This window comes from Solea solea, chromosome 15, assembly GCF_958295425.1.
Source record: "Solea solea chromosome 15, fSolSol10.1, whole genome shotgun sequence".
Classification (NCBI taxonomy): domain Eukaryota; kingdom Metazoa; phylum Chordata; class Actinopteri; order Pleuronectiformes; family Soleidae; genus Solea; species Solea solea.
The window spans coordinates 6,336,538-6,480,716 of NC_081148.1; the positions used below are offsets into that span (position 1 = coordinate 6,336,538).

The window sequence follows — 144,179 nt, forward strand, 5'->3', positions numbered from 1 at the left end:
CAAAAGCACAGTTAACATACATTATGAACATTTTCATGAAATTTTAAGCATGTAATTGTAACTTATAATCAAGAGCAGTAAAAAAAACTGTGCAGGGACCGGGAAATGCAGGGACCAAATGTGACAAAAGTTGCACAAATAATATGGTTTGTTTATAAAGAACATAAGAAAATCTGAACTTTTAATCACCAAAACTCTCAAGTTGATTGTTGAACTGTTAACAGTGTACAGGATACAGAGAATTGGAGTCTTCTGGAATCCCCCAAATCTTTGCTGCTGCCCCCTGAAGATACTTTGTCACCAGACAATGTTGTAAATTGCTGTATACACTGAGCTGACCTCAGACACTCCATCAGTGTAAATTCCCCTATGCAAGAGCCATCACTTCTGACTACATTTAGTAACATTAACTAAACTGTACATATATCCATAATGCCACCTGACTTGGACTTTAACACTACCACACCATAAAAACATCAGAGCAGCCTATATTCCTTAGTTCTTGTTTAGAGCTGCTAGAAGTGAAAAGATAAAAAGCTAGCTTGGTTGACAGATGTGAAACCAAAACATCTTAACATCTATGACATGGCGAGATGGAGAAACAGAGATGGATGGAACACCTAAGTTAAGTTGGTGTTGAAGGACAAATGCAGCAGGCAGTGGCATCATTGGAGATGACGAATACAGAAGCTCATCGTTGCAGCGTATCAGTGTCTGTTTGTGTTACTGCATGTGATTCTGTCCAGGCTGCATGGAGCACACACAGCAATCTGCTTACGATACAATGACGTCTGATTGGTGTGTGAAATGTGTTGAAGTGAAAATGTGTGTGTGTCAGAGCTTTGTGTAAGTGCTGGTTAAAACTATTACAAGTGCATTTCCTAGGCCCGTAACTTTACTACAGAAGGTAACTTTTGGCTTTTATATTTTTAAATGATGGTAACAGACGAGTATTAAAAGTTGCAATGTCATGTGTGTGTAATGTAAGTTGACCATGAACTGACACATGCAGCTAACACATGTACACACACATGCATGACCCCTCACACAAGTATACACACACTCTCTAAACATTCAACATAATTAATGCTGAATGAGGCCAGATATCACTATTTATTTATCATTTCTCTTTATACCTCCTTTGCTTTCACTGTCCTCAAACCATCCCTGATCATTTTTTATTTAACTCACTCTATTATTTCACTTTACTGTATCCAAGTTACGTATTGATGTTGAAGACAAATTCCCAAGTGATCACTATTAAATCTTAAAATATGTTCCAAAAAGTGCTGTATGCAGTGCTAAAAGAGCAGGAGCAAAATTACCAATGCAGATTTATGCATCTCTAATGGTGGTCATTTCATTGGCGTCAGTACGCTTTGGCAAAAAATAAAACCAGCAGCTTAATCACTGTCACTGTTCAGCCCAAAAACTCAAACCTATAAACTGCATCTTTCTCATCTTTAAGAAGTGAAATTGAGGCCAAGGTCTACTTTTGTGAAATATGCTCCACTGGCTTGACTGTTCACGGATCTGGGATTGAATTTTGTACAGGTGAGAGTAAAGACCAGCTGTCAAAGTAAAATGTTCAATTGGATATTCAAGAAAACTGTGGACACCACTGGTATTAGACATGTATTTATTTCTTTTGATGCAACTTCATCATACCTGTACATCCCTGTCACTACATCGCTATATCTATGGTGGCCCTGAAAGGTCAGACTTTGTCACACTGTATAGGGGCTAGATGACTGCCAGACTATTTCCACAAACACACACACACACACACACACACAACGACACACGCATACACGCCCAGTGAAGCTATTTTCTGGAGTTGACACGTTGTCATTTGTTACAAAGACATCTCTTCTCCTCCCCCAGCCTGTCTGGACCATGGCCAGAGTTTGTTTTCTTGTGTGTGTGGTGACTAAATAGCAACAAGGTTCAGGGAAAAAGAAAATACAAGAACCAGGAAAGTTGAGGATGACTGGGGAAGCAGAGAGTCATACGTGGCTGATAAATTTGATAGATTGGTGGATGAGCAGTACCTGGATTGTCGCTGTAAACAGCTGTTGCTATTTTCAGCCAAAAGATGAAGAGATTAAAAGGGAGAGAACGAGGCAATGGTAAGATAGTATGAAAGGAGATGAAGTGAAGGATTTGGAAGAAAAGGCAAAGGACCAAGTGATGCATGGATAGAGAGTGTGGGATAGAGAAAGAGGGATGATAGAGCAGATGAATTAAATGAGGGAGGGATAGAAGAGAGGACTGTATGGCAGAAAGACACAGTCCATCATGCACCCTGTCTTGCTGTGAAAAGAGGAAGGACAAAGTTTAAGCAGGATTTATCACCTGTGTCTAGTCACTGGAATAAGGCTTGGGATATAGATCATTATGGAGGACACAAATAGACTTGCATGCACCTGAACTGGGGTCAGTCCACGTTCTTTATACTCAGTTCAGAACATCTGACCAATACGCCTGACCTGTGAGAATGGTGTGTGCATCATGGAGGAAAGTATCTAGATAAAGAATCAAATTGTGTCAATCATAACATTGTATGGTCTTTGTTTTTGGTGTCATTAAAACATGGCACTGTATTTAACTTTAAAGTAGTTTTAATTGGATTTTTTATGAGTTGTAGGAGTTTAATTTGCTGCTAGTTATCTTTATCAGAGATCTTGTTCTTATCAGGTTTTGTCCCTGATAACTAATTTGTAGCACATGTACACCACCAAACTGCTAATGGAACTCATCATTTATATAGCAGGAGTTTGGTTGAAGACCCTATCAGACCTTCTGCATTTTACTAATGTATTACAAGAAAAGGCAGCTGAACATTTAGCATGCTATACCATCACTAATGTCATTTTTTGTTGGGTATGGTAAAATACTACTCCTACTACTACATTATACATTTAGATGTTGTTGTTTTTTTTACTCAAGCTTTTCTAATTCACCTTTTGCGTGCTGCATGAATTAAGAATATACTGCTTTAAATAGTCTGACAGTGTATCACACACATCCAAATGTGTCAGACATCCACTCCGGGAAACCAGGTCCAGCTCAAATTCACTGCCTTAAAAGTGCAGGATTTTAGAAGTAGTCACTGTCCTCTATACTGTAAATATGCCCCCTATAAATTAACCACGGAATATTTCTCCTGTATTGTTGACATGAAGACTAAACAAGTCTGTGCAGCCCTGATATCCATGGAGAACTTGAAGTGCTGTGTCTCAAAGCTGCTTAGAGACACGTTTATGTTCCCATGAATTTATATTTTCTGCTTTGTAACATTTTAATCCTTGTCACATGGTACATAAAACTAACTCAGAGGACATGTATAAGCCATGAACACTGCAAAAGTAAAAAAAAAAGCTTTGTAATACAGTATGTGACTAGAAAACCACTTTCATGTAAAGCACAAGGAGTTTCATACTAGCATATAATAGCAACATGAGTCACTTCTTACTAAGATGTTTTACATATAACGTTTGTTATTTTAGCACCTCACACTGATACTGTGAAAGCAAACGCCATGATCGTGAAAATTGTTCATGCGTAAGTCAATGCTGTCAGAGATAACTACCCTGCAAAACCAGTCACTCACGATCTAATTGTTTTTGATCAGGTGCATTTTAATAGAGACGTCTGACTGACATCTCTCAGTGGATGTCTGACCATCACCTGAAAATCAATCTCGACAAGTTTATTCTGCGTTCTGGTACCTCCCACCTTACAAATTAAGCATTAGGTACACATCGCCTGGTTTGTTTCTTAAGATTCCACAAACATTATAAGAGATAATAGGTGGATTTTGCTTTATTTCCCGTCTGATCATATATGGTCTGTATTTATGTGAATTTTTAAATAAAAAAGTACGTGTCATGCACTCATTTTCAACAAAAGTATGAGGGACCTATAATGTACTTTAATGTATTTGTTGCAGCTACAATTCACTTCAAACCTTTGCATAAAACTGAATGAATGGAACTGAACGAAGAGTTAAACACTGTAGGCAACTCTGTTAGACTCACTTTTCCACAGGAAGAGACAGTGAGACCTGGTGCAATGGCACCGTGGCAGATCTCAGTTGGATGAGCCCCAGTGAATCAAAGAGTGAATGCCACTGACAATGGGTTCAGTATGTTAAGGAGTGCACATCAGACTTCATTATCATTACGATGATTTACAACAGATGGCTCTGGAGGAAGAGGAAAGAGGTGGGGTGAGATGGAGAGGAGTGAGAGATGTACAGGACAGTGAGAGAGGGAATATGGAAGTTAAACTGACCGAGAGAGAGAAAGAGAGAGAGGGAGAGAAAGAGAGAGAGAGGGAAAGGAAGGCAACTTAAGGAAGTGTGCATGAGAGACAGAGGGTGCTGAGACTGCAGAGTGTGTGTTGCTCTGTGGGCGGGTTTCTGATTGTAATGACTGCAGTGAGGTTACAGGTCTAATTCGTGGAAGGGCTACATAATCAGGCCACATTGCTGTACAAATACTTTACTGAGTCAGTAAGGTTAAAAAGTTATGTGTGTCTAACTTTAACTGAATTTATGTCTGGTTTTCATTATGTTTCATTTTACTTCGTTCTGTTTTGGTGATGGCCACATGCAGAAAGAAAGACAGCAACGTGGGTTGCGTTCGTAATGAGGTCTTTTTGCTTCACGATATTTGTTTTCTTATTCACAGCAACAGTTTGTTTTTTTCATAACAAAAACACATAGTATCAAACAAATAAATACAAATAATAATAACAAAATCCATTGATAATAATGTGTTGTAAAATGTGTTACTGCAAATTTGTTTTGGGTTAAACAAAAACTAAATTTTTTTAATAATGTGATCAACAAAGATTTTACTACCTGTAAGCCACCAGTTTCCTTCCAGTGCTTTGGCGTTCATCTCAACCTGCAAGTTATTTACAAGGATACCAAGAGACCATTAGCAGTGATGGCTGTTTTGGACTCATTATCTTGTTTTGCTGTTGATGTCCCCTTGAAGCAGCAAGACGAAAACAAAGCATGCAAACTAGATTTTCCTTGTATCTCACCACAACACTTTTCCAGTTCACAGGTTTCACAACAGTATGGACACCTTCTGAATTTGTTGCTGTCTGCAACTTCATGTTGAAAAATGGTAGTTTACCTAAGCAGCGATAGCCATCAAAAACTAATTAAAGTGCAGCAACTCCATAAACTGTGAAATAATTTGTTTTGATTGGAACATAAATACAACTGCTTTTGTGCGTTTGACTCAGTGTCCCACGGATATAAAGAAAAAAACACAGCAGGGTAGTCTTTTTAGCCCAGATATGTTACAGCCTCCTTTTAAGGAGGAAGCATGGCTCGCAGGAGACCGAACATAAGGGACGCCACAACGGTATCTCACCAAAAAAACTTAGGTTTTATTTAAACAAATGTTGTCATTTGAGACAAAAAATAGGAATGAAGGAGGTCCCGGCAGGTATACCTGGGTTCAAAAATCCTGGTTTACCTGGTAATTTTACTGTGAAGCATGAAGGAGACTCTGTATCACATGTAAACCCAGCCTTTCTCAAGTCTGTACTTCCTGTTACCGTCTCCCGCACCCGCTCTCTCGCTCTTCCCTTCTGACTCTGGTCTTGTAACCTTTCCAATCAGTCTGAGACTTTCTTCACACAGTCTTTTCTCTGAAATCACATATTTTCAGGGCAGACTGAGAGGAGAAAGTAATTCCTGCCAAATGAGAGGCACAGCTGCACATCCCTGGCCTGATTTCCCTCCTGCAAAGGTGAACTAAATTTTGACCGAGGTTATGACCGGTGACAGTAATCATACATCAGTTGGTGGATGTGAGCCATTTTCTGTGAGGCTTGAGCAGGGTCCTTAGGTCACTGGAGAGAGGTTTAATGAGTGCCAAATTATCCCTCTGCGCTTCTCCTGCCTCCAGGGAGGCAAAAAATCTGCCCTGTGTTAACTGTAATACACAAACAGCACAAAATCGGATGAACATACAGGAATGATAACTGTGTGGTCTGATTGTCCTCCCCCCTGCTCCCTGCCCTATGGGTGTAACCCTGGTGAATATTGCAGTGTCCCTGCTGTGTTGCCAGCTCCAGCTTTGATTGTGTTTTAATATGGTTCTGGTTAGGGAAGAACTCATGTCCGGGTGAGACAGGGCAGGTACACGAGGTGGTTTTCATTATGATGATATTAATTCAAGCAGGTTGAACAAAGTAAAGAGCCAGATTTGATATGGAATCTTTCATTCTAATGAGATATTAGATGTATAGCTGGCAATAATTAAAACAAAACTGCTAAAATTAAAATAAAACCAAAGTAACCAGGAAACTGGGAAGAGCTGACGCCAAGCCTGCAATTGTGCCCCGTCTTGACCAGTCTAGCCGCTCATCGGCCCCCAGGTCATTTAAGTTTAACGCGCCTGATTTAAGCACATGTTTTCATGCATTGCGTTGTTTTTTATTTATTTTTTTTATGTTCACATATTAATGAACACCAAGTCTATGGAACTCAACTCAATTTACTGTTACAACTTCTACTTTTTGTTTCCAGATGAAACTTTATGAATGAAAGTGTGACACAATGCAATACAAGGGCTTGCTGATGACGTAATATGATGTATGTGAGATGAAATAAATAAAACACTGCCCAGACTAGCTCAGCATTTACCATTGTGCATTTCCTATTTCATCATTTTGTGTTTCAGCAGATTCCAGTATAGCAGCACAATAACCCCATTTTCTCATAAAGCTATAAAATACTTCCTATGATTTCCATCTCAGTCACTGGGACTGTCATGAGCCCATTTGCATCCAAGTTTTACATTTTCTTTTCTCCTTTGAGTAATGTGTTTAGAAAACAAACGTGGCATGTCTTTGGTCATATTAATGCTGGCCATGGATGTTCCTGGAGGACTTCATGGAACTTGATGAAATATAACCAACCCTTTATACTTGTGCATAACTCTTCTGGGAATGTGCTTTATTTAAACATCAGACATGTAAAGTAACCTACATCAGTTATGTGGTTAGCTTTGTCATGTAGATATACAAATGTGTGAAATATTGCTTTAGATGTTGAGTTTAGTTGGATTAAAATGTCCCACAGCCTTTGTGGTACAAGAAATAAATCAGAAATGCAATTGAACAGATATTGGGTGTGAATGCCGATGACTTATATTGTTAATTGTTGAATTGTGAAGAATCTTTTTTCTTAGTTAAGTTTTTTTAAGTAATTCTACATTTATCTGATTAGCGAGACTTTGTGGGACATATCTACTCAGAAGGTGTGGTATTTAATACCAGTTGTAGCTAATTGCTGCACAGCATTGGGAAGCGTCTACAGGCTGTTAGCAAAGAGCTCACAGTTAGACAGGTAATTAGAATATCAGGCAACTTCACAAGAACAGTGTGAACAGGTGTTGTTGTGTCCTGTGCACAGATGTAAGCAATTACTGACATTTGGATATTAGATGTGCTCGATGAGATGTGCAGTGTTCATGCAGTGTAATTCACAGCATCCCATTTCAGGACAATGCAACAAAAGATGTTAGTGAGTGTTTGTTCCTTGAGGAAAATGTCAACATAAACACAGAACATATAATATAACATATAATAGCATACTGGACCCCTGCCTGGATGGCATGTTGAAAGATAAATTGGATTACCCTTATTGGTTGATTCAATTTTGACATGTGACCGCTTTGTAGGCTGGCCCGAACTGTACAAATGAAGCCATTTACCACAGCATGACTGTAATCCCAGTGAACTAGTTCTTCAGTAAAACTTCATTTAAACCCCATGACTCAACTACTGGCGCCAGGGTTAAACGTCCACTTGCCAGCATCTCTTGAGAAAGGGAAAATAGAGTTGTGTTTTTAAACTTCTTATTGTGGAGAAAAAACTTGCACCTTTTAAACAAACATTTTACTAAACATTTCAAACAATGTGTGTGTGTGCGCATGTGTAAAGGTGTGACCTGATAAACCTTGGTTATATTGATGTACACAAAATATATTGTGATATTGTTACTGAAATACTGCCATATCTCAACATAAACGTGTGTCTTTTCTTGTCTACAGTTTTCTGCCAGATACCTGGCAAATGCTTCTTCTGAGACAGCTGTCACATTTGCGCTGAGGGAGGTGGCAGTTGAAAACATTTGCACAACTTAAAGTTTAATTTTATTAATCCCCTTAGGGAAAGTATTCCTCTGCATTTTACCCATCCTAGAATTAGGAGCAGTGGGCTGCCACACTGAGTAGCGCCCGGGGAGCATTGGGAGTTGGGTACCTTGCTCAGGGGTACCCCAGCCCTTTTTGGCCAGGTGGGGATTTGAACCGGCAACCTTCCGGTTACAAGTCAAGTTCCCTTTCCAACTTACCACGTGGATCGGGTGCTGTGACTGTTTCCAAGGACAGTGAATGCATCGCCTGCGTTACCTGCATTGACTCTGGTTAGTTATTGTAGAAAAGTCAGCCAAACCGATGTAGAGTAGGATGGGTCATGCCTGTTAGTCAGACTGCTGCACTCCGTCCCTCGCTCTCTCTCACCCACACACCTCGCTGGCAATTGACTATGCATGGAGCGTCAGTTACACCTTCCACTAAAATATAAGCCAGACTTTTGGTCAGTTGTTGCTCGGGGGAAACTTGGACTCACCAAAACTTCTGTTATCAAGCAAAAGTGTTTACATTGCCTTGTAGGAGTTGTTTAGTAGTTAGCTCTGAGGGATTTAACATAGCCTAAAATAAAAAATAAAAAATAACCTTTGTGATAGATCAACCGCAACACTGCTGTATCCCTGTGTGCACAGCCTCCGGTAACTTCTGAAGAACATCAATAATAAAACATCTCTCCATCTTGGGCTTATCAGAAATGGTCGGACTGACTTATTAAAAACAACAAAGTGACTATGCATTTACTCAACTGTGCCTTGGCCATGTGTTTTGCAAGGTTGCAGACTGGATATCAAGTTGCAGGCTGCAGGAAATCAATTGGTGGGCCATATATACCTACAGGCTGGGAGTTTGAGACCTCCGCTTTATGCTACATCCCTTATTCTTTTGAGCTGATTAGGCACCGCCTGCTAGCACCAGCTCAAGTTTTACCTTAGGAGAGATAACAAGTCCAATTCCTGCTTTCCTACAGCCATTAAGTTGACTGCTTGGTCTGCTTAGTGATGAGTAGGGCTGTCACAGTGCTGCAAAGCTCACCGACAGGCTAGCATCACCCCCACATGTGAATTTACACATAGAGACAGTGAGTTAGCGCGAGAGTCGATAACAGAGGGTCAAAGCTTCGATTGATTGAACAAAACAAATGCATTGTCAGCCATTACAGAGTAGCAACATATGTAAGTAAGTACAGGCACTACACGCCATCAGTGAAACAGAAGCACGGTATGTTACCCGAGTACGTCATGATCAGCCACTCACGCCACTGCTTCTAAAGAGCCATGCCACATGTTCAGACACCCATGCAGTGGCCATTGTTTCTGTCTGAACTGGTCTGAATATGAGATGAGGTCACATCCTGTCAAGTTACATTTCTGCAGTTGTGTGTGGCAAGTGTATCACATATTCCTTCCAGTTCAGATTACCAGAACTGTTAGCATGGATTTACATCACTCGATGCTAAAGGCTAGCCACTAATATCTGGATTTTGTCTGCAATGGGAATGGATGCAGCATTCACTCACTGGTCAAATGACTCTGCAGTAGACACAGGTTGTGATTGGCTCAGGCTCTGATCGGCAGAACTGTCAACAGAACAAGCAGTTGAACATCGGTCGTCTGGGTGTATGTTTTTCTGAAGTAAAAGATTTTTAAGTGTAAACACGTTAAACTTTTCAGTGGTGTCATCATACTTTTTTCTGGCATGTGTTGCACTTATGCTCTGCTGGCAAATGGGAAAGAAGTAAATCAAATTGTAAAGCAGGTCTGTCCATGTAAATAACAATAACAACAAAAAAAAAAGGTATATGAGATAATGTGAGAGTCAATTCTCACAGACATCCAATAATCCACCATTAGGCAACCATAATGGATTACCTTTTTCAAAACTGTTACTGTTATAATCCTCCATAGACCTCACAGCTGAGTTTTAATTAAGATGTACGTATAAAACGCTGCTGTTCCATGTCTGAGAACCTTTTTTTTGTAGGTTAAGAAATTATCATAGTGGGCATGTCATATGCAGGCTGCTATATTTAGACTAAGATTAATCATCGTTACATAAGTAGAGCATTGCAATCATTGGCTAAAAAGCAAAAACCACTAATTCCACTTGAACTATTGCAAACAATTGCTTGACAGTAAAGAACTGCACAACAACCACACTCAGCAAATACACAGTGTATTTCCATCAAAACAGTGATATACAGTACACTCCATGTCAGCAATGGGTTAAAGAAGAGCCAATGACCAACTATAACAGATTAAGACACACATGCACTCAGTGCAGAGCTGAGTCCTGTGTGTTTAAGCTCCCCCACCACCAGTCACCAGCCACCCCCACCCCTACCAAAGCCATTCTGCCCCTGTGTGTCATATCGCCGTGTGTTTCTGATGTGAACAGACAGCCCGGTAGCAAACAGTGGCTCGACCTAAACATACCTGCTGTTGCTTCTGGCTATTTAAAATGACAGCAGAACCCAAAGAACAAAAGGTCTGCGTGCATGTGTGAGAGTGTGTGTCTGTGATTATGTCTGAAAGATGTGAATACAAATTTCAGTGTGAAATAAAAGCACAAGAAAAGGGAGTGCGAGAAAAACGTTTTTACATGTGTATGAGGATGTGAGGTCTGTGTGTGTGTGTGTGTGTGTGCATGCAAACGTGGGGACAGCTGTTTGGTTGAAACCATCTTGAGGCAATTTACATTCAACCAACTCTTTGTATTGCACATATCATTAAAGTATGTGTGTGTGTGTGTGTGAGTGTGTGTGTGTTTTTGAGGTCTTCAAAGCAGCTTGATTTTCCAGTTAATGACTGCTGTCTTCAAAGCAAAACTCACACAGAGACACAGAGACACAGAGTCTTACATGTCCCCATCTGTGTACCATCTCTTGTCCCTCCAAAAAGCACCACTCACATATCCGGTGAACTCTCCGACTGTACGCTTTTGTTTATATGTGCTGTGTGTGTGTGTGTGTGCGAGAGTGTGGATTCAGCAGCGTTCCAACATCTGAAGCTGTCTTGCTCTCACTGTAACTTTGTGTCTGTCTGCCACACACAACCACACTGTCCAGACTTTTACTAAACTACCTACTATAGCTTAATAAACTCCCCTCTGGAAAAGGTTATCAGAACAGAAGTATAGCAGATACAACTCAAAGCTCTTGATGAGGTTTTATTGCACACATACACACAATAAGCATTCACACACTAGTTCGCCTGACTGACACATGCAGCAAACACAAAAACCGTGAAAAACTATTTAATTCCTTCTTGTTTTTGAAATCCTAGCAATGCTAGTTAATGGTCACTCACGACAAGGCGAAACTAAAAAGTTAAACAACGGCACTTTGTGACAACCGTGCATGCTCCACACACACGGTCTGGAGATCATCATAATCAAAATAAACCTTAAAGTAAGACGAAAGATAATACAGTGAACATCATTACAGTAATCTGGTTTGATTGTAACATATATTAACTATAGAGATTACATGCATTTGGAATGAGGTAATATTTGTCACAGTAATTGTACACACCTATTGCCTTACAATACTCATTCCCACTCACCTGCATAGACAAAGTATCAAGAAAATAATCCTAATAATCAAGAACATAATCATAACATCTATCACTTATAATAACATATATAGAGAGCAATAGTTTCAGCTGCTGGGAAGTTCCACACACACACACACACACACTTATTAACATTCAATCATTTGGACAGCTTAAACAAAGTGCTATCCCTAACCTTAACATAACCATTTAATACCTGACCCTTAACTTAATCAAATCACAAATTGAATCTTAGCCTTAAATTTTACCAGTGCTCTCTCTCTCTCTCTCACACACACACACACACACACACACACTACAAGGAGAATGATTAATAATTTCAAGAGTGTGTGAGTTATGCATGTGTGTGAGATTACAGTGACTTTTCTTCCAAATTTTAATCTGTATAAAAACAGACAAGGAATATAACATATGAGCTTTAATGTATGGGGGCACAGAGTTGGGGGAGTGGAAAAGTTCTCTCTCTCCTGTTGTCATATGAATGATTAAATAACTGTCCTGGTTATGCGATGTGGCATATGATGCAGCATGTGTCCGACTAATTGTCCAAACTAATGTTGAAGCTTTAAGGCAGTCTTGAAATGCAATATTGAGCTCACGCGTCTCCCACTTTGGCAATATCAGTCTTCATATAATTAAAACAGAAGGTCACTGCATAGATCAGCTAGTCATAACATTGCATTATGCTCTTTTTTAGAACAAAATGAAGCAAACTGGATTTTTTTAATAAACACAAGGGCAACTATTTGATTGTGCAAGTCTTTGCATTTTGATAAAAATCTGTATATTTTTAAATAGATTCAGTCCATTTTCAAGCACTCACTTGATGCAGTTTCATCCCTGTTGGGAGGTGCTAAGATATTGCTAAGATATCCCACACTTAAGCCTTACCCTGGGTAAGGCATAAGTGTGGGAAATGATACTCCAGCTTCGCTGATCATCCTTGGCTGAGCACTTCAGTGTATTTGAGCTTCTCCTTCACAAAAGCCTCGTCTGCTGCATCTTCAGCAGAGTGAAGTTTAAGTAGATAAAACAGACTGCCAAATGTTGGACCAAATGCCAGGTCAGGTCTTGGGCCAGCACTGATGAGCTCTGGCAAGACACAAGATACTTGGCTGAGGTTAGAATGTATTTCTTAGCCTCGTATGACTGCTCTAACACATACCAAAATCCTTCCCTGGCTGTCTGTTTGATGTGTAAAGCAAGTCTGATGCAAAGTGTTTAGGACTGTGTAAGTAATCTATACTACTTTGAAAAATGAAGACATTGAACAAAACACTGAAAATGAATTACTTTAGAATGAATGTAAGTATGAGTAAGCAGGTCTGTCAATCTTACTGGGAGTGAAATGTGAGCAATAAGAGAGCTTATGGAGTCGAGTGCCCTGACTCCAGTTGTAAAAATCAAATATAATCATGTATTCATTTATGTTAAAATAGATCTCAATGGGATATACAAGCAATGCCTAGATCAGAAGATTGGAATCATTAACTCTGCATAATGAATCATTTTATCTCCTAACTCTCCTCACATGTGGTCAAGAGAATTCAAGCGTCTTCTAATTGAGGTTTAAGATAATTCTCACTTCATGTGGTGATCTCCAACTTTGTGTTGAATCTTCTTATCTCGTTTAAGGTGAGAAGTTAAGGAAGACCGGGTTTCTATCCTTGAACACACCAATCTTAGTCATTATACAGTTCGTTTGCTACTGGTCTCTGCTTTCATGCTCTCAGCCCCTCTGTTCTTCCCTCATTCCCTTCTCAGTCTGCAACACTTTGCATGCATAACAATGAGAGACCATGTTTATGCTCCCACTACAAACCCCTTTTTAAAATGTATTCATTTTTTTGTCCCCCTTTGCTTCTCATTCACCTAATCCCCACAGTGCATGAGTGGTGTTTCCCATTAATTTCCCGTCATAGTCTCATTTGCACTGCAAAATTGTTTCCTAAGTAGTTAAGTTTTTACAGCATCATAGACGTTGTTAAAGTGGCTGCACCCATTCTTCACTGTAGCACTTTGTGCAGATTTACTCAGTCCCACCTTCACACACACACACTAACAACAGACTGGCCATCAGAAGCAAAAGGAAAAATCCTGCCACATCAGTGGCCCAGTGGGCTTCCAAAGAAAAAAAAAGAAAAAAAAAATGATATATCCATATAGTTAGTTCCATGCTTGGTAGGCAGTCCACCCTCACATCCAACCCCCATTGCCTGTAGCTGTGGGCACAATGTGAATCTAATTCTGCCGGAAACACTGATGGGTATTACAATAAACCGAGAATAAAGAGCATGTTAACAGAGCAAAGGGGACAGGAAAAGAGTGTGTGCAAAACAGCATGATGGAGAGCGAAGATGTCCACATACAGAGAAGGAGATGTCGAGACCAGTGTCAAACCGAGCTCAGTCCTCCTCTCCTCTAGCTTGTTAATCTCACTGGATTTGACATTTGGAAACCTCCACCACTCTCTCTCTCTCTCTCCTCCTCTTCAGTCCTTATTTCCCCACACACCCCCACTCACTCCCAGTGCACTGAAGTGTGAAAACATAGTGCTACCATTGAATAGACGAAACTTCTCCTTGGCTCTAAATCCCCTCAGAAGCATGGTAAGACAACGATTTCTCAGTGGTAAGGCTCACCTTGAACAAATGACTCCAGCTCCAGTTTGAGGCTATAATACCACATGTAGGAGATTTTTTTTTTTAACAAGACCAGTGTTCACTTCCAGGCCATTGTCCCTAGGAATTACACTGTTACTGTGGACTCTGCATGTATGTCATTTGTGCTGCCAGGGACAAAGTCATGGTGTGGAGGTCAGGCTGGTGGAGGAGGATGCTTTACATCTGACTTTTATGCTGAAGATCAGAGTTATCATTCATCACAGGTGACAATTTCACTTAATTTGCTTTGAAATGTTCACTTATGCAGTAGTGTGTAGGGATGGACAAAGCAATAATCAAGGACAAAATGTGGTAAACCTCATGTCTTCTATAAAGACATCATTTGGAAATCATGCAAAGTTACTGTCTTTTTGTCCAAAAGAAAACCTTGATTTGCATCTCCAGTGTAGAATAGTAACAATAAGAGGGGATTTTGCACAAAAGAGAATGGAATGCTTAATTTGTCTAATGCAGACGGCTGAATCCTCACATTTGCTTCAAATGAATTTTGGTATACATTTGCACAGAATGGGGACGAGGGGTTTCTATGTCCAATTGGCTAAAATTCTAATTAGAGGGGTTCTTTTATTGTCACCATGAATCAAATACATTAGTAATACAAGAACAAAAAAAAATGTCAAAGTGTTTATTTTGGCAGCTGCTGATTGAAGACAAACACAATTGTGAAACACTCCTTTAAGATTTATGATACAATTTTGCTGGTTTGGCTTGGTTTCAGGATAATAAAACAGTCTGATATGTCTATGTGGAAGACAATATTGTTTTTTGTGCCAATACAAACACAATATTGGTATACAAAATTGAGAATGTGAACCTTGTGCAGAACTCTACCCACATGTAATGCATTTTCAAGATATACCACAAATCACTGATGCGGGAAAACGCATGAGGGGTTTGTATGTGAATAGAATTTAAAGAATCGCTGATCAGAATTCTGCTGTAGATTCAATCACCTCAAAGCTGTAATGTGTTTTGAGAAGTGACAGTCAAGCTGAATTGATTCCATACAATGTGTATGTGTGTGTGTGTGTGTGTGCGTGTGCGTGTGCGTGTGTATGTGCCTACATGTCTATAGTTGGCTGTGAGGACAATATTTAACTATTTTGTGAGGACATCTTGAACTTGTGTGGGCATGTTGGCTGATCCTCACAACTGGTTAAATTGTGGTTTAGGTCAAGAGTTAGGCATGTAGTAGTGATGGTGTGTGTCTGTGTGTGTGTGTGTGTGTGTGTGTGTGACACAGTGAGAGAGATGCCAGTTGTTTTCCATCCAGCTCAAGTTACTGGCCCTCACCCTGAGCTATCCATCAACCCCAGAGGAAGACTGATAAGCTAAAGTCAAAGGAGTAAAAGTGAGTGAGATACATAGTCCACCAATTCCTTGACATAGCAAATAAGTTAGCTTATTTTATTTGTATTAGAAGCTGGGCAGAAAGAGGTCAACAAGTAAATGTTTTTGTTAAACATGTGTGAACACATTCCCAGCCAGTCTGTGAATCTAAATCTTATACTTTACTAATCCCCTTAGGGAAATGATTTCTCTGCATTTGACCCATCCTAGAATTAGGAGCAGTGGGCTGCCACACTGAGTAGCACCCGGGGAGCAATGGGGGTTGGGTACCTTGCTCAGGGGTACCCCTGCCCTTTTGACCTGGTTAGGACTTGAACCTGTGACCCTCCAGTTAGAAACCAAGTTCCCTTTCCATTTGGCCACATGGCCCAAGCCATTGGAATTAGCAAAACTGTACTATATATAATGTGTCTTATATGACATTGGGGGTTTTGTTAATTTAAACAAATACAAACAAATGACAAACGACAAAAGCTCCTCACAAACTGATTTACACCAAAAACACACACTTGATTCAGTCCCTCTATCTGCTCTTCCTGTCAATCCCATTTAAAATGTTACCAGTGGTAACTGTAGGAGACAAGATACCAACACAACCAACCGTGATTAATGCTCAGAGGAAAACATGGCTCCATATTTCTACATCTTTCAGAAATCTACTCCCATTGAGCATGAAGAAAGCTGACACACCAAGCTACATTTTCAATGACATGATCTATAAAACCTATCATTTCATTTATTGTAAATTATTTTGGCTTCAAACTGAATCAGGGAAACACAGCTTTCTATGGACAGCAACAGTACGTGAAAACATCATGTGGCATACTTACTGGGTAAGGTTTTACTGACACCCTCTATTATTTTGAATGACTGGGCTTTTGACAAAGAAAACAGTGTCACAGTGTTGTCACTGGTGATGTGGCACAAAGCAGGTATAAGAACGTAAAGCAAGAATAATACTGTATTTACACTATCTCCTTCTAACGTGCATAAGCCTGAGAAAATAACCAGTCACTGATTCATTTTACCTTAGCAGCGCAATCAGGTATTTTCCTGTGGTCATATGCTATAGGGAAAAGGGTGAATGTTCATCACCTGCACTATCCACTGGCCTTAAAAAAGAAGATGAATTTTGAATTGGGGGGTAAAAAAGCATAATCAATTCCTAAAACCTCTATCGATTTCATATTAAACAAAGTATTATTGTTGTACACAAGAGGCCTCTAATGATTTTAAGCTCACCTGTCATGTGATCACTGGCCTAAAGCAGGCTCGTGTGCACAACTTCCCCATTTTATTTATATACATATTTATGTGCATGTGTGTGTCACAGAGAGAGAGAGAGAGAGAGAGAGAGAGAGAGAGAGAGAGAGAGAGGGCGGTGAGGTAGAGGACTTATGAGGATGTATATGACAGATTCATAACTCAACCAATTCCACAGTGGGTGGTTGTGTTACGATACTATGCTGCAAACATGACAAATTGCCAACTCACTGCTCACTAATTGTCCCTGGGGCCTGGAATACAAGTGCTTGTTGTGAGCTAATTGTCACCCAATGGGAATGCACCAATCCACTGAAGTGAGGGGTAATAATATTCACGTGGCTGAAATGCTGTTATTAAAAGAAAATCCATTACTGATCACCTGAAAACTGGAAATCCACCCAGGATCGTATGGACTCCTCAAAGCTATTCATGTGATGGTGTTGCTGTGGATGCAGTGAACTTCAAAACTTCCTTGGAGTTGAGGTCAGCTGAACAGTTTCATATAATTTGGACTCTCATTTGAGTCATCCAAAGTGCTAATCAACTGTTGCCCACTGGGAGCTGCCTTATTAGAAGAGGGAAACTTTGACTGGGATGACTTTGTGCAAACCAAAGCAGCCTGTCCCACTGTAACACTGGGTGCATGCATGTTAAACTGAATGTATTCCCTTTTTGTCAATATCACATGAACTTACTGATTGTAAATTGCATGTAAACTGACATAACGCAAATGTTTTCCTACACACAAATGCCATACATACAAAATATCTTCTATCATAAAGTGAAAATGTCAATTGAAACCATTTTATTTCTTCTCTTAAAGCACTTCCATTGATGCCTTAAAAAGTTGAGTTCACTGAATAACTAATTCAATAAATTCCTTTGCTCATTTCGCATTTCACAGCGTATCCAACGACAGACACACTGTCATATTCACATATCATTTTTTTTCTTCCCTGCACTGAATTATACATATTGAGACATATTGATCACATACAAGCAGATGCACAATTGCAAACATCTAGATACAACAGCAAACACTGTGTAACATTGATGACATTCACTTTTATTTTTCATTTTTTTTACTCTGTGTGCATCTGTCTTTTCCTCTCCCTCACACCATCTCCCTCCCACCATCATCTCTCTCTTCTGAGTGTAAATGTTGATTTTGGCCCCGAGATGTCTTACTGTTTGTATTCTTAATAAGGGTGCATGTCATGTGTCAGTGTGTGCAACTACAATTTGCGGGTGTCTTGCTGCTATTTGCTCTACATGTGAATCTCAGAGCATCGCTCTGATTCATCACCTCATTAATTATTCTTTTCTGTAGCCTCCCACAACAAACCCCTCTTGATAAAGCCGCAATCCTCTAATTAAAGAATAAAGAAAACCATGGGGTCTGTATGTGCATATGCAGAGTTAGGTTTTTGATACACACCATGTAGTTCCTCTTCACAAATGAAGAAGATGCACTGAATCTTCTCAGAACAGATCTATGCTACTTGCTACTGCTAAACAGAAAAAATCTGATTTGAGATAAACAGAATGTTTTTTATTCACAGCTGGTAATGAACTACTGTGTTGAAATCCTTCAGCCTCTCTTCTTTTCGTCTGTGCTTCACACTTCATGAAGGATGAAACCCATAAAGAGCCGTGCTGTGATCAAATATAACAAATAAATCATTCTATGGGAGAGAGCAATGTAAACAAAATTAATAAATACACAATACAATACAGGCAATTAGTAAATTATCTTTATTTCACAGCACGTAAGGTTGCAATGATTAGTCAACATTATTGACGACGACTATTATTAAAATTAATCGACGTGGTATTTTATTGTCGAATCGTGTCAACCTGTTTAAAACACTGCATCTGACAAACCACATTCAATAACTGCAATGCACTACAGCAAGTGCAGGGGGCAGTAGACCCATTTTCTCCCATTGTACACGCCAACTGTTTTCTAAACCAACGCAGGCGATATACATATTGTTTTTGTTATTATTTAAATGGTTTCTATTACAACGACTTACTGCATTGTTCTCGCAATTATTACATGGCTTAGAAACAAAGCATTGATTTTAAAAAGTGTTATAATTGATCATAATAATACCTTCTTGTTTTCTCATATAAAATGGTCAGTTTGAACTGTGAACATGTTAACGTCATTAGCAACATACTGTACACTCTACACTTCTCTAGGCTTATGGCCCTTTTCCACTATGGTCCCAGCTTGCCTCGCCTCGCCACGGCACAGCCCAGGTTGGTTTTCCACTACGAAAATAGTAGCCTACCTACTCAAAGTGGGCGGAGCCATCACTGCACGGCTGCATAATTAAAACTATATGTTCAGTATTGCCTCCATGACCGGAGCACAGACTCTGTCTGACACAGTCACTGGACTGAAATACAGTGTCAGGGTTTGTGATGCCGCTCGCCGGTCACGATCAGCAGTGCTGTCACTAAATACACCAGAATGACTCTCTGTTAAATATTTAGATTTTAGACTTTTCCCTGGTAATTGTTGGATATTGGATGTTGGAAACGCAACTTAACTGTGCTGTGCTGTGCCGAGGCGAGCCGGTGGAAACACGGCATTAGTGTATGTCCTAAGTGATTTTTTATTTATCCACATGGGACACGTCAGGTATGTACATATCATGCTGCAGAGAGGAGGTAAGTAATAGCGTAAGCAATGACAATGTTCGGCCCTTGAGTATTGATGAAGAGACTCTGTCAAGAGGGCAGACATCTGGAGGTGTAAAAGGAGAGAAATGTAGCAGCTCTGATGGGCATTAATGGAGAAGGGGAGGGGAATCAGAGTCTGTGTTTACTCACTCATTCTCATTATCACTTTCTAACACACAAACATAGGCAGGCATGCTCCACTCAATCAGTGAAGGATAAGATAATGACAGGAGATGGATGACGGGAGAGGAGTCCTGCTGAGAGATGTAACGCAAGAAAAACGTGTGTGTGTGTGTGTTTGTAACCTACTTGGGCAGCTCTCGGCAGGGGGTGCAGCAAAAGAAGAAAAGGTGGTGGTTTTCACACATTAGGCTGCAACATTGAACACATACACACAGGAAACACAGGCTCTCACATGTTAACCAAACTTGTGGGAAGACTGACAAAAAGAGAATGACTGTTAGGGTAAAAATTGAATGACTACAATATGAAACTTGGCTCCTCATCGTAAAGACATTAAAAATAAAGACACATTGGTATGTCTCCAAGCCCAAATTGGATTAAATCCTTAATGACTTTTGCTGTTTTTGTGAGGGATCAGAACTCTCTACAAAAACAAAGTGGTCCACCCCCCACAGAAAACCAAAACACACCTTTAACCCTTGAACTGACTGATTGAAAGCTCGGCACAAAACCTGTGGGGATGTGGCAGCTGAGAGGCAGCTCTTCTGGATCTTAAAACAGGCTCACCAGTATTGGCAAATGTTGCAAAGTTTGAATATAGCTGCTTGTTATTTATTGATGAAGGCAAAATGTCCACCATGAAGGAAAGAGTGTCGAGGTCTTAGCTTAAATCGCTGTATGATGGTGGGTTTCAAAACTACTGACTTGCACTTCTCTGGAGTGAGTTACATTGTCAGCTGAATCCCTGAAAAGTACATTTGCTTACCACAAACTCAACTATAGCACATTCTTAGTAAGCATAGCACTGGTCTGTTTGGACAGTAAGCTGCACTGAAGCCAAAAGTGCTGTTCTAACACTACATGCTAAATTACAAAAACCTGTAGCAAAGTAATGTTAATATTTTGAATAGCTTTACAGTGGATTTGATGTGACATACAATCAGTGTCTGCAACTGTTAGTCAGTCAAATTGAAAAAAAAAAAACTTATTTGCATATTACTAAATGCAGAAGAACCCCCAAATAATTGTTGAAATGATAAGTGAATTGTTGTGACATGTACAAATGACCACACCCATTATTTAAGTGTAGTTTGTAGCAGTTTCTGATTTGAATGAATAGTGATGGAAAATGGTAATAGCTCTGTGTGTGTGTGTGTGTGTGTGTGTGTGTGTGTGTGTGTGTGTGAAAGGGAGAGAGGTGGGATAAAACCCCAGGACAGAGATAGAGGGAAGGTGAAGAAAGATAACAGAAGGATGAAGTCACTATTCACAGAATACTGTTAAATCCAGTGTTCAATAGGTTGTCTCAAGCATATAATCCCTAATCCCTAAAATATAATTGGGACACACTTCCCGTGTGCGTAGGTTGTTGTTAGAAAGTCAACATTACTCAGGTACTTAGGTATGCGTATGAAATCACTTAAATGTCTGCTAGAAATCCTAATCTTATACTCATGGGTCAAACGGTGACATTTTGAATAATGAACAACAGTAGAGAGCAAAAAACAAATATACAGACACATCCAAAGTAGGATTTCCCCACAGTAGCCAGGTATACAGCTGTCTAAACACATTTAATTTAAAGAATACTTGCTGGCTCATTCCAGCATCTCAACAAAACATCATAAAACAAACAAAATGCAAGGTTTTTATTAATAAATGCAAAAAAAATGTCAAGTGTTTTGTCAGTTCTGTAAGAAACACGTCTGAACACACCACTTCAATTACACCACAGGAGAGCTCTGTAGTTATTAATCTGACATTTCTTGTAAAAGATCGAGTGTACGCCCCATTACGCAAGTGCTGTTCAAGGAAATCATTTCCACAGTATGGCTACCTTAATCGACTGTCTAGGATTTTGTTTTTTTTTGAAGAATCAATGCTCTGAAACCAGATTATGCCGAGGCTGGCTTGAAATTTGCCTTACAGTTTTCTAATTAGGCTCCAGTACAGGTTTTGGTTCTTTAGAAAAGTTTAATTAGAGTTAATGGGACCTGACAACATGTAAGGACACCTGCTGTTACTTTGGTAAGACAATCTAAATTGAACACAGCTTCATCAGTTTGAGTTTTAGAGGTTTCTTTTCCTACTGTAACAGAGGTAGAAGAAGGTAGTCTCATGGTAACAGTTTTTTTCTACTGCACAGCTTGGTAAGGTAAAGTTGTTAGCCTGGGATTCTCTTATATAGGGACAGTATACAGTATATTGCTGTTAAAGGCGACATAGAATGCTTGTATCACACATATGTTAGTTATGGAGGTCTACTTACATATATTAACTTGTTTTCATGGTTAAAAACCTCCCAGTCGCTGCAAACGAGCCGATCAAAATATCTCCTCACTGACGCTCTCGTCAGCCGCGCTGTTTCAGACCAAAACCAAACCCCCAGAATGTGGACTGTGTTGTGATTGGCCAGCCAACGAGAGCTTTCCTACTGTCCTGTGATTGGCCAGGTACCTGGAAGTGACGTAATAGATAGGCCAGCTCTCAGATACACAGCTCCCCCTCTGGCACGGTGGATGCTCTGCATCTCAGCAGCTACAACGAGAGTAGTTCTTCTTCTTCTGCGGTTGAATGTACGCAACCGGATGTGCCCGGACTAGTGCCCGCACCGGGAGGCGCTACGGTGGTGAGAGGAGTGGTGAGGATTTCTGATGACGACATCAAATTAAGGAAGTGCCGATCCGCTTTGCAGAGCCCAGGAAAACAATAAAACACTATTTTCTCAGCAGTGGCTGAACTGTTTGTTCTGAAACTTTAGGGTTTTATAAACGAGGTAATGACGCAGATACACACACAAACGCAGCGTTAATTGGAGCTTCCGGTCTATGTCACCTTCAAGTTCATAACAAGCCAGCATACTGCCCCCTACCTGCTCCTATTACCCAAGTTTTAAATTTTTATGGTATAAAAGAGTAGTCAACCCTGTTATTAAGCAGGACCACAACAGAAACCTTTATTTTAACCGATTGTCTTATAAACCAGTGGTTCTCAACATGGGGTCTGGGGACATGTGGCGATCCACAACCCTTGGGGGTCTGCTAAAATATTAAGTCTTCTGGATGTGTTCATGACTGAAGAGAGACTGAGCTGGGAAAAATGTGTGTCCATTTGTAGTGCATGGATTAAGTCTGTCCGCCTGAAGGTGACTGCTATACACTGTATGCTGCACTGGCAGGAGCTTGCATCCAAAAGCTTTGAACCAGATCTTCACTCAGTTTTGAACACAGCTGTGGCTGCATATATTTGTGAAGTCAAGGACACAGCAATGACATGTGTTGCAAGAAGACGGATGCTTGTAAGACGCAATGCTGCGTCACTCTTTAAGTCTGATGGCTCGCCGACATTCAAGTTTTGCAGCAGGTGCGTAAGCTACTCAGAGACACTGCAGAATTAGGGGCTGTACACACAAACATGAGTTTAGGTGAAGGCACTAAAGTTTATCGTATCAGCTTTCTATCCACATGTAAACTGTGCTTTGTTGCCTGCTGTCTGTCCTTTCTATTGAACTGAACTTCACTCCACTTCTTATACTGGTGGGCATGTTTCCATACAAGAGGGTCAAAGTCAAGTTTTTTTTGTTTTTTTTCCATAAACATTTTTTTCCCACTGTGCCTCCACCGCTGCAGACACAGATACAAAAAAACAGACTAATATTCATATTTAGGGTTCTGATTAAATGAGTCTAGAGTGTAGGAGTTTATCTAATGTCTCTCTCCCTCTCTCTCTCTCTGAATAAAGTATAGCAAACAAGTGATTGCTATTCAGCTCTGCTCCTGACTGCTAACTCATACACAAGGCTGCTCTCTGTTCCCTCTCCATGTCTCTTCATCTCTATAGAATTCTCTTTAATTCTCTATCGTTGCCCACTTGCCTTACTAAATCTCCCGATCTCTCCTCTTTTTGTCATTGTGATTTTGCATTTGTGTCCCTCTGTCATTGCATGTCTTTTCTTTTTCAGGATATGGTTAGGGCTGGATATCAGCACACAAATGAATGAACAGGTAAATAATATAGATGGATTGATGTTGTATATTTTTGTGATATTCCCTATTGTTTCTCTTTATCTCCAAATGCAACCTGATTCCTCTTCTCTGTCCCTGTGCAAGGGCCCCAGATTCCTTCACTCATACCGCTAACCCCCACCTTGCCAGCGTGCTGACAGCCCAAATTCAATTACTGAAGACTGCATGATAATCCTCGGCCTGTGACTGGTCACTGCAGCCCTAAATTAAGTGAGCACAGCAAGGGGGACAGTGGAGTAGAGAGCATTAATATGAAGTAATAGTGGGGTAAAATATGAAAAATGACAGAGGCCAAGAAAAGAAAGAAAGGGGAAACGGGAACCATAAGACAGGTTAATTGACTTAAATGAAACATGTGCCTCACTCATTTGATCCCCTTAAAGCCCCTGATATCCCTCAGACTCAGGCTAAAACAAACAACCTTGCCCTTAAAAGCCAAGTCAGTAATCCCTGTATAGCCACTCAAGCAGCCTCACCACACATAACCAAAACACTGGAATAAAGACAGAGACGTATCCATGTGTTTCCTTATTTAGAATGAATTGGTTGGATTATACATCAAATATTACAGGCTTGAACCAGTATATTTTCTTGTGAAAGCTACAGGAAGTTTATCTCTACATGCAGAGTTTACAGATATCATAGCAGAACTAACATGGAAGGAAAAGATTATTTTTTGTGTCTTGTAGAAAAAAAAAGAATGAAGAATGGCAAAGGATATTATTTGAGGTCACTCTATAAACAGACTGTGTTATCAGTATCCCGTAGGAGTTGATTGCCCTTTACAAGAAAACACTGACCTATCAGTTTTTTATCAACAATGCAAACTGTGAAAATGACACCTGGTATCTTTTCTGCCGAACTGTTTTCTCACCCAAGGTCCTATGGGATGTACATACAGCACATGTAGGCATGAGTGAATTGTGAGCTTGATGGCAATGTGATGTAAAGGTATCGCTGAGAGACACAAGTTAAAATGATTCAAGATTCTGATCTCTTGATAGAAACCTGCAAATTTAAAATCCAGCTTTACAAGAGGTCAAGTGAATTCACACCCTTTTCTCTGTCTGTTTTTATCCATTGCATTTTAATCCCAGCAGAACTGGACCCTGTGTAAAAATGTTTAAGCCCATTTGAATGTTGCCTTGTCATATTCATAATGAGTTAACTCAACTAACAGAGTTTAGGATATTCCGTTGGTGACTTCCCGTGGCATAACTATGATTTCCATTTGATCAGAGAAATAGAGAATAAGAAACAGGCCAAGTTGAAGTAGCAGAAAATGATTTAAAGTGCACATCTAAAGGCAACCCTTTGATTTCACTTCCAAAGGAAGCTCCTCTCCTCCTGGACCTGTAAGTAGCTTGATGCATATGCATGTTTAGTTCATGTTGACATGGCTGGCGATCATGATCACTTTGCATGTATTTTCTAAAGTAACTCTTGCACTTTTGAAGCTCAACAAATACCCTTTGTCACCAAATAATTAAGAGTTTTGTAATATTCACATGCCAGTCAGCTCCTGTGTGTGAAGGTTGAATCAGTTGGACAATGAAATTACTATTTTTCTCCTCACAAAAATGAACCAAAATATTACTTTGGTCTCAGATGATAAGCCTTTTTATTCAAATAAAGAATAACTAAACCAAGTTCTTAAAATGTGATAATAAACTAAATAATGTCAAGGGACAAATGCAAGTATAAGGACTATAAAAAATTTAACAAGTCAGGTCTGGCTGTACATTACGTTTAGCTAAGAGCCAAACTGAGGCTTAAATATGCTTAGTCAAGCCTGAATCATACAGTTGTCTGAGCCAGTGCGGTATACAGTGTTGCCATGTGCACCTGCAGTTAAGAGTATTAATACTTGATGGTTGAGCAGTGACATCCACGAGACGAGGAGGTTGAAAATATCCCTTCCATCCTTTTGTCTTCTCTCCATGTCTTTTATTCGAGAGCTCCAATAGTCTTTCTTTGTGTTTACTTTATTGATTTTTAGCTTCTGTTTCTGCTCTTTTTAACGGCTGCTTCCGTTTGTGTCTTTATATGTCTTAACGTCTGCACATGCAGGATATAATGGGAGTGTTTATGCATCCTGTGGGTGGCTGAGCTTGTGGTTGCATATACCCTACCCTCACTGTTTGGGGTTTGTGGGTCAGCATGTACAACCAAAGAATAGTCTTTCGATTCCAGACTCCTCAGAACTGCTGCCTCAGCTGAGTGTTTACAACACAAGTCCGCAGGCTCTTATTATGGCCACCACACACAACATCTCTGCCGTTCTCCCCATGGTGCACTCCTTCAGTTTCAGTGATCTTTGTGCTATGTATTCATGTAAATGTGTGCTTGCTCCAAGCCAAAGATCACTTCAGATGTCAGTAGCAAGATTACATTACATTACATTACGTCATTTAGCAGATACGTTTATCCAAAGTGACTTCAGATCATCTTGTGATCAACATATCATAATATAACATCAGCAGCCTGTGGTTTGAATTTGCGGGTGGTGGAATCATAAGAGAAAATCTACTTTCTGCTTAAATAGTTATCAGTATATGTTATTCCCTTTCCCTGTTATTGTATAAATGCAAATATTCTGACTAAATGTTATTTTACAAAGTTCAGCACGGCCATGGAATCCAACATAGGACTAATGGACACACACACACACACACACACACAAAACAACAATCATAATGGTGGTCTAAGACGCTCATTTAATATTCAAACTACCCCTTACCACACTGTAAAGACAACATTAAACCTGCATGAAGTTTTTTTTTTTCTTCTACATGCATGACCATGTAAGAACTCCTTACATGGTCATGCGTCCTTACTAAGGACATTGAAAATGTATGTTTATGAGCTGAAAATAAGCTCATAATTAAATCAGCAAAAGGTCAATTTACACAGAATGACATTTGTTGCTCCTTAGATCAGTCCACCACACCATGCATGTCATATATGTACACAGATAAATAAGTATTTAGAATATGGTGGAGCTTTCACTTGAGAAAAACAAACAAAAAAATGATCAAGCTAATGTATAAAGCCAGAATGTGCCAACTTTATAGGAAGGGGGGAAAACAGTTTCATGATGACACAGCTGTTCTCCAAAATGCCTGGGTTAAAATAAGTATGCATGTCAGAATAAAAAAAAAATATATATATTAAAGAAAAAAGCAAAAAACAAAGTTGCTTTGAAGATTTATTTGATTATTTTTATTTATCTATAGTTTCGCCAGAAGCCTGGGAGTGAAAGGTGCTGTGAGGTAATGTGTGTGAAATATACAAACTGTGTGCAAAATGAGCTGCAGTAGTTAAGTGTGGCTAAAAAAGCCCTCTAATTACATTTGACAACATGCCCTTTATCTTAATCCAATTATGTCATTGTGCATCCTAAGTAATAAAGATGTGCTAAATGCCATAATGAAAATGAAAAATGCGCATTATAATCTACTGTTCACCACTGCATGAAAAGCCCTGCTGTCCATCTTTCAAATGAGAACTATCAGGCCTTTTTTAAACCAACACCAAGCCACCATCATACAATCATTCACAGCCGAGTACAAATGAAGCTTTGTGCTAGTTGACAATTTGCTGCTTTTGAAAATATGCTTTAGTAAAGACATACACGGTGAATTTGTGGATGACAGTGAGACAGGTGCAGTGGTGATTCAAGGAGTAGAGGGTGTGAAAGTGGATGAGTTTAAATACCTGGTGTCAACAATCCAGATCAATGGAAGGTGCACAAGAGAGGTGAAGAAGAGAGTGCAGGCAATGTGGAGTGGGTGGAGATGAGTGTCAGGGGTGACGTGCGACAGAGGGATAGCAGTGAAAGGGAAGGTCTAAAGGAATGGTGGTAGTGAGACCTGCTACGATGTATGGCTTGGAGACAGTGGCACTGTCTAAAAGACAGGAGACGGGGCTGGAGGTAGCAGAGCTGAAGATGCCGAGAGTTTTGTTGGGAGGGACCAGGATGGACAGGATTAGAAATTAGCATATTTGAGGGACAGCTCAGGTTGAACGGTTTGGAGATAAAGTAAGAGAGGCAAGGTTGAGCTGGTTTGGTCACGTGCAGAGGGGGGGATGGTGATGATATTGAATAAAGGATGATGAAGATGGAGCTGCCGGGCAAAAGGAAAAGAGGAAGACCACAGAGAAAGGTCATGGATGTTATGTGGGAGGACCTGAGGACAGTTGGTGTATCAGAGGGATACACAAGGGACAGGGCACGATGGAAGTCAAAAGGAGAAGACATACAATAAAGTATGGACATGGGCTAATTCTATATTACATTTGCGTGTGGGATCACAAGAGCAGCATGAAAGTCACAACATTCTGATCTGCTCATTTGAGGAAAAATGTGAATTTCTCACAAAACTAGAAAATGTAAAGGTTGGCTTTATACTATCACATCAGTTTTACTTGAGAGCAGGTAGCAGTGAACCAGTGAAAAGTCATAACCACAGAGTACAATATTTTACATAGGGCTGTTCAACCAACTGACTCACAGAAAGAAGGGTCCCCCACAGCCGTTCCTACCTCACATCCTGCTCCTTGCCTCTCATTGGCTGCCCCTGACATTCTAAATATGCCCTGGGAGCAGTTAAACGCTGCTCCCAGCCAATGAGAATAGAGCAACTGTTGCATTCATTTACCCTTCTGTGTATGAGGCTGCTGCTGCTGCTGCTGCTCCTCGGTCTATATATTTCTGATGTGAAACAGCTTTCAATGTCACAGTAAACAGGGTGTAACGTCTCACTGTAATCTCACTTTGCAGAATTGCTTCTTTTTTTTATAAATCACTTCCAGAAACAGCTAAATCAGTTTAAATAAATGTACTGTAGCCTGATATTATTAAAGCACATCTGTGCAAGTAAAAATTGGCTTTATTACTGTTTGCTGGGTCCTATGAGAAGCTCTATGAAAGGTACCTTAACAGCACATAAACATATAAATGAATATTTTATTACTTTAGTATTTTATTACTTTAGTAAACCGATGTAAAGTGATAAGAAAAAGTAAGAGGGGAGATGGTTACTCTAGTTTCCAACGCCCTCCATCGGCAGCGACATCTCTCTCGCTCTCTCTCTCTCTCCCCCTCTCTCGCTCGCTCTCTCTCTCTCTCTCTAGTCGCTGCCGTTGCGCACACGTTCAGTTTCCCTCACTGCCCTCACACCATTTCCGAGGCTCTTGGAAGGAGGACGGATAAACTGCGTCGACGGTACCGGATTTGATAGGAGGGAGGAATGCTACGGTGATTTCCCTCTCTTCTCTCCCGACACCCACCCACCCAACACCTCCTCCTCCTCCTCCTCACCAGCATCACTCCTCTTCATCGCGTCAATCTCGGAGCCTAATCAAGACGCACGGCTGCTCAGTTTATCCTTTACCTTATCTTTTTATTCATTCTTGAGTCCCGCTTACTTGGTTTGGGTATATTTTTTTTGCCTCTGCGCTCCGGCGGATAAAAAAGGAAAAGAGAACATTTTGGAAGTGGAACCGACTTGGCTCTACTTAATTTCGTTACCCGGTCTTCTAAGCGCACACAAACAGAACCAAAGTGGGGTTTCAATCAGTGGACGTGTTGGACATTTGATCTAAGAAGCAAAAGTGAGCGTTGTCTACTGGCTTGTATGTATTGTGGAAATTTCCCTGGACAGACTGAGTCTCTCAATATCAAGGTAAGGACCGCTCGACTTTAACGACTGGTATTGTGCCATTGACACCACAACAAAGACTTGCACATCTCTTTTTGTTGTATTTTTTTTTCTTTATTTTTTGCCACCCGTGCGCCTCTTTCACGGAGCGTAAAACAGGCGAGAGAGGACTGAGTGGAGTGTTTCGGTTCCCGGGATGCTGGGGAGATTGTGGTTCCACACTGGATGAATGAATACATTGGATTGTCACACAGCCACTGTATCTACAAGAGATTAAACATCGCAATTAAAAAGTTCACTTGAAGAGGTTTGATGACGTTGTTTGTTCAAAAAAGGAGTATACTGGTACGGAAATCCCAGTGAGCCGTTGCGCATTGGCGATGGTAAAGAAATGTTTAGACTTGTGATGTTTGCTGTTAACAGAGCAGACTTTCTTCTGTCCTTGTGTGACGGTTGGATGTATGTGGTTTCCATATAACGTAGAATGGATTTTTCCACGTTTGAAGCGTAGCGCATATCTGTGTGTCTGGATTTTGGCAACGGTATGTGGCGTGCGCGACTGCAGCTGTGCGTTTCTGTGCGCGTCTGGCTGGTTTGTGTGTGTCTGGCCACGTATAGTAGCTTATCACGGTGCAGGCTCCGTTTCATTGTCTCGGTGCCTCCCGGCGGCTCTGCGTAACGACGACGCAGAACTTTTCTTTTGATCACCATCAGGTATGGAATTGATGTGCGCGCGTTTAATCCAGATAAATGCATAATTAATTAAACCATACATAAAAGCCAGAAATAAACGTTATTTGAAGTAGTCCCTGCGATATGTGCATTAAAGGGCTTTTTGTGCCGGACTGTAAATGTACCAAACAAAACCCCCGGTCAGTAAACAACTTGTACTTTACAGTGTGAATTGTCAAGCGCGACTTCTTTATTTCCCTTCCAACCTATTTTACAAAACCCTCATTATTGTGTGTCGTTTTCTCGTGTCTCACGTGGACTGCTCTCTGCAGCGTTCGTTGTCTCTTTGAGAAACTATAGATCCCTGAATGTGAATCCCTGAAGAGTCCATCCGGTTTAGTATTCCGTTCATTTGAATACTTCAACCAGAGCTGCGTCCTTGCCCTTTCCGAGTGCGCCAGTGCAGGTGAACCAGCATGAAAAATGCATACACTGCTCACCACTTGCCTCTGGGCTCATCCTCGCTCAATCTGTACTCAATTAGGTCCGTGCGTTTGGCTCATCGTCCCCGCAGAGCCACGTTAGTTATTTTTAATTGTTGCACGGGCATCTGCTGAAATGTACTGTAAATGTGTCCCCGGGTGTTGCTGCTGTAATATAAATAATTACGGATGGATGGAGTGCTGTGCCGCTGGTGAGTCGTTTTTGAGGAGAGATAATCTAAGTGAGACATTGGTCCATGATTTGGGTCGCTGCAATTCCGCTGCGTTTTCAGTGGGGAGAGAGAAGGGGGGGATGTAGAGGGAGAAAGACAGAGAGGTGATGACTGTAAGGCTGTACAGTCTTTGGTATTCATGGCACAGCTCAAGATTGCTGCACTCAAGCAGGCAATAATCTCTCTCCCTCTGCCTCGCGCGCGCTCTCTCTCTCGCTCTCCCCCTGTCTCCCACACTGTTGCGCAATGAAACGTCCTCCTCTTCACCACCAACTCCTCTTCCTCTCTCTCCCCTTCAGTATTTCATCTTCTTCCCCCTCTTTCTCCACACTCTCCTCCTCTTCTCTCTCATTCTCTTCATCCCAGCTCACACCATGCTCTCTGTACTCTTCAGTCTTGTGGGAGCCATTGAGAAAATAATTTGCTGTTGTTGTATTTTATTTGACAGCGGGTTATTGCCAGCCATGGCTTGGCTGCAGGTTTGCACTGCTGTTACTTGGTGTGACGTTTCACAAAGGACGGAGATCCTTATTGAGCTACTGGCTCCAGTTTATAAAAATGAAAAAAAAAGAAATTAAAGGCTTGTAACTTCTAGTTTTATATTATCACACGCAAAAAGCCATTCACACGTTTTTTGCAGTTTAGCAACAATGTTGTTGAGGCTCCCCTCCACATGTCCTTACTTATTTGGCAGTGAGTGCATCATTGTATATTTTCTGCCTCCCTGCAATTTGCCATTTGGTCTAAAATCTAGTCAAAATTGCAGAGAAGAAAAGTTGAATTCCCCCTTTTTTGGTTCTGAGAGTTTTTGTTGTGGTTCAGTAGCCACTTAAAAGACACACCAAATGTCCCTGTTTTTCCTAGTTCTGAATTTGTGCTTCTTGGTTTTATTATATGTCTGGGTTTGTCCTGAGAGCCTTGTAACTGTGGCTGCACAGAAAGGTTTTTCGTAAACAGCACCAGTGCTGCTTGATTTGTGCTTTTGAACATGCGCTTTATTCCCTAATTGGTCGTTTTGTATATCAGTCACATTCACTCATGAGGAGAGGACATGAGAGGAGAGAGAACTCGAGGGGAAGGAGGATGTGTTCTGCGGATAAGATGAGGTGTGGAGTAGAGAGACAACAGTGAAGGCTATCAGAGGAGCACGGCTGAGAGGAAAAGAGCATGACTCCTATCAGGATGGAGGAGGAGGTGTGGAAAGAAAGGAGGATGGCATGACTTTTATCAGGAGTTTATTTCGTCTCACTCTTTTATGAGAGTCACTGTTGTCTGAGTTGGAATGAGAACTGCAGCTGGAACCTGTCTGTCTTCACTTTGCTATCTCAGGAATCAACATAGCTCCCTTTTCAATTCCCGCAACTGTGCGATTTATGTCTGGGAAAGTAATTGTGTACTTAAAAGGCGGGACAGAAACATAGAATTCCCTTGCACCAGTACATCTTTGTGCTATTTAGGGTGAGCTGCAGACAGTAACCTGGCTTAGATGACAGATGAAAGCACGGTGGGTGAGGGATCCAATTTTTCACTGATGTTCAGCCAAGAAATTGCACACAAACTGACGCAGAAATGTTGTCAAATTTGCAAGATTCATCAAAGCCATTACAGGCCCTGGCAATGGAAATATCTCTCTTAATGGCTGTATCCCTTACAGTTTGTAAATATAAAATGACTTAATTCTGTGAACATTTACATAAGAGCAGACAGCAGCGAGAAATCTGTGTCCTTCAGCAGTGTTTGAAAAGACACAATTAGGCCAATGCTTGCCGCTGTATTTAAGTTCAGTTCCACACTCTTAATTAAAGTTGCATAATGTGTTATGTTTGTGGGGACATACACGTGAAATGCATAGAACACAGAGTCACCAGATCCCTTATAAACAGAGTCAAAGCTAAAATTTCAGTCTCATTTCAGTTGCAGGCCTCTCTTGATTCCCCTCTGTCCCTTTAGACTTTTAACATCGATTTACAATGCAGAAAAAACAAAGATATGTGACATTTTCATCCGTAAAGATGATTGGCCATGAGCCACTTTTAAAATGTGCATGATTTTTTTTTCCACATTCTTAAAATTTGCAGGCTTGCACTTGGAGATATCAACTACTGGAATGAGTTTAAAGCTGTGCAAATGCTGCTGACATAGCTCACCAGGGAGGCAGCTAGATAGAGGGATTAATTCATTACACTGTAATCATTATATTTATATTTAAATAGGCACCAGCTGCTTGCTCTTATGCGTTACTCTGTAGTTTATTTTAAAGTTTTCTAAAAAAAAAAAGGAAGAAAAGAGAGGCCGTCGTTGCAAATAGACTTAAAATGGAAGAAAGTGAAAAGAGAACGGATGAAAGGATCACTGGTCCTTTTCTGAGTGACGACAGAGGGAGCTGTTGGGCTTCGCTGCAGCAATGACTGCTCTCCTCTTTTTTCTTCTGTCTGCTCTTTCTAATTCTTCTCCCTTCTATCCTTTTACCTCTAACCCGTCTCTCTCTCTCTCTCTCATCCTCCGTTTCTCTCTCTGAAGGAGCCAGCCAAGAGTTAGAGAGGTAGTTAGGCTCCCCAGGGACATGGGATTCAATCTGCATACCCTAAACACACGCGCGCATATACATCCCTGCATCACCGCGACCAGTGTGACTGGCCTGTGCTACCGTCAGATTTGCATGACCTCCTAGGGAAAGAGAGAAAGAAACTGGGTAAGAGCAGTGAAGAGGGGAACTGACTTGCTTTCTTCGAGTCCCTGGGTCCAAGGGTGCAAACAAAAGATGAGTCAGAGAACTGGTTTAACTTTATCCTTCTTTCTTCCTGCACAGTTCTCATTCATCTTTTCATACTTGATTTTTTTTACCTTCTTCTTTTTCTTCTTCTTTGTCTCCCTTCAGAGACTGAACTGTGTGAAGTCAGGTAGATGTAGTGGTGAAGTGTTTCATAATTTCCTGTGGCAGTGTGATGGGATTATAACTCTAACCTCCGGTCTCAACCAGATTAATGACAGATCCAGTAATTAGTGTTTTTGACCTCTAATCCCTTCACTTGCCCTTTCAAGAGAAAAAGACAGTGGCTGATTTGTCTGCATGTAACGAGGGGTGAGGTGGATGGGGAAAACATTTCCTGGGTATTGCTGCATGAGAGGCGGTCTGAAACACACAGGTTGTTCACTGTTGTTGACAGTTAGCCTCAAGATAAAATGCTTTGACTTTAGTTTCCTTTGCCTTTAGGCTATGAGCCTGTATGTTTTTCCTTTTTTTTCCTGGTGCTCATGTGGTTTCAATTAGTCCTCAAGTGTTCAACATTCCTGTGACAAGAAAGTTATAGCACATGGACTGGAGACAGTACATTTCCAGCCAAGTTCAGCACATGAAAAACAAGGCTTTGACAGGAAAAAAATGCTGTCATCCCATCATTTAACTGACTGACATTTTTCAGTCTGCTAGGTTTGTGAAATTGTACATTTTTTCATATATTTTTACACCATTTAACAGCTAGAAGAAAAAGTATTAACAAGCCAAAGAAAAGATTGAGTCTGTTAGAAATATAAGCCATTTTATCAAAATTTCTATCAACATCCATCTCTCTGCTCTGTGACCTGTTAAGGTTATATGTGCGTGACCTTGACCACATAATAAGGTCAACATACGACCCTGATGCTGCCTGCAAAAAGGACATAGAAGATAAATAAATAAACAAATGGACCTGGAACTGGAAAATCATTTTAACTTTGGGGTAAAAAAAACAAACAAACCCAAAAGCCACAAAAAACAAACAAAAAATATGTCTCATGCTCTCATTATTTGATGAGCAAAGTCACCTTGAAGCTGTTTAAGTAGTGCAGGCTTAGTCTCAATAGATGCAATACCAGAAAACAACAAAGAACTAAATTTAGAGTAATTATGAAAAACATATGGCAGCACAGAAACATTCTAGCATCTATCAAATTTAAAACTTTTAAAAGTGAATTGCTGTTTTTTAACCTTTTCTCTCATACATGCAAGAGTGGAGCCCGTGTGGAACAGACCTATGTGGATTCATTGCCAGATGATGAGGCTGTGGTGTAATTCTGATCCTGGTGGAGTCTGGATCAATGTTAATTCAGGATTGAAGAGCGATTTCATCGATTTCAATACTGATGATCACAATACAGTGTTGACAGGGGCATTGATCGGATTAGAAGGATAATTGATTGACTCCAGATAGAGAGCGATATTGATCAGCGCGTCACGTCTTTGCATGTGCCTGAGAGCATTCTCTTCAGCAAACGCACGCTCAAATGTGAAAACAAACGTAACGCCAATGTGATTTTGCGAGGTCTGTGTGTGCGCCCACAAGCGTGTGACAGAGCATATCTGCGTAATCCAGTGTAATTTGTTTTCTGTGACAGTCGTTAGGTGCAGTCAGGTGGTTTGTGGTCTCATGATGCCAGTCACAGGAGAGAAAGAAAAGCAAGGTTGTTCTCTCACAGCCAATTTTAACTGCGTGACTTCGTTGGTAGATGGTATTCAGTGGGGAGGGACACTGGAAAACAGTGAGACGAGAGGAGGAGCAAGGAAGCCAAGGAGTAGAGATGAAGGTCAAAAATACATTTCATCTCACATGTGAAATTCAGTAACCCTTTTAACATTCTCCTCTGAGTTTGTTTTGAAAGAAATCCTCAAGAGTGTCATCAAGGAGGATTTTTGGCTTTGCTTTAACAGCAATTAATAATTCACAGTTGAAAAGACTTTGGGTCTGACAGATTTCGTATAAAATACAGAAGAGTCAGTGAGAGAGAAAGGAAGGCGAGTTGCCGCATCGTTCGGGTCAAGGAGAGATTTAATGAGTCATTTGCTTCTCATTATACAGGATAATAATTAACAGTGTGTTTGTGTGTGGGTGGGGGATGTGCAGCCATGAGTGAAGTGGTCAATCATATCTGTCTACCCTGCGTAGTCTTTCCCGTGCCACCCTCTCCTTTACCCTTTCCTCTGATATACATGAGGACAGCAAGCACATACTTGCATGTTTGATACACCATTTAATCGTGTATACAACCGTTTCTGGATTACATTAAAATAATAGAAATTAATGACGGAGAAGTTGAGAAAACACACAGTGAACATCAATCGTAAAATCTCTCTCTTTTTCTTGTCTTTCTTGTTACCTTCACCCTTGCTCCCTTTTCAATTCTCTCCATTAAAGCGTACTGCAATGTGCACAGACACACACATGCACACACATTTGTAGAAGCTGGTGTTGATTATCATAATTAAACTGGTTATGTTAATTGTTGTACATTCATTTTGCTGACAGAACACATTTCTAAAGGTGAACTCCATGGACACATAGCTATTGCCTCAAGGTACGATATGTGAATGTGTTAGTTCTTGTCTATATATATATATATATGTGTGTGTGTGTGTGGGGGGGGAGACACGGGGGCTGTCCAATCTGTTCCAAACTGGTGTGAACCATCTGCAAACAGGATTTACACGTGCTGATAAATCTAAACGTTGTTGTTGATAATGAAAGTTGAATATTGTCTCATGAATGCTTATCTGATTATCTGATTATGAGCGGGGGTTATATAGAGGACTCTGCAGGGGATTGACACATGGAGAACTGTCCTGGTCTCCAAACCTTGTATCTATCTGCGACATCCGTCTAACCAGCAATATTTCTCGTACATTGTTCCTTTGTTTAGCCACAGCTTAGGCTAATGAGAAAGTGAGAAATGAGATTGGATGGACAGAAATAGCTGCAAAAGGAACAGCCCCTAACATATAGCTGGAAGGCAGAAAGCACAACAAATTGTTATGATGTGTAGTGTCTGAATTCATGGCGAGAAGAGGGACTTTGGTGCCTATTTATTTATAACATTCTCTCAGGAAATAAGCGGCCTAATCTCCATGTCGCACATCTCAATTTTTTCGGGATTTTCCTGATTATTTATGACATGGTCCGTCGTATCCATACAATATATCCCCAATGTTAGGGAAACATTCTCTTCGACCTCCTAGTGTTTCCTAGTTCCTTCAACAGACTTTGCTGTGGCCTGTATTGTTTTCTCTCGTGCGTTCCATGGAGACAGAAGAGTTATGGCTCTAACATTTGAACTGCTTTACCAGTAAATTTGTTCTGTATGTGAATTATTTTGAGAAATGCCACAGAAATAGATTAGTGGCATCCTATCTTTAAAGCAAGACAATGATTGTGTGTCCACGGCACTGGCATATGCACGGAGTTATCACAGCCTTACTTGGAGAACTGTTATTTGCTTGTTGTGTGGTAGTGTGAGTGTTAAATCATCAAATTGGCACCCATGACTTAATCAATTTCGAAGCAAATGAAAGGCATAAGATACAGCCAAACAGAGATAGTGTTTTTGTCACCATAGAGTGGATTGGATCCAAACCATAAGGAGAATAAAGTTCAACCTACTGTGCAAATCAGTCAAATTTGGATAAATATGAGAAAAATTCTTCTTAACCACACATTAGTTTCAAAGTGTGAAAGTGTTAATGTATTTCCAGCACTACCAGTCTGCATGCTGGCAAGGCCAGGCAAGGCTTTGATCACACTGGGACTTAAGTACTAGTTACCATCCTCCCATGTCTCCTTCACTCCTCAAGTTTTCTATCTTTTCCCTTCTCTCCAAAGTCATCTCCTCTTTTTCCGCATTCCTCATTCCGTCCTCTTCAATATGTCTTTCCATCACCGCTACCCTCTGTATTTACCCAAATTGTGCAATAAATGAACTGAAACCAGTTCCACTGAAACTGCCAAACACATGGAGTAAACAAAGTTTTACTGATAAGTACTCTATTTATTTATTTATCTAGTATTTTCCGTACCACATATACCCACACACAGACCAATCTGTGAAATAATATAAGTGCTGTCAAAAAAGCTTGATGTGAGGGTATAGCGCCAGACGATGTCTTACTCATACACAGAAACGGAGAAAGTGAGCTGACTCTGACACGCACATAATTCATGCACAAAATGCTGTTTTCTTTTCTAAGACAGAACATTACTGCAAGCTTGACCTCTTTACCATAATAACATCTCCATTTACCTCCCTCTGTCGCTTTGTGTTTCTTTTTCTACGTGTATATGTGTTTATTTTTCCTCCTGTTAACGTTTCCTTTACCTCCCACACTTTGGTTTAGCTTCTATCATTTATTTTCACTGTCTGATTCTTTTTCCTATCTTCCCCCTTTCTTATTTGTATCTGCCCTTTTCCTCCTGTCTCTCTCTCCCCATGCGCCACTGTAACATGTGACACTTATACTGGTGTAATATGATTAAATATGACAGGTGCTTCTTTGTTGGTCAGTGTTTATTTCACTTTTCCCATGCTGCTGATTTGACTCAGACACATGTAGATCAGTGCTTGTATAAAATAAAATAAAATAGCGTGGGGAAAAACATCGTCATCTTTCCTCTGTAAGATTTAGTCTGTCCAAATCCACTTCTTCATCATTTGTGACCTCTTCTCAATCGTCTCTATTTCTCATTCTCTGTCTGGTTTTATCCCTTCTCTCTCTTTCTTTAGCGATCAGTTGCAGCTTTGACTGCACTGACCTTTAAAGTGAAAGGAGAAGAAATAAATGACAGATACTGTATATTGTAGCCTCCTCCAGGACAGTCTAATTGTTATTTCACTATACAGAAGGCCATAGCTAACCTATATGTAGAGGGAGTTGGAAGGAATGAAACAAAGCAGATCACCAACTACCCACTCATAGACACTTTTCCTCACAGTCATTGAAATATAATTACCCAGTGACAAAAAATAAAGAAAAACCTAATTATACATTTAAAATTGTGAATCTTAACAGCAGATATTAATAAAAGAGGATGTTTCTTTGTAGAAACTGATCTGACAGGCTTCAGTTACTTTTATTTCAACAAATATTAATTATAAAGATAATGTTACAGCGGTTATCATTACATATAGGCTGTATATCCTAGCACAAATATAGTGTTTATTGCAGTTAGTTTGAAATGTGCACTACATATAATCCTGTTTGAGCTATTTATAAATCCAGTGATGCAGCAGTTGCTTTGAGCCATTTTCATAAACTGCATGTGTTATTATTGGTAATGTGGAGTGACATCAAATTTGGCACATCTCTGTTGATTTGTATTGTGGTGATATGAAAGCAAATGCTATCAATATTGTTTATATTCCAGTGGCAAGGCTGAACAAACAAGGTTACAATGCACATGTGCACCCTCCAATGTGCCCATGCGTATGGGAGTCACCACAGATTGGTCTAAAGCTGACCATGCAAGGTCAGTGTGTAATATGTGTGTCTGTGTGCTCATGTGTATCACCAGAACAACATATACAAGTCCTTTCAGGCAGTATGTCTGCATGTACTCGTGTCCCCTAAAGGTTACATACACAAGGTTACCCTGTGCTGTATGTGGGCTGAAGCACACATCTTGCCTGTAGTGTTCTTATCTTTAAGAGAACCAGATGTTATGATAAACACAGGAAGGCCTTAATAATCCCTTCAAGTGCAAATGGTCTATACTTTAAAATAGTCCTTTGAAAGTTATAGACATTAGGCTAGGATTAGGTTCTGTGGTGAAGGAAACTATTCATTAGGGGATTGTGAAGTGACTCTTGCCTTTGGAAAGTCCTTATAGATATCCTGTACCACTGTAGCAAATGTGTGTGTGTGTGCAAGTGCTGTTTTGTATGTGTGAACAGGGAAAGGCATAAACAGGGGCAAATAGATTATCGCTTGTCTAGACATCAGTTTTGACCTTTTTATACATGAAAATAGTCCTTATGTTTTATTCACAGAGAATGCTAATATCCCATTCAACCCAGCAAGGCACCGATCATTAAGAAGCGTTTATGAAGCAAAGAGAGGTCTGTGTCACCGGGATTCACTCTGGAGATGAAAAGAGATACATCAAAGAACACACTCTGTGACATTTAGAGGAGAGGAACATCTCCGTACAATAAGCGGGGAGAAACAGATACATTTGCTTCAGCCACCTCACTAGTACAGTACAACAGTGGTACTTGTTGATGTTGACATTTAGCACCTGGCTCAGAAATAATAGCTGTGATTTTGGTTTGAATTATTATTTCCTTTAAGCAGTCTTCATTAAAAGGTGTGTTGGAGCTGCCAAGGTCACGACGAGAAACTTTTCAGAGAATTTCTTTCCAAGAATAAAATAGTGTGGGAAGTTTAAGAAGCAACATTGCGGGGTCTACCGAAGTTGCAGCTTGGCATAACAAAGAGCTCTCTGTGTCAACCTGGAGAGGGAAGGGAGGGAACTTGGTTTCAAAAACCATGTGTGGGGTAAGGGGGTTATTATCAAGTATCCAGCGCGTTCATGCATTGGTTTGGAAAACACAAATAGGGAGGGAGCTGAGAATGGGGGGAGAACGCACAGGGGATCAGTTTGCAGGGAGGGGGGATCTCTCGGTACAATGACTGTTGTGTCCTCCACTTTGTCACTGAGTGGAGTGTTTGTTGGGGTTTGTGGGTGAGGGGTTGGTGATGGCAATTTAGAGGGGTAATTAGGGTCATTACACATGCATGGTATGTGTAATGGTCCGCAACATTGCTGATCAATTCCTCCCTTTTACCTCCAGGGCAAGTCCCATGCGTCTCAGTTCACCATAACATTTTTACCTTTCCTGTGTTCTCTCAGAAGTAATTTGTGAGACAAGCATGTCGCTGTCAAGACCGTCCCTTAAAATGGTTTATATTTTCAAATCAAACCCCACAACCACAAACATCCCATACAGATCAATAGCATGTTAAAATGAAGCCCTGAAAGCATTTTTCACAACGTGTTGTATTGTATTTGGTTTATGAACAACAAGGTCAAAGGTCAGATCAATAGGAAATACAAGCATAGAGCATTTTTTTTGTTTTCCGTTTGTGTTTTAAATTACAATCAATAGTCTTTTTTATGTTCCATGTTTTTTTTGTTTTTTTATCTCCTAATTCTAATTCCTAATATTATATTCCATGTTAGGATATCCACAACTGAACAGATGTCACAAGAGAAGAACTCTGCATTAAATATTAATACAGTTATTAGCTATCCAAAGGCTTTTACTTCCAATGGAGTAAAATGTTTGACGACACTCAGACTGCTTTGGAATAAAATCCATGATTGCACTTAATCATTATGAATAAAACAGTTTCAGAGCTATAACATGAATAATGACTTTTTGGTGAACAGATCATGACCTTCCTTTGAGCTTGAATGTTCGGCCAGTAAGGTCTCTCTGGGCTAATGTCTATGTAAACGGTGTGTGTCAGTTACTGGATAAATGGGACAGGGGGTACTTCCCAGGCTGAAGGGTGGTCTTTAAAGGCTTAGTAGCATCCTCTAAGACCTTGTGTTCTGCCCCTTGCATCCTCAATAGAGCAAAGCTAATCTGGGTCTGCTTAAGGATGCTTCTTGCGACACTTGGTGACCCCTCTCCCTCCAGCTCTCTAAACCCTTCTACCTGTGATCTCCATCCAAATGTCAGACTGTTTGCCCCTGTGCTTTGGCCTCACCATCATTTTAAAACGTTGGTGCATAGGCAAATTGTCGCAAAAATCTTGCTTCTCCAATTAAGCTTGCGGCAATTACATTTACGTGGCTGTAAAGGTGTGTTTCCAATGATAATTCACTTCTCCCTCCACCTCACTATCTCTGCTTTCTACTACCCCTCACTGGCTCCTTAGGGTCAGGGTGTCAGCTGTTGGACAATGGGACAGCTGTATCCAGATCAGCCCAAGAGCTACGAGCCTCCTGAGGGTGGGATTAGGCCAATTAGTAGCTGCCAATCACCATGACATATTGTGGACAGCGCGATCAATACTTAAAGGGATGGGTGGGAGAGAAGGGGGTAAATAAATGGAGGATGGCAGTGAGGCACACGTTTGGCAGGGTGGAGAGATAAAAGGAAGGAGAAAGGAAGGAAAAGTCTAGTTGATGTAAAATTGACAGTGAAGAATTGAAGGGTGGTTAGGGAATTTAAATGGGCTAAGATCATATACAAACGGGATGAATGGGAACATATCCATGCAGTAGCTGATTTATTTTTCTATCTTGCAATGATGCACACATATTTAAAAAAAAAAGAAAAGACAAGCATCTGAGATGTTATGAGAGAATGTAACATATTGCTTCTCATAAAGTCATTAATAAAAATGGAACGGAGAAATATGGATATCAGAATAGAAATGGAAGCATTTATATTCTTTTCTGTCTTCCTTATGTTTCACATTTCTGTTTTTATGGGTTTATGTCGTAATCAAATGGAGTTTTCCCAGAGGGGGAGAAAAAAATAAGTTTGTCGCGGTTAGGGACATCAGAAGATCCCATCTCCTTCCGACAGCTGAGAGAGGGGGGAAAAAAGGCCTCAGAAGAGAATCAATAGGCCTCAGAGAATGAATGGCATGGAGGGAGGAGGAGGATGTGAGGGACTTTGGAGGGTCGGAAAGAAAGAAAAGATGCAAAACGAGGAGGAAATTAAAAAATGGGGTTATATAGGGGTGCAGATGGTAAAGAAAGATACGGCATCAGATTTGAACATGCAAGAAAAACAGCGTTTTGGAAAAGATGTGCATCAATGTGAAGTCGTTCAAGACAAGAACAGCCCCAAGAATGAAAACGAATCATAAGGAGGGGGAGACATGTGATAGAAAATGTAGTACGGAGACAACCCGTGGAACATCTGTCCAACCCATCTAACTTCAGACTACTTGGATATAACTAAGATTAAATACTGTATGACGTCAATAGCAAAATATGACTGTTCCTTTTAATATTTTGAGCATCTTGAACTGAAAGTGTATGTATATGGAAGAACACAAGTAAAGGGACAAAGGGAAGGGAAATGTGAAAAGAACGGAAAAGAAGATGCAGTATGAACATCTAAACAAATCAAGGATGGGGGAGTTAAGGGGATGATGCAATCGACACAAAGAGTATAAAACAAAAATTGAGCAAAATGGAACAGGATCAAGTAAGACGCAAAAAAAAGAGACGCTTTAAAAGCAGTAAAGATGAATAAGAGGATATGTGAGTGTAGCTGTAAGAGGAGGGAGAGGGAGGCTGTACAAAAGTTGACATGAATGAATAAAAGGCCAGATGAGTGAAGAAGAAAAAAAGAGGAAATGGGGCAAAATAGAAGAAATGGGAGACAGGGAATAAAGACGAGGAGGAGAGGATGTTGTATGAATGTGAAGCCTGGAACATCTGGTATGACTTTTGATTAGGTCCTTGGCCCTTTCAACTTGTATGTTTAAATGTGTGTATGTGTGTGGGAGAGAGAAAGAGAGAGAGAGAGAGAGAGACAGTGAGAGAGAGAGAGAGAGAGAGAGACTAATGCAGTGATGCAAAAAGACACACCAACCAGCGCTGCCACACTCACTTATAAACGCCTGAATGATACAGAAAGGATCGAAGATATGAGCAAGAGAGGGGTAGAAACAAAAAAAAGAGATGGATGAAGAGAGGAGATGCAAAAAAGGAGGAGGACAGATGGAGGGGAGGGGAGTGGTGGGGGGAGAGACTGTGAGCAAGAGATGGAGGGAAGGAGTCAAAGGAGAGATTTGTTTTTGATTGATTTACCTCATTCTCCAAGGCCACTGAGTCATGTAATAATCGGGAGGATTTTGATCTGCACTCTTTAGGAGGGGATGTCATTTCTTCAGTTTATTCATGTGACCGTGTGTAGGCTGCACACACGAGACACTTTTTGTCTTTTATTTTTAAATAGTAGTTAGTATGGCTGGGGCATTACTGGAAATGCTGTTAAACAATACTATACTCTTATCTTCCTTTTCGCATAACGTGCAGGAGAACATATTGCAGGATTTTGGTGTTTTGTTCATTTAGTACTGATTATTTATATTTTAACAAGTGAACCTTCCGTCTGTTTAACATTGTTTTTGCTTTTGTTTATGTTTAATTGTGTATCTTACCATTCATAGGACCTGGTATACACATTTTAGCGCTATTTTTGTTCAGATAATGGAAATTCGGAGCTTTGCAGTTCACAAAAATACTGTTTGTTATGCAGCCCCTCATTTGAGCCTGACTGAGTCTGGCGATGTTACCGCTGGGCTCTTTAAGGCTCTAAAAGCCCACTTACTTCTAATTTGCTATTTTCCAGAGTGCTTATAATTCATTGATTCTGAAAACAATCACAATTAAATAAAACAGTTAATTGGAAATGGCAACTTCTCAACTTTATTATTTTTTTACATATTCAAGACTCGGGCGAGAACGGGCAACAACAGAGACTTAAGCATAACAACTCTGTTTTAGGGTTAGGGCTCCAATCACAGTCAGTGTATAAAATTTATATTTCCCTGTTTGTAGTTATATGTTTAAAAATTGTGCCAAAAATGTCTGTAACATGTGCTTCCAGCAAAATGATAAGCTGCCGTCAGCTCATTTCTCATGTAGAAAAAAAGTGGAGGGACCTCCAGTAAGTGCAAGAATTATAGACAAGAATTATTTTTACATATATTTAACCTCATTATTTGAATCTTTGGCCGTATTTGATTTGAGCACCAAACACTGCACAGTCTCCTTAAGTATTTTTACTCTGATCCACAATTATATGTTCTCTCAAACTTCTAACACACACACTCTGTCGCTCCCTCCCTTTACTCTGTCCTATTTTGTCTCCCTTTTCCTCTTTAAAGTGTATTCTGTCTGGTCGTTTAGATCTTAACAAGCATATTTTCTGCCTGTGTTAACCCTTAAGGAGGCACTGAATAATTCATTTGGCTCCCACAAGTTTGGCTAATAGGTCAGTCACAAAGCCATAGATTTGTAAATGAGGGTAATCCACCTTTATTTGTGTGTGTGCGTGCGTTTGGATGGGTCAGGCTCGCTCGCCGTTTTTAAGACAAGGAGCATTTTGTACAACAGGAATTTTGTGTAGTGTGTGTATATGTGTGTTTTAGCTGTCAAGTGCTGAGTGCTGCCAGGATTTGTAGCTGCGCTGCCACAATGACCCTTTCATGCAAAGAACCATCTGATTGTGTGCATCGTCGCGCATTCATCTTTGTGTGCGTGCGTGAGTGTGTGTAAGTGATTTTGTAGGCCCATTTTCCGTGCAGCCAAATCTCTTTATCCGTCCAGGACAATACGAGATGGAAGCCTGAAGGCACAGACACAACCGGACGGACAACAGACACAGAGACAGACAGCCGAAAGATAAGCAGACAGACAGGCAGCTGTATAATTTAGGTCACTGGCACACATGTGTGCACACTTAGACTCACAACCTATCAATACAACCAAAGCATTTCTACCTGCCTTCCTATCTTGGTATCAACACAGGTGTCTTGTACTGTAAACACTCCAGTAAAAGGAGGATTCACTTTCAGCATTTCTATCTACTTGATGGGTTATACTCTTCTGCAAAACAAACTTGTGTCTACAGCATGTATGTGTGCACGTGTATATACGTAGTACATGCAACTTACACTCCTACAGCAATAGTAAAATATATAAAAAAAACCTCTTAATGAACAAATAAACATTCAGCAACATTCAGGAGAAAGATATGGGTGCCTGAGCCACGGGAGAGAAATGAGAGCAAAGCAGTGAAGTAGAAAAGCTTTTTAGCTGCAAGGTAAGAGAGCATATTAGGCCGAGTATAGGTGGGGAAATACAAGAGGGGGCCTGAAACACTTTATTAGCTCTTGATGAGGCAGCTTTTAGCCAACAAGGAAAAAAAAAGCAAATACAGGAAATAATGGATTGGAAAGGTTGTTTCCACCTCTGGGAAACTCCAAAGACAGATTAGACTATATTCACATAAAATTACGCACCAAAATAGTTCAGTAGAAGTCAGCACTTAGCAGAGCTCGCTATTCTCTGGATACAGATACAACTAAGGGGAATAGAGACACAGATGGAGACAAGATGAGGAAGGAAACAGGACTAGAAGGCAAAGAATAGAAATAAATGAGGAAAAGGAGAACAAGAAGTGGAAACTTGGTGCAGAAGGAACGCATGCATGTGCAAAAGAAAAGTCTTAAAACCTGGTCTGGCAGCAATCACACACTCACTATCCCCTCTCTCCGTCTCTCCCTCTCTCTCTCTGCAGATGTGTACATTGGCCTTCTCCGGCTCCTAATTTGATGCGTTTTCCATGGCTGGGGCCCCCTTCAGTGTGCATGAGCTTATGTGTGGTTTTGGCAAAAAGCAGTAAGTTTGAGTGTATTTCTGGCATTCTTTATTGGTGGTGCATGCTAAGCAAAGGCTGTATTTATTTCCCACCACTGTTCCTCGTATTTCACAGATTTTCTTGCTTTTTTTCCTTTCCTACTATTTTCCTTTCTACGCCCTTTCAATTTCATGCTCAGCTACTTTGCTTTCTGAATTATCAGTGTCTTACCTCTATTGAATCACTTTTAGACTCAGGATTCTGTGTGTGACACTTGTCAGTTTATGTCGCCAGCTATTTATCAAGCGTCTGCCTGTTAGGGCAGAAAACCAAATTTTATTCCATTTTATCTCCGTGCCAGTGCCGTGGTCAAAGTGTTGCTCTGCAGTAACAAACAAATAAACCATCTGACATTAAAGTACTTCAGGCTTTACTTAAAGACAGAAACTACAAATAGCTGCACAGATGCTACATCATTTCCATAGTTGCAGGTTCTCTGTGTGTCACACTGCACAACATCTGGAGTCCTAATCATGATGAGATGATGCGATGATGCAGGTGACTTGCAAGTGATTGACAGACTTGTGGTTAAAAAGAATAAAGCAAGAGGAGAAATGAGTAATCACGCACCGAACCAGGCTTACTTTTGCATTTCATGCCTACAGGTCGACCGGTGAACTTTAGATGTGATCTCTTTTTTCCCTTCTTGTTCTGATTATCTGATGTTGTATTGCTATATTGTCTTTGTCTCTTTGATGAACCAAGAATTGCAGCAGATTTCCTGGAACTGGGATCTGTTACATGTGTGTCTTTAAATATTTTACACTTCCATGACCATGAGATGACAACATTTGACATTTACATCATATGGACCTTCAACTGTCAAGCAGTCACATCCGTAAACCATGTCAGTGGACAGGTGGTGGAAGCCAATTCCCAAAAGAGAGCCACACAGACACAGAGAGAACATGTTAATTCCGCATAGACAGGTTTGAAAACAGAGCCTCTTGCTGAGAGGTGACAGCGCGAGCCGCCTCACTGTCTGTGCTGCAAACAAAAACATGTCTGTATGTACTCTCTCTGCTAACCGAGTTCTACTTACTGTATGAAGTTGTCCACATACAAAAGATGCTTTACGCGGTCTTCTCACTACCACTTAACTAACTGTGTATGCTAGTGTTTGTTTGTGTAGTGCTTGGTTTAGTTTTTTGGCAACAGAAAGTTCATTTAGTCAAAGTGACAGTGGGGTCTGGGTGGTCCAGGGGTGGGCAGGGCCATCGTTATGGGAACAGTTGGTAAAAAAAAAAAAAAAGTCTCACAATTACATATTAGTGGATGTCAGAGACAATAGTAAATCAGTGAAGTAATAAAGAGTTGTGTGGGAGAGAGAGGCTGTGTAATGTCACACATTTACATAACACTACAGTTGACTGCAGTAAAAGGGGACACATATTTTAATGGCGTGAGTGCCGGCCCGCAGGGAGACACAGTAGGAGGTTAGGAAATGCCACACACACACACACACACACACAGTAAGCAGTAGACAAACGAGCTGAGTGTGATGTAAATGGTTAGTCTTTTCACGGTGTTTTTTATGTCAGTTGCTTGTTCCTGTTGAATAGTCCTGTTGCAGCTCACCCTGCTTCCTCTGCCATTCAACCATTTTCAGAAGGCTGCTCCCTGATGTGTTAGGACGCACGCAAATGTGTGTCTTAATATACATGGTCTTTCGTGCCTATTTTAATTCTGTGTTATGTGCCTGTTTACCTAGTGTGTGGTTACACAAGAGGACTCATCCTGGTGTATCACAATACACACCGATGCTGATTTGAAAGGAGTTGCCCTGTTGGTTCCACTTAGTCTTTATTTTACAGACATGATACAGAAGTGCATGAGCCCTGCCCTGCTTCGCTTGAAGTCATTGACAAAAACTGCATGAAAGTAGATACCTCACTATATTTACTTTAAAGCTGAACACGGTGTTCTTTAATTTCTTATGCTGTGTCGGAGATTTGATCTCAATCAATGGAATCAACAAAACGGAGAACTGACAAAACATTGGCACTCTCCCACATTTACTGGTTTCCTATGAGCCATTTCATATAAACATAAAAATTAACATTTTATGTAGACATAGATAACAGAAGGGAGACAATAATGGGATTTTATATTGCATATGGATGTCATCAGACACACTTGTGCACACAGGTAATGATGCCTCTCCCTTTATCTTTGTGTGGAAGTGTCTGTGTCAGGAAAATGCATCAGCGTGGGGTGAGCGATGGGGCAAAAATATCATGTCATGTTTTTTCGACAAGAAAATCACTATCACGTTTATATATATATATATATATATATATATACACACACACGTGTGTGTATGAGCAGCAGAGGTGGAGATTTAAGTGACATTAAAGTGTGGCTGTCAATATATCATGACCTTGAAGAAGAGTGTGTTGTATCTGTACCACTGTTTCCCTTTTTCTCTGCCGCTTTCTAAGCATATGTCATACCATTTTTTTCATGAGATTTCATTATTTATTATCTCAAAAGAAAGGAATACATTAATATAACTGTGTAAACAAATATGCTAGATTAATTTTGTGGTGGATGTGGTGGATACGACGGTCTGTTCTTTTCTATACAATACAGTACACACAAACGAGAGAGAGCAGGCAGCAGCAGTGGTCAGAAGAGCTGGATACTGAAAACAGCTTGAGAGTGAGCAGTGAATCAGAGACACTAATCCACTTTTGTGATGGTCACAGAGCAGTGATGATAAAAAAAGGAATGTAATGTAAATATGGACATGAAGTGCAGCTTTTCCTCCTCTGAGAGATTCTGCTGTCTCACACACACACCCACAGTCTACCGCTCTCTGATACAGAGGCTCAGTCAGACCATCCTAATTTTTATTTTAAGATATCCATGACATCATGGAACAGAAACCGGTGTAGCAAAGTTGCAGATTCTGCTCAGACAGGAAAGGCCTGTTGTTAGCCCATGATTTCCAGTTGGAAAAAAAATCTTTGAAAGAAATCACAACTGTTTTTGTAATTTTTGCAAAGCTGAAGGAAAATCAAGCATTTTTGGCTGCAAACACTGGAGGGACTGATGAATGTAGTTTTGGTTGCCTGATCTTTTATATCAGGTACACACACAAAAACTGCAAAACATATCCTGATTGTAAAACATCTCAGGATCTCATTCACCGACGTCATCTGCTTTAGCAAGACTAAGACAAAGACCTTAAAGTCTTAATTTTAGTGTGTACCTTGAAAATGTCATACAGGGAACCCACTTTGAACTTCAGTTAGATTGGTTTGACCTCTGGTCATGTCTGTAATCGACCCCCAACACTTAACATCAATGGACTGTGGGGTGGGCTTCATTTTGAAAGGCTATAGATCCATACAAGCCATCAGGGATCCAAGAGACCACCGTTAACCCCCCAGTAACACCACCAGAGTGTCTCAGAGACTGATGCCTTTACAAATTATTCTGACTGTCGCCACACCAGCGTCACAACTTGGTAACACAAGCACAAAGAGCCTTTGGGATTTGGTTTAATGGCAGACTAAAAATAGGTGGTTTGCCTGAAAAGCTGGGCAAACAGGTGTTTACCATCCTAGTGCGTTATGTCCTGATTTCTGTTTCCTCGTCGCTGTGCTTATCTGCAGCCCAGGACACACCCAGCATTTCTGCTCTCTCTCCTCTTTATCTTCCTCTCCCGCTCCCTCCCTGCATCCCCTGAGGCTGTTTAGAGGGGATCTGTGACAGATTCTGCTGTGTATATGTGCGTGTAGCACTAGTAGCTCTAGTGGTAATGACACGCAGATGGGGTTATTCATCAGCGACTGAGTCTGTGCAAGAAAAGCAACCATCCCCGCTTTATCTCCATCAATTTATCTGTCTATCCAGATGATGTATCTGAATGATGATAGATAAAAGGAAATCCTCTTTACTTAACTCCTGAGCTCTTAATACTATGTTTTTGTCTTCTTTTGTCTTACATGACCTTCTGCAGTCACGGGTGTGCTGTCAGTTGCTGCCTATTTCACTGTCTGTGGCTTTACATGTTATTTAATGTTATTTATCTATGGAAATATTGTTTATGCTGTTTTCTCATTAAAGGTACTCTGGGTGAGACTTCTACCTGCACTGTGAAACTGTAAATTAATTAGTCCATTATGGTAAGACATTAAAACCAATTACAGCCTCATTTGGGAGTGTGAGCACGTTTAATCACATGTCGGTCAAACACACTCACAAACACTGCTAACTTTGCAAATAGGTCAAATATCTTTCCTAACCACCATTCAGAGCTCCATATATGCATCTCGCTTATCTTTCACACAAACACTAAGAAGACACACTTTGAGACACAGTCCTACACATATGAACAGTTTGGAACACACACACACATACACACGTGCTGCAGGGCTTCTACAGCTCCATTGTTTCCTGTCGGGGCTTTTTACTTCCATAGTTGACGCTTGTGGGTGTGTGTTTGTATGTGCATGTGTATTTGTAAGACACTACGATGAGTGGGGGTGCTTGACAAAGATTGCTTTATGTTTACAGACATCATAACAACCAACATTCAGTGAAAATCATTGATACTTGACCGGTGTTTGGACTCTGCTTGCCACAGCGTGATTGCAAAAAAAAAAACATTATAATATCGGTGGATGTGTGATATAACTCTATACACATGTACCTGCTCGTTTTTGAAGAAGCACAAACATTTCATAGAAGAAACTGAAAACAAAAAGGCTGTCAGTATCAGTAAAGGTCACACTACCCCTAATTTTACCACCGGTGTTGGATAGGTACTCTGTATTGGGCGATAACCAATGCCCAGTTATCTGTAACAAGATCAGGACTGGCAGACTGTAAGGACTTGGTCTGTCCTTACAAGTAAGCCAAATCAGATTAGCCACTTACAAGCAGGGCAGAATATAAAAAAAAAAGGGACACAGAAGGTAAATGGGTTTACTTTGTCCAGCCTGGGGCAGTGGAAATGTTCAAATATGAACACCCTGCTGCTGTCTATAGGTTTTACGGTGCAAAACAAGTAAGTCTCCTAATTGGAAGCAATACAACTGCAAACTGCAATTTGAATAATTCAATAGCAAATCAAAAGAAAGGAGATCATTTACTGAGTCAATGTGGGATTAAACACAGAAAAGTTAAAGAAAACAAGTAGACAATGAGACAGAAGAGGCAGAGAGAATGACAGTCAAAAAAAAGAATGTTGTTTGACTATTCTAGCAGCAGTTAGGTCTAATTGATTATGGTGACCCCTATTTTCTAACTGCAGTCTCTTCATTGATCCAGCTACTGCTGCTGCTGTGCACTTCTCTACAAGTGATTCTCCAAGTCATTACTGCCAAGAGGAGGATCGTTTTACCCTGTGGTTCAAAAATGACTTGTCTAAAAACTCAAGTCAACTCCTCAGTGATTCCTTGACACAGTGAAACAGGTCCATTTAAACAATAAGACCTGTGGATGGTCCTCATGTCCAGATTTAATGGCCAGAGTGTAAATTTCATCAAAAGGTATAATATATTTGAACTGGTATCTTGGATTTCTGCCCAATTGTACCCAATTCCAGACCACATTTAATTTGAAATCACAGATACAAAGGGAAGAAAGAGAAAGAAATCAACCTGGCTAAAGTCATTTTGGGTCATTTGAGAGACTTTCACATTAAGTAAGTAAGGAGAATTCCATTTTTCTCCTGCTTTACAATTTACAGATGTATAATACAGCAGTTTCACACCATCAACTACAACCTCACGTGTTCTCCCACTTAACCTTTGAAATCAATTTCATGTTAGATTACAGAGTGCATGTGTGTCCTCTAGTGGAGGTCACAACCTTTACCTGCTGACTCTGTCTCCTTTCCTAAATTAAAAGAGTGCATCACATTACATACAGTACACACAAGCAACTACTAACACACTGTGGACAGATACACACAGCCACACACAGCACATCGGATTACCTATATAAGCTATTGCAGCTAGCGCAAAGAAACTCAATAGGCTTTTAACATTCATTTGCCTGGACAGCAAGGCTGACAATAGCTCTACCAGAGAGAGGAAGAGTGTAGGGGGGAGAGCGAGAGGGAGATATCAAGGCTGACTTTACATTACAACCCTTGAATAGGACAGTGAAAAGATCAGGTTGAGAGAGATGTGGAGGGGGGCAGAAGAGACAGAGACGAGGCAAAGGATGGCTAAATATATAACAAGTTGGTTGAAAAACAGACCTGAGAAGGATAGTGGTGTTGGGGGTGTAGATCAATTGACCACATGCTCATGCAGCCAATAAAAGCAACAGCAAAGGGGTCTGATGAGGTAGATTTGTTAGCATGGTTAACTGTATTGCAACAGAGTACGTCAGGGGTGTCAAACATACGGCCCGGGGGCTAGAACCGGCCCGCCAGAGGGTCCAATCCGGCCCACAGGATGAATTTGTTAAAATTTCACACTAATCTAAACGTAATGTCAAATGCTCCAGATACCCGTGACTAAATGTTTGTGCCTTTATAGATCCATTGTGCTGTGTAAATAGTAAATTTAGGCATGATATTGTTGAAATTGCACTTATATTTCTCAAGAAATTTCATGTTTTGTAAAATTATCCTTCATTAAATGTAAAACAAAGGAGAAAAAACAAAGGAGTTCTTGTTGTTCATAGGTTATTATGCTATTATTTTACTATTTTTACTGGTCCGGCTCCCTTGAGATCAAATTGTGCTGTATGTGGCCCCTGAACAAAAATGAGTTTGACACCCCTGGAGTACGTTGTCTTTTTTGATTCTTGATTGCCCCACAGCCTCTTTTATCACTTTTTAGTCCATCCTCACCACCAACAAGACAGCTACCTTCCTTTAGTTTTTGTGAACTATTGCTGTTTTTTTTCAAATTAATGATAATAATATGTATCTTTGAAGACCCGGGAAAGTGAAATCAGGCCCCACATGCTTCACGTTGCACATCGTGACACTTTATGATGAAAAGATCTAGAGTCAAAATGAAAACACTGGCATTTGCGGCACCATGTTTGACAGCGGTTTCAGAACATGCCAAGTTCAATTTTATCTGGAGTTTACTGTGCGAGGGGAAAGAGACGGAGGCAGTTGGGAATAAGTGATGGTAAGGATGGAGAGAGGAAGACAGGGAAAGGTTGAGAAGAGACTGTGAGTAATCGAGGGAGATAAATGAACATCTATAAACGCCTCTCAACTCAGTTCTGCTGCAGGGAGGGGCTGAATAATAAAACAAACATCCTCCTCATAGTTAATGGGTCTATTTAATTCCTACTCCAGCTCCCGATTAGGATTGAACATAACTCTTAATGGTAGTGTGCATGTGTTTGTTTCCGTTTGTTTGTAGTTTTGAGTGCATGTGTATGCATATTGGCATGATTTGATGCCCTTATACATAGTATATATAATGCATACAGGAAATGTTGAAACAATCACAAACACATACTAAAGCACAGCGGATGACATGTGAGGGGAAAAAGGTTGTGTATGTTCAATATGAATAGAAAACACTTCAGGTCCATTACACTTTGTAAGAGATCAGAAGGTACGTCTGTGTTTGAAGAGCAGCTCATTACTTTTTAGCGATGGTTTATCATTCGTATAATCTTGTGAGGGTAATAGTGTCACACCGTTAGTGTGGCTTCTTTGTTCAGACTGCTACTTTAAACAGGAATGGAATCAAATCTGGCAGGAATCCATCACAGCCATACGTCTATTCATTTTTAGGTCTTTCGTGCACCATATTATAACTATTCGAAAATATGCACTGAAAGGAAATCTTATCATCAATGTGGGCCACTTTGATTCTCCCTGACAGGCTAACATTTTGAGGAATGGCATACAGGAAGTGCTCTTCTGAAGGACAAACAAAAGATGCTATTTAATCTTTCAAAACAAATCTTCTCTCTGTCATATGTGGTGGTAAAACAGTCTTAACAGTCTAAAACTGGGCTTAAGAGTCATAAGATCTTATACCTGGCCTTAAAATGAAAATCCATCATCAAAACAAAACTGTTTTGATGGTGGATAAAAAAAAAAGTAGCAACAAAATGACAAAGGGTACTAAAGGTACAAATTCCCTCTTTCACTGATAATAGCTAATACAGCTCACTGTTGCTCAGCTTAGCTTTCCATTACTCAAGCACATGGTGGATATTTCTGCTGATTTATCATTGCCACAGGCTTTCAACAGATATTGGAAAAAAATGGCTAAGACGCTGTGATCCTAAAAAAAACCCTACAGTAACTTTCAAGCTACTTATTAAGTTTGCATGTTTTTCACAGCACTAGCTTAGAACCGAATTCCATATAGTGCTTTGAAACAGCTCTCCCCTCTTTCTCTTCTTTCCACTCCTCTCCCCAGATGCCTTTTAGAGCTGTCATTGGAGAGTGACCTGTATTATCGATCTCTGACTCCCTCCCTCTCCCCAGCTCTGTCTCTTTCTCTATCTGAATGGAGATTTAGATAAGAGAGTCTGAGCTGCAAGAGAGCAGCCGCCGAATACCAAAGACCAGACCAAAAGCGAGAGGGGGAGAGGAGCAGGGAGTCAGAACCAGATTTACAGAGCCATTTGTACCTTGTTTCAGACTCTGGAGGTTCCTGCACCCAGAGAGGCTCCTGTTATTTATCAAACAGGTGCACTGGGCTCAAAGTGCAGTTGGGCTGTCCTCTGCAGCTCATCTTGTGTGAGCGTCACCTTTAACCTTTTAACATTTGACTGTGAGGGACTTTCATGCATGTAACCAGATGGCATGATGCATGAGTGCGATGGAGTGTTTGGTTGGACTCATGTAAAGGTATCCTCATCAGAACAGCAGCACTGTCAATTATTTGAAGGAGCTTCACAAGCTTTAATTGTGATTTTAACAATAAATGACATCATTCATCACTTATCTTCTACCACTTTATCCTCCACATGAGGGTCACGGGGGCACTGGTGCCAATCTCAGCTGACATAGGGTGAAAGGCGAGTCCATTACAGGGCCACATAGAGACAAAGCACCATTCACTCTAACACTCACACCTGTGGTCAATTTAGAGTGTCTAATTTGCCTAATCCCCCAAATCTGCATGTATTTGGACTGTTGGAGGAAACCAGAGAACCCACAGTAAACCCACACACACAGGGAGAACATGCAAACTCCATGCAGAAAGGCCCTTGCTCCGACCGGGTCCCTCACCCGAGTCCTCTCGCCGTAAAGGCAAGGTGACATCATTCATGTTTGTGTTAATTAATATAATACCATATGTTTGTGTTTTATTGTGGAATTACTTTAGATGTAGCTATTACTGGAAACTGGAAATATGTATATGGGAAAATACTGCTGAATCACAGTAATATCACTGCACTGAAGTTTCTGTAAAACATTAAACATACTAAAATGGCATAACTGAAAAGTCAAAGTAAACTGCTAGCAATTTATAACAGTTTAATGTAAAATACTGTATATATTTCAAACTACTGTGAAACTATAGTTTCTAGGACACAGATATAAATTGTAACTAATGACTCATGAACTCAAGATTTTATTCATCAAAGATTCAATGGAGCTTCATGGTTTAATAAACAACAAACAAATAACAAATTCATAAAATAAAGATAAAGTTATAGCCTGCAATTCACCCTCTTTTGTGTGTGCATGCACGTCAGATGTCTGACATTCCCATCTTCTAATTGTTATTCAGTGTGCATGTGTGTGCTAAAGAGAGTGAGAATTTCAATCTGTCATATTCTGAATAACACACACACACACTCACACACACACACTCACACATGAATGGTCCACCATTTAAAATGTCCCGAAGGTGATCGATGAGATGGTGATGGAAATGTCATTTGGTGCTAATGCATTTATCATGTCATGTCGAGCCTCACATTTCTTTTGTCTCTTTTTGGTTTTCAATATTTTCTGCTCTTTTAAAATGAGACCATTTGAATGCAGTGATTCATTAGATTTGCCAGTGGTTTTCCTCTGAGGAGGCAGACCGAGTGTGCAGGCATCCAGCACTCTGACTGGACTCATTAATTAGTGGGCAGGACAATGAAAGTCTGTGTTTAGATGAAGCGCTGTGATGGGCTGGGTAAATAAAGAGGCAAGCCCCGAGATCCCGAACCAGTGATCATCTCCATAACCACAGATCTGTTATACTTTCTCACATGAGGCTAGTTCATGGAAACAAAATTGAGGAAAGACACTAAACATCTGTGTTAAGTCAAAATCAAGATGGAATTTTGCTTCACTGTATAACTAGATGTTATTAAATATATGGAGTTTCTCTCCCACAGGGAAAGCTGGACATCTAGAGGAACAAATAATTTGACTGTAATTTGGGGTATAATGCTAAATACCTGAAGATGAGTGACTGTACAAGTCAAACCTACAAAATGATATATAAACTGAAAATGATATCATTGTAATAACACAATTGATAGAAAGGTATTTCTTCCTGTTTGTATCACACTTGTCTGTGTTCTGATCAATTTATATATCAAGACATTAGTAAGTCAGAGGTAAAGTGGGCTTGATTTTTCGTTTAATTCTCAGAAGAAGTTAAGGAGCAGATCACCTTTATGTGGAGATACATTTTTGAGGCAGCATTATGTGTTCATTTGTGCGTGACCTGCCGGCTGAACTGCTTTAAGTATGAGTAAAAGAGTGTGTCAAACAATAACAAACTATCTAAATGAAAATCATTGACAAGTGAGGCAAGACATAACTGAGTATGCGGATGCATACATAAGCAGCCCAACCATGCAGAACTGAATATGTAAAAAGCATATTTACTTCCTATCTTGCCCCCGCTCCCCCTTCCTTCTGTGTTTTTTTCATCTATCTCTTCCCTCGATCTTTATCCATCCTTCCCTTCATGGCCTGTCAGTTAAATGACTCTTGTTCATTTCTCTGTCTCTCTCAGTCAACTTATCACGTAGAATATATGTCTTCCCCAGCCACACCATCATTCTCTGGGTAAACACCCACATATGTGTGTGTGAAAGTAATGGAGAAGTTAGTCCATATCTGCATATTAATGAATGCATAGTCTTCAATTGCTGTTTGTCAATGGGCTTGTGTGCACATATCCAATTAGTGCATGTGTTTATTGACAATTAATTAAAGCTGAACCAACTGTTGTACAGCTGTTTGCCTAATGCCACACGTGAAAATGTGTGGCATTAGGATGTCGGGTGTTTTATCGTCCGTTTTCCCTTCATGCTAATCATGCTATTCTCCACCAACCTGTCACACACCAGGATGTGTATTATTGCATTTGAGTTTGTGCACAACATGATCAGTGAAAATCTTTCAAAATAAAACTCCAGTCCTTCCGCTCCCCTTGTTATTTATACTTCACCCTGACACCAAAGTAAGTTACCACAACCAATATACAGCAAGCTTTGCACTACATCCTCAAAAATAGCTTTCCCTCTCAATCCTACAGGAAGTTCAGTCTTTCGGTTCCTTAGAACAATGAATATTCTCAAGATTCAAATGACACGTTTGTGCAGATTAGAACCTGCAGGGACTAATAAAAAGCCCCTCAAATTAAAGTGAAAAAGACGCCTGTAGCTGTGGCGTTAGGGAGTTTTAAATGACCTCACTGATTTTTAAACATGGGCAACATTTTTTCTTAAATGAGGAACACTGCCTTCTTAGTGAATTTAGGAGAAAAATCCATGTGGGGAAAGAAAGCTGCACCATAACAACACTGAATTTGTTTGTCTAGTCTGTGGTAACTTGAAATTGCCCCATTGACTAAAGGTGTAATAACAAAGTGGCGTTGTTAGGATTTAATGAAACATTTACTGCCGTAATGGAAGAGAAGCACATTTTCAGATTTTGCTGACATCAAACAAAGCCAAAAATAAACTTAAAAAAGTACTTATAAAGTATGACATTGCACATCCATATTACTGTGTATTTCAAAGGTTTGTTCAGATACTTTTGTCACTTTTTAAAGGATGCTGCATAAGCATTTCCGTGTCTATAAAGAAAGAGAGTCACACTTTGAACTCGTCTGTCTCCATCTTGCCTTGGTTGTTCTGATCAAACTCTGCTATAAAGGCATACGGCATTAACGTGTCTGCCGGTGACCTTACACCCACACCTGCTGTTTACACATTCTGCAGATTTAGCAACATTACCACTTCAGTTTACTTCAACACACACACTAAAGCAGCTCTCCCTTTTAAGACTCACATTGACTCCCAATCTTTTGGACAGCCTAACAAAATACTTATTCTTAACCCTAACCATAACAATTTAAAGTCAAACTCTAACTTAAACCTATAACCACAATTGAAATGTTAGCCCTAAACTTAACCACTTAACCAAGCAGGTGAAGGATCAGTGTGCATCTGATCGACCAAAGGACGCAGAGTCATTAAGATAGTCATCACTGGTTTGACTCGACCTGTTTTATCTTTATATGCTGCCAAGGTGGAAAGAGTAAAAATAGAGACGTAAGAATTGACTGCACAGTTTCTTCACCAGTACAATCCTGAACTTCAATCACAAGCTGTGCCAGGCCTAAATCAACAAATTTGAGGTGCAGTGCACACAGTTATTTGCTTTCTTATGCTTGTAAGGAAGCCAGTCTCTAAATAAAACAAAGAAACTGGAAGAAACACAGTTTCCAACAGTAGCCACTGAAAATCACAGTGACTGATCTTTAACCCTCCTATGACCATCGTGATAATCAGGCCATCTGGATTTATTTTGATTTTATGGCTGTAGTATTACGAGTGCTTCTGCCCCTTTTTTCAAAGATAACTTTCACTGTTGATTTCTGGCACTTATTTAGCCGTTTAGGAATTATGGTATTGAGAATCTGACGTATGTGTCTTGCTGGTGAATCTTGTCTGTGATTGGACAGTCATTCCACGGAAGTCCAGAGGGCTACCGTGATGACAAGTATATAGGCGCAAAGCTCTATGTCTCTGCTTTCTGGTTTCCATCCATCCATCTATCTTCTACCACTTTATCCTCTGCATGAGGGTCATGCTGTGCCAGTCTCAGCTGACGTAGGGTGAAAGACGGGGTCACACCCTGGACAGATCGCCAGTCCATAGTTTTTGAATTTTCTAGATATCACAAACGGTCTAGGAGTTATGGTAATGAGAAGTATGCATGCCTGTGACTGTTGGCGATGACGGGATGGTAACAGAAGGGTTAAAGTGTACAGCATAGTGCTATTTAAGAGCATTTTACAGACATATATTCAGATAAGGAAGTGGAAAATCACTCATGTCTAAAGAAAGTGCTGTGGGAGTAACACTATTGTGGGAGCAGGACGTCTGAGTTGGAGGACAAAAAATAGGCCTATATAGTTAGCAGCCAATCCTCTATAAAATGACTGCCTGCCACTTGCACCTGCAGCTCCTGTGCAGCATTTTATTTTAGACTCAAGAATGAGTCAGAGAGGAGGAGGAGGAGAGTCAGAGGAGGATGCTTCACTGAAGATAAAATACTGTATATGAAAGGAATCGTGTAAGAAAAAATAAAGACTAACGGCACTTGCGTATTCAGAAAACAAGTATTTGTTGATTTTGCAGATGGGTGCTCAATTCAAACAGGTCTCAAAAATTACAGACACACTGCATGATTGAAGTTGCCACCATTCTCCCAAAATGCTTGGCACTGTGACAGTGACTGTGGGCGAGGAAATCATGTGGGCAAATGAAAGCAAAGGAACAATATGTGTTTGCAGGTATGCATGTGCATGAACATCACAACAACACTAGAAGCAGTTTGTACAGTATACGTCCATTAAATAAAATGTGCTTCTGTGGTTTGTCTATGTGTACTTTCACCTGTGCACCTGTGAAGGCACACTCATGGGTAATTCTGACACAGCTGGGGCCGAATCAGTCACGGCAAGCCAATATGTGAGTGTGTTTGTGTGTGTGTAGCTCCCAGCTGGCTCACTGTGCTGATCCTCAAAGCTGCTAGCATATTCTGCATCATTTCACCGCAGTCATACTGAGAGCATCAAACTCATGAACACACGCTGACAGTTACAAGCCTGTTTTCACTCATACATTCATGCAGAAAATCACTTTGGGACTCACTCAGTGACATGAAATACTACGCTACATAGCATAGGTGCGTTGGGCCGCTTGCTATCAAACAAATTTCAACATTTCATTGTTCTTAAACGACATGACCTCACTGGAAGTGCAGTCTCCTTTCATCTGTTTAAAGGAGCCAAATAAAAAATAAACCACTCTTGGTTAAGAAGGTCTGCAAAGGCCAAAATACTAAGTAATTAAACCCTGGGTCAAGGATGACTTGAGGGCCCTTGGATCTAGCCAGGTTTCTCCATGTAAAGGTCATCTGTTGTAGTGCCAAAGAGCAGGAGCTGAATGCAGAGTCCAGCTGTCAAGGAAACAGCTTCAAACTTTATCCCCGGTCTCAACAGAATACTTGCTATTGCTCTTTGTCTTGACAGCATAGCATTTCTCCCGTGTTAGTGGTGACACTGAGATTCCAATTGGCTGCCATCGTGGAATAAAGCCTAACATGTTGAAACACAAGCTTTTAATCCAAAAGAGTGCAATTTGCTTGGATAGAACTCGGATAGAACACTATAATCAGAATAATTATTTTGGTCTCAATCCAGACTTCAATCCGGACTTTAATCCTAGCCTTTGAGCTAATTTGTATATGTACATGAAATGTTTGTGCAAATAATGTATGTGTGTGTGTGCGAGCAGGACAGCATCTTTCAAACAGAGTGAGACCGATTTAAAAAAAAAAAGTGATGGGTGGATTTTTGTGTGTGTGTGCATCAGACGAGAACCAAATTCACATAAAAACACAAATACCCAATTTCTTGCACCATAAAATGAAAGCTTAACGCTTAAGTGCCGGTGTTTTTTTAACATACTGTGATGCACATAACAATCCTATTAGAAAGGTACATCATGAACTATATTCTTTATATTTATTATTGCCAAAAAAAGGGCAGTGATGGACTGAAGTTGCATATTCTCTTATACTTTTTGTGTTTCACTTTGTGTTTTCACTTCAAAATCACTCTTCATATATGATTGCAATCCATTGCAGAAAATCAATACAACATATTCTCACTATCTGAAAGCTTTTGTGCATACAACGAAACATGTATGTAACTGAATTGCTGGCAGTGGTTGACAAATCAATATGCCTTTATCCATGCGTTGCATATTTTACATGAGACCCAATTCAGACAGCACTTTATAGTATTGACAGTATTGTCTCAGGGTCCCTTGCAGTACCACAACACGATGAAATCCATTTTCTCTCGCATAACAAGCTGTCATTTTCTGGTTGGAGTGAGCTCAATCGTTTCTGCATACAAAGCAGGCAGATTTAGCTGCAGAACGATAATAGCAATGGCACAACATTGACTGGTATGATTCCACAGCATCATTGCAAATACCACGGAATACTGATGATCATTAGGCTTCGAAAAATTGCAACATGTAAAAACAGACAATGTTATACATAGTCTGTTTTTACATTTACTTTTGCTACTGACGCTGTAAGGATAATATATATATATTTTTTCAATCTGAAAATGAGAGAAGAAAAGGTTCTCTGCATGCAAATTAGACCAATGTGTTATGATGATAGCATGCCGATGATTGGTGGAAATTGCCAAGACCGATTAAGGAAAATTCATCATGTGCTAAAAAACCCATGACTGTGTTGAGCATGACTGCATTGCTATTTTCAGTCTTCTGTGATGCATTCAATTTAATCAATTCTTCTGAATCAGGGAAATTATGAAAGCGACCTGAAATGATGAGCTTTGATGATTACATGATTATGTATTTTAGCAACTTTCTTTTGCATTGTTTCCATCTGTTAACAAATCATTTGAACCAAACAAAGCACAATGTTTCTACAAAGAATTTCCACACTAATTGGAGGGGGTTGAAATAAATAGCAGGAATAGAACATCCACTAACTCAGTCATGTAATGCAATAAAGGACATGTTTAAAGATATGCTGTAGATTACATACCATATTCAAAGGAAGGGTTTGTCTTGGGTATGAATGCATTGAAAGAGCAGCTGTGAAAACTATTGGTTGATGTAATACATGTGAACAATTTATTTCCTACTAAAACCACTTGTTTTGCAGCTGCCAAGGTTAGGTTTATTAACGTTTCTAATAGTCTTGGTCCTCTGAGCTTTGTGATCTTTCACTGCACATTTTGAAAGATGTGGATACAAATGTGGCATAGAATATTATAAAACACCTAGTTTCCATCGTTTTACTTGGGTTCTACCATACAAACAAAATAATAGAGATAGGAAGCACATTTTTGTAAAGAAATACTCTTTGGATAGGCTGTTTTCGTCTCTATACCTGTGTAGCCTTGCCCAAGTCACAAATGTTCATTTTGAGACACGTTGCTTCATTCACACACACACAGAAGGAAAATGCTCTGTACATTCATAAAGCAGCATCGCTGGCTCTGAGACACTCCACTGGGACGGGCCAGGGTTAAGTAGCTTACTCCAGGGCACTGGTAGTTACTGATGGAGGCGAGAGCATGTCTCGTTCATTTCTTTGCCCTGATACAACACCTCAGGTGATGTGGGAATGCAACGATAACACAAAGACAGCAACTTTTGTGATAAAATTCCTCAAAATCCTCTGTGGCCATTTCTAATCTTCGACTGTGATACTTAAGAGCCCAGACTTTGAAAGAAAACATCAAAGCCAACACTTATACTTTCATTCAAAGCTCAAAGCCAACAATATACTTTCATTCAAAGCTCAAAGCAACACATATACTTTCATTCAAAGCTCATCATAGGACATGCATATGCTGTATAGTGCATCAGTGCTAATGCACAGTGCAGGGGCATATAAATGAAAGAAGGCTGTAGTTAAAATGATTCTATTGGTATGGCATATTTGAAGTAAAATTTCAGCAAGTGATATTATCGACACCCAACGCACTTCCTGAAAAAACATCTGCAGGTAACTGTTAAAGCTTTCAGTGTTATTTGAAGAGTTTAAGACGTTGCTGATGTATAAATATGCGTGCAAAACTATATATAAATCTTTTTGTCAGAAAGTGTGTTTTGTCTAAACGTCAGATAGCACACATTATAACTGTTTCCCATTCCTTTTCTTACAAGCACAATTTAATATGTAATAGTATGTGGTACACCATACATTCAATTAACACACACCTAATTACATCATAGATCACATGAACGCTTTCCTCTTCAATAAATGGAAGTACTTGCATGTGATTAATGTAAATTCCCTCTCTCTTCCTTCTCATTTTTGTTACGCAGGTCTGTCACTGTGCAGAAGAGAAAACTGCCATTGCAGCAACACCGGGTATGAGCTAAAGGTATGTTCTGCCCTTCTTTTTTCTTTCTGTGTGTGTTTGTGTGTTTACTTCACGTTTGCATAGAGCACTTTGTTAAAGAGGACTTGTGAAATGCAGTTTTTTTTATGATCTCATACCTGAAAATGTGGATTACAATGCATGTGGCCTCTGGGCACATGTTCCGAAATTCACTGTATCACAAATCTCACATCTGCCATATTAAGCATTTTTCTCCTTTTGCTTGGAAAAAGTTGAATAGATTAGACGCAGATCTAATCGATCCTGAGTGTGCTTATCAGTGGCTGGCAGGCTGACGAGCCATTTTCAGAATAGCATAGTCTAATCCCTCAACTGCAGCCTGTAAACTGGAAAAAGACAAACTGGTAAAAAAAGAAAAACACCAAGCAGACAGTAAGTCAGACAGGGACCTTAGTGGTTTTCAAACACCACAGTATAAACAGTAATTATGGCAATAATCAATAACGGTTCTATTTCTATTCTATTCTATTTCTAATTCTGGTTCAGGGGCTCTTAGACCCTGCCATCAAAGTCACCTCATGAGGTCAGAGTCATGTGATGCTAAGGGTTTTGTTTATGGATATTGAATTAAGAGAATGAATCAGTAATTGGAGATGTACCATTTTTTTCTTTCACACAAAATGATGACTTGAGCTCTTCCAACACCTGCTTTTGCCGGTATCATTGTTTGGCTGCCAATAAAATGTGTCTCCATCGGCATGTATTGATTACACTGGTAGCGTATTAATCGCGGTTTTAGGGGGTTTAGCTACACTGTGTTGCTGATTGGATGTTTAACCTTCTGACCTCCAAACTGGGATCGGAGCACATATTGCATATCCCATTACAGCAGGCATTCATCCAGATGACCTCTGGTGTGACTGTGTCAATTTAGCAGCTGGCAAACCGACAAAGAAATTATGTGTGTGTGTGTTTTATCTTTGTAGAAAATGAGTCCAAAAAGACACAAAGGTGCTTATCTCAACCAGTCTCAAGTCACATCACCCCTCCCCCTTCTCTATCTCTCTCACTGTATATTTATCTCTCTCTCTTTCACCAGATTAGAGCTTTTCCTTTAGGACAATTGCAGCTAAAGGAGGGCAACAGATTTATGGTCCTGTGTGTGTTTATGTGGCTGGAGGAGGAAACATACTACAGTCGTGGGCTACTTTTCGCCGTTATTTCGGTCTATAACATAAATAGAGACAACAGGACGACATTAGGACCAGCACCTATTCTTTCCATTTGTTTGTTGTGTTTATAATATGTTATGGGGAAAGTTTCATTCTTCTTTGGTGCTTTACATCAGTTGGTACTGGTAGTGTTGCATTACCTTTCTTTCCTTTTCTCGCCCCGGATGCATCCATGAGCATCTATCTTCTTCCTTTGGCTCATCCGCCTCCATCTTGCCCTATCCCTCTGTAACCCTCTGTTACACCAACTGTCCTCACGTCTTCCTTCACAACATCCATGAACCTTATCTGTGGTCTTCCTCTTTTCCTCCTGTCTGGCAGCTCCACCTTCAACATCCTTTGTCCAATACAATCACTATCTGCACATGACTAAACCACCTCAACCTGGCCCCTCTTACTTTATCTTCAAACCGTTTAACCTGAGCTGTCCCTAGAAAATATATTAATTTCTAATCCTGTCCATCCTGTCCAATCCCGTCCAAATCTCAGTCCTGCATCACCCAAAAAAATCTAATAATGATCTGAGCTATTATGTGAAGGACACGTGTCTCGTGTTGTTCTGCATGTACATCTCTCAATACTGAAATGAAAACTGTAAATAACATTTTTTTTTAATTTCTGGCATAGTATACATATCAGATGATGGTGCAGCAACTTGAGTTTAATGTCACACATTATGTTCAGTGCAAATGAGCATGTAAACAAAAACAAACTGAAAATGCACAGTACGGCAGTTTCCCATTCAATATTAACACAAAGTCCATGGAAGGTGCAACATAGCACTGATCATGTCTTTTTATAAAAGTGTAAAGTAGACAGTAGAAATGTTGTTAAAACTCATTAAATATCAGGCTCATGTATCTTTACAAATGCGACACTGATGGGTGTCTGGGAGGAGAGATAAGAAGCAGGAATTAGTGAAGAGGAAGATCCTTATTCTAAAGATGTATACAAATACACAGGGTGTGTTTTAACGCCCCTATGAGTATTGATTACCCAGCAGTCTGACAGATTTAGAGCTGGGAATATAGTATAGCTGCCCTTTCCCAACCCACACAAACACAAGAAGCTACCATGCAATTACAGTATACCAGAGATACAATGAGCTGCAGTGACAGCCTCGTTGAATTAAAAACAATCGTTTTCTTGCGGGTTTATGGCACTGCCAACCCACGAAGATCATTTAAGGGTAAAAGAACGATGTCACTGCAAATCCTGTCTGGACACTATAAGAGTTTTGATGTCATCACCTGCTTTAGATTTGCCTTTTGTTGTCTGCCATGGTTTAACCCTGTAAATTGTGGGACTCATAAAGTATTATCTGATCTTATAGCTTATACCACTCAGCCATTCTGAATAAGAGCATCCCAATGCCTAAAAGCTACTTTCGAGGCACTGAATCCCAGAGGCTTTGAGCTTTAGATCATTTTCAAAACCACATAAATTCCAAAGTGAGGATTTTTTCCTTCTGGTTGGCACAATATGTGAGCAATGACGGATTTACTATTTACTGTGTGAATAGATGCACTTGCAAAATGCCTCAATCGCAGTCTCATTTCACACACAAAAAAGCTAGCAGTTTGATGAAGACAGGATAACAAATTAAAACAACTGAATGTGACTGACACTCTCCGCTTTTATGCACAAGTCAGCGTCATAGAGTGCCAATTCAAATGGCTAAAAGGCAACCGAACAATTTAAACTGCAATTAGGGAACTTTGAAATGCCATTTGAGTAAACACTCAAGTTTCCCAAGGCTGTAAAAGGTCTGTATTTTAAAGAGATCAAAAACAAGAGAAAGCAAAACCTCCTCCTGTGAGAGCTGCAATTTGACAATTTTAACAGGGTGACTCTGGGAAATCTCATTTTTGGAAAGATGTGAGGCTCTCCTCTGTCGTAGCAATTATCTTGTGTCTGAAAATCCGTTTCACACATTTGCTTATGAAACAGGTAAACAGATGATGATGCAATCATCAGAACATTGGGGACGATGAATGGAAAAGTCAGGTAACTGTGTTGAATTCAAGAGCTTAAGGGATCAAGTGTCTGGAGAAAATGGCATTTCAGAAGAGAGAAATTGCATGTAGAATATGGAGTTATCCTCCAATCTGAGATTACAGGCTTAGATAACGGGCTGCTTTCACTGCTTTTAAACTGAGATAGACCATTACAGACAGACAGAAAGTTTGGATGATTTTTTTTAAGGATCAGACTTTTACCTCAACCCATCATGCAGACCGTAGATATATTTCAGTGGAATTATGCTCTGCTCTACATTGGCCTTTAACTGTGTTGTGCAAGGAATTTATATTCTCCTCTCTTGCTCAATTACCTTCATTACTCTTATGTTCTGCATCTCTTATGGTTGTTTTGTTCAGTTCTTCTGTCAGTACATCTCACTCATGCACCACTCAAATGTAAAAATCCCATAGGGAGAGAAAGAGCAGATCAATGTGTTTGCAGTGAGATTACCACGCATCATAAACCCATAAACCCTGTAAGGAATCAGAGGGATGAGGGGGTCAAAAGAAAGAGAGGGTGATTCAGGGACAGAGCAGACGCAACCGAGGGACATCCCGGGGAGAAAGGAGCAATGCAAATATGGATAATATTTTTTTGACAAGTAGGATAAAATGAGAAAAACAGATGGAATGAGAGGCAGAAAAGTAAAGATCGGAGGGGGGGAGCAGAGAGAAATGTCAGGCGGCAATGATACTGCAACACGGAGAGATGGAGAGAAAAAAAAATGTAAGCCCTTGAGGAATTAACTCTCTCATTTTTCCATGGGGAAGAATGGAAAAAAGAGGATTTCCACCTTATATCCTCTCAGCCTCCCTTTGATATCTTTCTCTCCCTCTTTCTCTCCCTCTTTCTTTCTCATTTTCTAATATCTTTAGTCTCTATTCATCATGTTTTGAACAGACTCGCCAAACTCGCTATGCATGAACACGGACGGCTAACCGAGCTGGATTCAAATACCTCGCTTTTTTTTCCCCACTTTTCCCTTCAACTGATTCACAAATTTGGCTGATCTCCTCTTCTCTCTGTCAAAATCATTCTTTTTTGTTTTATGTCCTCTCATAATTTCACTTGTTTGCTATGGACTTCAAAGCCCAGTAAATTCAGTTTACCTGCCTCCTCCTTCATCTGTGGCAGTCTGGCAGCTGTGTTAACTGTTGCATGGGGCCAATAACACACAACAGAGCTCGCCGTTGTTGTGGTCGGTTTAACAAGCTCCGCTAATAAGAGGAATGAGCTTCACGCTGATCAGTTAATGGTACGTTCACTGGCTCTCTGCAGCGAAGTGATTTACAATTTTAACAGCTTCCAGTGGAGAAACATTAAAATGAGGGTTGATTGAATTACTAATGTAAGGTCATTGGAAAATGACTCACACAAACATAACACAAGCACTCATCAAATTGATCCCCATTAACCCTTGCATGGGCATATTCTTATTGGAAACGTGATTGTCTTTATTAATTATTTAACCAGTTACCTCTTCTTTTAAAGGTAACAATGTATTCAACAATATAGTCTCACTTATCCTCACAGAAACTCTAAATAAAAAAGTATAAATAATAAAGTCACTGTTAAATATTTGCCATGTGTGCATTATAGATTTATGTAGGAGTTAGTGATTTGGATTAGTTGTGATCCTCTTGTCAAGGTGGGCTTTGTACATGTGTGAGGGTCACAGTAGCTGTCACAGTGCAGTGTTTGGATGCCTCCACACTGCTGTTGAAAGGGGATAGAAAATAAAGTGTTTCACAGCTGCAGGGTGAAACAGATTTTAGAGTCAATCTCAAGCCTCAGCAGCGGCAGCAGCTCAAGTTACTCTCCATACCTCCACTTAGAATCTTCGCGACTCCCTTTTTGCCCGATCTTCCCTTCACTCCAGTTCTCCGCTGTAGCTACAGTTTCCATTCCCTTTGCCCGTTTTAAGTCTATTTTCTTTTTCTCCCTGTTGCTTTTGTGGTCATTCTTTTCGCCATTACTACTCCCAACTTAAATCATACTTTTACATGATGATGGTAACTATATTTAATATATTTGAATATGTCTACATTCATAGACAGGGGCTGAAAAACTGGTAGCGCAGCTGTTATTTTGGACAACCTCATGCCTTGTAATCATCTGCCTGTACTTGTAATCAGTCTCCAAAAGCTGCTTTCTCGATCGTCGATGTTGGCACTAGATGCAAAGATATACAAATTGTCCGCGAGTTCCAGTGCAGATTCAACTACAAAGTCGTGATGTTGCAGAAGTATAAATCTTTCTTTCCTGTTTTCTTGGTGTCATCCGACCTCTCATTTTCTCTCTCTCTCTCTTCCCTCTTGCTTCGTTTTCTTTGCGGTCGTATGTCCCTGCTCCTCGGGCCTTTAAGAATCCAAAGTATTTTATTTTTCCTTTAGCCTCAAATCAATTCCAGACGCCCCCGTTTCCTACCCCCCCAACCTTTTCTCTTTCTGTACCTCCCTCTGGGGCTATAACTCCCGACCCCCACCCCCCCACGACACACATACACACACACGCACACAGGCACACACGCAGAATAGGAGTACGAACGGCAGTATGTGAATGACACACGGAGGGTCTCAGGATTTGCTTGCTTTTCCATCGTATATGTTCCTAAAAATTTCCATCCTTTCCCATTTCTATTTCAGGAATTGTGTGCCTTCTGTTGTGTGTCTCATTTTATGATTAAGCAGCATCTTGTCCTGATGATGGTTTCCCCTTTGCTGTGTCTGTGTTTGTCTTGGCACACCCCATAGCACTCAGTCTTCTTATCTCTCAGATTAAAAGGTGCAGTGACATTGTCATGAATCTCTTGTGATAGAGTGAGTGTGTGTGTGTGAACTCTGAAACTCTGCAGATGTCCCTCTGTGACTTGTTGAATTATTTAATTCATTAAACAGTTGCGGATGTGTACACAAATGGAGTTTTGAGAGAAAATGGTCATGATCCAAAAATAAGAGACACAAAGTTGCATATGATTAACAATAATGAAAAAGAGCGACACGTGATTCATTGCAGTAACGTGACGACCTATATTCATTTTCCTTTGCAGGGTATAATCTAAAGGTCTCACGCAATATTTGCAGTGTCATTCTGATGCTGCAGTGCAAAGCTTTAATTGCAGTGGTGGATATCACACAACTCTGTAAAAAAAACGGGTAAAGGGGGAGTAAAAATGAAGAAAGCAGCAAAAATGTAAAAGAAATAAAAAGTTGATCGATGTTGAATCTCCACTTTTAATTCTAGAGTTGGACATTTTGGAGATTACTCACCAAAATTAACTGTTAACATCCGTAATGTGAAGGTCGTTTTTCCAGTTGTTGAATGCGACTATGAAGAGAGCATTCCGATGCAAACCAATAGCCAGTAAACAACAGTAATCAGTATAATTAGAGCTGCATTGTTTTGCCTCAAGCTTAACTGCATCTCCCGTTGTTTCTCGTTGTCTATTTTGGCTGCTCATTTGGAAGAAAATGGAGAGTGGATTAGGTCGGTCATTGCCTTTTTTTTTTAGCCCAGAGGATGAAGGTCAAATCAGGAATAGCACAGTGATGCACTCCGCTGAAACATTTACCCAATTACTGTTACGGTTTATGAGTTCATTATGTTTAATAGTATAGAGAAGATATTTTTAACAAGAGTTCACGTGTTTGCCACGTCTACAATAGTTCTCTGTGAGTGGACTCATGTTCGCAAAAACATTAATTTCAAGATTTACGTTTAGTGACATTGGGTTTAACTGAGTAAATGTTGAATTTTTATGAGTAAAAAGTAAAGCCATGCAGTTACTGAGCTTATCTTATATGACTACTGGTCTCATACTGGCCTATTAAATGGCACAAAACTGGATTGATTTGATGTAAGGAAGTAATGGCTGTCTCTTTAGCAATATATTATATATATATATATATATGTATGTATATATATATATATATATATATATATATATATATAAAATATATTATATTACATGTAATTTAATGCAGATTGTTTCCTTTAAACATTTGTGTGATCTGCAGTAATTAAGTGAGAATAATTACATAATTAATTGGGCGCTCAGCACACTGGTTGTCTTCGCCATTAAAAGCTTAGTGTATTTTTCTTACAGCTTGTCACAATAGCTTTTTGCAGCCATCAATTGTAATTTAAGGAGAAATAACGTATAAGTTGTAGTCAATTGTGCTAGTCATTTTTTGATTTATAAAAGGAAGTAGCCTAGTAATTTCAGGTTTGGGAGCTTCGATCAATGCCAATGGATGCTCTCTCCCTTTACAACTGAACTGGTCCTGCATGTAACATATATACTCGGCTGTTTATCAAAAATCAATCAAATCACCTGTTCCTGCATTTGTGTCATGCATGAGAATGAGGTTTTTACCAACCCTACCTACTCTCCAAGCAAGAGAGTCCATTTCAACTTGCAGCCTCTCTCCCATCTGCCGCTTTCTCCCAAGAGGAATCGGCTCTGTCACATGGAGGAATCTGATCCTCTTCAGACGTTTCTCTCCATCAAAAATATATCAAAGCTCCATGACACAAAGTGCATTGGCTTTAGAGAGAGATGGATAACAGGTGACTAGCACTTGTTCCAATTAAATCCGTTGGTGACGTATGTCTCTACCTTTTGTCCCCGCAGTATCAGAGTTAGTAATTATTGTCTGTGCAGCCATATCATGTGCCTTTAATGGTGCTTTGTGTCACTGATACTTTGATTTATGCCTCTTACTCTCTTTCCCATATTTTCTTCAGTTATCTGTCCGACAGGGCAGGAATTATGAAACGGTACAATTATAAATTATAGATTCTACTACAATTACAGTTTCAAATTCCTTGTTCTGGACATAAAACTACATTGGAAGAGGTAGAACTTCCACCCCTCTGCCCTGTAAAAGTATATCTAATTATATTTAAGTGAGGCTGATCATAGTACAAAATGTGTCTGTGTTTGTGCAAGGTCTTGTGGATGCTAATTATCACTTGTGTTCTAATAGTCTAAAAAGAATCAGCAACCTTTATACACATCCTAAAATAATTCACAGCACACATTACACACACACATCCACACAAACTTTGAAACAACTGAGTAACTAGGGTTGTGTGTGAATGTGTTGCTGTTGATAAACTCTCATTAATCCCTATTTTAGCGAGTGCTGAGAAAGCGTTGTAGCTCCATCTTTGTAATTGTGTCTCCCCCACAGACACTTGCGCACACACACACACACACACACACACGCCTATTAGGACCTCTAATTGAAAGGCAATTAATCCTCAAGTTTCGTGGTGTGAGCTAAACGCTGGGTGTCTGTTTTCAGCAGCACTCTGTTTTTAAGCTTTTAACAGACCACAAAGAGCTGGCCACTGAAACAAGACACGAAAAGTGAACTTTGATACACTGACTCCCTGTCTGTCTGTACATCTTTGTCTTTTCACATCCTTTGTCTTTTCCTGACCCTGTGACTTCCCTTTTCTCCTAAGTTTCATACAACCATGTTTCAGGAAAGGAAACTACAAATCATTGTGATTATTACTATTATGTGTTGGAAATCTTAATAGTTAATACTTAATTGTCTAATCTTCAAATCACCCGATGTGAGCAAATAATTTCGTCACATCATCCCAGGTTGTTTGCCTTCAAGTGACTTGACATTTAATGAACGGAAATTATGACCCATGTCCTTATTTCTATACGCTGCTTATCACCCATTAGTCCCTCTTGCTCTCTGTTGGGTTCATTTCATCCATACCTCATCTCATCGAAGACTTTGTCAGTTGAAGTAACCAGACATGTATAATGGAGGGGAAAACACAGCCCAGAGCTTTGCGTATACACCAGAATAGCTTGGGGATTTGTTTTGGTAAGTAGAAATGGATTTATGCAGTAAAATCTCATTTTAAACCTCATATGACCCCCTTACCCTTCCCAGCATAAACAGAAAAAGAAAAATATCACATCTGGTTCAAATAGTATTTTGGGTTATAGAGGGGTCCTTTTGCTGGAGGCACTCTAGTGTGAGTGAACTATTGCACACCATTGTGTCCTTGAGTTACTGTAATCACCTCCTAAACACAACTTTGTCAGTTTAGTGCAACTTCAAGTTAAGTACATGTTGAAACCAAAATAAAAAGGCCTAAAAGCAGGGTAATGCATATTGAAAATGTACATACCATTTAAATATTATGTTCAAAAAGCACCTTTGATATTTATTTCTTAAATATACACTTCTAGTGGTTTCTTTTTTAGTTCATTTTAGTGACGTGGGGTAAAAAAGCATTCTAATTTTTAGATGAAGCAATGACTCACAGGTCTCTGTTGTCCTGTTTGTGTCAGAGCAGACTCACAAACAAGCCAAATGTCACGAATGTGACTGTGAGAACACGGAGGGAGAACATGTCGCCTTCAGGCTGTGCCGTGGGAACGAACAACACGTTCTACATCCATTCCCTGTTCATCTTTGACAGTTTGGGGCAATCAATATCTCCTGTGGTCATTTCAGGCGAGGAACGGCAGGCTTGCTAGTTGTGTTTCAGGCATTTAAATTGTGTTAAGATGACATAATCATGGTCGTTATGAAGTCTAATAATAAATCAGTTGAACACCAAACAAACGCTAAATGATAAATGAATCAACATAACAGGATATTTGTGAAAAGTATAGACAGACAAAGACAATCACATGAGGAAAACCTTAGTTGTATCACATCTGTACATTAATTAATCACTTTTATTACTACTGGCTTGTAGAGGGATGGGGAGACAGAGTTTGTTTCAGCAGCTTGGGCCAAATGTGTATTTTTCCCCCCCTTTCTGTAAAGTTTCCAGACATTTTCCAATGTGATTTTAAAGGCTGCTGTTTGAGGTTTGGCTCAGCCTGAGGAGAGGGAGAGAAATTAAAGAATAACCCAGACAAAGACACCAACAGATGCAGTGCTGTGAGAGAGGCTAAGTGATAGGGAGAGAGTGAGAGAGTAACACAATCACAGCAGATTACAACACGTCTACCATGAACAGGTTAAAGTGTTCTATTGTCTTTGTTGTGGGAGATTCAGTGGTTTACAGTGTGATACAAACATTAGTTTCCAGTTGGGAAACACATACTTAACATAACCTAAACTTAAGCTGGTGTAGATGTTATCAGGTTAGCGATTTGTTAAGTGGGTAAAATCTGTTTTTAGACATGTTTTCACATTTGGAGTATACTGACTTGTCTCATGCAGGTTCCAAACACAGGGGACGCATTGTATGTACAATGCAGACTGTGTGTCAGTGCCTCATGCAACTGCTCTTCAAAAAACTAACCTACTAACTGGTTCAGTGAAGAATTGGCAGGTATGGTTGTACATAGTCAACTACAAAGAACCGTTGGTAAAGATATGTCAGCCAGCAGGACGCTGTTACTCCACTGCGCTGTATGACACGCACACACTGTGCGTACGGCCATATTCTAATGTTAGCCAATGAATCACAGTAGTCTAGTCCAACACTTGAGTCATGGATTCACAGTAACACTCCAAGCCCAGGGGAATAGTATGCATGCACATGCACACACACACACACACACGCACACAGTCTTATGTGACCCTTGAGTCATGTATTCAGACAGCGAGGAAGTGGTCTGGCCAAAAGGCATGCTCTCCCTGGGGAGTCATTATCACTGTTTCTGTGTTGCATTTTTGTGCGAGGCTCTCACTGTGTCACTCGCTGAAACAAAAGAATACCAGACGTCAAATGTGTACAGTTCAGGTGCCACAATCCATATGCACTGATGATGGAAAGAAAAAAAATAAATGTACAGTTTGTGTAATAGAAGGGGGAATGGTTTCCAAGCTACTGCTTGATTTGAATTAGATAGCTGGGACATTTCATTGTCATTATGCAAGTCGCACATTATCATATTGTCCGTCACACCTGGCAGTCATTGTCCACCCTGCTGTTAAACCATTTCATTATCAGCTTTGATAAGGTGTCAAGATATTGTTATTTTTGAACTTCTATATTTTTAATTGCTGGATAAATTGGACACTTAATTTGACATGAAGGTAAGGATGAGAGACAAGTAAGTAAAAGCATTTAGGCTAAATATTCACAAGGAAACATGCACATCCATCAAAGACTCAAGGGTAATTAACCAGATGATGAGCCGTAATGGGATTAACTGTCAACACTTCCTGCTTGGCTGGTCATGTGGTCAACAGGAGCCCATGGGCCCTCAGGGAAACCAAAACAAAAAACAACAGCCAGTGTAAACATGTCCAAACTAAACAACACAAATGACTACTATCATTGTCTAGAATGAATTCATTGAACAACAATAGACAATCCCTGTTCAACCATGCCAGCAGCCATAATGGAGGCTGGTCATAGCTTCAGTTGTGAGCAAATATTGCATCAATATTTAACCAATTAACCCCAGAGAGGGATAGCTATACATTAGTGTTACTGTAATCCATTAATTGACTCCAATTTTACATTAAGTGCAATTATGCGTTTCCCACTTTGCATCAGTGTAACATTCAACATCTATCTTTCACCTGACCTTGTATTCCTGGTGAAGGTTAATGTCATGCTGCCATATAATTATATTTTACTTCACCCAAGTACAGAGGTATTTGTCTTTCATTATCCCCGTTTTCTCTTTCAATACTATTACTCTTCAGATGCATTGGCTGTTTGTTCAAATGGTTTCAAACATTTACTTACATTTGCAACAGGTTTGACATCTAAAAATTTAAATTTGTTATAGAAAACATTTGTGTCAATATTGGTGTGTTATTGTTCAATTACAGACATAAAGATGCAACAGCAGCAAGACACAGTAAAGGCACAGGCATCTGCTACTAACAGACGCATTAACGTAAATAAGTGTTTCACAAACAAATCCAAACAGAATCAAACTTAAGGCTGAATGGAGCCAAGAGTTTTTAGATCAAGAAAAGAAATAACGAGACAGAAAGAGAAAATCATGCTTACTGAGTTTCAACAGAATAAGGAAAGGATCTTTTATTGTCATTACACAACCAAAATTGCACCACAGAAGTACGAGGTCAGATGGAGGATTGATCAGAGTCGCTGTGACTGACCAACCTGACCCAATGTGTCTAACATTCATACAATTTTATGATAGTCGGAGGAAACCGGGAAGCATGATTGTTCTGTTGGAACTAATTGAGCATTATAAATGTAGAGCAATTTTTCTTTTTTTGTAGATGTTTTGCTTCATAGTTTAAAGCTACTAATGAAAAAGTAGCATTTTTCCCGGGATAAAATGTAGGTTGTTTATTATTTGTTCACGGAACAACTGCCTGCTACTTGTCCAGTATGGTGTTTAACAGCAAACTAAAACCCCTGAAAAGATGATCTGAGCCCCTTGCTGCCATTCGCATAATCTCCATTTTGTTTTACATGGCTTTCATTACATTTGCAAACGACATAAGTCGAGCAACATAGTGACCCGGGTGTTGTACATTGCCTGAACCTCCCACACTGAATCAGTCTGTGTCTAATTGAATTAAAGCTAATGAGTTTACAGATAGAATTGTCTGAGTAATTAGTACAATGTCCTAATCAAGACAACAACCGTTTAACAAGTCACATCTTCAACTGCAGTCTGTTAACATTAGTCTCGTATGACCAGACAGGAACAGATGATAAGTTTTTTTTTGTTCTTGTTAATTGATTTGTTTGAAGGTGAAAGTTTGTATTAAATGTAACATACATTTGTTTAATTACTTTGTCCTTTGTGCTCTCTTTTAGGCTTGATGACTGGACAATAGCAGGAATGAACAAATTGCATTAGTGAAGAACAAGGACACAAACGAGGCGAACAAAGGCAGCGGTGTGAAAGCTGGTGATGAGAATCCACATCAACAGTCGCCATCTCAACTAATGAACTAGATATTCATCAGAAGCATTTTGTTTGCAAAAACTGAATATCACCTCAGTGGGAGCAGAGCTCCACTGAGTGGAAGCAGAGTGCCAGGGTTTTAGAGTGAAGAGTTGCTTGTGTTGGACAAGAAACCAGTGCTGATGATGAAGCGGCAGGGCCTTGGACTGCTGAGAGCCCTCCTGGTTTTGGTGGGAGTATCTGCTCTCTGTAGTGTCGCATTAGGAACCCGGAGAGGAAATGCTTCTTTGGATCAAAGGAGCAACAAACACAGACATGCAGGTGTGTGATTTAAAATGTGGCGATTTCATTTATACCAACAGCAGAAGTGTATTTACTATGTATCCATCATACTACGTTTTTTTTTTTTTTTTATTAACTAGCGATAAATTATTTTTTCCATTGAGGCAAACATAAGTGAAAGCAGATGTTCAAATAAAGCTGCTCCTCCACAATAAACCACAGTCTGCTCCTGTTAGCAGCTGCACTTAAGCAAGTCAAGTGCCGCCACACCTTCAGAGCGACTTTTTGAAATGAGTGTTGTTCCCACCAGCCACCCACATTTTCTCAGCTGGATTTTGAACCAATGATTCATAATTCAACACTGTTCAAGAGGTTACTGCCTCCAGCCCACGTCTGAGTACAGCTTGTTGGAAATATTATCAGAAAATGAACTACAGTTGTAGTGATAAAGAAATCCATTCATTCACCACAGTGACCTAATTTTACCCCTAACAATAGAAATAATATTCAAATGAAAGCTCATAATAAAATGTTGCTGTGAATGTTAGGTTAAACAGAGAAATGTAGTATTTTTAAGACGTGTATTGATGTTTGCTTTTGTATTTGTAGGTCACCTGTCAATGCGTAGACACAAACAGAGGATGGGGAAGGAAGGGCAGGTACTGCATAGGTCCAAACGTGGATGGGTCTGGAATCAGTTCTTCGTCATTGAGGAGTACACTGGACCTGACCCAGTTCTGGTGGGCAGGGTGAGTAACTAAATTGTATTTAATTGTGTTTCTATATTTGTCTGCTATTGTTTTTTTGTTTTTTTTATGGGCCTGAGTCTGATTATAAGGATTGGAGTTGATTGAAATAATAGCTACACTGCAAATCAAAACAAAAGCCGGACCGACATAAGTCCCAGTGAAGTTGTACTGAATTATACTGTATATACGTATGCTGGCCTGGTGATGCTCTGTGCATGCACCACAGTTGCCACCCCCTGGCATTGACCCCAAAATAATACAAGGAGGCAGTGTACAGAAGGGGGGAAAAAAAAAAAAAAATGTGAAAAACATGGTGAAATCCAGGCAGGTACATCTTTTGAATGATGGGGAGACCGGTTGCTCTGCCAGCTCAAAGACTTGAATAGTTTAAAGTTTATGGATGGCTGGAAGACTCAGAATGGAGCTTGACATGCTAACAACTACCCACCAACTCAAAGCTAAAGGAAATCACCTAATACTAACAAACTGCAAGGGGCATATTGCCAACCTGCTGACTGAGAGAGGTCATGTTAACATTGGGGAAGATGATGATTGGTGGCCCCACTACATAACACCACTCAAATTGCAGCTTTCATAAACAATGTTTCATATCATATTTCACTGTCAAGTGGTTGTTAAGGAATATGACACGGTTTTAAATACCTTTCTTATTGGAATTTGAACATCTCACAGAGCACAGCCTGTCCGTCTTTTTCATTCAGCTCCTTTCATTTGTGGAAATGAAGAACAGAACGTTACCTGTGCAAACCAGGCTAAATGTCTCAATGTGCAATTACTTATCCGTCTCTCTTGTACTTTATGTTCCACAGTGTCTGAAACCTAGATACTGGTAGCACCAAATACATATGTGTTCTTTGTCTCACTCTCCCCTTGTTTCTCGTCTCTTCAGCTCCACTCAGACGTAGACTCGGGGGATGGAAACATCAAGTACATCCTTTCGGGCGAAGGCGCGGGAACAATCTTTGTTATCGATGACAAGACGGGCAACATCCATGCCACAAAAACCCTGGACCGTGAAGAGCAGGCCCAGTACACCTTAACAGCCCAGGCAGTAGCAAGAGAGAATAATCGGCCCCTGGAGCCTCCGTCAGAGTTCATCGTGAAAGTTCAGGACATTAACGATAATCCTCCTGAGTTTCTGCATGGGCCGTACTATGCCAGGGTGCCTGAGATGTCCAATGTTGGTGAGTAGTCAAACTAAATGGTAAAGGAATGGGAGGGGAGGCCAAGTTTGATGCTGGGGAAAAGGGATGGTCTCATGTTAAAGACTGTCGATGGATATATTTAATTTTTGATTATCAGTAAAACAAAACAAAAACATTTACGTTGTTATACAGTGAGGATTTGCTGGTTCTGTGTTATTTTTAGATCCAAACTAAGACCAGTAGATTTGTTTCCTTTCCACATATGTGATAATCTTGATTCATATGAAATACTGATCTTGATGAGTACAGAGTCTCCGCTGTAAATGGAGTGACATTTGTAAATGAAGTCCCTGATGAAGTTAGTTAGTTTGTCTGCTAACCATCTTCTTTCATACATAATTAATCATAACTGCAATCTGAACACAGGAAGTGTGGCAGAGAAGTGGACATGAGACAGCACTTAGCTGACACATTCAGCTCTTCTTCTTTTTTTTCTTTTATCATATGTACTGTGCATAAAAGGGATAAAATGTGCTCAACCAAAAGCAGACGCAAGGAGATACTAACAGTATGTTGGCACGGGGCTCTTACCATCTCTTTATAGACTTTTTTACATAGAGCTTCTGATTTTAATAGATTTTCTTTCGAAATATAATGTGGTCTTGGGGAATCTTCAACCCCTCAAAGCTGACCTGAAAAGAACTGCACTGGCAGTTGTGCTGCCTGAAACCGAAAGCCCAAGAAATCCCTTCTCTGAATGAAAAGGACTTCCAAAGAAAGAACATCCGTTAGTCACCTTCATGAGTGAAGGGAGTGAAGAGTAACAGAAGGGGAGGAGCTACTGTATTTAGATGGAGAGGGATTTGTGCATAATACACTAGTATAATCAAACCAGCGTTGTATGTCTGACTGGATCAAATCCATAGCTTGAACAAATATATACACATTACATGACAAAGTGAAGAGTAACTGAAAGAGGAGTTAATGTAGAAGGGGAATCGTCCCATTACTCAAGAAAACCTACTTAGCTGCACCACCTGAGTGGTAGCCACATGTGGTCATCCACCACTTTCCTTTCCAACAGGCCAGTGAAGGTTGTCAGTTGTATAAGTGGTCCAAAATAGTTCACACTACAGGAAACCCATTTTTAAGAGTTTTGTGTGAGAGTTGGTTTGTCACATCTGTAAAAGGATTTATTGTAATTTCACAAGTGAAAGTGGATTTCACACGTCTGTACATTTAATTGAATTGGGCCAATTTGCTTATCTTAACAGTGTCCGTCCCTAAAAACTGACATTTTGAACCTGACAACAACAATTTACTTAACAGCTCCTAACAGCTCAACAACCATATTTAGTTGATCCATTGAGTTTTGATGGTTTCATAAATCCAAGAGCTATAAACTTGTCAATGCATGACATAAATATGATGCTCAACACCAATTATCAATATTGGAGGGTATGAAAATGATGAAATGTAGGAGACCAGCTTCATGGGAGCATGTTAGCTACAGTGAAGAGTACAGGTAAAGTTTTTTTTATGTCCTTTTCACATCCAGTCAGTGCAGACAGGTGAAACAGCACACACTCTTATGACAGGCTTGTTTGTCAGACTATTCTTCAACCGAATCACTGAGGCAGAGTCATTTCCTCACTTGTCTGTCATGTCTATGTTTCTGTCCTATAGGTACCTCAGTGATGCAGGTGACAGCCACAGATGCTGATGACCCCACCTACGGCAACAGTGCCAGGCTCGTGTACAGCATACTGAAAGGACAACCGTATTTCTCTGTGGATCCTCAGACAGGTGAGGCTGAAAAGAGAACTCTGCCCTGACAACCACCTACATCACAACCCATCTTTGAAGTAGCACCATGCAAAAAAACTCAAAGACCACACATAGAGAGGCTTATGGGAATAGTGCACTACATGCTCACTGGACAACATCCTGTAACGTATAGCCACATACACTTAGCTATCATGTTTGCTTGTAATTTGGTTGTGTCATATAACTAATATACTTCCTATGAATAATGTTTAAAATTTAAACTTAAAGACATGTTTTTGTTTTATGTACTGATAATGATTGACCAACTGTTCATTGTCAGTTAAGGAAAATGCACAGAATATGCAAATCCTAATTCAAACTTTAACTTTAATTTTTACCATACTATAGGCATACTCTGGTAACTGCGTGTTGCTGGGACTTAAGTGAAAATGTCTCTGCTTTATTTATATTTTACATTACCTTCTACCACCGTGAATACAAAAAGCTAAGTACTCACTGTTACAGGGATCATGTAACACCAAGTACTTTTCTCTGAAATTGGTGAGAGAAGAAGGCAGTGCTGTAAAAAAAAAAAAGAGGTCCCCAGAGCCCAGGCCTAATAGCTGGGTTTGCATTAAAAGAAGAAATTGGATGTCAGGAGAAAGGTTAGGGCAGACACCCAGCTATGCTGGGTCAGACAGGCTGCAGAAGAACATGAAGACAAAGGTTAGAGGAGGAGAGAGGAATAAGTTTAAACAGGGCAAGTTCATGGAAAGAGAAGTTGGTGAATAGAGAGGGAGAGAGATTTGTACAGAGTAAATCTGGGTAATCAAACCAGTGTTGGGTATTTGACTGGCTCAAATCCATAGCTCACATTTCTAATTGGTTTGGAGATTACCAGCTTTTCATTCTGTCACTCACCCAGCCACATGCTCACACAAATGTGCGCGCATGTGCACATGCACACACACACACACACTCACCTTCCCAAAACTGCAAAAAGACCTCAAACTCGAGACGGGAGGGACGGAACCAGAGCAGTGGCCAATGAATTAAACAGAATGCAAAATGACTGGGTCTTTAAATGTAGAAAACTAAGGCTTCTTAGTTCTTTATGTAAACAATAAATGGTGATTTATTTTCTGATAGAATGACATCTATTACCAAGTAAATAAATGGTTCAAAGTAAGAGAATCTGAATGTTATGTAAAGCTCTTACGATAGTTTGACATATTATGAGAGGGCTACATGGGGAATATTTGCCTATAATATTGGTATACAACTACATCATCATATGTGAAAGGTGCAAAAGGTAAATGTAATCTAATAAAAACCTGTCCATTTAGGTACAATCCGTACTGCTTTGCCAAACATGGACCGCGAGGCTCGTCAGGAGTATGACGTCGTCATCCAGGCCAAAGACATGGGTGGTCACATGGGCGGGCTGTCGGGGACCACTGAGGTTAAAATCTCGCTCACAGACGTGAACGACAACCCACCAAAGTTTCCACACAGTGAGTACAAACCCCTGCTCTATCTATTTATTGTTAATGACACCTAATGTATAATTGACATTTTCTCCTTGTGTAGGCTTCCTTTAAATAGTGTATGTTAGTGCACATACACGTGTGCATGTGTGTGTATAGCCCAGAGGACATGTCTCTCGCTAGTTACTGTGGGAAAAACTCAGGAAGTCACTGTAGGAGGCAGTGATTTGTACCACTATGCCGTCTCCAGTCTAACTCCATGACTAACAACCTCTTTCCCGCAATCTGTCTATCCTCTTCTTCACCCTGTCTTTTCCGCTCAAGTTTCTTTCTGCCCCATTTTTTCCCCCTCTTTCTCCTCGTTGCCGCCCCCCACCCCCAACCCCCTGCGCAACTTTAAGCAAAGGTACTCCTGGCAGAGATTCAGTAGCTGTAGGAATGGATGAAGAGAAGAAGGCAGGAGAAAAGGGCAGACAAGGGCTTAGAATTTAACCAGTGGAGAAGCTGAACAGGCAAGAAAAGAGAGGGACATGAGCAGAAGCAGTGTAGGGGAGAATATAAAAAACTGGGAGACACACACAGAGAGAAACAGGCTGTTCCTGTGTATTCCAACAAGCTGGCAGTGTTTCAGCACCGAGCTTTAATTTAACAAAATGTTTATTATGTGTTTCAAATATGGGAATGAGCAAAGCAAAAGCCAAATATATGCAGTCGAGTTGAACCTGTTGCAAGTCAGAAAAAAACTTTAAACCAAAATGAACTTTGGAATTTCTGACAATTTGCACCAGACAACCATACCAAGAGACTAAAAACAACTAATGTCTTAGTTCAAGAACTTAGTTCAGTACAACATAGTTATAAGAGAAATCAATAAATGTTTGTTTAGTATCTAAGGGTCACCCTTCTGTTGCAATATTCAAAGTGTATGTTAAACCTTTTGAGAGGCAGTATGAGGCAAAGTGCAAGAAAAAAAAAAGGATTGAGATAAAGAGAAAAGAGAAAAAGGTAAAAAAAAAAAGATATACGGCACAGCATGTGTGAGTTCACAAAGATTTTAGTTTCCCATTCAAGCCAACCATTTTTTTTTCTTTCACTCCTTGGCTTGATCTCCCCGTCTGTGTTTGACACAAACTTGCTGTCCCTGTGATTTCTCCCTTTCATCTAATTATCAAGACACTTTTTTTTTTGCACCAATGGAGGTCTGGAATTCTCAAAAGGCAAATTAACAAATTAAATCAGTTGATAGAAAATGTGTAACGCTTCTTAAAAAGATCATTTGTATTTCAAAAATGTCGTTCAGTGTAGGTGCAGAGATGTTTCCAGTAATACAGCATCCGACACTTAATTCCAACAGTTATCATTTGGTAAATGTGTTCAAACTGAAAAACTGAGCATGTTTCCAACATAATTATATCAACACTGTTGAGAAGTAGATGGCATACAAGATGACATGCTATTATTAGCATGATCTTTTTCGATTTTAGACTTTTATATACTGAATCATGCAAAAATCAACACAAAAAAGTTAAGAATGGCCATGCAGTATAATTGGTCCTCAATCGCTTGATTGGAACACATGAGGAAAATACAGGAAACATGTTTTCAGTTTTAAAATAACACATTTTTTTTTCAGAAAAAACTTCCCTTATACACAGCTACCATACACACTTACTCTTACAACAACAACATGACCCTTGCTCCTTGCTTAATACTGGAATTGAACCCTAATAAATTTACTCTTACTGGTAAAACATGCGATTGTCCTACTATTTAATGTTGTCAAATGTCTGCTATTATGCCAGGTTGATTCAAAACATGCTTGAGCTTTACATACACATGTTGTAAGTGATATACATAAAAACAACAAACAGCACTTTTGTACAAAACAGTGTTTTATTTTATTTTCCTTGACACAGAAATAATAATAATCTTCAATTTTCTGCATAATCACAGTACTGACTGCAGATCTGTAAACAAGTCTGCCCACGGCAGGTATTTAGAGCACGGAGCAACGGTTCAGCTAATGACTATACCAAAAATGAATCATGAAGTAATCAACCAACTTTAAATGACCTGTGTAAAGTTTGTGTTTGTGTGATCAAAATATTGGCAAACGTTCCCTTTAAGACTCAGTTTAGTGGTGCAAACCATAAGCCTCGTCCACGCCCACCACAGTATTAACACACAGCACAAAGACACATTAGCTCTGGGAATAAACAACTTCCCAGTTAACACACAATAAATTCATTACTTAATATTAAACACATAGCACATCAATTTAACAGTTATAGGAAAAAAGTTTGGATTCCCATTAAAATTAGTGATCTAATAGACTGCGGTCATTATATGAGTCAAGTTTATGTGCTAACATATAAACTTTACTGGTTTTATGAGCGTCTCCTTCCAAGATCGGACTGTGAACAAAGCACAACCATTAAAGTAATGGGAGTACATTTTCTCTTCTTCATGAAGAGTGTATGATAATATTAGTAAAATACACTGGAACTCAGCTTTGTTTTCACTGTGGTCCTTGAACGTAAAAGCCCACAGTCAGGTACGCCATCCTGCCTTTTCTATCACACAATGTTGAACTCAGCTGCCATGAGCCATTTAACTAAAGCTACTTAGCAAAGAATATAGCAACAGGAGGAAAAGGGGCAAAGGGAGGGCAAGGATGAAATGAGCTTCTAGGCAGAATAGGCAGGCATTTGAGAGAGAGAGAGAGACGGGGACAAAAAGGAGCAGGAGAGGAAAGACAGGCATGAGAGAAATGGGGCGGACGTGGGGAGGAGAGTTGAGGATGAATGGTGAGATTTAGAAGGATGAAGTAGAAAAAGGAGAAGCAAATGACAGATGAAGAGGGAGGGGAGGACTTTTGGAGACGAGCGCACACACACATGAAGAAGAAAGAGGAGGGGATTTAGTGAGGATCGATGGCGATGTGGTGGAAAAACAGTAGAGGGCTGGAGGGTGGCAGTGGGGATTTGGGATGGATGGATCTAGTCCTGTGAATCGCTCTCCACTCTCTTCCACCCATTTTTAGTTGGAAACCACGTGACCAAATCAATTTCATGATTGACGGGTTTGCTACACATGGGCGAGGAGGATAAACATGCTAATGGCATAAAACCAGTAAAATGATGAGTCCGCTTTCAGCCTGAATCATCACAGAGTTGGAGAAGAAAATGACAAAGGATGGATTTGAGAAGAATGGGGAGCTGAAGAGAGGAAGTAGAAGGAGGTGGTCAATGAAATGAGTTTTGGGAAAATAGTAGAAAGTGGATGATAGACGGAGAGAAGAGGAGGATTTATGGTGAAACAAGAAAGGACATAAGGCAGATGGAAGAAGCTGCAGAGAGAAGGGTCAGTGAGGAGTGAGATGAGGAGCGGAAGGAGTATATGAGAGACAAGAGAGGGAGGAAGATAAAAGAAGAGAGAGACATATGGTCCTACCCTTCTCATTCTGCAAGCCAGGTGTCTACTCCCTTAGACATACACACCTGACTCTACAGGGGATATTAATATCCTTTTGGCCATATAAGACAGATGGTATAGTTCATGTTAATCCCTCACTGCCCTCCAAAACTGACCCTGCCTCAGATAGTAAATACAGTGGCAGCCAGCCAGGAATCCTCTAAAGAGTGTTGAATACCAAAGCAAGCCAACAGTAACATCAGCAGCCACCCAAAGCAAAGCCAAGATAATTTTCTGCCTCTATGTTTTCTCCCCAGGTGTTTACCCCATGTCTGTGTCAGAGGATAAAGTGCCAGGTGAGGAGGTGGGTCGGATAAAAGCTAAAGACCCCGACCTTGGGGACAACGGAATGGTGAACTACCGCTTAATAGATGGAGATGGGATTAACATGTTTGAACTGACCACCGACTCCGAGACCAGAGAGGCTGTTATTAAACTGAAGAAGGTAAGGAATAAAAGAGACATCTATATTTACACAAGTCCATTTAGCAAACTTAGAACACATCGTTGATATTGCATCACCTATTTAAGTGATTACAGAGCCACTTTAGAATTCACTTTGACTCTTACTTCCAGCAACCTGATGAATATTACATCCAATAAAGCATTGTTTTACTCCTCGCTCCTCATATTTTAGTCAGTAAATGGCATGTTCTACTAAGTTCACAGCTATTTATTTTCCAACAGTGAAATTGTAGAGTTTGTTTTTTTTTTGCCTAAATTATTACAAAAGTGCAGTCAACAACATCATTGACAGCATAACAAAGAATGAGTCACAGCACAGTTGTAGGTCAGACAGCTAAACAATGAGCTGTAACTCATTAAAGGCTCTTTCAAGTAAGTATAAAATAATGATTATATAAAAGACACCTTTTGATTCAAGTCGTTGGGATCATCCATTATTACAACAATGATTCACAAACATGAAGAAGGAACGGAGCAAGTAACTATGTAGAGATGTCCGGTTGTTTTTCCTCTGCAGAACACTGAATTATTGTCCGTTTCAAGAACACTGGTCAGAAGGATTGTTTGCTGATTGTAGCTGTTTCAACAGCTAGTTCTCAAGGAAATTATGTGTGCGTCATCGTCCACTTTCATTTCGTTGGACAACACAGAAATGTAGCTGTAGTTGGCAAATTTTGTACGGACAAAGCAGAGCCTTAGACAGTCCAGAGTCAGAGAGAGACAGACAGAGAGAGAGACAGACAGAGAGAAAGACAGAAAGAAAAAGTAGCAGTGGTAAGTTTTTGTGGTGTTGACTCCCCTGACAATCCACACAGTTTCTCATTGTGTTGTGACTGTCATGAGTGAGTGAGTCGTGAGTGAGAGTGCATTAACCTCCGTGCTTCCCTAGGCCAGAGAGCTCATCTTGAGCACTGACTGTAAAACACACACACACACAGCTGTCTCTTTGGCTGCAGGTTAGGATTATGCACAACACTTTAGCTTTTCCCTGACAAAGCATCCAACATTTGAGTTTCTCAGATAAAGTTATTGTATTTTTTAGCTGATATAGAAATATCTGGGGAATAGATAAGTATACATTTTATCATCAACTGTTCTCATTTCAGAATGGGCATTGAGATGTGCAATTATGTCCTTAAGAGTATTTGTTATGTGTGGCAAGAAGTATTTCCTGTTCAGAGGGAATGACGTTGCTGAAAGGAATTGGAGCAGCCAGCCTTTAACCTAGAGTGTGTATTTTTTACTGATGTGGTTGGAAAATCTCTGTCTGATTCAATCGATGTGAGTCTCTTGATTTTTTTTCTCACAACCATGTGAATAAGCCTTTGGAGCTCAGTCGAAGGGAATGGCATTAAGACTGCCAGTCTAAGAGGCTCTCCTCCCACTGGTGTCACCAAGACCCAGCAAGGAAATGAGTTGATGATTATAATGATGCCCCCTTCTCCTTTCTTAAAACCGACCATTTAAGAATCGTAGAGCAAGGCAGCTGACCTATATCAGCAAACAGTAGAAAACTATGGTTTTGCAGCAAAAGCTCGTTCCCACACACAGATGTGCAGGATTACAAAATCCTCCCACTTCCACTGTCATCCATGGACCATGGGATCTTCTTTCATATGTAGACTTTAAAGAGGAAATACCAAAGACATTGTTACCCGACATAACGTACTGATACATTTCGGGGCTGCGATTGTATCTTTGTGAGTGTTAAGCTGCCGAGTCAAAGGTAGAAAGTCTCACTGAATTAATTAACACATTAAAATGAGGAAACAAATAAATATAAAAACAGTTGATTACCAGCAGCACTTTTCCGTCACAGTAGCTTTGCTAATTGATGCTTGGCCATGCCTGTGTGACTCCTGTTGCACCAATAGAGTCAGGAGGTTTGTCTTGATGATAAAAGTTTAAAATTATGTCAAAAAAGTCCAGTTTGACCCCCTTATGTTTGAAAAAAAAATATTGGATGTGTATGACCCCTTAGTCCAGTAATTTGCAGACAAGTCAGGGCTGCAAACTCACAAACAACTTCAAACTGAAGTAAACCGTAATCAAAATAAGTCTTTAAATTAGAGAGTGAAATCAAAACATTATGTATCGTGCTTGAATTTGATGGTGAATTGTAAACGGCATGTGTGTGTAATACCATGCAATCCCACTTTTCTTCACTTAGTCTGATTATTGCACCTTGAATCAGCAGCATGTCTATGAATGTGTATTTGTGTGTGTGTGAGACCATTGTGTTATAATGCCTCTGGGGAAAGCAACACCTTTTGTACCCAAAAGGCAGTGCCATGCAGAAGCATGCGCAAGAACATGTTCAGACTCACACCTAAACACACTTTAAAATCAGCATGAAGAGCAGCCTAAATTGTGTATCCTCTCACTCTGCTTCACACACACACACACACACACTGGGATGAGCTTTAATCAGCTATTCTCTTTCATCTGTGTCCTGACGAAAGCAGTCCACGGAATATTAAGGAGCACTATAAAAGTGTGTGTTCTGCGTGTGTGTGTGTGTGCGCGAGAGAGAGATAGAGAGATTGACAGAGAGGCAGAGAAAGAGAGAGGGGGCAAAGGAGACACAGACCAAGAGAGAAAGAGAGAGAGGCAGCTTAACAAAAGAAGGAAAATGAAAGAACTGGGTCACATCTATTCTACTAGCATTGTACCTGTCACCAAGTAATGCAATGGCACCACCAAGTCGGATGCTGCTGTGACTGAATGCGAGTGGAACAATCTATTGAGGGAGGGAACGTCACTCTGGCTTCATCTCATTTGACTGAAAACAGCTCTGAATCTGATTAAAGAGCTACTGCAGGCTGTTCTCAGAGGCATTACACACAGATGATGGATATCCAGTGAGAGGAAACAATGATATAAAATTCTGGCCTTTACTCTTTCACAGTTGAAAATATTAGGTTCAGAGACTTTCATTAATAATAAGCAGGGTTGCCCACCTTCAATGAAAGATAAGACCTTATCTTGCAAATGCCCGCCACACAGCAGCTGCCATCTTTAATATTTGGTGTTATTTGACATTATATAATATTTCACATACTTGGTTAGTCTCTGTGACCAGCTTAATCACTGGTAAGTCCTGGTACAAAAAAAAAATGTGTCAACCTCATAAATCTGTAATAGCTTCACTGCTTTTATAACACTTCACACATGAGCCGTCCCTCTTCCCACTGGGATTTCATTAAGTGATGGTAGCCTCGAGATGATGAGATTAAGCTTGCTTCTGGGATTATGCCAGTTCAACACCCCTACACCAACTACAAATACAGTGATGGGGGAAAGTGGTCATTATCTGGGTGAATAATACACAGGAATTATACCCAATAGAGAGTTATTTACTGTGATTATTGCTGTGGCAGAGTGGCTGATTAAAGCAAGTGGCAACCAGGTGCTGCCAACAACAAGTCTTTATAATCATACCAGAGACCTCTTGGGTTTTATAGCAGTTATACAGTTAAGGCCAATACCTTTGTTGGCTTAAAGGTTTTGCCTTCAGTTGTCTGCACACACAATTTTAGATTACAAATCAGGAGAAAGAGGAGGAATTAAAATGCGTATGCCAACAAGCAAACCATTTATCTGAGGGTCATCGGTTTGTAGTTGCTGTGCCGCTTTTTTATGATATGCAGGAAGCATGTGACTTTTTCAGTTATGGCAACAAACACTGCACTCCAAAGCAAACACTCAAGTCAGATCTATAAGGCCATTAGCAGTCAGTGGGTGTTCTCCTAATACAGTGGAGAGAAAGCCAATAGCTCAGCTCACAATATGAATTCATTGAATCTTGTGGTTTGACACGAAAACAACAAAAAAAAATAAATAAAAGAAAGACAGTTAACAGATTGCATTTGTTCTTATGATGTGAGATGACACCAAGTTGTGACCCAAAGCTCTGCTCCCTTTTATCACGTTGTGTCCCAAACTCCCAAACCTAATACTGGCTCATAAAAAACAGATTGGTAATGAACAGCCCGACAGAAACAAACAATGCATTTTGGTCCCAACTCGTATCAAGCAATTCTCAAATTAAAGTCAGTATTTGGGTTACTGTCAGTTTGAAATAATAACAGTAATAGTTGGACCACTGAATACAGCTGATAATAGCCATGCTTTCATCCATGTAGCCACAGCTCCCCCTATCAGAAGACGGGGATACAGCACTGGTCACTCTCTGCATTGCAAAGGCAAAGCGTCTGCAATAAAACATGCATTTTCTTCAGCAATAAAAAAAACAGCCTCCCATTCGGTTTCTTGACAGCTTATATTTAACTAAATGGATGGATTTTGGTTTGATTAGTGCTGACTATTAAGTGACGTGTATTCTCTCTCGCTCTCTTTCTCTCTCAGCCAGTGGACTTTGAAACTAAAAGGTCATATACATTGAAGGTGGAGGGATCCAACCCTCATATTGACCCTCAGTTCCTTGCTTGGGGGCCCTATAAGGATGAAGCCACAATAAAGGTACATCATTTTAATCTATAAATTAATTAATGATCATTTTCATTACTCCTGTATGGTTGTAATAGTATGTATATTTACACAAGATTGTGCACCTGCTTGATCATGTGAGTAGGAAAGTGCTTTTATGAAGCCATAAACTGCTTGTATGTCTCTGTGTGTGACGGATATAGTGTTTTGACACTTTTGCATGTTCATGTATGTGTTTCCGTGTAGATATCAGTGGAGGATGCAGACGAGCCTCCTGTGTTTGTTGCTCCCAGTTACATGTTTGAGGTGGAAGAGAACGCGCCTGAAGGCACCCTGGTGGGACGAGTCCACGCCAAAGATACCGATGTTGCCAACAATCCTGTCAGGTAACACAGACACACATCTGCTAAGTCAGCCTTGTTGCCGAGGGTGAATTTGGATTTTCACACTGTGTAAACAATTGTGGAACACTGCCAAAACAACTATTAAATACTATTCCCTCGGCTACAGGGAACAAACAATATGACTCGCTTGACTTTACACTCATATTTTTTTAGGCAGAAGTAAGGATTACACATGAAGGAGTTTTCAAAAGACTGGGGATGAAAAATAGGATTACAAAGTCACAGCCAGTCACATTTTATTACAAACAACTACCAAAAACAAACAAAACATACAATCACTGGGACTAGACTCCAGACTAGATTTTTTTTCTTTTTTACATTTAATAATTAATTTTCATATTGCATCATTCCGCCTTATACCCCGCTGTTTTACAATACAGGCTATTACTGTGATGCAACTCGGGTTCAAATTTAGTTTGATGTAATACATAATAGCATAATAGCATAATAGCTGTACTGTCGTTTGAAGCTATGGATTGGTTTGATGAGGCTATGCTGTTCCTTCTTTACAGCTGATCACAACTACTGCAGGTGTTAAACTTTCCTGCTTTTGCTCCCAGAATATGGTCGGGAAGCAGGGGGGAGGTTGTTTCTCCGGGTCTGTAGATGTGGTTACTTTGGGCCAATGCTCTTCTTTTTTACTGACAGACGAACACACAGACACTCGGCTCGATCAGGAGGAGTCTGGGCATTTATTTCTTCCCAATGGCAGGGAACATTACACATTAGTGCTTTACTTTATATCTAACATTAACTGTGCCTGGTCCCCAGCTTCTCATGCTTCACACTCACAGCTACACAGCTGCCTCTCTCTTACTTGACCACTCATTCAGTGTGCACCCACATACACATATACACACACACACACACAACTTGGACCTTAAAGGAGCTGCAGTACTCTGACGACAACAAACAACATCAAAACACCACAACGCAGAAGACAACAACACAACAGAAAACAACGGATGATATCCAGCAGCTTTTTCTTTTCCTGCTCCGTTTGTGGCGATTTGGCTCAACAAAACTTTTTATGAGAATAGACTGCGGGCATTGAAGAAACACTGGTTGCAAGGGAGACGCTTTTTTGTTGCCCAATCAGCTGACTGCCGTGGGTGGAGCAGGTCTAGCTCCTCCCAGAGTGTACCATTTTACTCTGGTAAACTCTAAAGGAACAGTTGTTTTGGTACTATTCTAAATGGAATCGCAAAAAAATACACACCATTCCATGCCGAACCGAACCATACAGTACTGCTCGGTGAAAACCTGGCTTAACAACCTGAAACTGGGTCAAGGGCTGAACGATCCGCAGTGTTCAACGAGACAACTGTCTAGAGGCTAAATACTGGAACAGTTTACCACCAGTCAGTCAGGACTGAAGAAACCATTTGAATGAAAGGTCAAACATCTTCAACCTAATTAAATCAAGTCCAGCGAAACTCCTGAAGATACAATGACTTGGATCAATCAGAACCTTCACAGACAGAACACAAAACATATTCTAATAGTTCTTGAAGAATTTATTCCATCTCCCTTGAGGGTTTGCAAAGTTAATAAATTGCAGTGTTGGGCTCCCTCTGTTTTCTGTGCCTACATTAGAGAACTGTATTGCATCAAATCAATTGAATCACACAAAATTGTTCCATAATAAAAAGCTCCTGAACCATATCGGAGCCCACCTATCAATATACATATCAATTTGTCCTCTGAGGGAGAGATGCATAATATATTATTGTAACATATATTGTGTATGTCATTTGTCTGTATAGATACATGATCCCGCGATACACAGATGTTGAGCAGTTCTTCAGCATAAACTCAGAGGATGGAATGATTATCACGACGAGACCGCTGGACAGAGAAGCACAAGCCTGGCATAATATATCTGTGTCAGCCACAGAGATAGGTATGTGTATACACACAGACACACAACCTCATCTAGAGAGAGTTTCAGAGGCGTGGGTTGGAATGAGTCCCACACTCATTTCCGAATGTTTTGTTTCTTTCAAATAAAGCTCATCATTGTACAAGCTTGGGCTCATACCAAATGCACTTTAACGTAAGTGACAGTGGCTATGAGGTTGTCAGCATGAATTGACCGATATTTCAACCCTTTCAGTGTTTTGTACTATATTAATAATATACAGAAAGCAGTGGTGAAATTCATACAAACCAAGTGAAAAAAACATCCACATACTGACATCCAGAGCCAATGTACAGACTTTTAAAATGCTTTTATTTATCTTTTTCTTTTCATACCTCCAGGGTAGGACTGAAGTTTGCATATTTGCAATCACAATTTAAACTTGGTAAAACTTAAAATTGGCAAACCTATTACTTATTCAGCTCCAGTCAGGAGTGATTGGCAAGATGTGGACGGCGATAGTTATGTTTGCTGTAATGATTTGGCATGATACAGCTGTAAGCCTGGTTAGTTTCCACTCTCTGGTGTCTAAAGATGGTGGATTTTTACGTTGAATTCATGACCATTTTTTATCTCGACTTCTTGGTACTGAACACGAATATGCTTAGTTGGCTATTAACAGTATATGTTGGTAAATTATCGCCAGATCTGGGAAAACTGTTTTAAACTGCTTTTTGTTGTTAGTGCAGTTTGGTGGCTCAGTACAAAAAAAGCAGTCGAAGCCTTGAAGCAGTGAAGGAGACATGAGAAACTACAGTTGAGGCACCAGTGAAACTTTACACTGCCCATCACCACCACAAACACTCCTGCTAACTATACAGACTGCGAAGGGATAAAAGAGGGGAATGTCAGTTGACCCACAGGCCCTCCGGAGCTTTTTCTCCCCAGTTTCAGCCACACACAAACATCCAACCAATGAGCCACAGTGGCCCCACCCTGGTATTCTGTGGTTGGGGCTCAAACGACTAGAGCGCCGCGTGGTTTCCCTGTGGCGTGCTAGACGCCAGACAGCCAGATGGAAACAGGCCTGCTGCCCACAAAGTAAGGACCATTGCAGGCTACGCTAACCGCTGACAAGCCCTGGGAAGCTAAATAAATGTCTTGTAATGACAGGGTAGTGGAAAAGTCATATTGACTAGAATTACAAGTATGTAAGACAGTGGAGTGTAGGTTTTTCTTTTTTAGGCCAATGGATAGATCTTCCAGTCTTTTGGTTGGTTAGCAACAGCAGAATTAAAGGGATAGTTCAGGGGGTTTAAAGTGTGGTTGTATGAGGTACTGACACTGTCAGCACCGATTTCACCAAGAGAGGCACTGAGCACGTTGCAGCAGCCAAGAACCAGCTCGAGACACAGATGCTCTCACTCTCACTGACAAAATGGCTGCCGGCAGGGGCGAGAGGAACGACGCATTTTAGCCTCCTAAAAAAAGGCGTTCCTAACTGTAAACTGAAGTTTGATTTGTGAATTGCTTACCCCCTGTACCAAAGTACATAGCTAAACACAGGAGTTGTTGATCCACTGCTACATCCATCATTAAGTTCAAATGTATATGTTTGTAACTTTGGTGTTCGAAATCCTTTATTCAGAATTAGCAAAGCGACACAAACTTTCCAAAAAAAGGCAGCTGTAGACTAAAAGTAAAAAAGCTGTTTTTTTTCAATGTACTTTATACTCACTTACTCACAAATTCAAGGCAAACAATGTGTCAGGACTGCATACAACGTACGTAACATACGCTATGGTGGCCTTATAATAAATACACAACTCCAGGGGGGACATAACAAGAGGAGACAATACAGACCACTAGCTTCTGTAGCAACACACGGACAAACAATGATTGAATATCCGTGAAAATGTTATGATGGGTAACATTTCAGTCACAATGTCATATTTACATCCAGCAGGCATTAATGTGAGGGTGTAGCAGGCAAAGCAGGCTTTGGCAGTGGCACTGACTAATATCTGACTATGTGCAATAGCAAGTGGCTGGCTGATTGTCGGAGAAGATTCAGTTCAGAAGCACCAAGACAAACAAGCAATCACACATACATTAAAGCAGTGTTTCCCAACCCTGGTCCTCAGGGAACACTGCCCTGCATGTTTTACATGTTGCCCTGTTCAAACACACCTGATTCAGATGAACAGCTCGTTATCAGACTTCTGCAGAGCCTGGAGACGAGCGGACCATTTGAATCAGGTGTGTTGGAGCAGGGCAACATCTAAAACATGCAGGACCAGGGTTGGGAAACACTGCATTAAAGAACCAATGACATACTTTCTAAAGTAACTGACACTTCATGAGAAGCCCAATGCTGCCATTTTGTGATTTTAGCACTGTAGATGATGACTTATACTCTTTTTTGTGTGTGTTTATGTAAAGGGGGCCACCACCAAGACACCAAAGTGCGCGTTAACATCAAAGTGAAAGACATGAATGACAATCCCCCAGAGTTTGCCACAAACAACGAAGTCCTTATGTGTGAAACGGTCGTGCCAGGCAAGGTATGTCCCCGTATGCGTCTTTGTGTGCGAGTGGAATAAGCATGTCTTAATGAAATTATGGAACCTAAATGTACCCACAACCAGTGATTTTGTTTGCATGTGTCCTTTCTCATCTTGTGTTCTTCTGTGTGTGTGGATGTGTGTTGATTAGATCATTGAAACAGTAAGCGCCGTGGACAAAGATGAGATGGCTCACAGACAACACTTCACATTCACCCTGGCTCCAGAAGTTGCCCACAACAACAACTTCTCTCTCAAAGACAATCGAGGTAAATAACCTCTTATACCCCTTCACTTCTTTCTTACTTTCCGTTTCCAGTCTTTTGGAACAGCGAGTCATCGTGACGTCTGTGGTCTCTCACTCTCTACTCCTTCCTATTCACTCTGATTAGATCAAAGCATAACCAGATGGAGGTTTAAGTTCCTTGTAGAAAGCAGCAGGTGCTCTGAATCGCGCTCTCTCTCTCTCACACACACACACACACACACTCAGGCACACATCCTGTGGGCTGCATTAATTGCAGTGAACTCCCTGTCTGTCTGTACATATATCTTAGGGGGGTAACTGATTGAATTAGCTTTTGTGAGAACAGAGCGCGAGAGACTAAAAGAAATGAAATAAGAAAAAAAGTGTGCGAGCGAGAGAGAGCACAAGAGCAGGCGGAAAAGAGACGAGGAGAAGAGCAGGAAACAAAAAGGGAAATGGAATCTATTGGGCTGAGTTTTATATGATAAATATGTTGAATAGTGTAGGATTTATAGGGCTTTGTAAGGCACTGAAACAAAATCGGGGGAATGTATCTATAATCCCTGTGTCTCTGTGACATCGTGCAGACAGACAGGGAGACATACATGCAGCCTCTCTATCTATTCAACTAGTCTCAGATTTCTGAAATACATGCACACACACACACACACACACACACACACATACTTGCACACACGCATAGTCACAGCTGTCAGGGAGTTTCAGTGTTGGCATGAGTAACAGGGAGGGATGGGTTCTACCTTCACTCTGTGTCTTTTCCTTTTCACTATGTGTTTTAGTGCATGTGATGAAGTTTTTCGATTGTTTTTGTTTTTTGGGAATGAGATGAAATTTAGAATTGGACAATGACATAGTTGCTGAAGGCAAGCACATGAGTCCAGGTGCAGAAGAGAACACCGTCTGGTGTAGTAGTTGTGAAATTGAGCAGTGCTTACCTACTTTATTCAATATTCCACTGCTCTTTTGAAATTGTAAGTTTTGAGTACCTTTCCATCACTCTGCCTGCTCACCTTTCTGTTTACAAACCACATTTATCCGTCTCCACAGACAGCACAGCCAGTATTTATGTGCTCCGTAAAGGATTCAGCCGTCTGACCCAGGATGTTTACTACATTCCCATTGAGATAAACGACAATGGCTTCCCTGCTCTGAGCAGCACCAACACCTTGACCATCAGAGTGTGCTCCTGCGACAGCAAAGACACCATCCTTTCCTGTAATGTGGAGCCCTATGTGCTACCTGCTGGTCTCAGCACTGGGGCACTGATAGCTATACTGGCCTGTATAGTCATCCTGTTGGGTAAGGAATTTTTATATTAAAAATGATGTTTTGTGCTGCAAAAAGGAAACCATAATTGGTTCCCTGTTGAAGATCGTAGTGTATTTACCGAGGGAGTTTGCCAACAAGTTTACCCAATAAAAACAAACTTGCATCATATTGACTCTGCAAGGATGAAAAACTCAAGTCACGCTGTCCAGTTTTATGTCCTCATTTGAGCTGCACTGTATAATTGGAGATCATCTTGATTTTTACAAGTCTTTGCTGTCACATTCGTCCGAGTAGTTACTGTAATACTATCAGTCAGTGTGGGCACAATGTATGAGGAATAGCAATGACTTGGGTGTTTGCTTTTCTTTGGATTGTATGTGTAAAACCTGCTTTAGAAAACAGTAATTGTCTCTCAAGTAAATTATCCCCTCAGCTTCAGTTTAGTTAGATAATCCACTTTGCAGTCATCTGTCTTCCTTTATTCCGTGCTCTGTAATGCACTTGTTCATTGTGTGCAACGTAACGCTGCATTTTTTTTTCCCTGTGCCACACAACAGAAAACCTTTTAGAGACTGAAATGTTAATAACTACCCACAATTAAAAGAGCATGTGTGGCACAATGCAATGATTAGATTAATTAAACTGTCCAAGGTCTAATTACACCATCGCCCACAGTGCATACTAATTATCTAAGGCTTACTTTTCTACTTCTTTCACAAAGAATGTGCGAGGATTATTATGTAATCACTGAATGCACAACGATTTTCACATACTCCGTTTCTCTTTGGCAGCGATTGTTGTGTTGTTCGTTGCACTGAGGCGTCAGAAGAAGGAGCCATTGATCGTGTTTGAGGAGGAGGACATCAGGGAGAATATCATCACTTATGATGATGAGGGAGGTGGTGAGGAGGACACTGAGGCTTTCGACATTGCTACTCTGCAGGTATGAAGAGGATGTTGATGCCTATATGAGTGTGTGTGAGAATGTGTATGTTTGTATATATATATATATATATATATATATATATGTATGTACATATATATATATTTTGTGTTGACTACAAAAAGCTCACATACAACCAAACTATATTTATATTGAGGCTTGTTTGGTTTCATATTTCTTTTGGTTTATTTTATTTTTTTTGAATATGATGGATCAACTTCACCAGCAAATAAAAACTAAATTTCTTCTGCTGTCACATTTCTTTCTTCCTTTGTGCATGATTGATGAATTTTAAAGCAAGGTGCCGTCTTTCTTACTATTTCAGAATCCAGATGGTGCTAATGGTTTCTTGCCAAGGAAGGACATCAAACCAGAGCTTCAATTTCCCATCAGGCCCGGTCTTGGCCGTCCTGCAGCCAACAGTGTCGATGTTGATGACTTCATCAAAACTCGAATTGCAGAGGCGGACTGCGACCCAACTGCACCTCCCTATGACTCCATTCAGATCTACGGCTATGAAGGCAGAGGATCATTGGCTGGTTCATTGAGTTCCCTCGAGTCTGTAACAACAGAGTCTGACTTGGATTATGACTATCTACAGAGTTGGGGGCCGAGGTTTAAGAAGCTGGCAGATTTGTACGGGACCAAAGACTGCTCCTTTGATGGTGATGACGGAGATGACTCTTAACAGTGGTCTAACTGAGTGGACGCCCCCGATTGCTGATTTACTGATTCCATGTGGATTTGTTAACTGAGGCTTAACATTTCCCAGATCCCAATTCTTACCAACTACCAACTGACCAGTTCATGCCAATTTGTCAATGGATCGTAACAGCTCTTCCTTTGCCTGGCACCTCACTGGTCCTTGAAGACAATTTGTTGATGAACAAATCATAAACACTTGGACTTAAACCACTCCCAGTTTTTCCCCAAACTTCTCCCTACCCTCTATATCTTGTTCCTTCTCTCAATTTCTACAGACTTGAGCATTGTAGGGCTGGGAGACGTGTTTTGTCACCATTTGTCTGTTTGTAAGTAAATTGCTGGGAGGAAAAAAAAATGTTGCTGTATGATCAAAATGACTTGCTTATAGCAAAACGTTAAGTTTATTTGACTTCCTATGTACCTTTGTGGGCTGGATTCACCTCTTTCCTCAGTTGCCCCTGAGAGAGACGTTATTCCCATAGCAGGTTCTCGCGTGGCCTTAGCGGGTCACATAGTAGCTCTCTTTTTGATGTATGTAAAAGACAAACAAGAGCGTGTTATAAGTAAATCAACAGGAAATTTAGTCTAGGATCCAGCAAATTATTGACTAAATGAAAAGTCATTGACGGGAAATGTGTGTTAGTAGGCTCAAGCAGTCAAAACATTTTTCTTTTCTTCAAATTTGTTGTGTGTGCAAATTATAGCAGTAACTGATTCAATTGGCATGAAAGACTCTGGGTTGTTGATACTGGGAAGATGCTCACAGCAGCTTCACAGTATGGTGGCCTTATAATAAATAAACAACAACTCCGGGGGGAAACATAATAGGAGGAGACAATAAAGACCACTAGTTTCTGTAGCGACACACAGACAAACAATAACTACTCAACTACAATTTTTATTCCCAAAAAGAGACAAACATGGTATGATTTTAACACTGTAGATGATGATTTGTTTTCATTCTTTACTGCAGTGAAGACATGGCGCCCGCTCCCCATACATGCCCTTATGTTCCCATTCCTCCCATCAACAATCACGTCCCATACCAAGTCCACCAATGAATGATCACATACTCATTCGGAGTCCACCAACGTTCAATCACAATGAGTAAAAACCTGTGAGCTCTAAAAATCGCCTTAAACTTAATGGACACTCTTGCAGCGCAGTGCATTTCTGTTTTTCTTTCCTCTTTTTGTATCTTGAAAAGTATATTCAGAAAGCAAACTATTCTCCATGTTAGATATGTACAGAGCAATGTGCAGACATGTGATAAATCATTTTTAGGATCCAACTTGCGCCTCATGCAGTCTTAAAATAGAATGTACTGTTTCTGCCTGCATGCTAAAATGTAGTCTGGGAAAATGTGCATTGTGTTTATTTTCCCAGCACCAGCTATGTTGGCTGCGACATCTGTTGTATCAACACGTGTTGCTTTTTCAACATAAAATGTGTGCATCGGAAATTAACACAAGTGTGTTTTCTGAGCCACATACGAAGGCGGCTGAAACCAGAACATCCTTTTTTACGCATGCAGGTTCTTGTTCAATCTCTTTTTTTTTTTAATGTTATTATATTATTATGGTTATTATTGTTTTTTTATATTATTATTATTATCATTATTATGAGAACATTTTTTTCTTTCTTTGGCTGCAGCTACACAGGAACAAATTCATGTTTAACTTTTTGCAGGTCAGATTTAAAGTTGTCCCAACTGTCTTTGAAATCTGCTGCCAAAAGTTAAATCTCAGCTTTGGTTGATGCTTGTGTGAATACAACTCTTTTCTTAGTTTTCCATTTGTTTTCCATTATGTTGCATTTTGTCATTCTTTATCCCTGTTCAAGAGGAAAACTAGCAATCTGTGTTTGTTGCAGCAAGAGAACGCCTCGTTTTTATTCTCTGTCAAGTTTTATGGTACCAATTTGTACAATTTTAAAAGTTCTTATTTTAGTATACATGCAGAATATTCCAATATTACAACAAAAACATGTTAAGATGATAAGATAAAAAAAATGTTACAACATCACACTTATATTTTCTGAACATTGTACTGTTGCTTTACTATGTGCTTCAATCTCCGAAGCGAAAAAAAAAACTTTGAAATAAATGCTCTTTTTATAAAATGAGACTGAAGTGCGTGTTGGAGTACACTTTGTGTGAGCTCTGGACATTATAGGAACAATTAGCTGCAAGATGGTTTACATGGGATTTGTACTGTGATTTAGTTAAAGCACATTACAGTGTTTTTGTTATATTAAATGTGAAAATGTTAGCCCAATAACCTGTTGATGACCAAGGATCAATCAAATACAATCTTTTCATGATTTTCCCATTGAATGACTTTACTATAATTATGTTTTATTACTGTATTTAATTGATGTTTTTCAGTTAAAGCATGTCCACAGTACTGGAATTAAACTGCAATTGGCTGAAATTACAAATAGATAGAATTGAGATTGATATTCAGTAAATATCAAACTTTTTAAACTAAGTTTATAATAATGAGTATACGTTCAGTTCCATCCACAGGAAGTTGCATGAGTGAATTATGGTTTGATTTAAAGTGAATTCCACATTGTCTGTGATGTTGCTATCATTACAAATACTTTTCATTGTTGCAGTCAGTTCAATTCCACTTGAGGCATTTCTTTGTTTGGAAAGAAACAGAGCTTTGCAAATAACAGACTTCAGCTGTTCTTTCAACATGAAAGAAAAACAAGGGCGAGAAAAGCAAGGACAGGGAAATAATATAAGCAGGTAAGTAAATAATGAAAATGTATGACATGGAAGAAAGGGGAGTCTAAATAACTGAAATGGATGAGATCAACAGGAAAAGAAAAAGGGGGGAAAAAAATGCATGAACTTTTGTACCTCCTCCTACCATGGTCCCACTGGGGAAGAGGGAGGTGGAGGGAGTAGAGGTGATCATCTGCACCTGTGTGAACTCTTTTGCTGTGTCCCAGTGGGACAAAGGGAAGAGACATTGGAGAATTAGAAAAAAGGAAATAACAATGAATCTCTCTCTCTCACACACACACACACACACACACACACACACACACACACACACACACACACACACACACACACACACACACACACACACACACACACACACACACACACACACACACACACACACACACACACACACACACACACACACACACACACACACACACACACACACACACACACAGAGAGAAGGAAGCTGGCATGTTGAGGTGGAGCAGAGGTGTTTCAAAGGTGTTTGGGGGTCCCAAACATTAGGGGGTCCAACATCAAATCAAACTTTCCTTTTCTTTATGACTGACTCATCATAGGTGCACTGCTTACATAATAATGCACTTAAATGACAAAAATCTTGGAATGAAGTTCATGGCATGAGGACTTTAGTTGTTTCCTGTAGCTGATCATACAATATTAGGAGGTTTACACAAAAATGTTGTTGCTGAGGACTGACTGAGAAGTGAGACAAGTAGCAATAGTTGTTGGTGTGTGTGCATTTTGTGCATGACTATGATTGAGTCCTATCCTCATTAACCACTTAATCCATTAATACCTTTAAATCCATGAGTCCCCTTGGAGCCTGGCCCGTCTCTGCTCCACAAAATCTCATCAGTGGACACAGAGTGGGAGAGAAGCATCTAAAGAGAACAATGTTACCAGAAAACATTTTCACAATCAGTTCTGTGTGCATGTGTGCATGTGTGTGTGTCTGTGTGTGTGTGTGTGTGTGTGTATCATGTCATGTGACAGTGTTTGTATTTTTAGGTAGCAATTTGGTTTAAAATGCAGCACACATGCCGTTTTCTGTGCATCATAGAAAACACTGCTGTTTTATCGTTGCATGGTAATTCCACTCTGGGTGTGAGTGTTTGTTGCCATTGCTTGTAATTTGTATCCTTGGCTTTATTTTGTGAAGACTAGTTTAAGACTGTGATTCGTTTTTTTTATTTTTGTTTTTCCCATGGTGTGTTCGAGACATATAATATGTTTATAGTGGGAGTAGTGCAGTGCCCCATAACCTCTCTCTCTCTCTCTGTTTAAGAACACCTTGTTTGACTTTTCCTGTTTTGACAGATCCTGGCTGGCCCTGGCCTTCAGGTCCTGGACCTGCACCTCTTGATTATTCTCTGCCATAGGCTTAGACTACTGAGGGACAAATGAATCAACAACACTCAAGCCTCTCTCCCTTTCCTTGTGTCCGCCTCTCCCTCTAAACTTGTCATTATCAAATCCATGCATAGCAATAATAGTTATCATTAATTACTACATTCATATCACTAACCCATTTCTAAAATCCTCCCTGCAAATTCCTAAGGATCATGGCTGGTCATTACCCAAAGTAGTATACAGAATGTGGGTTTTATTTTGAAAACCAGATGTTGATATCCTTACAAATCAGCTTGATTCATTGGTTCACGTGTCTTTTACCGTAAAGCCTTTGTGAGGAGGGTGTTAAAATTCAGTGTTAGATAGTTTGACCACAGAGAAACAAGTGTCAGATAGCATGTGCTCCTGTTATTGCTGGACTGCTGAAGGCTAGTGCCAGTTAACACAGGTCAGAGGTCCACTTTATCTGGAATATATGGATCTTGTTAGAACAATAAAGTATCACATTACAACTTGAAAAGTATATTGTTTTTAAAATAAACCTAACACGTTATAACATGATCTGATCTGTTTTTATTCCGTTGGTGTGGCAGCAATATGCTTCCGTACTTCAATGACCTGGGGCCTGCACAACAAAACAAGTTTAGTAAAATCAGGATGTTTTCATTTGTGTGGTTTGACTTCACTTAACATCAGTCAACAAAACTTAATATGGAACAGGCACACACGTTAGTTTTACTATTCATTATGTACATTAGTTTTTGGTACAGTATGGGATAAACTCTCTCAGTCTTTTAGAAGCTCTTTAAAACCAGACGGGACAAAGTATGGATCAGTAAAACTGATCCAACTAAAAACTGCTGCTCAAACTTGTTTATCCAGGTTGGACACCAGTTGGACATAATTGGTTCTGTGCTCTGACTGGTCATAATTTATCCTGCCAAAAACCCTCAGAGCAGGTTAGAGGTTCAGTATAATTACCATGGTGATTTAATTAAATAAGATGTGAACTAGCTTTGTAGTATCTGAATAACTGGCATTAAACCTACAGTGATGTCTATAACCACAAAACCTGCTTTTTTGCTACAGGTCTCAGGTCTTCTCTTTCAATATAACATAAAACATCTCTAAGTGTTTTTGCCACGTCATAGCCAGGCCAACATCAAAGATCTATCAAGTTTTTACTGTCTGGGTTTACCGTCTAAACCCATTTTCATGACTGTGGTTCACAAGCCCATGAAACCCCATTATCTGCAGTCACCAAAGTTACAATTTATAACAGTTGAGAGAAAATAAGTCCTGGTTTATCTTTTTTTTTCATCTTACCTTTCCTTAACATGTCTGTTTATGCTTTCAACATTCTCTCTGTCTACTTTCCCTCACATCTCACTCCCCTGTAAAGATCATTTAACTTCTTCTCGTGTCAGTGTGTGGGAGGGGGGGATCCCTGGCTGAAGTCTGATAAGTTTTTAATCATGAAGTGGCACTTGAGTAAGCAGGAAAATATTATCCTTGTCACTCTAGAGAGGAGAGATGTGTATTTGTGAAATACTTTGTGTACAAGCTGGATGGATGTCCTTGAGTGCACTACAGACAGACAGTAAGTTAATTAACCAGTCAGGCAGCCAGACTGTAATGCAGTTATTCATTCAGTTTGCCAGTGAATCTGTTAGTTGGTTAAATGCATGTGCAATGTGTTTGTGTATCAACTGGATGTCCTTCAATGCACTGCAAATGGAAACACAGCAAGCAATCATTCACATGGTAAATTTACCCATCAGTCAGTCACAGTATGTTAATTACTGAGAGAAAAACTTCTCTGTCTGTAAGTCTGTTGTTCAAGGAGTCAGCCAATTGAACATTTTGGAAATATATGGCATTCAGCTTGGCAGTGTACTGATCTTTTCAGACTAAACCTTCACCTCCCAAACAATTGACAGATGGTGGCAAGAAGAGGAAAAAATGTATGTATGTATCTGTAAAATGTCAATGAAGGTACATCCTCAAAACTTGATTAGTTTTCACCCTGCTCCATTCATAGTAGATGTTTAAATCCCCATTTTAAACAGTATAAATGGTACTATATGACAAACCTTGTGGTGTTACTTTATCACTGTGTGAAGACAGAACAGTGACGGCAAAGAATACAAGCAAAACTAAAAAAAAACAATGTCTGTGTGTGGAGATTTTATAAGGAGACCATGTTGCTAAGTTACAGTTACATTCTGCCAGTTTACTCCATCAATCCCTCCATCAGTGGGTGCGTGGCTGTGTCACGTTGCATGTGACACAAAGGACAGCACTTGTTTGTGGAGTCAACATTACTGTTTAAAAGCTCATCATATTCACATGCAAAAATGTGTGCACCATGTCCACCTGGCATGAGAACACTGTGAAGGGGCAGAGGCTCTCTGATGGAGCAGGATTGACCTTGTGGTATCTGATAATCAAACAGCAGCACTCGGCTTTCTGGCCTGATTGTACTATGGTGCACATCTGAAGCCGATTGTTACAAAGGGAAGGTTACGAACAGGGCACCTTTACACAGGAGAGATGACAGACAAAGCAACTAGACCTGAAAAAACTCTGAGTGTGTGTGTGCATGCGTTTGAAAGTGTGAGGGGGGAAAGGGACAAACAAAGGTTATATATAAGCAATCAGATGATGTTTAATCTGGTTAATTTCCATAATCATCACATCTCTTTCCCTTAACCCCCACACAGCTTTGCAGCAGATCACCACTTGTGTCCTCCTCTGGTCCTCTTTTACAACTCTCATCTCACAATCCGCCTCTGGTCTCATCACCAAGCCACACTCAAAAGTGGGGCAAAAAGCCTGTCATCATAGAGATGCAACAATTTCAGTCGCTCTCTCCCGAAAGGGAATCAACAGACAGGCTTTTATTTTTGGGGTGAATAGAATGAAAACAGTGCAAAAGAATTCCCCTCTCTAGATGGACTCTGGCCATTGTGAAGTGGGCATGACGGTCTGAAAACTAAACTATTCTACTGAGAATTTTAGCTAAATAGAAAAAGACAGAGACTTAATGGAGCATTTTACTACATGATGTGAGCTGGGTGCCCAGAGCATTAGTAAGTGCATTAATTAGCAGTCTTGTCTGACTTTTTGACGTAATGTTTTCACACCACTGTTATATAACTCACTATTTCTCACTATGACAGTCTGTGTGTGCTTGTTTTGTATTGTGGAATGTCAGTGCTGCTGGTACACACAATGATATTCTACTGTCATAACATTCCTACTCAATTTGAAAATCATACCTTGCCAGTGTAATAACTCAGCATGTCATCTACAGGCATCTGCACAAGGAAGGAACAACACATACTGTAGAAAGAACTTGTTTCCCTTTCAGCATGTCTCAAGTAATCCAGCACACAGATTCCCTGTCTCCTGAGATAACTACCGCAACTTCTTTAGACTGTGATTTATATCATTCCATCATACCAGTATGCATTAGGTGACAGGTCTGGAGACAGAATAATTGTTTTTTTGTGGTGATATTGTTGGATTTCCATTACCAAAAATGGCAGAACCTCAGTGTGGATGTGATAAGAATGTCTTGGTTCTGCTGTCTGGAGGCCAACCTGCAATTACGACAGGAGGAGCAGAGGAATACTGTGGATATTAAGACGTGAATGTATTCAGGCAAAAATATTTTTGGCTATGTGAGGGCATACAATAATGATCTCTGCAACTTAGAACACCATTAAAAGTATGTCTGTAGCTCTCCGCAATCTGCAATATACAGAGCTGGAGCAAGACTTCCCTTATAGTGCAATAATGTTTGATTGTGCAAACAAACCACATCTATCATCTGACTGGAATAACTGGACCCCTGATGTCTGAGTTGCCAAATTCAAACCTCTGATTGGAACAACCAGTTTGTTATCTGATTGACTCCACCACAAACGTCTAGCTCATGACTAATTTTCATCCAGACTCCTTTTGATCAACTGGCTCAAATAAAAAAAAGCACCTCTGCACCACCATGATTACATGCAACACTGAATCTGTCACAAAAGAAGATATTACAGCCATTTCAGCTGTGATACTGCCAGCGTAAGAAAAGCAGAAAAAGCAGGAGGAAAGGCGAGAAAGAGAATATGAAAGAGGGTAGAGAAAAGAGACAGTCTAGATTAATCCCCTCTTCCATTTAGCATCAACTGAACCTGCTCATATTTAATGCATTTTTAATGAACTGATCTTTCATTGCATATCTAAAGCTAATTTGGTGTATTATGGATCTCTTTTGCTGGTTAGCCAGTGTGCTGATGCCCACAGTTGCTGTGATGTGTGTGTGTTAAAAAGGAGCTTGCCACAATGACATGTGCACATGTGCAGGGTCTCTGTGCATGGCGGTGTGTTGTTTGGGTGTGTGCATTTGGCTCTGTTGAGTCTGTGTGTGGCTCACAGATGGGTTGGATATGCAGCGTGGGCACAGAGGGGCTGGCTGAGCTACAAGCCATATCGCCAACAGCGTCATTACTCACAATTAGACCCTAAACAGATTAAAGAATAGGGCGACAACCAGCCAGCCAGGCAGACAGTCACATTGAAAGAAAATAACCAAATTGTATCATTACATGCCATGTTTTGGTTTATTTCTTTTGCATTGCTACTTCAAACCCATCCAGCACCATGAAATACTTACTTATACTTCTTTCACTGTGATGATATGAAGTTATTTTCCTTGGACCTGCCTTTGTCCCTTTGTCCTAACCTCCAGACCATGGCTGTGCTTTACTTCTAATGGTTACACATAAGTGCAGACTGAAGCCCTCCATGAGTATTACCACGGGAGACTACTAATTTGGTTTTGCCCTTGCACACTGGTAATTTTACTCAGTCATCCAGATGGTAAAATAATTTACTGGAGGATTATGGCAAACTGGGGACACTGCACACCACAACACCAACAGGACAAGAAAACAGGCACAACTCTAACAACTGTTGCTGTTTTATCCACCCTCTCATTTTACTGCTGGGCACTATAACAGGGATATCTGCAGCTATGCTCCTCTGTAAAACCAAATTAGCAATTATCTGGGTGAAAGTATCCCACGGTGTTAATGTTGTCCCAAAATAGTAACACACAGCACATATACAGAGTGTAATTTTTGCTTTTTTAGAAATAGAAAAAGCCTGCTGGAAACACATGAAATTAATTTAAACCAACCACCACCTTGGAAAGACATTTACTAATCTAGTAAGAAACATGAGCTAGTAACAGTAATTGTTCCAAACAGGTCTATGCACAAAGTAGGTTTCACTAATTCTATTTTTTATGTGTAATATCTGCAAATCAAACCCTGCTCTTTTCTTAAAATATACCTATTTGGATTACTATAAATCTCATTTTAGAAATGACAACATTGGAAAGAAGCAGAGCTTTTCTGTTAATACAGAACTTATTTAAGATTACTGATCTGTCATGGTATAATGACTGAAACTTTAAAGGCACATCAAACAGAGTACAAACATGTGTTAAGTCGTCAAACAAATATGTAATTAATGCAGATTCTGCCTTCATAAAATCCACAGTAAGAACTGATTCTACTCAGGTACATTTTGTAAAACATCAACAAAGCCCTCATGTTGAGCTGCAGTGTGAAGTGCAACATGGCTGACAGAGGTGCAATCAGGTGTGGGTGTGGTGACAGATACAGTTACATTACTGGTCTCATTGCTCTGACGCAGCTTTGCCAATCAATGGCGCATGACAACAGCTTAATGAACAGAAAGAGGCCACTCCAGGAAATCATATTGTCATCTGGAGGGCGCAGAGCTGCATGACATCTAATCTGCAGCCACAGGCTGAAGCCAATTGCTTTTATTTTGCTTGTATACAACGGCAGCAATATATAATAAAAAACACATTCCATGAGGCCACTGCTGATATCACTTAGTTTCATTTCTATTTAACCGTACTTAATAAGTAAATTATATGATCAATGTAACACAATAACGTTACACTGCAAAATTTGGTACAGTGATACAGTGCAATATTTAGCACTGTTATGAATTTCAAGAATAAATTGTGAAATGCTACTTTTGCTTTTAAACAAAAAGAAACTGTGGAACAGAGTCAGTCACACCTCTGTGCACACCATGAGTCTGATGAGCACAGTATTATACTGGAGGATTATTTTCTGGGGCCAGGGAGAAACATCTCTGTGAACCACCTCATAATTCTAACACCAATTAAGCATATATGCTGACTGCATTTAAAGGCAACTCCACTCTTATTAAACTCTTATTAGATTCATTTTCTGTGCCGAGCTCACCCAGCATGTTATAGCAGTGCATCATGTCTGTCTGACTGACTGCAAAGTTGTCCAAACAAACACAATTGCTATGTTCTCAACTCCACAAAAAGAAATGCAGACGGATGAGTTCAAAACAGAGGCATCCAGAAGTTTAAACGTTCCCTTCACAGTTGCACTGCCAAATGAGACATCATTTTATAATCTATGACTAATCATTTCACAAACCCCTAAACTATGGATCACAGATGCCCCAGAGGTTCCCAGACTCCACTTTGAGAACCACTGTTACAGCAGCTCCATGTTAAATAAATCTAATTTTCTAAGGGTAAACTCAGAGGAAACCCATGAGTGGTAACACTACACTCTGTCACTGAACTCGCTGAGTCAGTACAGTGTGTGTCACAATCTGGTGGTAGCAGGCATTTACTGAACTATTCACTAAGCTTATTATACAGTATGAAGCGCATGTGAACAACCAAGCATGCTTGGGAAGTGATGAGTTAAAAATGATTTACGTGGCAGTTATTATTCCCTTACTGCTGCTCAGTGCATTGGGTTTGCTCTTGTTGACAGAATCAACAAGGTGACAACATACTGACATTGTACCAGAAACAGATGTGGCACAGATGTGCATTCTCTGAACAAAATTCGAGTGAACCATCAAACTGTTTGAGCTTCTTCTGTGCACCATGAGCTCTGTGCTTGGCACCAACATATCACACAGATGGGCAAAGTGCATTTCAAAACTGTTCAATTACCAAAATATCAGAGCACTGCTTGCACTCATCTACAAAAATAGAACCCTTAGTGTTTTTTGGCCCATGTCTGTGCACAGATATCACTGAGCACATCGCTGGGAAATCATTCTACTCTTAGTCTGTAAAATGTAATAAATGTCACCACAACTTTTGTTACTGTTCTAAGATAATGATCAATAGCCAGGAGGAAACTTACACGGTCAAACCCTTGTAGTGTTGTTAAACTTGCAACACTGTTATACTGCTCAAATTTAAAACGCAAAATCGGGTGTTCATGTACAAATACAGTGTTTTTTCCTCAATAAAACGTTTTTTGTTTATCTTCATTTTAAATTTTCAATAAACTACACCATTTTAACATGCAGTAAATGGTAAATAACTGCTAGATATTAAATATTAAAGTTATTCCGGAAAAAATGGGCAAAAGCACTTACTCAAAGGACATTTCCTGGCCCTTTTATGGTTAAAATAAGCAAAACAAAAAAAAAGTCTAGAAGGACATTTTGAGGCTTAGGTGTTAAAAGGTTAAAAATACATTTATACATTCTATTTTATCTCACACTTGTAATTACGTCATTTTAAATTTAAACTATCTGTAGCAGGGAAGACTCACACCTGTTGAAATAATTCAGTATTTGCATAGTTATTTTCATTTCACTGGCATAAAACAGCTAATTAGAATATGTTTTAACCAATGAGGGTCCAGAAGGTGGCACAATTAACAATGATAAGGACTGTTCCCTGAATTTTTTGCTATGCTCAATGGAAATACAATGGAAGACATACAAGAAAAAAAAAAGTCCTTCACATAGAGAGATTAATTGAGCACACGGTAATGTCTCTGTAGGTTTGGATGTGACGGGTTACACTGAGGTGTATAATTGAAGCTTCGGGCACAAAGTAACTGCACTTAAGACATTGACGTTAATTGATTTGTCAAAAAAATCCAGAATAAGTCAAATCTGTGCTAAGAATCAGGTAATATGACATTGATCTGCATAGGTATGACAAAGTCGTATGATTATTTTTTGATATCACACTTTTGATGGGGGGGGGGGGGGGGCGACTTATTATCAGTGTAACATACTCACTCTGCAGTTTATCTTCAATAAGATGTGAGCGGCAGAGAAAGACTTAAAGTCTATCAAATAAAAAGACAGTACTGTCTCAAACTGAGACTCAAATAGGTATCTAATCACATGCATAACTGCAATACCACCTAACACTGTCCGGGAAAACGGTTTTTGCCTGAATTGACAGTCAATGATTTTGCTTTTTGAGTAGCAGAATAAAACAGAAATGGGCCTTTAGGACTAGAGACATGAAAGGATTTAGGATTGATGAAAAAGTATTGTAGAGCTGTGATTTCTGTGGGTAAATGAGTATTAATGCTTTCTTTATTGGTATATTTTTGAAAGAGATTTGTATTGAGACAATATCGCCATACCGGGAGAACACTAGTTACTACGTAGTGTAGGGAGTACTACATACTACGTAGTGTTCTCCCACCCATGCATTGCATCCCACGCTACACATCACAACAAACATTTGAACCAAAACATGGCGGACACGGTGCAGGTGGAGAGTGAGCAGTTAGTGGCTAAGAACAAGAATAATGGCTCTGTTATTTGGAGGAATTTCGGGTTTCGGATTACAGACGAAAAGCAAAGCGACGTGATTTGCAAAGAAAAAGGTTACGACAAAAGGTGGAAACACGACAAATCTCTTGATCCACCTGCAGCAAAACCACCGACTGCTGTATGAAGAGTGTGAAACTACGCAGGTAGGTGAGGCCTGCACTACTGTGTACATTTGTGTTATTTGCAGATGTATGCCTGCCTATTAGATCAGAATATAGGCTTATGTAGGCCTGCGGTTTATTATATTTCTCTGTTTTCTATGTAATACTGTGCAGCTGTAGGCCTGTTTTTGGGTCAGCCTGTTTATGTTTACATTTTTTGTTATTTGACCAATTATGCCTATAAATGTAGGCTATTTGCACAATAGATTTTTTTTTTCCTTACATAATACATTACATGTTTCAAACAGGCAACAGGTTGTTATATGCACGGCTGTGCTTTGTTGAGCAAAAAAACTAAACTCACAAAACTGGTTGATGGTGATTACTTCAACCAGTGGATTTAAAACTACACACTTTACCAATTTGGACAAAATATCATTATAATATCGTATATCACCATTCGAACAAAAAATATCAAGATATGAGTTTTGGTCCATATCGCCCAGCCCTATCTGCTCATCGGCTAATACAAGCAATCAGCCTTTATCTGCATGAATGGCATTGGCTTAGAGTGTTAACAATTTTAATATATAAAAATGGCAACGCGGTTGAGGTTATGAATTCACTTAATTTTTGCTGTACTTTGTCTTCATCTCTTGCCAGTTTTCTATTCTATTCTTCTGCATTTCCCTGTGTCATTTATATTTGTGTTCTTCTCATTTTCTGCGCTCTTTCATCTATTCTGCACACCCATCCACCCTGCATTTCTCTCCTCTCCTCTCCTTCCCATCTCCTTCTCCTCTACTGTCTGTCCTCGACATTTTCCCCCTCTCCTCTCCTCTTCTCATTCTCTCCTCTCCTCCTCCTCCCCTGACAGAGCTATGAATAACAATTAGAGGATATACAAGTCACACAGAAACCGTTTAAAAGTTTGAAATCACTTCTCTGTAAAGTATCGGCCTGTTTCAGGCGGATGGAGGGAGGGAGGAGGGGGAGGTTATGGCTAAAACCAGGTCTGTCACCAAGGATACTGAGAGAAAAGGGGGAAAATTATTCTTTCTCCTTTGCCATGCTGCCTGCCAGTCCTCAGTTAAGAGGAGATTATCAGCCGTTCCTGTCTGGTGCCCAGAGAGTTCTAGTTATCATGTGAGAGGGGCTTCACCGGCAACACAAAGAAACTCTTCTGATTGTTGTCGTCATGCTACTGCGGGTTTAATAACAAGCTGCTAACAAAGAAATTGGCTTACTTCATATTAAACAAGCCGCTTTGACAACGTGAAGCTGAGGTGAAGCCAGTTTATTTTATTATGGGATAAAATCTGTGGTGTGGTGGCAAGCCTTTCAAGGTGGGTGCAAAATACATTGTCAGGTCTGGAAGCTCTGAGTTGGCGTTGTAAGGCTGGGTGGGTTTTTTATGTAATCTAAGTGATTAATCCAGAAATGTATTAAAAGTAGATTTGTTACACACCAGTACCCATAAATATAAAGTAGAATAAAGAATACATTTTTATTACAAGTTTAATAGAAGGGTATTGTACCATGTGTAAAATGTTAAGTACGACACAATTAAAATGACATTTTATGTAATCTAATCTAAATGTCCAGCAATAAAAAGAAATGATGGGGCTTAAAATGCTCTTTTTAAAACTAAGAGCAGTTAACTCAACCCTCAAGTAATTTATCTTTCCTTCCTCATGCATATTTTTTTTTCTTCTGCGTTAACTAAGCCACGGACACACTTTTCATTTGGCATGCAGCTCACTCCTCCCATATCTGCGGTTTCTGCTTCTGCTGATTCCCAATCAGTGCAAGACCTAATAATGGCAGGATGGAGCTCTACGTATATGTGCACCCTAAAGAAAGAACAAGCACCACAGGAATATTTACCAAGCATTTCACAAGCATTCATAAATGTGGGATGACTAATGCAGTTTGACATCATGTCGTGAGACTTCAGATGTTCATTGAAGCGTGGAAACCTCATGGAATGAGATTGGTCATCCACCACAATAAATTCCATAATTTTCTCCCTGCTTTAGCTTCATGACATGGTATCTCATGCTTCTTTACTCCCTTACTTTGTCCTTATATAGAGTTGAGTACCTTCATGCAGATGTGATAATTCCTAAAAAGCTGTAATTTTCAAAACAGCTGGAAATAAAAGATTAAAAACAAGCTGCTTTGAGAAGCATTCCAGCATACTGCTAACTCGCTCACCCTCCTCCTCTATTTTTGAATACCCCTCCGCTAACTAGTTTTCACCACAGTCACCTCTGTCCCTTGCGCTGCCTCACGCTGGCTAATTGAAATTGGCACATTTAATTTAGCCCTACAGCCAGCTTCATTCCAGTGATGGATGGCAGTGGATGAGTGTAATTGAACTTTGGAGAAAAGAGGAAGGAAGTAAAGGAGGAGACATCAATTAGCATAACCTGACTGGCCACTTCATTTATCAGCAGGGACAGAGGGCTTGGAATAGAATAGAACAGAATAGAATAGAATAGAATGAGTCTAATGCAATGTCTGCCTTGTTTTTCAGAATTTTTGTAGAAAATATAAATGCATCTCAAACGTGAAGACTAATGTGTAGACAGCAGTGGAAATTACAATTAAGATCTCTGATTCCATTTCATCTATCAGTAATGCGGAGTCTGACTCGTCCATCGTTTTGAAGTTTTATAGGTGAAGTGTGTTTCTGTCAAGCCTGTTTCTTTGATACTTTGATGCATTTTTCCCTTTTCTTTTCTAAGCATTCATTGCCATCAGCTCAAACTGACAGAGTTCATATTGTATAGAATAATCTGCCTTCATTCCGACATCATTATTTATATTGTAGTTCCAGTTTGAGTCAAGCTCATTTCTCTCCACTCTTTTCTAGATTTAGGCTAACACCATGTCATAACTGGCAGCAGGTTGTTATACGTATGAGCTCTTGCATTGCACCAACAACAGATATAAAGCAGGTATGTCTGCTTAATTTGTGCTTATAACAGTTCATACACATGTCAGCAGAGTCTGTGGTGGGGTTTTGAAGTAAGGCCCAAAGTTTGTGCTCTCTTGTTAACTAAATCTGAGACAGTTTTTTTTCTGAATTTAATGAACACAGACTCTGCTGGAATGGAAACATTAATAATTGTAGACAATACATGTCTGGTGGTAATATCAAAGCTGCTCTGTATGTCCATCCGTGAGGAGGGGGCTGCTGTGCCAATCTCAGCTGATATAGAAGCATAAGGCTGGGTACACACTGGACAGTTCGCCAGTCCATCAATTCATCAATTGAGACTGTCCAATTTACCTATTACCCATATTGCTGGTTTTTGGACTGTGGGTGGAAACCAGAGAACCCAGAGCAAACCCACACACACACGGGGAGAACGTGTACACTCCATGCAGAAAGGCCCTTTGTTTTCCAACCGGGTCTCGAACCCGGACAGGGTCTTCTTGCTGCAAAGGAAAGAGTGCTAACCACTACTCATACAAATATCTAATCGGCCACTCACATGGCAGCAACTCATTGTTGAGCTATGGAGACATGGTCAAGACGACCTGCTCAAGTTCAAACTGACCATAAGCACGAGGAACAAAAGGTGATTAAAGTGACTTTGAATGTGGCATGGTCACTGGCACATGTAAAAAGTGGCAGTTGACTGTGTATTCTGTAATAATTTGATAGTATCAAGCCTGAATATAAATAATAGTTTTATATTTTGTAACTGTTGCTGGTGTGTTGTTAAAATACCATGTTTAATTAAAGGGGCTGATTAAGAAAGGAAGTTAGGACAAGACAAAAAAAACAACAATCTGCTGTTGTTGAAATTACACTATCCAACAGAGACTTATATGTACACACAAACATACTCAACAAAACATGGAAGACAGTCATGTATAGATAATTCTTCAACTAACACTGTTTGAGGAGTGTTTACAAAGCCTCCAGGCAAAATACAACTTCCACACTTCAGTTACATCCCTTTCTTGATTCCTTTTATTCCCTCTCCGCGTTCATCCATCTTACCACAATCATTCTCCCTTCCTCCTCCATGGCACTTTTTCTTAATCTGCCCTGCAGCTAATTAGATCAAGATATAGTTAGTGTGTGACAGTATTCTCCAAAGAGTGAAGGAGCAGTATGAATAATTGAGAAGCTATTATCCTCTGCTATTACACGCTGAACAGAGCAACAGGTTTGGCTGACATGGATAATACCACGACCACCATAATTTGTCACTGTTTGTGTGTCTTCCCCTAATTAAAGGTGCAGCATGGAAAAATGAATGTCAGCATGTCAGACCAAAACAAGCACATCTATGATTGTGCGCGTAGTCTACGCTGACAGGAAAACAAATTAACACCTGCTATTGTTTCAATGTCACATTTAAATTATTTCAGGTTTTACGCTTACTTTCTGCTCAAAAAGGAAAAAAAATGTATTCTACAAGATTCATCAAGTATGATATAATAGATCACCCTTTTAGTGAGTATTAAGACTCCAAAGACGTGGTAAAGCAAATATTTCAGGGGTGATAGCGAGTTGACATTTATTCAGGGAACATTGATGTTAATTAACTCCGACCCATTTGAACATGTGTTAAGGCCTTAGCCGTCACCAGGCTATAATAATTTGGTAACCTTTCAAACTAACAGGCATAAAAGAAAGGCAGAGGGGAAAAAGTCTGAAAATATAAATTGACCATATGTATTATATACTGGCAGCACATGAATATGGCTTCATTAACCTTTGTGAAAAAGAGCACAATGTCAGTGAAAAAAAAAAACATGCTTCATGCAGGCAAATAGGAAAAAAAAAAAAAAAAAAGGCGAGGGGCGAGCCAGCAACAGGTTCAGCATCAGCAATGCAGAGTGTCTTTGTTTCAGAACTATTATGTTTCTTCTCTCTCTTTACATTATTTTATTAGTGCTTTTCTGTAAGTCCTTATCTCCTTTTTCCATCCTGAGGTTTTTTTTGTCTGCACTTCCTTTTCTATCATCTCTCTGGATCCTGGCATTATTTATTATCAGTATTATTAACCCTTACAACACTTTTTTTTCCATTACCATGTTTAAACAGTACAGTATATACAGAGGCTATAAGAGTGTGCAATATAAAATGTCTTACATCTATTCTCCAGCACAACCTAGAAAATCTGATTAAAAAAAACATGTATATTTTGACCAACTATATAAACACAACCAAAATGTTTAAAAAAAAATCTAATTGAATTTGTTAAATTTGGAAATATGTCAGTTCAAAGTTTGCTTGCCTCGTTTTTATGAGCAAAAATTAAAGAAAAAAACTGTACATTTTGTGACTTCTGCCCAATTATTGCTTCTTTATATCACTACTAAAAACTTGACATAAAATGAATCAATGTTGACTCAACAAACTCATTTTTTAAAGACTGAATATGTGACCTATAAACACACACCCGCAGGATGTCCATATAAAGAGTTGTGTCTCTTCTTTCCATAATATTGTAGGGTCACTGCCTTACGATGTAAATTGCCTTAATATAACGTATGTTGAGATTTGGTTGATATACAAACAAAATTTGATTGGATTTGATAGCCACCACACTCTACTATATGGTTGAGTGGAGGTGATATCAATTCACCTGGAGAGGTAGTGTGAGTGTGTGACTGAGTAAGACAGAATGTGACAGAGGTAGTTTCTGGAGAAAGAGAAGCCTTGTATAACAAACAATTTCAACACACAGAGGTTTGTGCAGCTATTCTTCTTGGCATACTATCTGCACATTCATATATAAAACATCAGAACAATAAAAGATTCATTAAAAATGAGGAAGAAACCCATTAATGGGTTTATTTTAAGACAAAGCATTATCCTCAAACTTAATCATAACCTGCCTAACCTTAAAACCACCACAATTTAAATCTTAGCCCTAACCAGTTCCTCAGAAATTAGGTTCCCCCTCATTAGAACCAGGTTTTGTTGAACCCCTGAGGACTGATAAGTCTACACACACTTGCAATATCCATTAAAATAATCCATAGAAGAATGTGCCTTAGCCAAAGAAATGTGTACCAAAGCCCAGTATTCAACTGGCCCTGGTGCCAAATTTTGAAAGACTGTAGAATCAACAAGTGCTGATGTTAACGGTGCTGGTGATGGTACAGGACAAAACAAGATGTTTGTCTATGACAGATTTTAGCTGTACCCAACATGTTTGTGTCTCTGTCAGGCCCAGTTTACACTGGATGTATCATGTGTGCGTTGCGTGTATGTCATGTGTATTGCGCGCATCTATTTATTACCTATTTTTCATGTGTGAAAAATAAGAGATGTGTTGATAATGATATTGACATTCTAAACCTAAATCTTATACTTTATTAATCCCCTTAGGGAAATTATTATTTTTCTGCATTTGACCCATCCTAGAATTAGGAGCAGTGGGCTGCCACACTGAGTAGCGCCCGGGGAGCAATGGGGGTTGGGGTTGGGTACCTTGCTCAGGGGTACCCCTTTTGACCTGGTGGGGACTTGAATCGATAGTATCCAATAGTAACTTGATAGTATCTTTAAAACTTATCTAAATCTAACGATCTCCAAATATCTAACCATATCTGTGTCTCTCCGTCTGAGTAAACATAAACATGCCATTTTGTGTCAGAGATAAAGCAGAAAAGAAGTCCGAATCATATTGGTGATGTGGGGAAATGAGCGAAACACAGTGTGAGTGGTAACAAAAAGAACCAATAAGAGTACTATTAAAGTACCACTAATTAACACCCATATGTTTAATTCATTTGTAGCCACTGATACAACATTCTTTCTTTTTTCTAAATGTTGAATTCTTATCTCACGTCACAGTGGTTTGAGTAGAGCTTTTATTCACTCAGCTCCACTTGACTCGTGTTTTTTTCTTTCTTTTCTCCCCCTGTCACTCACACAGACAATTTTATTTCTGCGTCGGTGTGTATTTTGGATACAGCGTGAACGACGCCTTATCTAATCTCATATAGTCACAGGAAACACATCCTAGACACATTTTAACAGCAGGTGTTAACAGTCATGCTGAAAGACCGTGAGATAATAAACCAGTCATTTAAATGTCTCAATTTTACATCTTCAGATGATCTGGTGTGTGGATTGTTCCCACTTGTACAAATCAATCAAGAGTTCCCAATTTTACTTCAAATGCTTTTCATTTTACATTGTATTTAAAATGGACTAGTGTCTGTGCCTTTTTAGCCATGTTTTATCCCCTCACTGCTTGCAATTTTCTTAATCAATGTTTTGAATGTGCTTAGTTTCTACCTTACTGGAAAGCAGTGAGTTCAAATCATTATGGAAATGAACTTGAGATGAGAAACTAAATTGAAATTGGTGATCAATCAAAGTCAACATCATGTTTCCTTTTGTAGTCATCATGGTTTGATTGATTTAAGTCTGTGCTGCACCCACATACACAATTAACACACTTCTGATATCATGTTTACACTGTGTCCTAACTTTGGAAGTCATTTGAATGATCCATATGATGGATTACCTAAATCAAGCAAGTGTCCGCCTCATGTTGCACCAGCTGGACATGCAGTACGTGTTTGCATGTACATTTTGTGAGTAGTTGCCGTGACATTAACTTACCAGTTTTGAGGATCTTTGCTACAATTTACTTAAGTCAATTAATCTAAAAGCTGTTGCAGCGAGACTTTTTGAACAGACTGACTGAAAATAAGACTTCTTCAATAAGGGAGAAATAAAAAAAATAAAAAAAGGTAACTATCAGTATGCCATATGGCCATTGACGGACCAATCAATTCATCAGACTTCATTGATATAAGACCTTTGATACAAAGCTCTCTCAACACTTGCAGGTGAGTATTGATTGGCTGTAGCTAAGCTATGTTCTTCTTGGGGAGACCAGAAGGAAACGCATTATAGTAATCAAGTCTGCCAGTAATAAAAGCATTTTTTAATGTGTCGGCCAGAGAAAAAAAATAATCCAGTTTTACCAAATTTTCACACAATTTAGAATTTAAAAAAGACAAGCCTATCAAAGACTGCTCCTAAGTCAAGGAGGTCTTAGTACTGCGATTAGCCTGGCAACTGGACTGAGATTTTCCAAATGTGTTGTTGGCTGATTAAATAAAATTTTCCTCTTAAACTTTGATTAAAAAATGGCATTTATTTGATATTGGTCTATAGTTGCTGAGAAGTGAGACATCAAGACTGTTTTTCTGGAGAAGCGGTTAAACAATGGCAGTTTTAAAAGCACTGGGGGAAAACACCCATCTGAAGAGAGTGGTTCACAATATTGAGAACATCCATAAACTGGTTAAAATGGTTGTTGGAAGAGGATCTCAAAGACATGTGGGTTTTAATTGGGGAAAAAAAGCTTTACCACTGAAGTGGGCAGCAAACTTGACATGCTCCTGGAAAAATAAAACTGGATTAAAACACTGGAAGCTATCAACGGTTGAGAAAAGGACCCTGGGGCTATTGAGGTGATCATTTATCAATCTTGAGAAAATGCTTGTCTTGCCTGCATTACTATAAATACTATAGTTCACAGAAGATGTCCTAGTTGACAGTTAATTTGTTTTTCCTCAATTTTCTTTCAGCTCTTGGACAGTTTCTTTGTAGTTTTTTTATTTCCTCCAGTGTGGATTTGAGTTGTTTGCAATCTATTTATTTATTTTAAATTTAACAGGAACAATTGTGTCAAGGGTTGTTCTAAGTTTAATGTTAAATCTGTTGACGATGGAATCACAAGGAAGGTAAAGAGTCAGTGGAAGTGTCACGTAAAAAGATCAATGCAGTCAGCAGCCTCAATATGCGATGTTGAAATAAATGAGGACGACAAGGGCGAAAAGACAATGTGTTACAACCATGTCTAGATTGTGAGAAGGCTCAGTATCATGTTGAATAAAAATCAAACAGTGCAGTTAATTAAAATACTTGCGAGTGACAATTGACATGCAAATTAAAATCACCTAAACTAATGACGTTATCACACATTGTGGGGAGGTTGGAGTGCGTCTGTCAATTTTGAAATAAAGGAGGAGCATCTTTTGGGTGACCTGTAGAGAGTCATACATCATACAGAGGGCTGCTTAAAAGAATGGCGTGATATTCAAAAGTATTTATCAAACGTGGTATCTGCAAAAACCAACCTGCTGTGCATACATTCAGAGGAGTTGAAATAGCATTTGCCTTGGCCCTTACGGTGTTTAAGAATATATAAAAAATTAACAGTATGTACATTAATAACCAGTATTAATGCAATATATACATACAGTAGCAGTACGGCATGGATTCACTGCAATTCCATAATTGTAAAGATTGAGCAAAAGAGATCAGATCGAATGTTTGAGCCCATCACCTTTATTAAAGATTCTCGTTAGTGAGCTTACTTTTTGCAAGTAGATATAATCATGGAAAAGCATTATTGACAGCTGCAGACACCATGTTGTTATTTTAGGAAAACAGTAACCTTTCAAGATGACACTTTACGAGCACTAATTGTTGCAACAGTTTTTCATGTGATGTAGCTGTGTGCATATACCTGCAGAAGCCAACAGGTCACTTGGGACCGCATGAAAGTAGGACGACCAGTGCTAGTTGCACCTAGCAATGAATACTCGAAAAGATAGACAGGAAAAAGATGTGCTCCAAGTGGATTATTTCTGTCATACCACAGGAGAACAGCTGCATTAAAACAATTAGTCTAATTTCAGCAGGTTTGATTAACACTCCTTACACCTGATGTTTAAAGCCTGGCACCTTAAGGCCACAGGAGATGCTAATTAAAACATATATCCTCCGTCTTTCATTGCTGGCTAATTAAAACATATAGGACCTTCAATCGTCAGAAATAGCTAATTAAATGATATCGTACTTTGAGTTTATAGCTGCCCAATTAGTACATATTAACTTCAGTAGATACTGCTGGCTAATAGAAACATACTTCCCTATTCTTTATGTTTCAGTCCCCAGACCTATCATTCCATCCATCCGTCTGATGTCGATCTGATATATAGAAATGTGTCAAAAGTTGAGATTGTGACAAATCGATCAATATTCCATTCGAAATTAAGATTGTGCCTCCTTTGTTCTTTTGTTTTTGCAATGGAGTCTCTGTCGCAACAGCAGCTGTGTGCATGTGAAGCTTCCTCTGGTCGCAGACAGAACGTTATACGTTTTCTCCCCTCGTCCCCATAATTTATTATTTATTTAATTTCTTGGTGCTTGATGTGCATGGGAGGGTTCGCCATAATTCGCATCCAAAATATCCGTACTTTTGTCCCGTATATCCGCAAAGCATCCAGTGTGCAAAAACCTTAAGAGACAAATTCTACTTCAAGTCAATATATGATGTAAAAAAGTGCTTTGTGTAACAGATGCATAAATAAAGACAAACTTTTCAGTGAGATTGGATTGTTTATAAAAGGATTTCATAGTTTCTGCTTCTGCACGATGAAACCTACAATATAACAAAAACACTGGTCTGTGTGCCGCTACGGCTACGTAAAGTAATTGTTCATTGAAAGTACTGTGCACAAATCAGCTAACTAGTAAACTGAATATGTGCACTGAGTGATTCAGTGGCTTAAACTGTTAGAATCAGCCTCAGCAAATCCAAGAATAATGCAAATCTGTAAATCAGCTTTTAGGAGTTAAAAATCATGAAAATGTGCGTTATCTCATGATTTAACCAAGGAATCCGGTGTATTTAGCGACAGCACTGCCGAAAACCAGAGATACTGAGCTGATTCACAACCCGCTCAGCTGTGTTCCAGGTCAGTGACTGATCAGACAGCGTCTGGGCTCCGGTCATGCAGGAAGTACTCAACGATTCGATGAACAAATCTTTTGAATTAATCTTTTTAATGAACGGATTCTAATGATTCAGTTCACTGAAAACAACCATTTTTCCCATCACCATCCACCACTGCCATCATCAGCTGCTAAAAAAAAATACTGCTGCATGCACTCTCAGAAAGAGTGAATGAGATCTCAGCACTGCAGGAGATTCTGCACAACTTTGATTTACTGTATAGTTGCCTTACATGTAAAATGAGAACATGTGGACTATTACATGTAGCATACCAATTGTTCTCCCAGCTCACACACAGAAATGTATGGTATTTTTTCCTCTCCATTTAGATCCCTTGCCTCTAGTTTTCTAATGGAATTTCTATTAAAATATGATCAGTGATAGCTTACTAGATTTGGCTTATTCTACGCTGTATTAAAAATGAGTACCAACACTAAAAGAATTGTATTGCATCAAATCTAGTCATATACTCATTAATAAGTAGCATTCCTAATTAGAATTGAAGCCCATGTATCATGTAAATTGTCCTCTAAGAGATGCAAACCCCTGGTGTGCATGTAATTCACATTCAAGTTATTTTTTAATTAACATTTGTCAAATATTTAAATCACCAATGCGACATTTGCTACTCCTGCACTTTTACTTCCCTCACTTCACTTTCCAGGGATGCACAGTAGAGAGTAGGATGCAATGGTGTGGCAACAAATCTGCAAATTATTATTTAGTGAAGATATTCAGCGGGTGGAATAAACACAGTCCACATCGTCACAATGTCAGAGAAAACTCAAGTCAATAATTGAATAAAAGCCACTGTGATTTAATAATTAAACCAAAAACTAATTTTGTCTTCCATATTATATGTTGCATGCCTTTAGAAACATTGTGCTAGTGTCTCTTTGTTCATGTTAGATGTGTCTCTTAATGTATTCTTTCAATTGGGTTATATTACAGACTGGTGCCTTTCTGAGGAAAGTATACATCTATAAAACACCCTACTTAAAGTTTGCCATTAAAACCTAAAATCTGTCTGCTTGCAGTCTTTGAAAACAGCTCAATTTTCACAACTGGACAATTGTGTAACCATTAATGGATTTTATGGGTTTTATGGGTCATTGGCACAGCAATTCCCCAGATGGGTAAAGTTCTAATGGAAATCAAAAAATGTCAAATTAGTGGTAATGTGGTTTTTATTCAGTGCAACAATGTAACGTTTATAAAGGTCACAATTGCTCCGAGCCTAATTACAATTATGTTGGCATCTTCTCTAAACTATCTTAGGTCTCCATTAATGCTCGATTCCATTGACAGATTTTTTCTCTTTCATAAGCTTGGGCCTAACTGCAAATGACAGCTGTAGGTCAAAGAGCAGCAATACTCATCACAGAGCTGTACGAGATGGAGGCTAAAATTATCATTACCATTGTTACTACTGTGAGAACTTTCACAATTCATAATTTCATTTTAATAATATACAATTGTCCAGTTTAATCAAAGAGACAGTCACAGGGGTTAAGAACACTCAAGTAAACATTAGGAAGAAGTGTGTAACATGGAGTATTTCCATGCTTCATGTCAAATGATTTTATCATTAAGCTGTCTTTGCACCCACATTTCATGTATTGTTCACAATACTTAACAAGTAATGGAGGATTTCATTTTCTCCTTTTGTGTGGGGGAGGGTTTCTACCACATTTCAAAAGCATGTAGAAGTTAATTGAAAACCCTAAATTGCCCATAGGTGAATGTAAGAGTGAATGGTTGCTTGTCTGTGTTTTTGCCCTGAAATTGACTGGCCACCTGTCCAGGGGTGTTGGCCGCCTTTTGCCCCGTGTCAGCTTTGCTCCAGTGACCCACGACCCTCATGTGGAGGATAAAGTGGTAGACGATGGACGGATTGTTCAATCTTGACATCCCACAAAACATCAAATAGAAACATACATCCGACTGTGTCATGCTGACATCTGTAGTGTTTGTGTGTGCGCGCTTTCTTCCACTGTTGAAGCACTCATGATTTATTGCCTCGTGTATTAAATCTATCACATTGTCAACACCCCACCCCCATACACACACATACAGAGAGTAACAGAAAGAGAAAAAAAAAGAAAAAAGATGTGAACTTGTTGCTCTTCAAGGAAAAAACATGGCAGCTTTCGAAAGCTGACTCAGATCCTTCCCTGTAACAAATTTGGGAGCACGAAGACCAAACTGCCACTTTACTGTCACACACCAGATTACAGACAGAAGATGTGGTCAAAAGAGGCGAGCCAATTGGGGTAATTGATGGAGCGCTATTTGTTTGGCTTCTTATCCTTAATCACTTTTACAAGAACAGATACTAAGGAGACTAAAAGCTGTAATTTACTTAAGACTCAATTACATAGCCAAAACATTTAAAAAAAAAAAAAAAAGGGCTGTCCCTTCAGGGTACATAATTTTAAACTGTATTGTTTAAAATCCTCTTCACACCTCGATGATAACCACTTAATGCATTGTCAGGTGGCGACAACTGAAAGGCAAGAAAGGGCCTTGTTTCTACTGGACAGGTGGGTTTACTATATGTCTTTGTGATCTTTTGAGAGTTATTTGTTGTTTTTCATATCCAAAAAAAGTTCCAAAAAGTACCAAACAAAAACCTTGTATGTGTGTTGTCTTCATCGCTCATGTTCTCACTCCTCGTCGCCAGCTGCTATCACTCCAGTAGATAGTGTCTGTAACCATATTTTGCTTTAATTAGAAACAACCAAGTCCATCCTTCCCTTGCCCACAAGATGGGTTGGCTATCACAGAGAAGTGCACATTCTGTTCTCTTTTGACATCCACCACCACAGCGGCTTTTTCTACGTCTGCCCCCCACCTCTCTTTTCTCAGCTTGGATACAAATGCATGCATATCCAATATTTCTGTCATTGGTAACAGTGAATTAAAGCGCTCTCCCACAGCCAACATGTCATGCTCTCTGTTGTGGCTTTAAAAGTTATTGCCAGCAGTAAAAGCCAAACAGCCCTGTTATTGCTGCATTCCATAGAAGAAACAACATTTATGATGGTGGATTCATGAAGTGGTCAAGCCTTGATGACTCAGTTGTTGTGCTCATTTTTTAATTATTTTTAATGCAAATGTTAGAATTCTACCATTTCTGGTAGACTTAAAAACAGGGGGAAAATTAAGAAAACAAAGTTCTTTCACTGTACGATGGTGAATCCGTTTGCCTTCATTTTAAGTGCACTGCAAGTTCCAGCAGTAAAGTAATAAAAAATAAATAAGTAATAAAAAATAAAGTTATCATTTACATGTAATAATATGACAACAGAGCCATATGTTGGGGGCACTGCTACTTGCACAAAGAATATCGCTGGATCACATTCCAGTTAGGGCCTTTCTTTATGGAGTTTGCATGTTCTCTCTCTGTATGTGTAGGTTTTCTGGATAAAGCAATAGACATTGAATGATTTCATAGGGTGTTCTGTTCTTTTAGTGTATTTGTTAACCCTAGGGGGCCTGATAAATGATGTAAAAATATTTAAAAATTATGTAAAAAGTATGCAAGTAATTATTGCTCTGATTTTGATTTAACCCAATTTAACCCAACAAAACGACCCGATAATGCAAGGACATTGTAATGCCACTAGGAGGAACTACGAGGATCCAGGTTTTCACCAAAAACCTGAAAAGCCAAATACATCAAGATTGGATGATATTACTTTTGTTTTTAATTACTTCCTTTCCCCCTTAAATGATTTATAATACCCAGTTCACGCACAGTCTGGTCTATGTTGATGTTCTATTCATTAACAAATAAATTAATTAAATATTTTAAAATATTTAAACAACAAGAACTGGTTTGTGTTTTGTCTTCAGTCATTTAATTTTAGCTTTTTTACTCCTGGATCCATAAACTCAAGATTATGTGTACGGAGTTAAACATGTTTATTATGAAACAAGGGCTTCTTTTGACATTGTTCTGTTGTACTAAGTATCTAAACCAGGAGTGCCCAACCAGTCGATCGCGGTCTACTGGTAGATCGCAGACTGATCCCAAATCAAACGTTGTCGTTTGTTGTTATTACATTGTCTAGGGTTCTTGTAGGCAACAAATGCTTCCCTGCCAAAAGAGGCCAGAGTGTGCACCATGGGTCTTAAGTTAAGTATGTGTACAGTACTGTACACATTTCTTCTCAAAATAAGCAATTTTATCTGTTGCTTAATCACCTAACTGTCTTAACAGGTTGCTTGACAGGCTTCAAACTTAGCAGGTGACTTTCTAAGGACACCAGTGTGTGTTCAATGTCGTCTTTGATGCTGTTTGGATAAGAAATGCAAGAGATATTGGTAGAAATTAGAGCTGCAACTAACGATTATTTTCATAATCGATTAATCTGTCGTTTATTTTCTCGATTAATCGATGAATCGTTTGGTCTATAAAATATCAGAAAACTTTCAATTTAAATGTTGATCGGTGCTCGTCAAACCTGGAAATGATGATGTTCTCAAATGCCTTTGTCCACAAACCAAAATTATTGACTTTTGATGATTTCTTTGTTATCCAGAGCAAAGAAATGAAGGAAATATTCACATTTTAGACGCTTAAACAATTGGAAATCTTATTTTAATCTTGAAAAAAGCTTGAAACCGATTAGTCGATTATCAAAATAGTAATCGATTAATAGTTTCAGCTCTAGTAGAAATCCAGGTACATATTGAGCGGGTACTGCACTGAACATCAAATTGCTTGTATGAGAGTGGCACAGTGTGAATGTATTCTGATTTCATTTTTCTGAAGGAAAATCCTGTTTGCTGACAGGCTTGATTCTGAACTTCCTGAAAACCTCCTGCTAGCTGCCGTCTGTCTGATGCTTCCTGGGAAGGAACGCATGTTAATTGATGAGGCAGATCCAAACCCATGTAGTTCGGTGCATATAGCCTGGACTATGCAGACTCACAGGTGGAGTTTCCTTAGGAAGCAAGGTAACTTAGTCAGACCACTGATGACAGAAGTCCTCAAGTCCGTGTTTCAACAAAACTTCACATTACAATCTGACAGTAACAATAGGTGCCAATTAAAATAGAGGACATTATTTCTGTAACATTTGATGAATATGATCACAAACATGAGAGTGGTGGCGTTTGAGATGTTTCCCTGCAAAAAATGTTGGGTATACAACACATGTTCATAATATACTAAAAAAGAAGGCAGAGAGAGTTCAATTCAGTTCCACAGCTGTAGTCCTGCACCTGGGCTTATGATCAATAAATCAGTGAGCCTTACACAATTTTATATTCTAATTGGTAATGCTTTTCAAAACTTTATATCCCAGGCTTAGCCTGGGAAACTCACAGATCGATTTCATGCATTATGAATTATCTCATGTCATGCTTCTCGGCCAATTACCACAACCCAAGTCAGTGAGTGAGCTACAGACACGAAAAAGATGCGACAAAATACAATAATCGAGACTGTTCGACAAATACAAACTGATCCAACTTGGCACTCATCTGGTAATGACTACCTACTGCTAAGGGCAATCAATTAACACAGCATGATTAATGTGAGGTCCCATGTGGCATTAACTCATTTCACAGTGTGCAGGCTACGTTTTACATTGGGGTTTTGACTTTGAAATACTCAAAACACTCCTCTGTATTCAACTCTTCAGTATGAAGCAGCACATCTGTGCACATAATGTATTTCCCAGTAAAGCTCTGTTAAAAAAGGTTCAACATTTGTCCGTCACATTTGTCACAAAGACCATTCTCACGGTCAACGTTGCTGTGAAATGTGCACAGCTAATTGGACACTCTTAATTGCCTGTAGGTGTGAGTGAATGCTTGTTCATGACTGGCAACCTGTCCAGGGTGTATCTTGCCTTTTTCCCTATGTGAGCTGGGATTGGCACCAGCAGCCCTGTGACCCTCATGTGGAGGATAAAGTGGTAGACAGTGAATGGGTTGATGTGCACAGCTGGCAGGGGAAAAAAAGTGAAGAGATCTATTCTCAAAATGAGTGGCGCAGATTATTCATGTGCGACCTCACTCTAACCAGTTAACATGAGTGCCTATTAAAAGGTGGGACTTTCCATGAAGCAGACAAGCTGCCAACTCATTCAGTGCAGCCCTGACATAACAGGTTAGCAAGGTGCTACATGATAAAAGTCAATTTTAAGTCTTACTTCTACCCACTAGGTGAAGTAATATTTACCCTCCTTTAAGCTTCTGCCAAATCTTTGAACCATTCACTGCAGTGCAGACTGTGTACAGTCAGCATGTCTGTGGTTCTTCACTGAAACAGCTGCCTTGTAGCACAGTGGGAGTAAATAAAAACACTTAAGGCTTTAAAAACAAAATTTAAAGTGCATGGTGAGATGTACTCAACTCACATTTCATGGATAAAATCTGCAGAACCTTACTATAGGGATATGAGGTCATCTGTGTTTTCTACTCTATCTGATCAAGAAAAGTAGCATATAAACAAGTCAACACATGACAACAAAGGCAATGAAAATGCAAAGTGCAACAGCACATAACACTGACACCAAATCACTGTCACAGATAGTTGATAAACATCGCTGCCAATAACAGCTACGACCTGCAACAGTGGCATGGAAAACAGAACTTTATCAAAAAAGACATCACAGAGAAACATGGGGCTATTATTCATTTTTATGAAATAGTCTCACAAACCATGAAATTAAGTGTAAATCTTAACATGAAAAGTGCAATAGAGACAGCATGCTAAACAACCACTGAAGCTCTACATCAGTCACTGTTGGGTCACTGGATTTACACTTTACAGTAAACCATACATCAAGTTAGTTTTCTAAGCTTAAGATCAAGATCTTGTCCAATGTTTTTTTTAAACTAGTAAGCGAACATTATGTTTTAAATAAACATTATGGTGAATTGCCTTTGTCTCACAAGACAGAATCATTGTTAATTATGATGGAAAATCTTTGGCTACAGGTAGTTTAGAAAAAATAAAGATATCATTGAAATAATTGAAATGAACAAATTAAAAATAATAGTAAATAGTACAATAAAGCACACAAGTACTTTATTGTACTATTTACTATTATTCTTTATATTTATATATCTATATAGTTTAATAGGCACAAACTCTCACTTCAAAAGTTGTGTAACTGGCAGCTGACATCACACTTTGTTCATGCAATGAACAAATGTACCCGACTCGACTGCACCATACAGTATATCAAGGTGTTGTAAAATGTAACAATTAAGATGCTGAGCTTGAGGGCACAGGAAAACAGCAGGTGCAGTAGCAAAAAGCTGAAAACAGAATAAATTTGCCTTTTTATAAATGGATGTCAAATCAAAGTACGAGTTGTTTTGTCATTAACCATCAAAAAGAATTGTCTAGGGTTACGGTTACATTTCTAATTTTATCTCTTCACCATTTTTTCTCTTCTCTGCTTTGTATTTCTCGTTTTATTTTTTGGTTCAATCGCAACCATTTTTTCAGTTCAATAAGGATTAACTTAAATTAGAGGACCTAGTAGACTACTTTTCTCAATTCGAGGACCACTAACAGAAACACGTTTTTTCTCCAAATGCAGATATTTGCAAAGAGGAGAGGTTTGTAAACTTTGAACAGCATACTGCAGTGTGGAGTTTATCGTTTTGCTCAGCTTAGGTAACACAGTGTCCGAGTAATGATGAAGTGGAAATGATATGACATTTTCAGTGTATATTTGGAGGTGACATATTCGCTTTGTAAACCATAAGTTGTATAATGTGACCTTTTCTTTTTGGCACAAAGCTGAGTTTGTTGTACTATCAATAACAAGAGCTGTCACAGCTGCCTGTGAGACGATGACGTACAGTAATACCCTGTCCAATGGCCTGTCTTTTATTCGTTTGCTACTGCATTGTTTTTCTCCCTCTTTATGTCTCCCTGCTGCCCTCTCCTTGTTACAATGCAAGCCTCTTCCGAGTCTCAGAAATTAATCTGGTGTTTCCACTATGGGCTTAGACGGTATTACAAATGCAAACAAAAGATTGGTATTAAAACCCAGCTTTGCTGCAGATGGAGCTGTGGAAGAAGACATTGTACTCACCTTCAACAAAGACATGTTGATTTCTACTGACAAAAATACTGGATTTATGTTAAGGAAAATTAAATACTTATGTTTCAGAGCTTACAACGTGTGAACAGATGCCCCACAGCTGGCACCCCCTCATTTCAATATTATATAAAAGTACACTGGAATCTGCAAGTAAGTGTTCATGAAGGCATATTTTTTGAGACATACATTTCATTCGTAATTTATACAAAAAACATTCAAAAATTACATCTCTCTATCCCACAATGTGACATGTTAATGGCCATGCTCACACTTCAAGTTACAGGTTATTATTCTTGAGCCCACTTCCATATGCACCATTATATCATAAGGAGGACCTTGTAATCACTGGAACAGGATGAAGAAACATGACAAAAGGTTATTTGACATTAACATACATTAAATGGTTTAAAATGTCATTCATCAAACCAAAACACATTTTAATAATAACTCTTTTTATTTTTGTGACAAATTATTCCACTCTGACTTCACGTGGGATGGTATTCTGGCCTGTATATGTGCCCGTAAACATGGAGGTTCATGACTCAGTAATGAGATGAAACTCAACAGGAAATTGAATTGGAAGAACAGAGCACCACTCTTTGTGCCTTTCTTTGTGGAGCGTGTGTGTGTGTGTGTGTGTGTGTGTGTGTGTCTGCTCAACTCTGTGCACAAATGTACGCACTTGTGTGTCAGGATGATTAGGGCTCGGTGCTAATGCATTTATAATCATTTGCCTGAACATCCATCGATCACAGCCAACATATGCAAAATTACCGTGCGTATTTGGATGTGGGTTTGGGCGCTAACATTTGCTGTATTTGTAAGGACCACTTTGAGTATTATAATTTGGAAGTGAGGACATTATGACTTTACTTTCAGACAGACCAGCAAGGATATTTGAGGGTTTGAAACTTGGTTTAAAGGTTTAGATTAGGAGTATGTTTAAGTTTTTATTTGCCATGGGTAAAGCTATGGGTAAGGTGTAAGGACTGAAGGACTCACAAACACAAAAGGTGTCTGTACGTGTGATTTCCCTTACACATAATGCTTTGGTGCATTAATGTGATGGTGTGTGTGTTGTCTTCATACCTTGAATGATTCTTACCTTCGTGCTTTGGCAAGTGAGGCCGAATGAAGCAACATTTGTCCATTATTGTTTGCTTCTTTGTTATGTGTAGTGCCTTAACAGGACTGGTTGTGTTTTGTCAGTTATCGATCGGAATAGCGTTTCTATTACAGGCACTCAGCTGTTATAAGGGTTGGTTCAATCAATGTGAATTGCAATTGCTGAATTGGCCTCTGTTGTCCAAAAACAAACTTCCCCATTGACCATCAGCTAAAATCAGAACCTGATTAGAAGATAAACAGATCGCGTGGCAACACTTCACATCTAATCAAAGCTCTAGTTCTTTCATTTCCATGTGCAAATTTCTAGCAGTTGTTAATAATTGAATAGACTTGGACGACAACAGAGAGCTTGGAGTCTGAAATACCAGCAGCATGAGTCAGTCTGCTTTGGCTTGTTTACATGAACATTAATAGACCCTATACACATGATACACAGAAACAGAAATAACAAACAGACATAGTGAAAGATTTACAGAACAAAAGAAGCATTTATACATCTCTCAAACAAAATATTGTCAATCATACATCACATGCATCATAAAAATGATTAAATGAAACTGAGGCAAATGATTAACGGAAACTTGTGCCTTTCTGTTGGGTGCATTGACAATGTAGTGGGCCAAATTAGCATTCAGAATATTGACCTCTTCTATTTTCTTCCCCTGCAAGCTCAGATCATCTCTTCCTCTCATGTCATGCGAGTGATTTCTCCGTCTACAAGCCTCCTGTGCAATCGTTTCAGCCACAGACAAAATGTCCACATCACAGCATAGATTACCTCAGTGAGAGTCAACAAAAGGATTGGCATCTTCTCTATCAGCTCGACAATCTTATCCAGGATGGAGGGATTACCCACTGAAAGATAGACAGGGCAGGCAGGTAAGGAGAAAGAAAGACAGAAAAGCAAATGATACTGAGAAAAGGAAAGTGCTAGACAGTGTAAAGGCTGGATAAAGAGGAGAATGGAGTAAGAAATGAGAAGAAATCTATGGAGGCAATCCCTATGATTCAAGGCTTTGTATACTTCATCACTGATGCATGGACAGGAGTATGGACAGAGGTCAGAGGAGGGATGAATGGAGGATTAAGTAATGGATGAGCAGAGGGGAAGAGGGAGTCCTAAAGGAGCATAAGAGTAAAAAACCAGGTGAGGAGAAAGGGGACTGAAGTGATAGATGGATGGAGTGGGTTATTAAACAGAGCTTTACCGAAGACGATAGAGGCCAAAGGACCAACAACAGCTTTTGGTGCCCTGCAAGGGACCACATTGGTGGCTCAGTGTGCCAATTCTGCTTTAATTTCAGCTTGTCTAAAATGCTTTTAATTATCCATGAAGATATGAGTAACCAGACAAAAATACTGGTTTCCTGTCAAAACCCAGCGATTGATTTAAATAAAAATGTGCGCCGTTAACACTGTTTGTTTACATTCAGTGGCGACATGTGCAGGCAAACCAAGCCATCCTAGTTACAGGACAGTCTACGGCGCAACAATGGCTTAGGACAGACTTTTAGTTTCATTTTGTAGGACAAAACTAAAGTGTGTATGTGTGTGTGCATGCACTGTTCATCTCTCTCTCCCTCTTTCTCTCTATGTGAGTTTGTTTTCTCTCTTGCCCTACCTGACTTGTGTGCGTTTGTGCGTTCTCTCTCTCCCTGTGTGTGTTTCTCCCCTTCCCTCTCTCTTTCACAGCTCTGAACAGAGAATCATGTCTGATCTTTAATCGATCACCCACCACTTCGATCTGTGTCAGTTGTTTTTTTTCTTTTGATTCGTGTAGTGCTTTTTTTCCTTTGCATTGCTCTGTTTCTCTGTGACGATTTACTAACATGTTTAAAACATCAAAATGCCTTTTCTTGTGCCAGATTTGTACCTCACAGGAGAGAAACTGTTTAAAGTTTAAAGAAACTTTAAACATAGTTTCACAGTTCTCTGGAACTCACTCCCACAACTCATCAGGAACTCAGACTCACTACAGACATTCAAATCATTACTCAAAACCCACCTGTTCAAAACTGCTTACACTTAACTGTCTATTTCCCATTGTTTTATTTCAGTCCTGTCCTTTGTTTTTGTTTTGTTGTTTTGTGTTTGTACAGCGTCTTTGAGTGTCAAGAAAAGCGCTATAAAAATGTGATGTATTATTATTATTATTATTATTATTATTATTATTATTATTATTATTAAAAAAAAGGAATTTAAATATACTTTTGTGTTGATTTTACATTCCTTCAACGATTTTATATAAATGATGATCTGCTATAATTATGTTGTAATTAAACGCGATTCATTACAGAAAATGGTGTGATTAGTTTGGCGTTATATACATATACATATACATATATATACATACATACATACATATATACATATATGTGTAATGAGCACATCAGTATCAGTGCTCATTATTACTCCTTACACTTACAGGCAAGGCAATTGCTAAGCTACACTATTGTTAGATTGTCCATACAGAAAAACACGAAAAGCTCGTAAGCTACTATTTTATTTGTGGTTTTCAACATAAAATTTGACAGATTTATTTACTTCACTTTTGCATTGATCAACATAACAGTATGAGTCACTATAATTAGGAAATTAAATGTATTATATGATGGCAAGGTGGCAGTAGAAACTGATGAGGACAGAACACATACAATCTCAACATATTTGACTTTCTCCCACATTGTCTTCCAAGCGAGGGCTTTTCAATATGGTTACTTGTTATACAGCCCCAAATATAATATGTATGCTTTTTTTAAATTACTGATGTATTGAGGTGGCAAATGGAAAGAAAAAATCTGTAGAAATCTTCTCTGGCCCTGGTAACCTGTTTGGACAACCATGTAAAGATCAGATTTAAAGCACAAAAGGAGAGAAAAACACTTTTTTTCCCCCTCTCCCAAATGCAAATGCAACCTCAAAGCAAATGTGTTTTCTCTCTTGTCCGAGTACTGACATTGCGATTAGGGCTACTTGTTGTCCGCTTGCTTGTCAGGGCAAAAATGATTTGTCCACTGGCAGGACTCTGCTCATTTACTTGCATTGGAAGTCGTCCATCTATGGCTAATTGGATGGCTTCTCATTGGCTGCTGCTGAAATTCCCATCAGAAGGAAAATCCCCACATAATAGGACAGAGGACACGCTAAAAGGAGAGATTACTGGGAGGAGGAGAGGTTGTGTATATTGTGTGTATATGTGTGAATTCAAGTCTGGATGAGTGTGCAAGTTCGTGTTTTCACATGTGTTTCTGATGAGAATGAAGGCAGGATTCAGCTAAGCTTAAAGAGCTGTGTAGCTTTTATCTTTGTGTGTGCGTGTGTGTGTGTGTGTGTGTGTGTAGAGAGACATCTGTAGCATGACAGCGGAGTAAGAGACAGACTGATGAGGATAGCAGCGAGAACTAATCCTGGGGAGAAAGAGGAACTGAGGAGTGAGAGATTCATACTGTGTTCATGAAGTTTCCATGAATCACGGAATGTCTTTACGAGCTCTGTGACATGGAGAAATTGGTGCATTAGCCGTGACAAGTAAAGTATAAAGAAAATAATGGCAGACCTACACAATTTCCCAGTGATTTTAAAACTGATATACATGCTACTTCTAAACACCTCATTAGACTGTGTCATCTGAGATAAATTGTTCAACACTCACCATTAACCTAGAATATCTAATAAATATGACGGAAGGTTACAGTGAACAGGTGAGGAGACCTCTGCCAATATCTACTGCTTTGATAATCGTTAAAAAGAACTGGTGAGTGATTTTGGTTGTACATACATTTAAATATGAGCGTTGGGTCACGATGTGTTGCATGTCCATGAATTGCATTGTTTCAAATGAAAATTTTTCAATTGAAAATTGTGAGTGTGCACACATGTGCATGGTAGGTGAGGGTAAGGGAGGTCTTTTGCTTAAGGGAGTCAACAAGTGTATAAATGGATGGGATTTATGCAGAATACAAGCAAACATCCTGATAAACACATTTATTTAGCTGCTGACCTTGGGATTATTGCAAAGGCTTTGAGAGGTGGAAATGACATAAGAGCTTTTTTTTTTATTCTGATAAGCCTCTCTTGCTCCCTGTCCTTTTCCTTCTCTGCATAATGTTGTAAAGTGCTGCTGGGTGATTTTTCAGCACTCCAATTGGAATAATAACACTGCCTGCTTTTTGGTGAAAAACACCCCTAATTACCACAACCTTGCAAAGCGAGAAAAGGGCAAACTACTTACTTTGACTACTTTCACACTGAGTAGCTCTTGACTTACAGGCAGTTGTTCAGTTGTTCCTTTCAGTTTAAATGTTTATTACCCAATTGTGTATTTTGCAATAGGACACCAATAACTACCAAAATCCCTGCTTTTAACTCAACCACGGGTAAATTTGTTCCCTTATGTAATAGACAAATGAATAATTCGATTTTTTTTTGCCAAATTGTTTCTCTACAAGACTGAGAAATAACAGCAATGTCAGCAAGATTTCATAGGTTTTATTATTCAGAGATCTCTGCATTGATGTGTTGATTTGGTTTCGCTTCATTGATGGATCCTAGAAACCAGACAAAATAAATGGCTATAGGATATTATAATACTAAAATGTACATTTTGGGTTAAACTGCAAGTTATCACATTCACATCTTCTATTTCCAACCTAGTGTGTGGAGTACGTACATGGGAACAGGCATACAAGTATGGTGTAAAGCCCGTAATTCAGGACAAAAACACTAAACACAATCAATTGCTAGTTTCTGGGGACTGCTTTAGTGGCATGTATGTTGAGGTATCCTGCTCTTCCTTCAACTTTCTTTGTACATCACTATTTCTGTCTCTTTCTTGCTCTCAATCTTTCTTGATTGAAGAAAGAAAGAAGAAAGAAATCCCCATTCTGACCTGTCTCCCTTTTTGATGCCCAATGGAATCACACCCGAATTTTATCTGAAAATAAAGAGTTGAAAGACGTACTGTTAATATTAATTCTACGTCTTAACACTTTTTTTTGTGCTTTTACTTTCACAAAACATTCACTGATGAATTACTCAATATGAATATGTGTTGTTTCAGAGGAAATATATTTTCCCATCATGCAACTCTCAGACAGTTTTTCAGCAATAATTACAAGTTGCATTTTGCTCATCTGATCAAATGAATAAAACTAACTCCTCTTGAGTTCAGATAAAATGTTCCATACATGCCACCCACCAACTTGCTTTCACTTCCTCCCCCTCTCCTCCCCCTACATGTCTCTGCATCAATATTTTGTATCCTCACTGTCTTTCTCTGGATAATCATAACCTACCACACTGGGCTCATTATAGCATCAAAGACAGTCTCCATGAAAACACTGATCACTCTGTTGGGAGAGGAGCACTGAGCTTTGATCCCCACACAACACCCCACATGAAAAGACAACTGAGAAAATCGAGAAAGAAGCATTGCAGGTTATTCTTTATCAGTAAAATATGTCTTTGAACGTGATAAACATTCGTCAAAGAGTTCAAATGCAAGTTCAGCCAATCTGAATCAGCAGCTGTTTTTCATGATTGCTGTGATCTTCTGCCTCTGCCCTTCAGAATGCGATGGTGCTTTATTTATATTTTTCCAATGCAATGTGATTATAGCCACTGCTTTTAAAAAGAGTATGACTTTACTCAACCAGAATGGCAAATTTCCATGTGTTAAACAATCAAATAAAAATCTTGGATATTTGGAAAGAATTAATTTAACCGACTTACTGAAAGCATATTGGTAGTTAAAACTGTACCTAATTTTGTTTTCTTTTTGTACATTTACAGTCATTTTTATGTTCCATGAACATAGTCACATCTTCCCTTCACCACCTTATTTTAATAAACTGCCACAAATTTCAGAAGCGGATATCAAATCATAGTAAAGGCATCCTCACAAAATGAAAAGGGGCAATTAACTAGGGACCTGACTCAAAGACTGTATATTAAAATGTACTCTTACAGTAACAAAACTAACTCCCCTTGTCCCCTTTTACCAGAAGAGAGCATTCATTTTATATTTACACAGAAACAAGCCTTTTTTTTTCTTTACTGACTGGATACTGACTTGCAAGAGTTCAAGGATGTTTAGAGACCCATTGGATTGCTCTCCTGGGAAAGTGGGATATATTGTAACTGCATGAAATGGCAAGAAGAAAAGATAGGAAAGTGGAGAAACAAAAGTAGTAGTTGACAGGAAAAGAGTTGGATTAGATGAATGGTTGAAGGACAACAAAGTTAAATATAAAAATGATGGAAGGAGCAAAGTGGCTAACCACTAAGAAGTGGATTACCTGGGTGCCAACAAAGAACAGTTGGTTGCTCCAACATTCCCAGTAGTGGCAATCCTGATAACACACACACACACACACGTTTCTCCTGTTGAGTATGTCCAAATTATCCACCTACAGCAAACATCAAGCTATGGAGCTCAAGTGTCAAACAAAAACTTCAGAACATTTTAGAAGTGACTCAGCTTATCTCATCCATCAAATCAAAAAGCATGCATTAAATCATTCATCAGACAACAACCTACTTTGACATCGACTGTGGAGAAGCAGACATAATCAAGGTAATAGCCTCCTCAACGTCCACAGTATCAACACACCTCCCTTTCTGCCCTTCTGTCCTCTTCTTTCACTTAGTCATATGGAGGACCTTAATGTTAAAGTGTAGCTATTTTTACAATTCAGGGCAGACAAGTGGAAATCTGTCAGATTCTGAGAGTTGCAATTACCAGATGAAAAGCGCTGTGAGGGAATGGCCACCATTTCATGCACACAGAAAAAGAAATAAATAAATCATGCAAGAAAACTGATTTGCATTTGAATAACAGACACTGGAATTTGCACACATGAAGATAGAAAGGAAAAATGTGAATCATCAACACAGTGTGTCTTTCACTAGGTGTGATTTTACTTGGTTTAGACCTGGAGTTATAATTTGACACTGCATGAAATTGCTAATATATATATATATATATATATATATATATATATATATATATATATATAATTACAATATATTACATAATAATAATGTAGAGCCACATATTCATCACCTAAAAAAATGAATCCCATGGTGTGAGACTAATTTCTTTTTCATTTTGAGACAGCCCATTTGTTTGAGCAGACTACAGGTGACATAATTGCAAGCAGTTTACAGAGATTCAGTGCACACTACACAAAAAAAGGCAACAGTGGAGCACTGCTAAAGGGCAGGTGGCTGTGTTTGGGAGCAGCAGGAGAATCCTCATCTCAGAGATATATGGAGGAGACAGGACATTGTACAGTGCTTCTAAAATGTAAGTTTGAAATGCTCATGGTTTGGCAGGTAGGCTATTCAGTACAAGAAACACTGCACAACACAAAGATAAACTTTTTTTATGCTTGTTTATTTAAACACTTCTTAAATTCCAAGAGGATCCAGGGTGATGGTGGTGGACTAGGATGAGAGACGGAGGATGTTGTTGTATAGATATAAATAATTGTATTTAATTATTTAATTGTGTAATTGTGTCTTACAGAGCTGTCCAATTAAAACATTAAAGTATTATCATTATTTTTAAGTTAAGTGTATTTCTTCTGAATAGAGCACATTTAAATATTTACCACTGTCTGGCTCAGACACAGGTTGTTCGCCTCCATCACTTCATGCCTGTCACTGAAAGCAGCCCCATAAGTGTGTGTCAGTACCAGGCTGGAGTCTGGCTGTTCTACCCCAGTCTCTTTGGTGGTAATTTTGTGTAGTGTGGCAGTGTGATGTTTTTTTTTTTTTCTACACTTTAATATAAAAGACTTGCAATTTATATTCAAACATCAGCTCAACTTCTCTTGTCAAAGCCAATGCTTTGGACCACAGCATTGATTTATTTCCATACTGTTGCCTTCAGGCCAGCAGACAGTCGTGCCTGTGCCCGGGATGAACTCATCTGAGATGGGCCACCCAACCCGCGTCATTATGACACTACCCATTCCAATTTTATTTATAAAGCACATTTTTAAACCAGAGGGTGGACCAAAGTGCAGTACACAAGATACAAAATCAACAATAAGAGGACTAACAATACAGCACTTACTCTGGGTTAAAAGCCAAAGAGAATAAATGTGTTTTTAAATGAGATTTAAAAACAAGAAGTACGGGGTCCTGTCTGATGTGGAGTGGGAGCTCATTCCACAATTAAGTAGCTGGAACAGAGAAGGCTCAATCTCCTCTAAGCTTCAGCCTTGTTTTTGGGACAACTAAGAGGAGCTGATCTGCTGATCTCAGAGACTGTGAGGGAACATAAGGCGGGAGCAGATCACAAGGATATGGAGGGGCAAGATTTTGAATTATGATTATTCTGTCTCCTCCCCAAGCTCTCCTCTTCTCCATACTTTTCAGATTGTCCATCCTTCCTCCTCTCATATAGGATATTTCCATCCTATCTGTGGAGTTTATTGCACTAGTTGATTTTTTTTCTTCTTCATAGGAGAAAAGCATGGTAGGCAAAATAAGGCCTTTTTTGAGCTGCAATATATTATCCAGTCCCTATTCATTTTTTTGCCATTCAATTTGTGAATGGGAATACATCAAACACTTTGGGAATTCCCTGCCCTCTGCATCTGCTGGAAAATCCCTTTGCCATCTCTGAGAAAGGTGTTCGCTTTACCATCACACGTACAAGGCCAAATTAATCCATCCTGCTCAGACCGTCATCTGTTGAGCGGGCTCTCCGTCTCTTCTCCCTCACCTGCAGCCTGAATCTATCCCTCTGTTTGGGGGCACAGAGCCCCTCCCACAGTACTGTGATCTACAGAACCGCTAAGTCCTCCTCCTCTCTTTATGTGCTAGTTTCTTACCTTCCACCCCCGCTGCACTTATTCCAGCCTTATCATTTTTAATATACATATATTTTGTCAAAAAATCCCTCAAGTCTCAAGCGTTCCTCTTCTCTTTTCTGCACAGCGGACTTAAGATGACCAGACATTTTGACATTTTACTCGAGGGAACTAATTTAACAACAACAGTAGAACTTAGGGCTATGTTTAATAGTGAAAATAAGAGCATTTCCAAACACAATGCAAAGGGAACTCAAGGGATTGGGACTGAACAGCTGTGTAGCCCTAAGAAAACCACTTATCAGTGAGGCTAATCTGGAAAAAGAAAAGTCTTCAATTTTCTAGGGAGCATAAAGATTGGACTCTGGAGCAATGGAAGAAGGTCATGTGGTCTTTTGAGTCCAGATTTACTCTGTTCCAGAGTGATGGGTGCCTAGTGCCTACTGTACAAGCCTGTGGGGGCAGTGCTACAGATGGATATGTACTCAACACTACACTAACCTGCGTTGTATGCCAGAAGAACAACAAACATAAAAAAGATTACTCATCAGGCAAGCAGTTGCAATTTTTGGCCTTTTTCCACTTGCCTTTGGCTGGTGTCCTTGCAGTTCTGGATAAGACATAGTTAAATACCTTCAACATCAAATGGAAATGTCTCCAGCAAATAACAGATTGCCCAAGCAACTAGCTATCGCCGTTTCTTTGTGATTATTACACCATAGGACTATTCTATTATGCATGAGAGAGATTGTGCTTTAGCTGATTACAAGCTGACCCCATTGTCTTTGCTTTTCCTGAAGTACAATTTGAATTCAGAAGAGATGGGATGGAATGATTGTACCCTCTGATGTCTGGGGATTGAATGCAATAGAACAGAATAGCATGGATCACCTCTTAATGACGCCCTGACACCATGGAATGGAATGGGACAACATGATGAAAAGGCTCATTTCCCTTCTTGACAACAAAACCAGTTAAAATTGTACACTCCCCCTACACACACACACACACACACACGCCAACAATGTTTTCAGTGGAATTGGAGTTCACAACACACAACAGTATGATGTATTTCAAAGCTGATAAAAGGGAATGGATTGACCAACTACTAGGCAAATTGAAAATGAAAATTACTAAAAAAAAAAAAAGATTTACTCAGAGCACAGTGGCCCCTAACTGAAAATTGTAGGAGTGCAAGCAGAAAAAATTAAATGAAGCATGATCCTTACAAGTTAAACCTTGTTATAGGTATAACTAATCAGGCTTCCCAAGACAACACCAATTGGGATTATTAAAGGGGAGAAATTTTTGACTGAAATAACATTTTTTTTTTTTAAGAGTTTCATTCTTCCTCAAGAGAGCTTATGAAACAAAGTTGTCAGTTTGAAAAATACTACTATCAGCTAAGGTGGTTAAGGAAGACATTACATGCCTAAAAAACCTGTATCCTGTCTCCATTAAGCTCAATTATGAATTTATCACCCTCATTCATTTTCAATGACAATTTTTTAAGTAAAATTGCACAGGAGCTCTTAAGAGCCTCGTTTTTGTGTGCCCTTCACATCTTATTTGGAATCCAATAAATTATAGAAATAGCAATTTTCTCTAACTGCAACTCATGTCCATCTTGGATTACCATTCCTCACCCTGGATTCTTTGTTGCTCAATCTATCACCATCTATGATTTATGTTCCTCTCTAATGAAATAAGGTCTTCTCTCACATCTGCACCTGCTACTTGAAGACTATAGGATCCAGTTTATGCATATACACAAACAGACACACACTCTTCATCCAAGGTTAGGATCAAAAGGCTACGTCCCCCCTGTCGTCCTCCTCCTGCTCTCTCAAGAGTGTCTCTTCAATGTGGAATAGTGCAGATCAGAAAACACAAAAATACGTGCTCATTTTTACACAGTCACACACACACGGCAGTTAGATCAAAAGTATTATGTCCAGCTTGTTCTTTGTCTGATCAAGCTTCAAACTGTTAACTGTTGACAGGAAAAGGATGGGTCAGAATGATTAATTACAAATTTAAAACCAGCAAAGCTCCAAAACATTGCAGAGACAAGTATATAAAAGGTACTTGCAGTGATTATTTGGCGCATGTAGCTTAAGTTGGGGCAAAATGATTTCCAAAATTTCTGGTTTGAAGAAGAAAAACGTTTTTCCAGCAAAGCTTTTATTGTAAATTCCTGCCTTTAACTGACTGCTCATCAACATATTTGCGTCAACCATCAACATCAATGCCATACCCAGCTACAAGGACACACTGATGATGCAAAGCCATCAGACATCAAACACAGATAAATTAATTATAGCACATAGTCATTCTCCATCCAACAAGTTCATTTGCTGTAAAGAACAAAGACTGGGAAAAATTATTCATATGTTCACCGTAAGCATGCAATACAGACAATATTTCTACTGTAAAGTACCAGGAACTGGTAGCCAATGGGACGGGAGTATTCTGCTTCATCAGTACTTGAAGGGCAGGGGACACTGGGAGCAGGAGTTCTTAGAACTGTCCCTTGTGTTGGAAAAAGGACACCCTTTGTTTGAATTCCCATCTCTCACATGAAGTTAGGCTTTTGCATTTGCTTTTCGGCCCTGCTTGTGAAGGACAATGGAGATTACAGCCACAATGGGCCTGGGGCCTCTAACAATGTCCAAAGCATAGGTGAAGCTACAAGAAAACTGGATCCTACATGTCCTTTAATGCAATTTTTTTGGTGTGGTTTAAAGCAAATGACACCTCCAAACGCCATGCCTTAGTGTGTTAAATCACAGTCACTCTAAATCTGCTCCAAACTAATATCTGATGACATCAAGATAGTTATTTCAATTTTACTTCACAAAAAGGACCTTATACTGTGTTCCCTGTTTACAAACGCCTGAAAGTGGTGTCCTGCTACTGACATGTTGTGAATAATCTGTCCTTCATCAAGGTATTTTGTAGATCAGTATCTGGTTACATAAAAAAAAAAAAAAAAAAAAAAAAAACTTAACTTTCAAGTTCAATTTCAATTCATACAACATAGCAGAACCAAAAAAAAATAAAAAATCAAGATGAGAAACTAATTTATGCAGGTGACATACCAGAAAACATCATGGTCTTTGAACACCGGAGAAAACAAGCAGTCACCACATCACTCAACAATAAAGGCATAACTGAGAAGACAAGAAAAGATTGAAAATCAAATGTTTCAGAGCAACAGATCCAACATGAGTCCAGTAAGAGGAGTCCTGCTTCGTAAGGATTGATGTGCTGTTATGAAGTATAGATAACAGAAGTTATTCTAGCCACATTCAGACAAGATTAGTTTTACATGAGGAGGTGGAGTAAAGTAATTACCAAAACATCTCAGTGATTTTAGTCCCGTCCGAATGTGCCATGTCAGTAATCGTTACCCGACAATGTCAGTAAAGATTACGGCAACTTTTTCTTGGGGGTAAAAAGGTCCGTAACAATTACCCCAGGTAATACTAATCCTTTGTGAATGAACCAGTAATGTGTGTAAATATTCCGTTATCTCCTGTTAACAAGTAGTTTTCTGTGGATTTTCAAGCATGGATCGAGGCAACAACAACAACAACAACAACAACAACAATAATAATAATCATAATAATAATAATGACAACAGGGACTATTGTGGGACTTACCCAATACCTATTAAGGGAAAGGTGAAAGTGCATATTAATGGGAAACCCCTTATATTTGTAGGGGTTCTGTGTAAATGTCTGACTAGGTGCCAGTTGCCATGATGGCTCTGTCCACTGCAGCCTGTGTCCCCGGTCACCCAACTAATTGTTGGGGACAATCTGAAAATTTGGCAGGTAATAGCAGTGTAGCCCTCTGCTAATGAATCCCTGCCCAGGAAATGAGAGCCTGGAACCACCATAATAACATGACTGACAGGTAGATTACAGCACAGACAGCTGGAGGATAGGGGAGAGACAGAAAAAGTAGGTATGCGCAGGG

At 39.5% G+C, this 144,179-nt stretch overlaps 1 protein-coding gene across 3 annotated transcripts; it reads left to right on the forward strand.

The window, feature by feature from the left end:
- The first annotated feature begins 29,130 nt into the window (after positions 1-29,130).
- Positions 29,131-100,591, forward strand: cdh11 (cadherin 11, type 2, OB-cadherin (osteoblast)). Of its 3 annotated transcripts, XM_058650826.1 has the most exons (17): positions 29,131-29,641; positions 46,083-46,183; positions 63,504-63,562; positions 76,522-76,933; positions 77,504-77,643; positions 78,554-78,848; positions 80,496-80,615; positions 81,923-82,090; positions 85,795-85,982; positions 90,371-90,484; positions 90,698-90,837; positions 92,622-92,758; positions 95,159-95,280; positions 95,432-95,549; positions 96,596-96,847; positions 97,609-97,760; positions 98,086-100,591. In XM_058650826.1, the coding sequence occupies exons 4-17, from the start codon at positions 76,795-76,797 to the stop codon at positions 98,446-98,448; spliced, it is 2,448 nt and encodes an 815-aa protein (XP_058506809.1). In that variant the 5' UTR covers positions 29,131-29,641; positions 46,083-46,183; positions 63,504-63,562; positions 76,522-76,794; the 3' UTR covers positions 98,449-100,591. The 3 variants fall into 3 exon arrangements, with proteins under 3 accessions (XP_058506809.1, XP_058506810.1, XP_058506811.1); XM_058650827.1 differs by lacking the exon at positions 46,083-46,183; XM_058650828.1 differs by lacking the exons at positions 29,131-29,641; positions 46,083-46,183 and adding an exon at positions 63,057-63,180.
- The last annotated feature ends 43,588 nt before the right edge of the window (positions 100,592-144,179 follow it).

What these genes read in the sequence shown, in the direction of transcription:
- cdh11 (XM_058650826.1), top strand. Translation starts at nt 76,795, where the DNA reads ATGATGAAGCGGCAGGGCCTTGGACTGCTGAGAGCCCTCCTGGTTTTG. An exon ending in GCCTGAGATGTCCAATGTTG is followed by an intron (nt 78,849 to 80,495) that starts GTGAGTAGTCAA and finishes TCTGTCCTATAG; the next exon opens with GTACCTCAGTGATGCAGGTG. An exon ending in GTTGCCAACAATCCTGTCAG is followed by an intron (nt 90,838 to 92,621) that starts GTAACACAGACA and finishes TTGTCTGTATAG; the next exon opens with ATACATGATCCCGCGATACA.